Source organism: Lagopus muta, chromosome 1, assembly GCF_023343835.1.
Source record: "Lagopus muta isolate bLagMut1 chromosome 1, bLagMut1 primary, whole genome shotgun sequence".
In the NCBI taxonomy this organism is placed as follows: domain Eukaryota; kingdom Metazoa; phylum Chordata; class Aves; order Galliformes; family Phasianidae; genus Lagopus; species Lagopus muta.
The window spans coordinates 80228815-80357082 of NC_064433.1; the positions used below are offsets into that span (position 1 = coordinate 80228815).

The 128268-nt window shown below is 44.0% G+C and overlaps 2 protein-coding genes and 1 long non-coding RNA gene across 7 annotated transcripts; all 3 read right to left on the reverse strand.

Moving 5' to 3' along the window:
• Positions 1-36936: 36936 nt before the first annotated feature.
• Positions 36937-52447, reverse strand: MAB21L3 (mab-21 like 3). 5 transcript variants are annotated; one of them, XM_048933279.1, is made up of 8 exons: positions 52351-52447; positions 49959-50067; positions 46397-46537; positions 44280-44351; positions 42097-42388; positions 39629-39810; positions 38793-38987; positions 36937-37184 (listed from the first exon to the last, which is right to left on the reverse strand). In XM_048933279.1, exons 2-8 carry the CDS (start codon positions 50004-50006, stop codon positions 36951-36953), a joined length of 1164 nt encoding a protein of 387 aa, XP_048789236.1. In that variant the 5' UTR covers positions 50007-50067; positions 52351-52447; the 3' UTR covers positions 36937-36950. The 5 variants fall into 5 exon arrangements, with proteins under 5 accessions (XP_048789236.1, XP_048789235.1, XP_048789238.1 ...); XM_048933278.1 differs by having other exon boundaries at positions 50299-52407; XM_048933281.1 differs by lacking the exons at positions 49959-50067; positions 52351-52447 and adding an exon at positions 42558-42697 and having other exon boundaries at positions 46397-46425.
• Positions 52448-61536: 9089 nt separating this feature from the next.
• Positions 61537-99185, reverse strand: SLC22A15 (solute carrier family 22 member 15). The gene is made up of 12 exons (XM_048957190.1): positions 98951-99185; positions 86569-86781; positions 83395-83527; positions 82237-82401; positions 81433-81562; positions 79525-79740; positions 78411-78551; positions 77575-77660; positions 77060-77180; positions 76043-76115; positions 70029-70217; positions 61537-67920 (listed from the first exon to the last, which is right to left on the reverse strand). Exons 1-12 carry the CDS (start codon positions 99035-99037, stop codon positions 67834-67836), a joined length of 1641 nt encoding a protein of 546 aa, XP_048813147.1. The 5' UTR covers positions 99038-99185; the 3' UTR covers positions 61537-67833.
• Positions 99186-103269: 4084 nt separating this feature from the next.
• Positions 103270-108366, reverse strand: LOC125687986 (uncharacterized). The gene is made up of 3 exons (XR_007374547.1): positions 108326-108366; positions 106509-106613; positions 103270-106398 (listed from the first exon to the last, which is right to left on the reverse strand). It is a non-coding gene; the product is annotated as an uncharacterized LOC125687986 (long non-coding RNA).
• Between the last annotated feature and the right edge of the window lie 19902 nt (positions 108367-128268).

A 128268-nucleotide genomic window follows, 5' to 3' on the forward strand; every position in this document is an offset into this window, starting at 1 on the left:
ACAACCGCTTTGAGAAGAGTGAGAAAAATGGAATTATTTGAGTGAAGGAGGAATGGAGATCTGTTTACTGCTCTTTCAAAGGAGGAGAATGCTCTGCATCTGAGTTTTGGCAGTACATTTGTCCGTGTTGCCAACACAGGCAGCAGCATATCACGAGCCTGTAAGATCCTAGCACCTCTCCTGGAGTCCCCTGTAAGAAAACACAGATGCCTTTATGGTCTGTGACCATCCAGCAATCCTGAAATCAGCTTCTAAGGTGACGAGGAAAAAAGAAACATATGTATATATGTATATATATATATATATCACAGCAGCACAAGCTGGCTTGGCAAGGCAGGGTGACATGAAGTCTTTGTAGCAAGCTGGAAGCTCATATGCACCTCAGTACTTTCAGGACTTCAGAGGGATGTGGAGATAATGGGTGGTCCACCTCTCATGGTTAACTTTCCAAATTTCTGCTCTCCTCTTGTGCTCCTTGGAACCTCATCTCCTCCGTTCTGGATCAGTGCAGCAGGTTACAAAATATTTATACTTCTGATGCCTAATAGAGAGATAGCTCCATTTGTTTAGAATTAGTGTTCCACAACATCGTTGCATTTTGGCGGTGTGTACATTTGTGAACAAGTGTTTTCAAGGATGAAATAAAGAGTGGAATTTCATCAAAAATCTCTGATGAGCACCTTGAGAGCTCATTAAGAATTGGCAACTGCTGCCATCGAACCAGACTGTATTAGTTTCACAAAACAAGGCCAAATATCCCACTTGTTTTATGGTTTTTATTCTCTTTCTTTTAATAAAAAAAAAAGGTTTAAAAATGAAATAAGCTTTGTCACTTATATATTAACTATATAATATATTTTATGTGCAGCCCAAGACAATTCCTCTTCACTCAGTGTGGCCCAGGCAAGCCAAAAGGTTGGACACCCATCACACTAGCTAACACGCTTCTCAGAAGGCATGCTTTCGGAGCCCACTGCCTAGCTTGCTTCTTTCCTGCAGAATTTTTCTCTCTTCTCTGAGTCTTTAATCTGGAATAAAGCAAATAGTCTGAATCCTGCCACCAACATAAAATTCTCCTTGGCCCTAAGTGAACAATTTCTGTGCTGAGGGAGCAGAAACAAGACCACAACATGGGTCCCACCTGCCTATGGGGGTGCTTGTCCCCAGGTCATAACTTTACAGACAGTTTGTTGGTTTTTTTTCCTAAGTCAAATCCTGTTTTTAGCCACATCCAAATTTTGGATAAACTTACATTTGAAATTAATGCACAGTCCATAAGCAGTACCTGACCCACATTAATTCCTGAGCCAGACTTTAATAATGCAGGGGAATTAGAAACTTGGGATGTTCGGCTTGATTTACCAAAGAGCTTGCACCTAACGTATTGAGTTGCGTGCCCTAGGACCAAGTCTACAGGGCTCCTGTTGAGGCAGAGGTGCCTTTGCAGGCAGCAAGCATCCTCCCACAGGCCCCAGCAGCAGAAGGCATGGTGTTTGTTACTGATTTGGGTTTCAGTACATGTACAGGTGGTAACCAGAGAAGCCATGGCTGAGCTACAGGGAAAGCAAGCTGAAATAGATCCAAGAAACACTTAGCCCATGGGCTATCCTGTTGCAAATCCTACTCAGAGAACATCAGAACAGCAGTAATGGAGATTACTAAAGAGCAGGTCTCTCATGTTTTATGAATCCTGGAGAATAAAAAAAGCAAATTCAACAAGTTTACAGCTTGTATATCCCTGTCTTAGGCACCAAGCCTGAGAAACCACATGCATGGAAGCAGCTTTAAGAAAACTTTATCTCACGGGTATCAACTTGGCCTCTGACACTCTGTACCCAGGAAGAGGGCAGACCCATACCACATGCCAAGAGACACAGTGAGGTGGCCATTCCTGGGCCCCAGCTGCACAGGAGTGTGGCTGCTGCTGTGCATTTTAATTCCCCCCTCACTCAGGAATGAGAGAAAGGAGTTAACAGCCCTATAACTATGTGCTAGAGCACAGGGGCACTGTGCATGTCTAGAGCCAGGGAGTGACATGAGCTCCCAGTGTGCTGCATGCATGGGGAAAGGGATAGCTGCACCCTGCTTCAGAAAGCTGTGCTGGCACCTAACATGGCCTTGGAGGACTCCTGTTCCGCATGACATGGTCCCCAGGCATGCACCTCTCTCCTTTGGAGCCAGCAGGGATGAAATTCATGTATCTACATAGAATCATAGGATGGCTTGGGTTGGAAGGCCCACCTATGGGCAGGTTTGCCTCTCACCAGCTCAGGCTGCCCAGGGCCCATTAAACCTGGTCTTGAATACCTCCAGGGATGAGGCATCCACAGCTTTTGCAGCTGGCAGCTGTGCCAGTGCCTTACCACCCTCTGAGTAAAAGAATATATTCTTAACATCTAACCTAATTTTTCCTTCTTTTAGTTTGAAGCCATTCCCCCTTGTCCTGTCATTACTAAATGGTGTAAAAAGTTGCTCTCCTTCCTGCCATCTGCTTCTCTGACCATGCTGTAGGGCTAGGAGGAGACAGAATCCTGGTGCTGCCTTTATCTTTGATTTCCAACCTATTCTAACTGTGAACAGTTAACAAGAAAAAGGTCCAGTGCTTGGGGAGAGTTTGCTGCTGGGGTTTCCCCTGTGCTGCTTGGTCCTATCCCATGCATGACCTGGCCTCAAGGGGGGAACAAGATGATCTGACAAGGGGATATGAGGAATGAGCCTGCCCCTTGTGCTTGCTTCATTATAAAACCAGCATCAGCAGAGCTGCTTTGGAAACATGAATTCCAGTTGTAGGATGTAAGGGCTTCATCCTCTCAAATCATGGCTCCTGTCCCCCTTCACCACACACTATGACACTGAGGTGAGAGGTAGATAAGGTTGATGCTCATGAGGTTCTTTGCATGTGTTACCTGAAAAGCCAACCCAGAAGATAGCTGCTGAGGCAGGATTTTTTCCTGTCTGGACTTACTCCCACTCTCTTCAGCTTAACCTATTGTCTGCCTTTTCAAACAGGAAGAGTTAATGCTTTTATTCTCCTCAAGTTGGGCAAATATCCAGCTAAGAATAAAGAGAAAGAAAAAGGGTTCATTAGCAACCTCACAGTAATGTATGAGAAATCTCAAGCTGTATTCATCACTCAGCTCCACCACAGAGACTTGGATTCAATCGATGTTGCTTCCCTGGTTGTAAAACTGATAATTGGTGTGCCCAAATGTGTTGCTGGGACAAAGCTTGTTGCTTATTAAGCCCTGTGAGGTTGCTGAAGGTCAGGCTAGCTGGTTAAAGGAGGCAAGGTCCAGCATTCAGCTGGCAGGCACTCCAACTTCCAGTGCAACAGCGCCTTACAGGAGGAGACAAAAACTCCACAGGCACCAGAAAAATGAGTGGAGGGGGGAAAGTCAAAGGGGAGCAGCCACTTCAAGTGCCTTTTCCATGTCCTCTGCCTCCTCCCACCTACCTTTGCCATACCAATACAATAACCGTGACATCCCTCTCCGTCAACACTCTGGGCAAAACCAGTCTGAGGTCATGTGTGCCAGGTTCTGCTGCCCATGGACCACATCTGTCCTTCCGCAGCAAATGGACAGTCTGAATGACCATCCTGGAAAATGAAGACGAGTGGTAATGAAGGGATAGTACAGAGTAAGGAGGGAATGGAGAGTTGCAGAGTCTTGGGACCAGACCAGAGACCCGCAGAAGCAATGCTGCCATTGCTTGGTGCAAGCAGTCTTGCTTCACCCAGCTGCAGCCCAGGCTATTCACCTTCTGCAGTGGGGTGGCATCAGTCACACAGCCATCACCCACCTTGGTCACCCAACTTGTTCTGTTGCTTAGGTTCAACAATATGGAAAAGCAATGCTACAGGAGCCTAAAGGCTTTCCAGGAGGGCAAAGACAAGGAAAACAAGACTGGGATTAAGTGTTTCCTCTGTAATAATTTCTTAAGGGAGCTGGGAGGACAGCACTTTGTAAGAGCAGTAAGAACAACCCATGCATAGGTACACACAGTTATGCTGCAAAAGAGCACTTTCAGCAAGATGGCTTGCTTCATTTGGGAAATTGTTGCCAAAAAAAAACCCCAAAAACCAAAAAACTTAACAACAACAAAAAAAAATCAGGAAGGGCTTTGTATGGAGAAGTATGTATACAAGACTGTATGTATGCATCCAAGGTACTGTGGCACAGCAAAGTCCTGCACATCACCTGGTCATGGTGAAGAAATCTGGTGTTGTAGCATTTGCAGCATCATTCAACACAGAGAGACAAGATAAAGTGGTTATTTTTCAGTAGATTATTAGCACCAGCACCTCAACAGTGTGTCTCAGCCCTAAAATTTCTGCTGTGCAAGGAAAGTGGGGGAAGAGGCCATGTCCAGCATTAGTAACAGCATGCCCATGGCAAACATCTTCATCTTCACCTGCTTTTTTCATGGCACAGAGGAGCTACAGCAGCTCTGCAGTAAAAGCCACATCCACATTGCTGACAGATTTCTCTGACACGGCTTCCCAGGATGCACACAGCTGCAGAAAAGGGACAAAAGCCCAACAGACTGGATGGGTCCTTGGGCTCTTGGACTCACCTTCAAACTCTCCTTCATTCGGAAACATTAACTCCAGGCCCTCACTGACTGCATTTTTCACAAGTGATGCAGGCTCAGTCTTGGTCATTAATTGGTCCCGCCAGGACAGTCAAGGATCACAGGCTACTGGAAACCTACAGGCTTCACATGCCTTTCCTCATGTGAATGGTAAAAGAATTTGCCTCTTTGTTTTACGGATTGTTCTCCCCAGCTCTAAGCACGAGCTGAATATTCATGAACCTCCTATGGGAATTGGTTATCTTCTACATGCCAACACAAAGTCCCCATTCTGCCTGAGGTGCCCAGGAGCCAGATAAAGCCCAGTGTCTGCTCTAACAGTGCATTTCCCAGAGACTGCATGCTGCCATAAGCCAGTTGTGATCGCCTACTAAAGCAGCATTACTGCAGAACAAAGACTCTTGCAGAGCTGCTCAAGGCAGCTGCAGCTAGTTCTGACTTCTACGTTTCTTGACCTGATGTGACTCTCAGGCTGCCGCAGTGTCTGAATGGGAAGCAAGAAGGAAGTTAACGTGCTTTTCATGGCAAGTGCTGTTCACTCATGCAGTCAGGCTGATTAGTGTTAAGATTCCAGGTTGCTAAGTATCTTGCTAGTACGGAAGTTCAGATTCATGTTTGTGCTGTCTTTGTGGTAGGAACAAATGGGTGTGTATGTGCACAAATATATGTAATGGCCCATTTACAGGAATATCTGTAAATCTGTAAATGGGCCATTATATATGATGCATAAGGGAAACATACATCTCTGGGTGGATGCTCTCTTGAAGGTGTTGCAGACATCAGAGAATTGTTCATTATACTTATGACTGAGCTGAAATGACATCATTTGAGAAATGGATGCAATTGAGGGGCAGATGGAGGCGCAAATCTGATGGGAAAAATAAGCAAAAAAACCCCAGAAGAGTAAGCAATTGCAAATACAAGTACACCTCCATGGAGGTGTTATAGGCCAGCTTGGATGGGGCAGTGGGCAGCCTGATCTGGTGGGTGGCAACGCTGCCCAGAGCAAAGGAGTTAAAGATCAATGATCTTTAAGGTCTCTTCCAACCTAAGCCATTCGATGATTCTATGACACGTGTAAAAGAGACCAGATGCGCTCAGTGTCCACACTGAGTCTGTCTGTGATAAAGTTACTGAGTTAACATTCTTCATAGTAGCTCGATGGCACTGTGCTTTGCAGTTGTGGCTAAAACAGCACCAATAACACTAGCATTTTGGCTACTGCTGAGCCAGCCTTGTGTGACGGCTTTCTCTGCTTTTCCTGTCTCCACAATGGCCAGTAGGCTGGGGATGAGTAGGCGAGAGGGAGGGGAGACAGCTGGGACAGCTGACCCCAACAGGCCAAAGGGATATTGCATACCGTATGACCACACCATGTATCATGCTCAGCAATAAAAGCTCAGGAGAAGAAGGAAAGGGGAAGTTCGTCTAATTTCCTCTCCTGTCCTGCTATGAGTATTGGGGTTGGTGTCACACAGCTGGACAATGTCAACCCAGCACCCTGCCATTTTGTGGGGGAGGCCTGTGTATTCCCATGTCCCTGCAGGGAGGCAGGGAGGCTGTTGGGCAACCAAGGAGGCTAGTGAGCAATCCAGACTGCCTGCATGAGCAACAGCATAGGGCTGGGGAATAGGAAGCAGCACCAGGGGCAGTCTGACCAGAAACATTAAATGTTATTTTTCCTCAGAACACTATCACAGTACAAGTGCTACAGCAATACCACAGGACAGCCCCCATGCCAGCCTTGCCAGGCCCTCCTAAGTTACCCTCTTCTCTGAACAGGAAGGCTAGGGTTGGCACAAGCCCCTAGGCTTGTAGGGGATTCTGCTGGCGTGCCCTCCTAACATGATGCTGGTCTGTCTGGTCATGGACAGCAACTTCTTCTGCCCATCATTCCTGGGCCATCATTCCTGGAGCCTTGAACCTGTGCTCTGCACCATCTCCGTGCTCTGCTCAGGCCTATTTGGTCCACTGACCCTTCTCCAGCCCAGAGTGAACATCCTGGAATACCCAGGTCTCCTACAACCACTAAGAGGCAGAGAGGAGATTTCCTAGGTGAGTCCTGACCATGCACCCTCCACCTCTTGAGTGCAGGTGGCAGAGAACCACTGGTGCTTCAGAAGATGGTGACCTTTGCCAGAGACTGTACAAACTAGATCTGGTTGGACCCCGCTTGCTCCCTTTTCCCACCCCACGCTCCTCTTCAGCACTAAATAGAGTTACCCCTTACCCTCAAGAGATGTTGACGGAGCCCAATAGGACTGCTTGCTTCATGAACCAGCTCCATGGTCCAACAGTCACAGAATGTTTTACGGGTCCTTGGGCACAAATCCCTTCATCAGCATGAGAGATGCCATAGTGCAGCCCCAGGAGGAGAAAGATGAAGAAGGACTGCGGTGACTATTTCTCTACCCATACTTGAGTTGCTTGGAAAGAGACATAGGCTCTAGCAGGAAGGCTCTGCTCTGGTTCCCTCATCTTGCACTCCTAATCCCGTCCTTTAATCCTCACCCTTTTTTTTTTCAATGAGTTTTCCCCATTCTGCTGCTTTCCTTCACATTCCCCTGACCCAAGAGCTCTATGGTTTAATTAGGGTCATCCAACACCCCACCTGCAGGGTAGGGTTTTCCCCAGCAGGCCTTGGCTAGTGGCCACATGATTGCAAACAGCTGGAGAGCAGCAAGGGAAATCCAACCTGGCATTAATGAGGGTGAGAGGTTGCTGTGTGACCCTCTGAACAGCAGGAGCTTGGCTCAACAGCAGTACAGCATATGCTGCTTTTTCCCTGCAGGAAAAAAATGGCTTGTATTTCAGCTGTAATAGCGTGTGAATCTTGCCCAACTCTAGAGATGACAGTGTTCAGTGTCCTGCTTGCAGAATGACATTGAGAACTGCTTCTATTCCCTGCTGACATTCAGGAACCGAAGCCCTCATCCCTTCCTCCTTCTGGTTCCTTGGTGAGGGCTGTGTGCAGGCTGCCAGATCCAAAACTCTTGTCTGGCCAGGCTGTTTCTCTTGCAAGGTCTGCACAAAGACAATCCTTTTCAATGTAGCCTGCTAATTGCACAGCAAAATACTTGGGGCTTTACACTAACTACCAGCATCGTTTATCCCCACTCTTCCAAGCTGAGTGCAGCATGGACTTGCCAACACAGCTCAGTAAGAAAAAGACCTACACTTCTTCACAGTCTTAACTGCTACCAGATGTAGAGAAGGCCTGGCCCTAAAGCCCCTGAGGTACATGTCATCTAAAGGAATTATGTAGTTCAGTTATTATTGTACCTCTGCACACAATAGTGGTCCCCAAGTGGAAGCCTGAAGGCAATCCATAAACCTTGTGCAATCCTGAGAACAGATTACAGTCGCAGGAAGCCACTGTCTATGCAGGCCAGAAACATCAAAACAAGCTATTGCCCACAACATGTTCTTTGCACAGTATTGTTAGCTAAGGAATGACATATAATATGTGGTCGTATCTACCATCTATTTAGCTATGCCAGCATAATTCACATAAAGAATTTATGCCAGCAAATTTTCCCTAGTGGACAAGCCTCATCATGGTTTTCTGACAACCACATAATGCAGTTTTCACACTGTTCAGAACAGCCAGGCAAGTATCAGACCTCACTTTCAAGGTAAGAAACCCTCTGAACAAAAGGAGCATGATAAAGGGTAGGCTGCCGTCAAAGAGCTTTTCATGTTTTTCTGCAATAAGGAATGTTTTCTATTCAGAATAAATTTTGCCATTGACTTCAAAATCGCAATTCTGGGAACCCAAAATGACAGTGCTGTTTCTGTACACTTCAGGAGGGTTTATATTTGCAACTTCATTTCCACAGTAGAGATGTGACTCCATTCAGACCCCAGGAACAAAGCGGACTGGTATAGGTGTTTGCACAGAGTGTGTCTGCTGGCACAGATCCCTACTGCAAACACTAATCTCATGGCAGCACTTCCAGTTGTAGTCTCATTAGAAATAGCAGATGATCACTGATGGCTTGGAGGATGTTAATTTTCCATGCAACCTTAGCAGGGACCCATGAGGCCAATCACAGCTCCAAGGCCAGTGAAACAGCTGCTCTGAGGATACAGGTGAAGCCAAATTGTTGTTCTGGCCTGTGTCAGAGGTGTCAGTGTTACTTCTGAGTTGGTGGCTGCAGACATGTCATAATTCCCTCCTGTGCTGGTGACCAACCAAACACTCTAGGTGAGATGGAACACCCAACCACCAACACAATTTCTAGCATGTAATTATTCTACTTATGAAAGTAAGTGCTTTTGCTTTTGACAGCATGGGTCTTGCACATATTTTTCCCCAGTGCTAAATTGGAAAGGTTAGAAATTGTACAGACACACATCCAACTCAGCAAAAAAAACAGAAACAAACAAAAAAAAAAACAGCACAGGGGCCTCGTATTGTCTTTGTAGGAACTGCACAAGCAAAAGACCATTCCCATCAATGAGCTAGTACAACATCCAGCAGCAGTCTTTGAATCCAGCATGGATTGTCTGGTAGAGGCATGAAACGCCTGACAGAGGTAACCCTATAACTAGGCATTTTCCAGACTATCAATACGACCAAACCTACTACCACCCTGCTGAGGGATCAAGTGCTCCTCTTTGTGCACAGAGGATGATGCAACTCCTATATACCATAGCCAAGAACCTCATGCTCTTTTGTGCATCTCCAAGAACATCAGAGTACAGCATGAGGCCAAACACATGGTTCATGGAGAAGGAGAGGGGTTCTGTGAACACCTTGGACATGTAGATGTTGCAAGTCATGGTCTGGAGAAGCACAAGGCCTTGGTTGGTTGCACACCTGCCCCATTAGATATGTGTGTGTGCATGAAAGCATACTGTGATGCTGCACAGCATGTAAGGGAAAACCTTTAGAAGATGGGGCTACAGTATAAGGTCGTTGTCAGCATGCCTGTACTTCATCAACCAAACTCCTTAAACATGCCCCAGGCTTCAGCCTGGCTAAGGAGTGCTGTTGAAATCTTATCTGCAGACGTGATTTTGTCTTGCTATATCATTAAGAAAGATCTGCAATATTAACAGGATGACAGCAGGATTTTCATGTGGGAGGGACAAACAGTAATGCCAGAGATAGAAAGTGCAGCAGTGCAATAGGTGAGACATGGAGCAATGTCATGTTGTAAACAAAGTTTAGCCTCACCTACTTCAGTTTGCTGTATCACAGACTTGCAGAAACCATGGACAAAATATTGGCATTTCACTTACTTCAAGACTGCCCTGAATTTGGAAAATAGCTAAATGCAGTTTTAGCTCTCTGTGGACAAAAGAGATTGATTTTCCGGTAATGTGATAAGAGACAGTGTAGCTGGCTCCTTCAGGGCAGTGGTATTTGCAATAAAGATGGGGCTTTGGCAGTCCAAGGAGTTAGAGACAAGAACAAGCTATGATCTGCATGTGTGTGGCCGCAACACTGGGGCTGGAGGCAAACCATACAGATGAGAATTATCCATGGGTGAAGCAAAGACCTGCTTGCAAACACATGTGTGTGCCTGAGCCTGCCCACTGGTGAGGGTGTTGGAGTATCAGTCCAAGCTTTCCGGAAACCTGGCAGTGTAGGAGGTAAGAGTCAGAGCAGAGCATATCACAGGGTTCATATCAGTATATGGTACAGACCAGGTAATAGAATCACAGAATCATTTGAGTTGCGTGGAACCATTAAAGGTCATCTAGTCCAACTCCCCTGCAATGAACAGGGACATCTACTGCTAGATCAGATTGCTCAGAGCCCTGTCCAGCCCAACCATGAATGTCTCCAGGGAGCGGGGTATCCACCACCATTCTGGGCAACTTTTTCCTGTGCTTCATTCACTACCCTTAATATAAAAGACTTCCTCCTTATCTCCAATGTTAATCTCCTCCTGCGGTACTGACCTAAAACCAGGCCAGGACCAAATGACTGCACGCACACACCAATATGATGAACAGCAAAATGGCCTTTATTACACGTGAACTCTAGCTTATATAACCTATGTGCTTCGTCTACGCCCCTAAGGCACGTGCCACACATCAATCATAGAGCAGGGAGAGGGCCTATCGCGTCACATCCCGTGGGGGGGTCTCTCAGTCTCGCAGTTGCTGACAACAGTTAATCTCCCCTCTTTTGATTTGAAACCATTTCCCCATGTCCTGTCAAAACAGACCCTGCTAAAAGAGTCTGTCCCCTTCTTCCTTATTAGCTCCCCTTTAGGTACCAAAAGGCTGCTCTCAGGTCTCCCCACAGCCATCTCTTTTCCAGACTGAACAGCCCCAGCTCCCTCAGCCTGTCCCTGTGGGGGAGATGTTCCATCCCTTGGATTGCTTTTTTGGCCAAATAGAGTACAAATACAGAAGCATCATCACAAGACTGAGATGGGAGGCCTAGAAAAGCCTACTTGTGTTTCTGTCCAGTCTGTAGGAGGCAAAGAGGAGCCACAGTAATGGGCTCCCTACATATGAAAGGTCACTGCAGAAGGAAAGGGAATAACCCACTCCCTTTTCCGCTAGGAACATTCCAACTCATGTTTAAAACACAGTAGGGAGCAGCAGGTCAATGCCATGAGGTGCCTTTAAATGTTAAGTTGGGCCAGTCACTTCCTGAGCAGACCAGAGAACTGCAGGGCTGCTAATTCGTGTAAAAGAAACATGTGCAAGCATGGGCTAGGTTGAGTTAATCCTTCCCTGGAGAGGAGAATGGGATGGCTGATCCCAGGGCTGTCTGCTATTCTGTATGCTGTGATCTCATCAATCCTTCTAGTATCCAGGGACTGAAGGCAGCTATTAAAAGCTTTGTAAGATCCCTCATGATTTGTGTTTCTTCCATAAACAACGACAACATGGCTTATTTGAGAAGGAAACAGATATTCTGGTAATACAACATCTCCCATTTGCTCCATAAGCCATTGCTAAAGAGAGGGCTGTGAAAGGAATCAGGTTCTGCAGTGTCCCTTGGGAAGATGGAGACACCACAGCTAGCATGGCCATCTCTCCCATGAGCCTCTCCAGTCTCTTGGGTGGGTGACTTCTAAATTTTGTTTGCAAGATTTTCTCCATTTGAAAATGCAGACTCATATGATGAATTTATACTCAATGGTTTAAATCTGTTTTCTTCAGTGCCCCTTATGGGCATTTTGGAAAGAGCTCAAGGGCTGCTGGAGTCTGTAGACCACAGGTCAAGTTCACTTAATCACAAAGGCTCAGGTTTAAGCTCTTTAAATCCGAGTGTAAGGAACTAGTCTGTAAACCTCTGGGGGGCTCACCGGAACTGCATTTCTCACTCAAAGGTGGAGCTGGTGGCTGGCACAAGGTGCTGGATATCCTCCTTGGTCATTTGTGACCCTAGCAAGTGTCCTGACGCACGCAGCTAACGACCGTGACACCAAGCATCTCTGGCTTACCGGTAAGAGCCCAGTGGTGGTTGCACAAGCTCCTTCCTCCCTGCTTGCTGTCCCTGGGGCCTGCTGGGAGTTTCTGCTCTAACTCCTGCCCTGAAGGCTAGAGCATGCCGTCCTGCTGCCGCATGGAGCATTGTTTGCAGAGACACAAATGGGCTGTGCTTGGCAAGCGCAGTGGAAAGGAAAAAGAGGGTGACCTAGGAACATTTCTGTTCTCACTTCATTTTTCCATTGCATCCACTGCTTTTTTTTTTTTTTTTTTCTATCAAGCCCAAAGAGAGGAGCAGAACAGCAATGAAATATAAACAGGTTGTCTGAACATAAATACTACAGAAAAGGAGCACCGTCAGAGAGAGGAAAGCAAGAAGGTCTGGGTTGCAGGCTCCATGTTTCTGCTCACTCCCTTGTGTCCTCCACCTCCTGGTCTCCAGCATCCTGGTGCTGCTGCCACTCAGGGCACTGACCCTCACTGCTGCCTCACATGAGTACCAGACAAAGACTTACATCACTGGCCCTGAGGACTGATTTTTGGAAGTGTATTGTCAACAGATACAATGGCTTGAATATGACAGCATTATTGTTATTGTGCTGGAGAATATCTGTTTGGAGAGGATTCCCTATTGAGCCAGATTCGCACCCATGACAACCCAACTGCCCTAGGGCTGGATCCAGGGATTCATTTTGCTGTGTTTGACTTGAAGTGTTATTGTCCTGGCAATGGGCACAAGGTGGACCCCTCAGTCTGCCCCCCCAAACCCACAGAGCTGCAAGGGCCAGGGGAGTTGTAGCTCCCAGAAGCCTCAGAGCCATCTTGCCCACGAGAACAAGTTGTTAAGATAGACAAGCATTTACTCAGAGCTGCAGGCAAACACTAAAAGCCAACACTTCTTCCCTCCACAGAACAGCTCTGAAAACAACAGTCAGCAGGAACTACCTTGAATCCGGCCTGCAGCCAAAAGCCCATTAGCCCTAATGGAGGGGAGGTGGCTGCTGAAGGCAGCTATGAGTGCAGCCTCGGGCAACCACTCCGCCTGGGCTGCCTGCACCTCAAACCTGCCCTGACTAATCTCTGATCTGGCTGTGCCTCTCCGAGGGCATACATTCCTCTGCACGCCTGGCCTTTGCGTCTCACCGGCGGATTCTGCAGACTCTCTAGGGCAGTGGCTGTGCCCCTTTGGATGCTGCTCCAGTTCTTGGAGTCTTCCTGTGTAACTGGAGCGGGTGGAACTGGTGCTGGCACCGGGAAGCAGTTGCACAATGTTGAAGGAGGCGAAACCCTTTTGGCAGGGGAACGTGGAAGCAGACAGAGGTGGGAGGCTCCAGGCGCTGGAGAAAACGATGACACATCCTGAAAGCCCAGCAGGGAGTGGATGGACAAGCCCGCAGGGGTGACGGTGTGCCTCCAGGCTGTTGTCAAGCGCTGGCATTGCATCAGGGCAAGAGCACTCTAGACATGTCTCCTGGCCGCACCGTGCTGTGCTTGCTCCCAAGGGCAGGGCCTGGCTTGTGCAGCCCAGGGTTGGCACGTGCTGGCAGAAGTGGTTGCATCTTCTTGTGCATGGGCTCTCTGGTGTGTGCACCACAGGTGGTGTCAGGAGAAGAGCTCTGACCTGTCAGGGCAGGACTTTGCACCGAGTGTGGTTTTTCTCCAGCCATGCAAACTGATTCCCTTGTAACTGAGAAACGTGACCTAACTGGTTCTCTGCACCACCTGCACATGCCAGAGTTACTGGGTTCCGGTTTTCCTTTCTCTGCTCAAGGCTGGCAGCTCCCTGCAGCTGCCCTCATACCCCTGCAGCTGAGACCTAGGCTGTAGTGCTGCCTTCTCATCTGCAAATGAATGCCCATCAATGTTTTCACGTGCATGAGTTATCTGGAAACCCCATGTACCCTGCATCTTCCTTGACGTGGCTGTGCTTTCCCCCAGGTGTAAAGCAGGCTTGATGCAGGCTGAGTGCATTCCTTTCTCCCTTCCTCCCCAACTCACTCTGCCCTGAAGTAATTCCCAAGGCATTTCTGTGGCATCTGAGACCCTGAGAGATGTGGTTTTCATCATGTGCTGTTAGCCCTGCATCCCACCAGCAGCGATGGGTCCTGTCCCAGTTGCTGCATGCCAACTGGCTTTGAGCAGAGTGAAATTGCTCCCCACAAGCTGACCAGGAAAACACTGTGGCTGCACAGTCTCTCTTCCAGGTTTCTAACAGTCAAAATAATAATTACGTGGCCTGGGAAACAATGATTACTGCCCATAAGCCTGGGAACGGCTTTTGCTATTCAGCCTTATGGGAACCCATAGAGCTCCCGTGGAAGGGGATTATTTACCTAGCCCTGAGAAAAAGCAGAAGAGGCTGCATGCTATTGTACTTCTGAGTCCCACGACCGTGCAGCTGGTGAGTGGCTTCCTCTGGCTGTCATTAATCCTTGATGCCTGACGGCTCCTGCACGTGCATCCTTTGGTTCCTGGCGGCTGGGAAGCCTGTTCATTGTTTTAGTGCTTTTGTCCCAGAACCCACAGCTTTCTGGAGCCTTTCTTTCTGGCCATGTCTGGCCAAAACGTCACCAAGTGACTGAACTGCAGAACCAAAAGGAAATTGGTGGGGATGGGAGGATTTCAATAGGGTTGATGCCTGTGCGTGTGCACAGATGTACTTAGGAGTTGGGGCACACGAGGAAACCCTAACAGGCCCTTTGTTTCTTCGACACCAAAAGGAGTCATCAGAGTAGCAGCCAGGAGCTGGGGAGGCCTGGATGATGGCTCCCATGTAGCAGGGAGAGCCAGCTCCCTCCATGGGATGTGCCAGCCCCATGCAAGGCTGCAATTTAGTTGGGGGAGACAGTGTGTCTGCCTGCGGCATGAAGCCTCCTTCCTCTGGGAATGGCCTGGCACAACTGCAGCCCTGTTGGGGCTGCTCAAAGGGACTTCATGATGATGCCAAAAGTGCCGAGAGCAGGCACTAGGTTGCTTGTGGTTCCCCAAAGGCTTTGCTGGAGGCTTTGCCATGTGGTGGAGTGAACAAACTGGCCTATGGCACTTGGTGTCCTTCAGCAGGATTTAGAGTTTATCCTATTGCAGGGATGCTCCTGAGCACAGCCCTGCTTTTAGCACCTTTCTCTGCCCTGTGATTATCCAGCTCCCAATGAAAAAAATCAAGTGTGCTTCAAACAGAGTCCATGGCTTTGACTTGGGGAGGCTCAAAAAACACTGTAGCTGTCACAGATGTTTAACACGAAGGGCTGTACAACAGGAGGGGCAACAGGAGCACACACCATTCTGCTCCCACAGTGCTCAGCTGGAAGACTGCTTTGCTCCCTCTGGCCACAAAGGTCTGAGCAGAGAGTGAGAGGCTCTAAAAGACAGCCAGCAACTGGCTGGCCACACCAACTGATTCCCAAAGTTGGTTTTTTTTTTGTTTTTTTTTGCTGTTTGTTCTCACCATCCTGCCAAAACACAGATGAAATGGAGTTCATGTGACCTTCTTGAGTGGTGACAGCAAAGGGAGGTGCTTGAGAAAAGCCAGAAACTAACGGGAGAGAGAGCAGAAGGAGGAGACTGAGACAACAGAGTTTGTGGTTTTTTAACTATCAAATAATACACTTCAGACTTGCAGTGGTTTTTTGTTTTTTGTTTTTGTTTACTGTTCAACAGTTTGAACCCGACCCAACTGTTTTCCTTCCCTTGTGGCCATTTTAAAGTCTTTTTTATTTTTATTTTTTCTTCTGGGAAGAAAATAAATGTGATCTGAGGGAGGAGCCCTACTTCCCTTGCCATCCCCACCTGTGTGGGAGCAGTGGTGGCAGGGGCTGAGGCTGCATCATGCCAAGCAGGCATGTGGAAGATGCCACAGCGTATTTGGAGCTGTGAAGCAATTACAGCAAATTTAGTTCTGCCTTGAGAGCGGCCGGGTTATTTTTGTTTCATTGCCAATAAAGATATTGGGAAACCAGAGGTCATTTCCTTAGGATAACAATCCCCTATCTGAAACAGGCACTAGCATGATCTCCGGTATGCACCCCCTCCATGGTCTGGGTTGGCATGGAGAGCCGAGCTGCAATTGTAATGTGGCACAGCAGCCTTATCCCTTGTGCCAGCTACTGAGAGCACAGGGACCTGGGAAGGACTTTTGGCTGATCTGCTGCAGGATTTGCAAGCACGCAGAACTGATCTGTCAGGAAAACGAGAATGGCTCTAGCCTCTTTTGTCCTGTCCCAACTCAGCTGCACCCTTCTGAGGGCATGGGCAGAGGGGGACATGTCCCAAGTAGAGGGCCCCACTTGTCCCCTTGTCCCATGTGCTGTCTGTCCCTGCTACACCCATCTGAGGACCCCTCACCCAGCACTGTCTGCCCATGTCGTTTCCAGAAGCTTGGATGTGAAGTCAGCAGGCTGAGAGCCAGGGATCTGCAAAAGAGGAAACTTGAGGCTAAGCTCATTCAATCTCTTGCAGGAATGTCTTTGCCACAAAGAAAATCTTTTCTTCTCTCTCTGTCAGTCAGACAATCTTCAAGTTTCAGGCCACTTTGCTTTAAAAATCAGCTGTCTTCTGTCTTGTGCAAGGAAAGGATCTGCAGACAGAAGAAAAAGCCTGGTTAAAAAAAGCTCCTCTCTCCAGCAAGCAGGGCTGTTTGTCACCCACTTGGAAATTTGTAAACTCTTTCCTCTGTATTTATCTAACTCTGCTATTTTGGGATTTGCCAGAGCTGTCTGTGCTGGCAGAGCATGCGCGTCCAAGAGAGTGGAGGGAAGAATAGGGAAAGATGCAAAGCACTGCAAAAGCATTTGCTGTGGGACTCAGCTGAGAATAGCGCCCTGACCTGGCAGCTAATACAGCCTGGGAAGACAGTGGGCAAGACACTGGACAATGAAGGGTTGGACTAGATGATCTCCTGAGGTCTCTTCCAACCCCTTTGATTCTGTGATTCTCATCTGGAGGGCTCACTTCAGTCCTGTGCTTCTTAAAACCTGAGATGGCACCAGTTGATTCTTCCCCAGTGGTACACCTGCAGGGTGGCACACCTGGGCTCGTGGGGACACAAGGACATGGCACCGCAGCCATCCTTGCCTGTTTGCACATAGCAGTATGCTGCCCCATCCAAAGTCCAGGTTGGAGCTGCTGCTCATCCCATAACCATGCACAAAGCCAATCCTCATTTACTGAAGGCTTGTGGTGGCAGTATTTTTTAGCTCTAGAGTTTTGATGAGCGCTCGTCTTCCAGTAGCCAAGAGGTCATGGTGTCTGGATAGATTACAACCTGAACATCTGCATTCTATTACACAGGGATGGGAATTATTTTTCAGCATTCCCCACATCTTCTAGCAGTGACAGTAGTGATTAAAGCCTGGAGTGGATTCCTGTGTAGTATTTTGACTTCCTTTACTTTCACATCCTGCTCATAAACAGGAGAAAAGGGCTTTCCTTGGGTGCTGAGTCAGGAAGCTCGTGTGCCTTACGGCAATGCCGACATGCTGATGAAAGCCCAAGGATGTCAATAGGCCCAAAGCAGCTGAACAAACCTGCCAAGAGGTGCCAACAATAGCAGGATGTCACTGCGCTTTGCAAGAGGATGTTCCCATTCGCTGATTTGGCTCCTGTGCCAAAAGCCTTCCATTGGCCCAAGGAATAGAGCCAACATCTCCAGGAAGCAACCATGAGCAGACTCTGGTGGGTCACTGCAAGCGCCATGGCTTCAGCTTCCCATCCTCAGAGCCAGGAAGGGAAGAGGAAATGTGCCCAGGATTGCTGTGGGCAGCACCACCGTGAGCGGCTCTTGTTAGGACTGGGGCTGTGTTAAAATTATAGAGTCTTAGAATGGATTAGGTTGGAGAGGACCTTTAAGATCATCTTTTTCCAACATCCTGCCATGGGCAGGGTTCCCAACCACTAGATCAGGCTGCTTGGAGCCCCATCCAACCTGACCTTGAATGCCTCCAGGGATGGGGCATCCACAGCCTCTCTGGGCAGCCAGTTTATCTGGACCTGGCTCTGTGAATCTCACTGGAGGCTGAGACTTGAGGAAAAATAGGAAGAAGAGGCCAAGAGGAATAGGGTTGATGTGCTCTATCCTATAGCAAAAGCCTAGAGACTCTAATGTTCAAGAGACCACTCTAGCCAGGAAACACCCTCAAAATTTCCTGACTGAGGGAGGACTATATGAGGGCTGCTCTGAATGTATTGCCTCCTACTTAATTGGCCTACAGTGTCAGAAGCAGATGTTGGTGGTACGGCAGCAGAGGCTGAACCTTCCCACCAATATTCCATTACATGTTGTTGCTGTGCAACAAATGGCAGCAGAAGGGCAGTCTGACAAAATGATGTCTGACATGGAAGTGTGGATGAAGCAAAGGGGTGTCACTCAGTTCCTCCATGCACAAAAATGGCCCCCACTGACATTCATCGACACTCTCAAAACATTTATGGAGACCAAACAGTGGATGTCAGCAGAGTGAGGTGGTGGGTAGTGTGTTTTAGCAGAAGGGACAGCAGCAATGGGGTGCTGCTGTGGGTGCAGATTTTTACGAGCATGGCATGCAGGCTCTTGTTCATGCCTGGTGAACACGCTCAGCTAAGATGGTGACAATGCTGAAAAACAGTGTTTTGTAGCTGAGAATTTGCTCTATCAAATACTGTTATTGTGTTCTTTGTATCTGTAGTATTTTCCAAGAAAATAAATAGGAGGTGTTACTTTCAAAGAGAACCTACGTACTTTCTCTCCTCATTATGCTAGGAGAGGTTAATGAGCCTGCATTTCTAGGCTGTTGGTTTTGGGCTTGTGCAGGTCACCTTTTTTAAAAAAAAAGACTTCTTTCATGGAAGTTTTCTCTACAACATGTTGTAAGACAGCCAAGGGCAGACAACCATCTATAAATGAGTGCGGCCGCGCTGGGTGGGTCTCAGTGCTGAAAGCAGTGGCTGTCTGCAGTCTGGATGCGGCCAAGGAGGCAGGAGGAGGGCAGGCTGCCTGGCCGGGAGCCCTGTCCTGTGGGGCCAGTAAGCGCTACTGCCCACTTTCCCTGCAGCTCTGCCAGCCCTTATCCCTCTTTACCCATTTCTCTGTGGGCTTGTCACCGGGTGCTGGAGGAGGCTCTGGGGATGCTACTGGGGTGGAGAAGGCCACCTCTTGCCCCCCTGCATGGCCATGTGCCACCCATGGGGACAGAGAAGGCCAGGAAGGCTGGCAGTGCTGGCAGTGTGTGTGTATGTAGCGCTTCTGCCGGTGGAGAGAGAAAGGAAAGGCAGGTGCAGCACCCAAAACTAGATATAAATGAGTCATCTCCACCAGCTGATGGCCAGGGGGTCCTGGAAGATGTCAGTGTTTCTGTCTTACTTTCTGGAAAATAACCAGCCTTACACATACACCCCAGTGGAAAACTACTGCAGAAAGAGTCACGAACACAGCCCAGACTGGTGGTGATGCCCACGCTGGAGCAAGCCCTGTGCTGGGCGCCCTATCTCTAAGGAAGGCACCCATTTCCTGCACCCTTCCCAAGCATCCTTTGTTCTCTAGCTTCTCCCCTGGGGTAACCCTTAGTGCCCACCCATCTTCTCTAGTGCTAAATCCTCCTCTGACCACCCGCATTTAGGATTTAGCTCCACACTGCAGCAGTGCCCAGCTTGCTGCTAAATATCAGCCTGGGGATAGATGAGATTTTCAGCCTATTTTTGGTCTTCCCTCACCTGTGATTACCTGTACCTGCTGCTTGTTTCTTGCTATCTTATCACATACCCTCAGACAATCATGTTCAGGCATGGTGCACAGACCCAGACATAACCAAGGACACACTGCCGTCTCCATCACAGGTCAGGAGATAAGCAGCCCTCCCTTAATGCGGGCTTTGTACACCTGGAAAGCAATGCCCAGCACCAAGAACAACAGAGCCTTTCACTTTGCAAAGGAGTCAGAGGACAGAGAGGACAACAGAAAGCAAATCAGCTCAGCACCTCCATTTGTAGGAAGATGGAGGTAGTGGCATTTGGATGGGACTGGCAGTACTGCTAGTGGTTGCTGGGGTGAGCCCGCTCCCAAGGAAAAGAAGGGGTAGCACCCACTCTGCCTGATGACAGGAGGCAAAGTCCCCGGGGAAGGCAGCCAAGTCTCTGCTGAGCACATGCTGAATTATTGAAGGGAGGAATCGTAAGGCTGCAGGTGGAGTGCAAAGCATTACAAGTGGTTGGCGTTCAGGGTAAAGGGCATCTGATGGAGAACTACCTGTCTGGCTACTGCAGGATGATTTTTCAGCTGAGGAGCAACATAAGAAGCCAGAGAAAACGTGGTAAAGAACATCATTGCACCAGGGCATTACTATTCTTGATAGTGCAGCATAGTATTTGGAAGCACTACAGGGAGCCTGAGATGAGCAGATCCCCCTCAAACATTCAGTTCCCCAGCACTATCCACATTCAGTCTTTGCCTTTGCTCGCTGAGCCCCAAACACCCTTTCACCGCCTCACTACAGAGGGGAGGTGAATGTTTTCCTCTCCCTTGCTACCCCACATGCTTTTCTCTTGCACAGACTGTGCAGCAGGATCCCAGTTTTGCCTCAACTAGGCTACATACTGGATAGACCACACTGGAAATGTGGGCATTGTGTTCCAAGCACACGGTCACCTCTGCAGTGTTAGCTGCCAAATCCATCACACCCACCTTTGCAACCAACAAGATAGGCATGGTTCTCCCATGAGGAAGGGTGACTGTGTTCCTTGGAACTACAGGAAAGAAATCCAGATTCACTCCAGAAGTAAAGAACAGGACAATCTCTGTCTAGAACAGGCTGTCCCAGTACTGCCTGCCTCCCCACAGCCTTGTAAGCCCTCAGCAGTGAGTGACGCAAAGCATGGGCACATGCCTACCCCTGCACTGCCCTTAAGGGGCTCACATGCAGCAGAGGGTGCAACATCTGTTCTGAGAAACTTGGGCTCTTGGTAAGCAATGAGGAAACCCTCAAATGCCTTGGAAGCTAACATCTTCCCACCCTCCTACTTCCGCATGATTAAGACCATATAAAAATAACCTGTAGTTTCCAAGCCTCCCAGATTTGCCAAAATTGGTCTAGATTTATGGAGACTGGCTTCCCGATGAGACCTCAGGCAATTCCTGCTTCAAACACCAAGCCAAGACCAACACAGCAGCTCTTGTTCTTCCAAATTTTGATACAGCTCTTTTAGTCCTACAAGTTACAAAACTCTTTGATTTTAAAATCTTCAGCGTCAACTATTTTGGCTTCTTACAGGCAGAACATCACAGTGTCACTGGGAATGGGAAAATTGTGGAAGGTACCTGAAAGAAATGTCAGCTTCTGGTTGAGGACAGGGGTGCCAGGTGATCTTTTGCTATTAAATGGTGTCCTGAGATTGAATTGTACCATCAGGCAGTTGTGTGAGCCATTGTAGTCTGTCCTGGCAATCACTGAAGAGCACTTTTAGGGATCTGGAGAGCAGAGAAGCGCATTGCAGCTGGCCATGCTGCTCTGTGGCGTCAATGAAGCCTTTGTTCAAAGACTTTGTAATTTAATATAAGATGAACAAAAAAGATGAAATAATCAAGGTGGAGAGGAAGCCAAGGGCTGGAGAAAAACATGATGTGTACCAGAGCTGCAGGAAATGAAGCTTATATTCCTAATTAACAATCTCACTTGTCTCATTTTCTGCTCAAACCACCATGTTAGCCTTTTAAATATAGAAGGCTCCTCCCTCACTGTATATGCAGCCATCCTGGCACCGCCAGCCATGTCGGCTACTTTGCCACAGGTTGTATTTTCAGAACTGCTTGATGGGTGGATTAATAGCTTCCTTTTTATTGCCAACTCTTCAGCTTTTGGGGAAGAAAAAAATCTATGCGAGATTCCAAAGTGTCATGAAGATGGCTAAAAAAAAATCATGGCTTTTAGAAAGGAAACTGTAGGGGTTTTTATTTGCTGCTTAGTTTGAGAAATTTGAGGTTGTAGGCTTGTTTTTTTTCTTTTGACATTTCACCCCCACACAGCCCAGGGCTGGAAAAGTATTTTATTATTTTTAAATGAAAACAGGGTGTTTTTCATAATTGCATGGCTGCAAGATCTGGGGCTTTGCTGGAGTAATGCTGCCCGTCAGCAGACACCTGCACCTTCAGGTTTCAGTCCTGCTGAAAGCAAAGAGCAAAGTCTCTCCCTTCTGTTTATGGTTTGGAGAAGTAATATTTGATATGAAAACCACGGAAGCGATTTACATGAAATTACGATTGTTGACAGAGGTTTGATGTACAAAAGAGTATAAATCAAAGAATTTGTTTGGAGAAATTATCGCTATCAAGCGAGAACAGAGGGGTATAAGCTGGATTTATGAGTTTCCCTGTAGGTAACACAAACAAAACCCTGGTGGGAAGCAGAAAGAGATAGGGATGCAGACTGAGGGGAGCACAGCAAACATACTGGGGATGGGAGAGAGAAAATCAAAAGGTGCAGCTTGCTCTCTATCTCCCTGCAGAACTGCAGCAAAGCAGCGCTTCATCCAGAAGCCTCTCGCTCCGCATTCATCATGGTGGAAATCCAGCCCCCAGAGGGCATGGAAGGGCCATGTCCATCTCTCCTTCAGCACCGAGCCTCCAGCCGTGCTGCAGCAGGCGGTGTGCCAGCAGTGATGCTGCATAGAACTGCTGCTGGTCCCACCCCTCCAGCCTTGGCTGCCGGCTGTGCTCCCACTGGGGACTGAGCCAAGATGGCTCCTCACACTTTGCATAAAACCGCTGGGGCCCAAGTGACTCAGCCTCGGTGACGCCTCTTGTTCTTGGGAAAAAATGGGGTGATGTGAGTCATTGTGTCAATCAGCCAGAGGCCAAGTGCTCTGGGCTCCCTGGGGCTGGCTCGGCCGCCAGCCATGAGCATCTTCTGCAGCAGCCTGCGTCTGGAAGCAACATGCTGTGGGGCCATGCTGTGGAGTACAGGAGGGTTCCTATGGGCACCTGGCTGCCATCCCAGGCTTGGCGATGTCCCCAAAGCCACCAAGGAGTCACACTGGGAGCAGTGTGCCTGGCTGCACTGCAGGCACGTAGGTCTCACAGGTCCCTGAGGCAGAGCTGGGCTGACCTGCTGCAACGGGGCCTGCCCTCGCCCAGCGATTAATTGGGATGCAAATGGTGTTTGAATGTTAATCGCTGCTCTGCCCTAAGTAACACCATGTGTGGAAGAAGGGTGAATGCTTTTCCCCTGCTCTGAAATAATTCCATTTATAGGCACACTCTTTGAGACAGATGAGGTCTCAGACAGCATCACCCCCAACTGCTCTGGGCTGGGTCACCCCTGTTCCTCCTGCACTGCTCTCTGGGCACAGGATGGAACTTGGACTTGGCAGATCTGATTACAGCATTAAGGAGGCACTCAGTGACAAGACAGAGCCAGTTCACCTCACTGGCCAGACGAAAACCTGGCGTGAGGAGAAGCGATGGAGGCCCATGTGCCTGGCTGCATTCAGACCCCATACTGGCAGATGGAGGCTGCAAGCTGGGGGCTGTGCTGGGGTCTTGGGAAAGGGCAGCAAAATTTGTGCCCCCCCCCCTTCCCCCCCTTCTCAGTGGGTTTGGAAGCTGTTCTGGAGAGAAGAGAGAGCAGCATGAAAGGCTGCTGAGAAATATTCCAGTTTCCAACGTAATTTGAGTCATTTGCAATGGAAACTTTCCATTGCCCAATAAATCTAACATACTCATTTAAATGAAGGGGGAGGGAGCGGAGTTTCAGTGCTGGATTGAGGAAGAGAACAGTGCAGGCAGTGCAGGGGTGCAGCACCCAGCAGGTACACTTTGTTCTTGGCCAAGGAGGGGCACAGGCAGCAGAGGGATAGGGGGCACCCGGTGTGCTTGTTGCAAAGGGAAGCCTGCCTGTTCACCTTGGCACAGCTAGCGCAGAGGAAAAATTAGGCTTGGATGAAAGCAGGTGGCAAAAAGAAAAAACAACGGCAACAAACATGCAGCTTTGTATTACATTAAAATCCATGGCTGTGAGGCACCAGCCTGCAGTGACAGGGAGGAGCAGCTGGTAGACAACATACAGACAACATACCCTTCCAAGTCAGGGAGCGCAGGAGGAGAAGGAAGGAGAAGGAAGGAGTGAGGGCCTTTCCTGGAAGGCTTGGGCAGAGCTGGAGCTGCTGGAGCCATCACTATGAGGGACAGCAGGGTGCCCAAATGCAGCAGACACTGCTGCTGTGTCTCTGGGCAGACAGCCGACGGCAGGCCCAATGCTACAGCTGTCTGTCTGGGTTAGAGAAGAAAAACTTGTAAATGTGGCACAGTTCACAGTTCCGTCTGAGATACGTCATCGCTTCAGTCAGTCACTCCTGCCCTGGACAGCTGAGGTCAGGGCAGCAGCAGAGATGATGCTCCCCTCATGTTGATCTTGCATTTACAGCCAGAAAGCAATGAAATGTAATAACGGAGGCGTCTCCAAAAGTAATGCTTCCTAATTTATTATTTTGGCCCATGACATCAGAAGTGGATGTTTTTAGTATGGCAGTAGAGGTTGAACCTTCTCGCCAATATTCCATTACGTGTGGTTACCACGTGACAGATGGCAGCAGCGGGGCATTCTGACAAAATGATGTCTGGTATGGAAGTGCAGATGAAGCAAAGGGCTATCACTGGATTACTCTATGCCTCCACTGACAGTCATTGACACTTGCTGAATGTTTATGGAGACCAAACAGTGGATGTCAGCACAGTGAGGTGGTGGGTGGTGCATTTCAGCACCAGTGGCAACAGCAGCAGTGGGGCACCTCTGCTTTTTATCATGGGTGAAAGTGCACAGCTAATGGTGGTGACAGTGCTGAAAAATAGTGTTTTGTTTTGTTTTGTTCTGTTTTTAGCTGAGAATTTGCTCTATCAAATACTGTTATTGTGCTTTTTGTATCTGTCGTAGCTAGTTTCCATAGAAATAAATAGGAGGCATTACTTTTGGAGCAGTCTACATACATCCAAAGCATAAGAAATGCTATCTGTTGCGCAGGCAGGGCCCTGCAAATTGACAGGAGATGCATCCATAATCACCGGGGAGAATATAAACAAACAAACAGACAAATATAGAAACCCATATCCATTAAGATTATTGAATAACAGCAGAGGGAGCAGCACAGTGTCACGATCAGCAGCAGCAGCTTCTCTGCAGTCAGGAGCCGCCGCAGGCTCAGAGATGAGTTTCTTAGGTCAGCAAAGCCCAGCAGGCAGCAAGGGCAGCCTCTCCCATCCTCTGCCCCTTGGACAAGCAATCCCACATGCAGCCACATACAATCAGCCTGACTGAGTATAGGGAGTAGAGGGTCTGGGAATGCTTTTGGGGATGATGGTTGGACTAGATGATGTTACTGGTCTTTTTCAATGATTATACTGGATATTAGGAAAAAATTCTTCTCAGAAAAAAAGTGGTGAGGCAGTGACACAGCTGCCCAGGGGGGTGGTGAAGTCACTGTTCATGGAGGTGTTCAGGAAACATGTAGATGTGGCACTGAGGGAGGTGTTTAGTGGGCAAGGTGGGGATGATTTGATGGTTGGACTAGATTATCTTAGCAGTCTTTTCCAACCTTCCTGATTCTGTAAATCTTTGAAATGGAAGGAAGAAAAAGAGGTGATTTTAATGGTTATCTTTTCCCAGTGTACTAGCTTGTACCTTATATCCCAAACATTTCAAGTATGTTTCTGGCACTCACATTCCATTTGACCAGGATTTTGTTACAGGGCTTTTCCAGCTTGTAAAAGCAGACTGCTGAAAAAAGAAAAAATCAATAGCTACAGCCTCTTACAGAGTGATTTTAAATCGATTTGTGTCCAATGTACACAGGTAAGAACCAGTCTACGGTTCCCACATAGCCATGTTAGTATTAAAAGTTGCTGAGCTAACATTAGGTTTCTGTCTGCTAAGCCCCAGAATGTGGGACATATCAGTTTTCCTTACAGATTTGTCTCTCTGTGAAAAGAGAAAGGAAAGGAGTTCTGTGCAAAATTTCCCCCTAGGCTCAACACAGGCAGTTTGCAGATACTATTACCTATAAACAGGAGGGGAGTCAATTGTTTGAAAAGGTACATAACAGCAGGACAAGGGGAAATGGTTTTAAGTTGAAGGAGGGAAGATTTAGGCAGAAGTTCTTTACTGTGAGAGTGGTGAGGTGCTGGAACAGGCTGTCCAGAGAGGCTGTGGATGCCCCGTCCCTGGAGGTGTTCAAGGCCAGGTTGGATGTGGCCCTGGGCAGCCTGTTCTAGTATTAAATAGGGAGGTTGATGGCCCTGCCTGTGGCAGGGGGTTGGAGGTTCATGATCCTTGAGGTCCCTTCCAACCCTGTGATTCTGTGATACCAGATCAGCCCCTTCAAAAGGCATGCCTGTAGCTTTTGGGGCACAGACTAAAGGGGAATTGCGTGCCAGGGCTCTGCCTATGCTGCTTTATGTTGTATGAGAACTATGGAGTTTTGCCAAAATTTCTTGATTTTGAGACATTTCCTGTTCTGAAAAACACAGACCCTGGTGCCCTCCTGTTTACTAACCACGTGTTAAGCAGAGCTCACTAAGCAGACACCACTTTTGGATGCTAGCATGTTTTTCATAAACTACATGGGTTTGGGATGTAAACAGTGACTATTTATTGAAGCGTTGCTTTCTGTTTTCTTATTTTGATCGTGAGGTGAGGTTTCAAAGAGATCCAGTCTGAGAGCACCAAGAGCAGCCTTTGCTGTGGTTTCCTCAGTAAAAGACAGAAATCAAATAATCTTAACAGAGATGTGGTCCTTCCTTTTGCCTGGAAAATCTCTGCTCTCATTAAATCCTAGCACACAAAAGCAACCATGCTGCGATCCCATGAACGTGACAAAGACCAGGGCCTCTTGGTGCTGGGGGCTATTGCAGGATCAATGCCTTAAGAGCCTTTAATGCAGGAACAGAGAGTGCCCAGGGGCAGGCTATTTTGTCTGAGAAAGTCTGCAGGCGATCAGAGGCCTTCCATTGTGTTGGCCTCCTCCACCTCATGCCCTGCCCTGCTCATAGGGTCTGCAGTCTCAGTGACAGCATGGGGCACAGGGAAAGAGAGCATGGGCTCTGCTCCTAGTACATGGTGCCTGTGTGCGCATAGAGAGCGAGGGAGGGAAATATGGCCTATGTTTCACATCCCTATGTTCATTATCTATCATATCCATATTGCATATGATCTCATTAAAACCTGTGGCAAGGCCTGGAATGCCTTTGTTCCCTTGTCAGCAGGAATGCTGCCGGGAGCATGTGCTGTCATGGGGCTTCTGAGGTCTCAGAGCTGCGTTCCCCCCCGCTCAGAACATTGCTGTACCCACGCAGGCTCAGCCAGCAGGAGCAAGGTTGCTGCCCTGCCCCTCTCCTGCCCTCACTCTGAGGTTTTTCTACGGGTTTGTGTTCTGTTAAGCTTCAGGAAGCACAATGAAAATGAAGATCCTTCCTATGCCAGGCTCCTGCCCTAGACTGCCTAGTCTCCCGGGAATGGAGAGCAGACAAAGGGGAAGGAATACGGCACCATATCTCAACAGAGGATCAAGCTGATGAAAGGATATATTATTCATTAAGTGTATCTCCAGGACAAGTAACAGGGAGTGAGAGAACAGAGCTTACAATTGTCTTAGGTACAGTTGTAAAAAATTTATGTACACATTATCTCTGCTTTTTTGACAGCTGTTTACTTCTTTCGGGATAGGAGTCAGCCTAGCCCCATTTTGCAAGTGAGTGTATTTATAGATTCCCACTGATTTCACTGATGGTGATGGGGCATGCATGTGACTACGAGAATGCTTGCACTTCCTCTGAACCCGGAGTTTCCCTGAGAAAAAGCTGTGCTTTGTACAGATTTTACCCCCCTAATTGGCTTTAGCTCCAGCACTAAGCAGCCAGTGCCCAGGGCATCCCCCACCCAGAAATACTGCTTCACTGCACGCATGGGTTTGGCTCCTGGCAGCCCCTACATCCCCTGGGTTTTCCTTCCCCAGGCAAACCCTCACTCCTAGTCCCATTTGGGAAGAAAAGCAGAGTGAGCCAACCCCATGCAGGGCTGTATTTCCTTCAACAGTACTGAACCTCTTCCGCTCAGAACTGAGCTGGGGGCTGGTGAAATAAATCCCCAATACATCAACCCTCCCGCAGGGGCTTCCTATGCCCCCTCCACCCCAAGGAGAGGCCACTGCACTGTCACACAAAATTGCTTTTGCTTTATTCTCCAGCCTAATCCCTCTCTCCACAATATGATCCTGAGGTTTAATCTGATTAGGATCCCTCGCATCACGTGATGACAAATGGTCCCAGATGCCAAGCTAAGCAATTTAACGAGATGCTGTATTGATTATGAAACAAAGCAGGGAGATGCTACTTCAGACCAGGGTGCAGTTAGCTCCTTGCCATCCTTGGGTTGTGGGTCTCCAGCCAAACACTCCTCTAATTGATGTCCTCCTGATCAGTGCAGACCACTGCATTGGACAGTTTGCATTCTGCATGAGTTTTGATAGAGAACCATGCTCTGCTAGGCGGGGCAGTGCATGCTGCATGGCTGCAGCCCCACGTACCAACACAACACTCGCTGGCCATGGGCGTCCAAGGCAAGATGCAGGAAATGCAGTCTGTTTGTTCGGCTGTTATTAGACCTAATCTAAACGTAACAGCCCAAGATAGATTAATATTACCATTGTTTGTTAATCCAAATGCAATCAATCATACATTTTTTTTTTCTTCCTGCCAGATAAGAACCACCCTTCCCCCTCAGAACTGCAGTCATAATGTAATTCTCTCTCAGCAGTTAATGGCATTCATAAATTATGCTCAAGACCTATTGTTCATTTAATCCTTTTTGCTGCCATTAGCTCTGGTCACTGATCTCTTGCCTCTCCAGCTTGCAATATTTTAATGACACAGCTAGAAAACAGCCAAACTCCTCAGCCTGGGCGTAGCAAGCCAGACAGGTGTTGCAAGGAGGGATGGTGCCCACGAATGGGTTGAGAAGAAGTGGGGAAGAAGCATAGACCTGAGACTGCTGCGGGCTGGGGAGGACACAGAGGAACAGGCTGGGACAGACAGGTCAATTCTGGCCAGAGCTCAGGGCTCACAGAGATGATGAAGCTGCTGGCTCACAGCCTTGGAAATTTGGTTCACTTCAAAGACAACTGGACCATGGCCTGCCTTTCAACTAGCCTAACCTGGTTTAATAAGGAAATCATTGATGATAGCTGCTCCTCCTTTGAAGCTGCAGTTATGCTTTAAGGGAACTTGACCCTTTGGTGTTCTTTTCAGCACAGTACTAACCGAGGTAGCACATCCCACGTTTAAGTGGCGAGCCACTACAGGAGGTGCTGAAGACACCTCATCTAGAACTCTGCAGAGCACCCCAGTTATTCCCACTCAGGTGAATTACACTTGAAAAAGGAGCACAGCAAGGCTGGAACACAGATTTTAGCAGAGAAAAAGGGACCTCAGGAAATGGCATATCTGGTCATGCTCTGCTAAAACAAGGGAGATTATGATTATTCCTCTGATGGTTGTACAGACAGCAAACCCTATGGAGGAAGAGTGGCATCTTGAGTCTGTACTGGTGCAAAGCCACAATGCTGGCTGTTGAATGAATTCGGGCTGAAAGTTCAAAGAAAGCTCCCGATGATCTGTGCAGACCTGAAACTGTCTGCTGAAGAAGCAGGGGCTGAGTATCTGGAGGCCTATGAAACAGCTCTTGGTTCATTTGCAGATAAGGATCAGAAAGAGCAGATGATGGGATTCAGTGACCGATGAGATCACTCTTAATCCGGTTTTCTCACCCGCTTAAAAGGGGATCAACAGGAATCCATATTCATTTCCTTAAAAATTCTTTTTGCTAGAAGTATTTTTAAAAATAGTCTTCTGATTGGTGTTGTCTTTTCATATCATTACCAGCCATGCTGGTGCTGTATTGGCTGCTGAAGCTGCAGCAGAAGAAATTTGGCTGCCTGGTTTGCTGCAGTACAAATGCAGGGCAGATCAGAAGACTCCAATGCCTGATCTCCTCCAAGGCAAGAGCAAATAAGTGATGAGCCAGAGGCAACTGGTTCCTAGCTTGGAATCAGATGACCCTGCAATGCAAAGCACTGCCCTGCTGACAGGAAGAAGTACATTTCTTTGAGCTGTTGACCTGTGCAGGTGCCCAAGTCCAAGAGTAGCTTCTCTAAGGAAAGAAACAAGAATACATTTAGCATTTTAATCCAGAAAACTCTAACTGGCACACACCAGAATTGTGCAAATGGTAATTATCACCATTCAGGAGAGCTGGATGATGAGAAGATGCCATTCTTTCTTCTAATTGCTATAAAGCCTCTCAGTCTGATTAATTCTTTCCTTGGTATGTTTCCTTGTAATTTTTATTTGTGAGGTTGCTAGGGGATGCTAGAGGATCTTTTCCGTGGAAAACATATCGTGCACTCTCTCAACAGTCTTGGTGCCAGTAGGATCTGTGCGTTCCTCATCACCCACCCAGGAGTTGCCTTCAAAGCCAAGCTCTGACCAAAAGGTGTTTCCTGGAGCACAACAGAACTAACACCTGTATCGTGAGGTGTTTCAGTGGTGGTACCCTACCCTGGCTGCAGCTGTGTATCAAGGCCCTCACCTGCTGCAGCTCACAGCCAGATAAGAAATGGCATCATTTGCAGAGTTACAGGATGGCAGCACTGTTGCTCTGCCCCAGCCCCTTTAGCTGCCAGGAATAAAAGGAATACATTAGGCTGCCAGGAATAAAACAGGCTGCCCAAAGAAGCTTTGGGTGCCCTATTCCTGGAAGTGTTCAAGGCCAGGCTGGATGGGGTCCTGGGCAGCCTGATCTGGTAAGTGATAGCCCTGCCCATGGCAGGGCATTGGAACTAGATAACCTTTGAGACCCCTTCCAACCCAAGCCAATCTATGACTCTATAAAACAGCAATGTTTATCCTTAAAAACAGCAACCCTAGCATTCGTGGAGAGGGAAACATCTACTAAGCGGGCAGAATTAGCTTGTTGTCTCATCTATAACTCTCCATGCCCTAGAGGGGCAGGGCTGCTCCACCAGGAACATGGTTTGCAAGGTAGTCTGACTTCAGTGTCACTCAACTCAAAGAGGAGCATGAGGACAGGGTCTGTACTGGGCACTGTGCACACGTGGTGCCTATGACGTCAAGGAGAGGTGATGGCAAAGTCAGAACTGACCACCCAAACTGACGGAATGACATCAGAAAGCTGTGCTTGGAGAACATATTTCTTGGGGCAGAAAAAGGAGAGAAAGAGAGTTGCCAGGGAGCTGATTCCACGGTTGTTGGCTCATCAGCAGGTGCATAGCCCAGCCCCATGGACAGAGAGGTGGGGTGGTAGCTGTCTCCTGCCCAGCACCCTCCTGCTCTCTGCCTCTTGGTGCTGTCCCTGAAACAAGGCTGCTGGGAATTGCTGCCGGCCCATCTCCTGCTGCAGAAAGCAGTAAATCCATATTCTCTCCCTTGGAGTGGTTCCCAGAATTTACTGACTTACTTTCTTCTAACTGAGCCTTGCTACTTATTAGAAGGCCCTCCCTTAGTCCCTTGCCTTCCCTCCTTTTTGGCAACGGGATTTAGAGGTGGATTTATTGGGATCATTTGCTTTTCAGTCCGATGAAAACGAACAGGATCCCGATTCTGAGAGCAAGATCCTGAATGTGAGGTGCGCGTTTTTGAGAGCGAGATTGCCCTCTAGTGACATAACCGCAGTGTAAAAGTTGTAGTTTCGCACGGTTTTCCTTCGTAACAAAGCAACAGATTTCCTATCGAGGTTTCCGCTGGAGGGAGCAGAATTCCCGTGGCGAGTGCTGAGAGTGCCCTGGGTTTGTAGGAGGCTCCCAGCACCCACCGGTGAAGAAAGAATCCCTCGTCCTGTCAAGAGTTTTCTTTCTTTCTCCGATAGTGCCTGTGGGAGCCAGCAAGTGCTCAAGAAACTAATTTTAAGAAGGGAGAAAGGGAATGGTCTCTGCATTCTGTAGCCAAGCCACATTGCTATATCCTTCTTGAGAGGAAGATTGTAGAGTAAGGCCGTGAGTTTATAATCAGCATAAATTAAAAACTGCTTGCAGAAAGCTAACTGTGATAAAAAGATGCAACAGCTACATTTGCAAAAGACATTTAAAATGGAGACCTCTTCCATCATCACCACCACACAAAAACATTCCCACAACCTGACCTATACTAGGTGATAGTGTATATCATACTTCCCATCCATCCCTCAGATTAAATTATTCCTTGTATCCAGCTCCTAATTCTTATACTAATTCTTCCTTGAAAGCCTTTTTCCTCACCCTTAATTAGTGGCTGTGACTTGCTGTTTTGGAGAAGAAGCTAGGGATGGTTCTGTGCTTTGTAGTCAGTAGCACTGCAGCTACTGTTTTGAACAGTCACAACGGAATTTCCTGCAGCAAGAAAAAAGAAAAAAGTTGTCAGACTTGGCTCCAAGCAGGGCTCCATCTCTCTGGGCTCACTTGCTGGCTTTGCTGATTCATTCCTGGCAGCTAAAGGGGCTGGGGCAGAGCAACAGTGCTGCCATCCTGTAGCTCTGCAAATGATGCCATTTCTTATCTGGCTGTGAGCTGCAGCAGGTGAGGGCACTGATACACATCTGCAGCCAGGGTAAGGTACCACCACTGAAACACCTTCTGCCCCCGGCTACAGAGGGAGGTTGTATCTTCCACTAAACCCAAATGGAGACATGCATCAGTACTCTAAAATATCAAATTTGAGATAAAGAGTTCTGGGTGGTTTTTCACTGTCCTTCCAAACTGCTTTTGCCCTCTTCCAGCTTCAGAATCTACACACCACAACCACAACACGAATCAAGATACACTGGGAGACGTTACTTTCTAGTCACAGCCCTGTGACTGTGCTTGGTAGACTGACATCTCTGTGCTCCTTAGATAGAAGTACAGGAACGTCTCTGCTCACCAGAAACAGGGAAGCTGTGTCATCAAGACATTGCCACTCAGGCTCCTTTTATAAGTAAGCCCAAAACACAGAGGTTTAACAAGAGGAGTTACCTGTTCAAAACAGTTCCATGCAACATGTTTACTAGTGGAAAAGCAACTTGGAGGGCATTCCCAGGGTGGGATCTGATGCAGGAGAACAGCATAAAAAGGACCACACAACTGAGATCCCGCCTTGTCCTCCTCCCCCAGGCTGAAGCATTAATTCTGGAAGAAGACATCCTTTATTGGGTGAGGGATGAGGAAGCAAAAGCTCTTTAAGGCAATCAGAGATGTGAACAATATCCAGATCATCTTCTTTGAATATGGCCACTGACATTAGCAGAATTAAGCTCTTCATTGTGATCCTCAGTGATTTCTAAGTGCTGGTAACCAGGCTGAAATAAGAGGGAAAGAAGCTGATGCTGGACATGGCTGCATTCACTGGACTTATTCTAAAACAATCCTTCTGCCAGACACTGGTTTCTGTAGGAGGTCAACTCTTGATCACCTGCAGGTTATCAAATTTTCTAAAAATATACTTAATACCAACACACATACCTGTTCAGGAGCCTAAGGAATATTGTCTAAGATCTCAGGATGCATTGTGTCTGTCTACTTTTCCTTTGCAAAATATCTTTACTATTCCTTTGCAAGAAATGAAAAGCTTACTTGGGAAAACCAGACAAGTGGGAAAACCAGACAAAGCTGTGAGTAGCCAAGAAAGAAGATATTATTCATCCGCTTTCTTCTCCATCAGTCTACTTCTCCTGTCTTCTAGGTTGTATCCTAGAAGTTGGATGGGTGAGGACATCTTCATCCTCTCCTGAATCCTTCCTGAACCTATAACAAACAAGTCATGAGCCTGGGATCAACGCTTCCATATAGCACAGCTCCTAAATGCAAGGTAACTCCTGCAAGAGTTAACTCCTGCATACAAAACCAAGCCAGAAAGCAGAGACTGTGCTGAAGGTGAATGGTAAGACCACAGTTTGACACACGGGGGAGATGCTCTGCCACAGATGGCCGTCTTGCAGGCCACTCACTGCAACAGCTCCCTGGGGTTGGGCTGTAAATCTCATCCCTACTACCTCATCTTCCTGAGCAAAGAACATACTTACTTACTTTCTTTCACAGATATAAGAAAAAAGTGCACTTTGGTGTAGTTTCAGTGATGATTTAATAACATTAAAACCAACATTCTTTATGCTCATTATAGCACTTCACAGAATCACAGGGTTGGAAGGGATCTCAAGGATCACGAATCTCCAATTGCCCTGCCACATGCAGGGCCCCCAACCTCCCCATTTAATACCAGACCAGGCTGCCCAGGGCCCCATCCAACCTGGCCTTGAACACCTCCAGGGATGGGGCATCCACAACCTCTCTGGGCAGCCTGTTCCAGCACCTCACCACTCTCTCTGTAAAGAACTTCCCCCTGACATCCAACCTAAATCTTCCCTCCCTCAACTTAAAACCATTTCCCCTTGTTCTGCTGTTATCTACCCTTTCAAAGAGTTGATTCCCCTCCTGTTTGTAGGCTCCCTTTACGTACTGAAAGGCTGCAATGAGGTCACCCTGCAGCCTTCTTTTCTCCGGGCTGAACAAGCCCAGCTCCCTCAGCCTGTCTTCGTAGGGGAGGTGCTCCAGTTCCCTGATCATCTTTGTGGCTCTCCTCTGGACCTCTCCAACAGCTCTCTGTCTTTCTTGTACTGGGGGTTCCTGACCTGGATGCAGTACTCCAGATGGGGCCTCACAAGAGCAGAGGAGATGGGGACAATCACATCCCTGTCCCTGCTGGCCACCTCTCTTCTGATGGACTTGTTTCTTTTGAAACCCTAAAACTTATTTTCTTTTCTTAATATTAAAAGTGCTGGGAATGTTGGAGCTACAAGCCCTTGAAAAAATATTCTCCTCCTATGCAACACCCCAAAAGACATGGATGCTTAAAACTAGGGAAAGATCCACTCCTCCTCCAGCCTGCTGGGTGGAGCCAGGAGTGCAAATGAAATCTCTTCTGGCCAAGCCCCCCTGTTAGTTTGGCACTAACAGAACTGGCAAACACAAAGAAAAATATATTTGAAGTAACAGGAAGAAAAATGAAGGTGGAGGAGAAAAAAAAACTGAGGAGTCAAGAAAAAAAAACATTCTTCCTCCTGCTTGTGGCATTCTATGATGGAGTGACGGCATTGGTGGACGAAGGGAAGGCGACTGATGTCATTTACCTGGACCTGAGCAAGGCCTTTGACATGGTCCCCCACCACATCCTCATCTCCAAATTGGAGGGAAGTGGATTTGATGGGTGGACGACCCGATGGATAAGCAATTGGTTGAAAGGCCGCAGACAAAGGGTGGTGGTCAATGGCTCTATGTCCAGGTGGAGGCCGGTAACAAGTGGTGTCCCCCAAGGGTCTGTCTTGGGACCGGTGCTCTTTAACATCTTTATTAATGACATCGATGAGGGAATTGAGTGCACCCTCAGCAAGTTTGCTGACGACACCAAGCTGAGTGGTGCGGTTGATACGGTGGAAGGAAGGGATGCCATTCAGAGGGACCTCGACAGGCTGGAGGGCTGGGCTCGGGTGAACCTGATGAGGTTCAACACGGCAAAGTGCAAGGTTTTGCATTTGGGCCGGAAGAACCCCAGGCACCTGTACAGGCTGGGAGGAGTGGTCCTTGAGAGCAGCTCGGCAGAGAAGGACCTGGGGGTCCTGATGGACGAGAGACTGAATATGAGCCAGCAGTGCGCTCTGGCAGCTCGAAAGGCAAATGGGATCCTGGGCTCCATCAGGAGAGGGGTGGCCAGCAGGGACAGGGAGGTGATTGTCCCTCTCTACACGGCTCTTGTGAGGCCCCATCTGGAGTACTGTGTCCAGGTGTGGAGCCCTCATTACAAGAAAGACATAGAGATTTTGGAAAGGGTCCAGAGGAGGGCGACTAAGATGATCAAGGGGCTGGAGCACCTCCCCTATGAGGACAGGCTGAGGGAGTTGGGCTTGTTCAGCCTGGAGAAGAGAAGGCTGCGGGGTGACCTCATTGCAGCCTATCAATACCTGAAGGGAACCTACACCCAGGAGGGGAGTAAACTCTTCAAAAGGGCTGACAACAGCAGGACTAGGGGAAATGGTTTTAAGTTGAAGGAGGGAAGATTTAGGTTAGATGTTAGGGGGAAGTTCTTTACTAGGAGAGTGGTTAGGCCCTGGAACGGGCTGCCCAGGGAGGTTGTGGATGCCCCGTCCTTGGACGTGTTTAAGGCCAGGTTGGACGGGGTCCTGGGCAACCTGATCTGAATATGTATGTTGGTGGCCCTGCTAGGCAGGGGGGTTGGAACTACATGATCCTTGGGGTCCCTTCCAACCCGGGTGATTCTGTGATTCTGCTTCCCTTGAGCTATTCAGTACTACTGGCAGGGTTATCTTTGTACAGGAGCAGGACCCCATTTGATTGTAGGAGGAAGCATCACAAACTGTCTCAGAGAAGACTTCCACCTTTGTCATACCTCCAAAATAATGTTCCTCTGCTCCTTCTGCAGAGTTGGCCTACAAGGTTGGCAGGGAATGATCTTTAGTTTCCCTTCCAACCCAAGCCGTTCTATGATCCTAGAAATTAAACTCACTGTCTCTGATGAGGAAGGAGGAGGCAGCCACCACCCATGTGCTAGGTTGCACAGCAGGTAGGCAGCAGAGTGAGACTCCTTTGCACCATTTTTCTGCTTATGCACAAGACTGGAGGCAGAGAATAAGGCAGTTGCTGCTCTGACAGACACAGGGTTGAGTTTCACGGGCTGTAGCTTCTAGGCAAGCTGTTGCTGTTGAAAGCAAATTAGATCGGCTGGGCATCAAGCAATGCCTTCCATCAGTTTTCTCCACCCACCACTGCAATCTTGACATTTTGTTCATGCCATCAGTGCCAACTGCTTCAGAAAGCCAGCTGCAACACCTACTGGAAGGACAAGAACACCACCGATGAGGAGAACAAGTGGGAAACTGCTCAAAGTTGAGGTGAGGAAGCTTTCTTCAGCCTTAGTCCAAGCAGAAGACGGGGTTCTCTAGGAAGACAGCGAGCTTGCTGGCCACCACATCCAGGTCGCTGGTGTTGGCATATTTGAGCAGATTGGTGTTCTTGACAAAGTAATGCTTGAGGAAGTGCTGGCTCACACACTTGTGCAGTTTCTGCACCAGCCTCAGGAAGGCTTCATGAAAGCAGCGCCAATCCTTGGTGCGTGGGTATTTTTCGCACGTCCAGAATAGCACTGTCTGCAAGAAGCAGATGGGAAAGAAGAGGTGTTAAAGGTTCTGCTAAGGGCTCACACAGCTTGCTAAGGCAGTTAGAGTGCTGGTAAGTGGCTGACAGCCTTGGAAATTGGAGAGCCTCGCACTGCAGTCTTCCTGCATTAATGATTCTGTAACAGAGGGATCACAACCAGCAGCTTAAGGGAGAGCCCTTTCACCTTCCCTTGGCTGTCCCTTTTCCTTTGCCTTGCAAACCTCACTGGACATACCAAGGATCCTGCACAGATGTCCAGAACAGGCAGGGAAGGAGGATTTGCAAAGGCCAGGGACCTCTGCAGAAATGCCAGGTGTTTTAAGCTGTAGAAAGTGGCCTATTATATAAGTGTAGAAGTGTAGAAGTGCAAGGAGGGAGAGAATAATAATCTTATGAGCATAGCTGTTAGCTTCAGCCATACTTGTGCTGAAGATGCACGCAGATTTTCTTTCTGGGTACACTGGGATTCCAAGCAACTCTTGCCTGTCTTCTTCTGACACAAAATACAGCATGTGTTATGACCTCTTCCTCCAAGTTTATTTCATGTGAAATCATAGAATGGCTTGGGATGTAAGGGACTTCAAAGACCAACTAGTTCCAGCCCCCTGCTGTAGGCAGCGTTGCCAGCTGCTTAATTAAGACTGACCAGGAACCCATGAAGCCTAGCCTTTAATGTCTCTGGGGTGCAGCATCCACAGGTTCTCTGGGTAGCCTGTTCCTGTGCCTCACCACCCTCTGAGTGAAGAACTTCTCTCTAACATCCAACCTAAACCTCCTCTCTTTCAGTTTAAATCCATCCCCCTTGTCCTATCACTATCTATCTGCATAAAAAGAGAAATCAATAGATTAAAAAATGAATTCTATATGATTATTGCTCTCATAACATTATTTTCATGTTGCCCATATTACATTTTTACAGGCTTTTCTGTTTGTGAAGAATTTTTTGGATGTACTTACAGTTATTGTACCAAAAAAAGCAATATTGACCATCTTCATCAACCTGAAAATCATTCCTAAAACAAAAAAGTCACTGATCTTGGGTGCAAGAATTCCACTCTGTTTCTTAGTGTTCTCTTAACTCAAATTTTCAAATTCAGTGTCCCAAAGAGACCTCCAAGAGATGCTGTGAGACACGGCTGAACTACAGCCTTCAATTCCTCTGCTTCCTCAAAGCTAAGAATTTCATCAAAATAAGGCATTATTTTCTAGATTGCCTGTTTTCCCCCTCCACTTGGCCTTGCAATAGTTGTAGTGTTGGGGAATTTCTTCTCAGATAGCTTTTCAATTGTGAGCAAATTTTATTCATAGCTGCAATAACCACAAAGTCTTTTTGATGTTGCCAGGGAACAAAAGACATGGCGAGGAATTCAAGCTGGAGCTTACTAAGAGCTACTCCTTGGAGGTTTGCAGAGCAGTTATCTCCCATCAGCACCACCGCCGCTTCTGCAAGACCTACAGGCAGTTGTTAGAGTGGAGTTTCCAGAAGCAGGAAAAATAGTGCTGTTTTTGCAGTCAGGTCTTTCAGATTTCCTGATTATGAACGTCATTCCCCTGTAACAGATACTGAGACCGTATCTCGATATCATGGTGATGCCTACCTGAAGATGATAAGCTGTGATGACGGGCTTATTTCCAGCACACCAGACGTCCTCCTTCATCTGCCTCATGACTCTGAAGCATTTCATGCGACAGCCACCATCTTCGTCGAGGCCTTCCATGAGTATATGCTCAGCACGGGAGAAGCACAGCTGCCAGTGATAATTGGAGCGGGCCAAGAGGTCAAAACCAAGCGACTATGGGCAAAAGGGAAAGTGTGTCACCAGATCAGAGGCAGACTTCTCTGAGCAATGCAGAGGGATGTTACAGAGAGGCTGTATGTTAGCAGAGGCAGTTAACATGGTTAATTTTCCCATTGTAACTCCTTGATGGAACAAGCAATTTGTTTTCTTTCCTCATGTGGTGACATCGGTTACTCCTGGGAGATTCAGCTCTAGAGATGCCAGGTACAAACAGTGCTACTGAAGCTGAGGCACAACTCTACAGGCACTTTGCCATAGAGCAGCAGGTCCTGAGCAAGTGGGGAGCAAGCAAGACTGGAAGGCAGAACTCGATGTGTGGGATAATGGCAACTAGGACTGGTCTGTTGCCAAAGGAAAATGCTGAGGTAGTGCCCCACTTGCAGAAAGGTTACATGAGACAAAGCAAAACAGCAAGAAAAAACGCACTCAGCTAAATAGCCAAAGCTATTTGCAAGAAACTCATGCAACAGATGTTAAATCAGTTTTCCCTCCACAGAATTCACCATCATTAAGGAAAGAAATTCTCAATAAAATCCAAATAATTTGAAATATTCTCTGCAACCTTCCAAACCACTATCACATACCTGCAAAGTAAAGTTCTGCACAGACTTTACAGTTGTTTTTGCACTGCTCACCTTGATGCACTGAACTTTTTCCTGAGATGGCCAACGCTTGAGGCAACGAGGCCACCGGGCTTTCTCAGGCCAGCAAGTTGGAATCTCCACTGTAGGAGCCAGCTCCACCTCAACCTGGAATTCTGATGTTTCCACAGCCACTCGAACCACTGAGCTGAAGCTCTCCAACATTGTCACTTTATCTGTGAAGGAACAATGTGAGAGGTGATAAAGGTGAAAAGATCCTCTCCTCAAGCCAAGCAAGGGGCTGTGTCGTGCCCATGTCCAAATTGAGACTTGCAGTTCCACTGCTGTCTTAGCACTCTCTTCAATGACATAAGTGGAATGCAAGAGAAAGCTTATTTCAATCTGCCCAAAGGAATGAGAGCAGAGGAAAAACTAAACATGGTCAATGTTGGTCCAACTGTATTCATGGAGGAAGTTTCTGTCTCTATTTTTCCCTGTCATTCTGGATGGATCACTGTTCCTTCAGTTTTGCTGTTCGAGCCAATGATGTGATCATCCTCTAACCCATTGAAATAAATACAGAGCAGATTACCATAAGCAGTTTAAGTAATTGTGTGTTAATCCACCTCAATTCGACTGACGCTGGCCAGGGATTCCAATTCCAAAAGGAGTTCATGCAGCAGACTTGAAGGGACAGTGATGAATGTTTAGGATGGTAACTTCTATTTTCACCGAAGAAATATCCACCTAGTCCTAATGGCATTTTAGCATCTCCTCCAGAAAGCACAGTGGAGTCCATCTCCAGTATAACTTTATAAACATCAGTAAATCTGGGTGTTATTTCCCCACTGAGCCAAGCCTAGCACCAAAACAGGAGCTATACTTCTCCCAAGATCTCAGCAGAGAGACCAAGCAGCTGAAAAGCATTAAAGCCATAGCTTTGTCAGCACTTAAATAAATTCACAGCCTTTCCCTAAGTATCACGACCGTGCTGCCTATCTTTCCACCAATGGCAAGTGAGGCAACACAAGAACTCTGTTTTTGCTGGTTCTCAAAGAATTAAAAAAACAGAGAAGCAATGACACTGGAGACGTTTTTATGTAACTTTAGATGTTCCATGGGATTAAGTTCATTCTTCACACATGCATTTAAAAAAAAAAAAAAAGAGAAAAGAAAGCATCCTAACTCAGATCATGTCCTCTGTCTCCATTTCCTTCTAGCTGACCTTAACAAAAATGGAAAGACAATCATCAGCCCAGACATCAGCCACCCCTTGGAAGCACCTATTCTGGCTCAACACCTTGATGAGCTGCAGCTAGACACAGTGGCAGGTTTTCACCTCAGCACGATGACTTCCACATAAGTAAAGCTTCAGATGAAAGCTCTTTCCATATGATCTTCTCTATGAGCCTTAATGGTGACATTTTATCCTTCTTTTCCTTTCAGTAATAACAAACAGTTGCTGGAAGAATGCAATCATCTAGCTGAGCTTGACTTTAACATCTTTCCTCCTGTGAGTAAAATCTGAAGTGTCATCAGAGGAGGTGAAATACGTCTATATTTCTATAATATGGAAGACCCATTTCAGGCTGCTGATGGGTAAAGACGTTCTGCAAATACGATGTGAGAAAAAGCACCGTAGTCTGAACTTGACCATGTCACAGTATCTTAATGTGAAAAGATGAACATAAACCGTTCAGCTTGGATGAAGCCATGTGCTCATTAGCTGCAGTCTATAACATGCCTTCAGGACGCTAAGAATTAAATATGAGGATCACTGTTTAGGCAGCATTTTGCTGCAGATGTCGCAGCTATGAAGGCATGTTGCATGCACCACTGATTGCATTATGTCAGCACTTCCAGTACAAATTGCCACAGGATATACACAGGCACTTTGGAATTGCTTACAGAGGAATCAGCACCACTACTGAAAGCAAGTTTCCATGATACAACTTTCCATGATACCTACTGAATAGTCTGGGCACTGGGGAACATGGAACACTTGTTCAACAGACTTTTTTTCAAGACCTTCTACATACTGGAAAGATATGGGCACCTAAGTCTTCCCTAGAATATTACCTGCCCTATTCATATTTTCAAACACTTCTCCAGCTTACACACTTTACTCTGTATGCAATTTTTCCTACAGCATCTTTCTGACTAGTCAAGTTATATTGCAGCTGCTGTAGCAGAAAAAAGATTTTTTTTCCCCCAAATCCCAAACTGCTTTGAAAATCTGGGTTGCATCTTGGTTGAGGGTGATGTTGGTGGAGAACTTACCTAAGTTCCCAAAAGAAGAGCACCATTTTGAAGAACTCAAGGTCTACTTAATTCTGTCTTCAGTGCAGGTCTAAATTTGCACGACTGCAATGGGTTAGAAGCTCCCTGACGTTGGGGGGGTTTGTTGTTTTTTAACTTCTAATTATGTGAATGACACAAACACTTTGTGTACATAGTAGTTCCCCCTCTGCTAGCTGCAGAAGACAGCCAGTTCCCCTTATACCCATCCCCACTAAACTCACTGGAGAGGTTACAGGAAACAATTGACTTTTCCACCAGCTCTCGGAAGACGATAAGGACTTTGGCTGGAACCAGGTCACCTTCAATGTTCACATCTGTTTCGTGCCACTGTTGAAGGCTTTTTGAGAACTGTTCCACCTCGAGCCATTGATGCAGCTCCTCAGGGTCCCGCACAGAGGAGAGTAGCTTGGCTCCGTGCACAGTGTAATAACGCCAGTGTCGGACCTGCTTTTCCCTGTACCCAGTTAGGCCACGTAGAGGGACAGTGATGAGGAATTGGCTCGGTGCTAAGACCTAGGAGAGTTTAGAGAGATTAGGAACACAGGCAAGGGCAGATCAAGTGATCATGAGGGTTAAGGAAGTAACACGTGCAAATGGAGGCTTTGAAGGGAAAGAAAAAATATGGTAAAATGGGAATGATTGAACACATCCAGGACCTGTTCCATACCTGTCTGAGATTTACCTTGGAGGTACACGGAGTAAGAGGAAATTGTCCTTTAGGAGTCTGATGTGACAGACGTGGCCCATAGAAGACAAGAGCACACTCTGGCTGGTTTGCCACCACATCTGCCATAGTTTTCCCCACTCCTTGTTATTTCTAGTCTGCAATTGTACGAAATGTAATAACTAAGAGCTTCCAAGGTGCAGCAGAGCATCAGAGAGCTTGTTCTGAGATTCAGCAATGGGAAACAAAATAGTTCAAGTTCTTAACTCAGAGCCATTACTAGAGATAAGCCTAGAGTTCCACAGTTCCACAGCTATGTCAAAAAGTACACTTTCTGGATCTTTTCCAAAACCCACTAATGACATTAGTAGAATAAGTCCACAGCCCATTCATTTTACAGGCATTTCACTCTGCCTGACTAGAACATCTATCCTCCATTAAGGAGACATAGACATCAAGGCAAGTGACATGCCTGAGCCTACACAGGCAGTGGCATTGTCAAAAATAGGTTTTGGAAAGTGCTGTATGAGGCTGCATCTCCCACTGAGCAGAAGCGAGAAGCAGAGTAAGGATGGAAAAATGATCAGTGGATAACACCCAGAAGCAAGCTTGTTTGCAAAACAATTAATCAGCCTCGCTTTGAGGATAACCATTCTCCAACCAAACCAGTGCTCAACTGGCATTTGCAGAGTGAGTAAGGTGACACAGAATTTCAGAAAACCTCATACAGGTTCAGGACACAGCCAGAATTGCCAGGTTTGGAAGTATTTGGCAATCTTGGCTGCAGGTGTTGGTTTCCAAACCCATTCAGACTTTTCCTATGTTGACTCTGAAGCTTTTCAACTTCTGTTGAGTCCAAGCCTTATTTACACTGACATTAAGCAGGTAAAAGAGCTGTGCGAGCAAGATGTGGTGACAGCAGTTGCTGAAAGGCTGGAAGGTGGTTACCTCAAGGTCAATTAAGCACCCTTATCATTCTCCAGAAACAATGCCAAGCATATAGATAGTCTTCAGTGTAACTTAGGATTTAAAATGTTACTGCAGAGGTGCCGAGGCCCGGAGGGCACTGACAAGACCTTAACGGCTCCAAGCAGACTTTCTGGGGCTCCTACCCACACCCATGGACCTCCATTTCAGCTCAGCCCCAGACGTGCTCCTTCCCATAACAAAACCAGCTTGTAAGAGGGTGGCTGCCATCCCCCTCAAAATCAAAAGGGCATGCCAGAAGGGCTGGGAAACAACAGTCCAGATATAGGCAAAAGGAGAAAGGTGTTGGGGTATAATGCAGATCTGGACCCTATGCAAGTGTATGCTGTTTGACAAGGCTCCAACACCACTTTGAGAGGTTATACTCATACCAAATTCAGCTGTGCAGCTAGTGTCCTCAAGGCCTAAACAAAACCCAGGTCTCTACCTATGCTCTGTCACACCAGGCTTGCATGCCAGAGCCAGACTTCAGGACCCAAACAAGTCACAGGCCGTGATCCAGGAGCGTTCAGTTCTGCAGCATATAACCTGTAGCCAATCCTGTTGCATTAAAAACCTGCCTGCAGCATGTTGATTAATTTAAGTGCAGCCAGGATATCTCAGGCAAGTGGAAGCATTAGGTTAGAAATACAAGCAATAAATAAAGTTTCTTGCAGAAAGACTAAGATAGCTATGGGAGGACAAGTGAGGAGGATGAATCGTCTGGAGAAGAGGATGGGTGAGGAGGAAGCAGGCACCAGGAGGGTGTTGTACCTGGATGGATGGGTGGAACGGGCGCTTTCCCCGCAGCAGAGCTGACCACTTGGCCAGTAAGCCTGGCTGATCCTGAGAGCAGCAGAGAGGAAAACGAGAATCACACAGATCAGAGAGAAAGCATGTGGCAGGTCATTCATTCACCAAGAAAAGCTGCAAGCGTGCTACAAGCCTCTTTGCTAAAGGAAAGAAATCTCCCCTGCCAGCATTACAGAGCTGACCGCTTGGCAATGTGGTTGGCCAGTGCTGTACTAGGAATTACTCTGGATGTTAACCTGCTCCTTACATCTTTATCGAAGCCTCCGCAGCCTTTGCACCAGAACTGCACAGATGGCGGCTGCAAAAAAAACCAATGGACCACAACTTGGAAGCTGTAAAAAAAAGTGAGCTATTTAATTTGGTCTCTCTGAGTTTTATTTCAAGTTCTCTTAAAGATTTTGGCCTTCTGCCCCTGAGTTGCAGAAATAAAACAACACTGAGTATTAAAAACTTTGTTAAATTCCTCACATAGCCCTGTGTATCTAAAAGGAGGCTTGCATAGTTTCTCAACAAATCTACACTCTGCATCAAGTTAAATTAAATCCTTTTAACCAGAAACTGGAAGTTCTGAAAAGTCACCATAAATTTAATTTACAGGTAAAAAAAAAAAAAAAAAAAGATGCTGCAAAATTAAACACAGAATTGTTAATATACTGACTTTCCCTTGAGACAAATCTCCTCTAGGGTGAGTTATCTCAACAATGATATTAAAGATTCTATTTTTTGTAAGCAGAACAGACCAAGTCAAAAACATTTTCTTATTAACCCATTCTTTGCTGCCCCATGCCTACAGCACAAAGTCAGCCAGCCCTCCAAGTGTGATTGTCATTGACTTATAGCACTGGGTTAAGTAACAAATCTGCCATTTTTTAAGAAAATATGTTTCAGGAATTTCTTTTAAGCTGAGGGTGTTCAGACCAGGCTACAGTATGCCATTCTGATTCTACCGATCAGAATAGGTTGCCTTGTTTTTGTTCTGTTTTGTTTTCCAGAACAGCCATTTTACCTTGGCCCTGGTTTTGTCAGTCCTCATAAGCCAAACAGGTTTGTTCCAGTATGAGAGGTGGGTGGCAGACCACAGAACCAAGGAAGGTGTGGATCAGGATGTGGCACTGTGTTGTGGCACTGTGGTCATTCCTACTGGCAAGCACATCTGCCAATGTAAATCTGAATGTGTTTATCCACAGAGCAACAGCCAATTTTCAGCCTGGATGACCCTATGCTGCCTCCACCCCCATGCCCGTCAAGCAGCTTCATACCCAGAATTCTTCCCTCTCAATCATAGACAGCTACAAAAGTTGCCTTATGCTTTCACACGATGTGCATTTATCCGTAAGTGGCTGCATTTTAGTGTATGGGTTGACATAACTAGAGTATGCAATCTACTTCAGATGAGAAGGATCATTTTCATCTGAAGTTGCCATTGCTATCAGTTATTACTTATACCCTTATAGTCATTATTGCTGTGTTGAATAGTCAAAGGAAACAATCAGTCTCCTGTCACGCCTGGAACAGGACACTGTTGTTTTGGTATCTGATGGTCTAAAATGACTTCTCCCACTAATAAGCATGTTTCTTCCCAGGAAAAAGAAGTTCTAATTCATGACCAAAAAAAACCAATATATTTCTCTGAAGAAGCTTTTTATGTTCACAGCAGAAGAAAGCATTCTGAAGTTTTTTTTAGTGAGTTGACAGGTTTTTCACCTGTGAAAAATACGAGTCATAGCTCATACAGGCATGGGCATTTTTTCCTTTTAATGTTACTGCAGTACTTTTTTTTTCTCCTGTCTTTTGGCTTCTGTGTGCAGATTGACAGCTCTGGCAACAGCGTCTCTTTGTAAAAGCAGCAGCTGTGAAAAGAGGCTCTGCCTCATTTACCCATCCCTCTCTGATACACCCCCAGTGTTAAGATGCCCACAAGTACGTTCTTATGACTCAGCCAGTCCCCACACTGAAATGTCAGCATATCTTCCGTGGTGTTTTACTTGGAGGTACCTGTCCATACACTTGCAGAATGGAAAATCACTGACTGATTGCCATACAACCTACAGACACTACACTAGATCTCTTGTCCGTACCTTAATATTCTCATTGTGAATGCCAGAGTTGGAGATAGCCTGGAATCGTGTGGCCTTATAGCTGATTTCTGTGGTCAGTTGCTGGATGATTTTCTGCACCTCCTCCACCGTTTTGGAGACCAGATAATGGCGTGGCTCCACCTGTCAGTTCCAAGAAAGACACTTCATATTAGAGATAACTGCAGTCTTTGTCTCCAGTGGTAAGAACAATCCGTTTGGTGAACCCTGAAACATATGTGCCTATGCTGCAATGGGAATAAATCTTGTTCCCTTTAGATTGCAGTCAACTTACCATGAGACAGAGCTCTTTCTGATGAACACTGAAAGGCAAAATTCAAGACTATAAAGGATTACTTGATATTCTTACGCCACAGCAGTGAATGGAAGAGAAGGATTTAATTACATGGATGAATTTGCTAACAATTAACTGCAGCCTTGTTTTTCACCCATTTTGATCCAGGACAGCCAGTTATTCCCCTTGCAGAGCCACTCTCAGAGTCGGATTACTTTTTGCTCCAAGAGCTGGTAAGACTACAAGAATAACAGATAACTCATGCATTAATCAGACTGCAACTATATGTGGCAACAGTGTAGTACAGTGAAAATATCCATACTGTCTTCATATCTTAATACAGGGTCCCTGCTTAGATGGTGACAAGGTATCTTGCCAAAGATGTTCCCGTTGAGGGCTGGGAGTTTGTGTGACCTGGTAGATGGTCCTTCAATTCAAGCAGCATTAGTGCAATTATTTATAAAAAAAAAAAAAATGTCAGTGGAAGGTCTGAAGCGAAGAATGGATAACTGCTTGCCTATGATCAGTTATCCAAAGAAGAGCCATTGGAAAGTTGGAATAAACTCCTCTCCTTTCTCAGCCAACAAAAATGGTTGTTGGGATTGTTCAGTCTGGAGGAGGCTCAGTGGAGACCTTATTGCTCTCTACAACTGACTGAAAGAAGGTTGTGAAGAGGTGGGGTCAGCCCCATATCCCCACGTAACTAGCAATAGAGGGAATGGCCTCAAGTTGTGACAGGGGAGATTCAGGTTGCAGGTTAGGAGCAGTTTCTTCTCTGAAAGGTTGATCAGGTGCTGGAATGGACTGCCCAGGGATGTGGTGGAGTCACCTACCCTGGAGATGTTCAAGAAACACTTAGATGTTGTACTAAGGAACATGGTTTAGTAGGGAAATATTGGTGGTAGGAGGATGGTTGGATAAGATGATTTTGGTGGTCTTCTCCAATTTTGGTGATTCTATGATAGGTAACAGTATTTTTACTAAGCCTTTACAGTATCTACAAGAGGGAAACACATCAAGAGAGCGGTATTATATTCCCTTGGCTAGACTCTCATCTACCTTTGGCATCCCAATTTTTTGCTATGGTAATAACACATAGTCCCTTACATTTGTATCTAATACAGACGTAATACACGTATCTACCTGTAGCTATAGCTACTTTCTTTCACTAGTCCAGATGAATGCCTTAGTTCTTAGAGCAGTCCAATGAACTTGACTTGCTCAACAAAGACACCTAAAGGCTCCTTCAACAAGTAAATGTTATGAGTGACAGTGAGTTATCCTCCCCTAAGAGCTTTCAGAGTCTACAAATAAACTGTTTAAAGTCTATCATCACCGTTGGTTGGCTCAAGCTGAGCTCCAGGACTGCCCCTTGTACTCCTTCCTCACGCTGTGTTCTCTTTGAGTGCTACCTGTCAGAAACACCTCCTTCTCTTTCTGGCATCCTGGAAGAATCCATCCAACCTAGCATGGTCTTATTTAATTGCACCTTCACTGCCTACTTGCTGAACTTCAACTGTTGCCACAAAGTCTTAGGACAGTACAGACTCTAAAAACTTCAGCGAGGTACCACTAAACAACTCTGTCTGCATGTAGGTCCTCATCACTGAGGCAAGGATGGAAGAACAAATGACATGAGACATGTGTTACCCACAGCTAATTCCAAATACCTACCCAGTCTGCTACTGCAAAGTAAAACCTTCCTACAGAAGGGAAGCCATAAACATCAGAAGACAGAATATAAGCAAGTGAAACCAATTTCTGAAGGGCCAAGGCATTTATCTAATGTGTTTAGCACCAGCATGAACACATCAGGAAAGAAGTCAGAAACAGTTCTTCATCAGACAGCCATTTCTACCACCTATTGGTGTTTCCATTACCAAGTGTTGACTTCAGAAGTTTGCCAGAACAACAAGGTTGATTAAGGCTTCATTATGGAGGAAAGAAAAAGGACTAGGATTGACTGGAAGTTGTGAAGAATGTTTGAGTTTGCTTTCAATTTCCCAATCACCTGCACTAAGTATGCACTCGCGTATTTCCTTTGCTGGATGAGTGGGTTAAGGAAGAAGTCATTGGTATCAGAGATTCATTGCTACAGGAAGAAACTAGTAACAGTAAGCCATCAGAGCTGGAAGGCTGCTGGAAAACAAATTTTCAGTTAAAAAGGAAAACATTTGCTTCTATGAGCCTCAGAGCAAGGCTCCACGTCTGTTCTGTACACATGGTGGCTGTACGAGCATCTCCCTTGTGCACGGCTTCCCTCCGTTCCTTCTTTTATAGCTCTATAAGTCCTTAGAGAATGGTTCACTGTTATAGCTCACTAAATAGATCCTGATGGAATGCTCTTCCAATGCAAAACACTGAATAGGTGAAAATGGAAGCTCTCAAAGGCATTTGATTACTTGTCACCAAAACATTTCTATAGGAAAAAAAACCAAACATTTGTTACCAGCCCTTTGATGGTATTAGAATATTTCATCCTTTTCTGAAAGTAGGACTTACAGCTTTCCACTTGGAAATCATTTTTCATTTCAGTGTCTTGCATTTTGTAATGGAAAACAGACAATCAGATAGAAGTTAGCTAAGCATCATGATGAAGCACAAGCTTTAAAAAAACAATATATTACAGCTCATTTAGAATCCCTTTTCATAGAATGTACAGCTTTATTGATTATTTTTATTGTTTTACTTCATTTCATACTGGAGAAAAATATCACAGTGCAGGAATAACTCTATGAAATAGAAAATGTATCTCCAACCTGCCTGTACTGAGACATGCTATTCAGTTGTGTGAAGTATCCTCAGCTGAGGTGACAGAAAATGGGAGAATTCAAGCTGTTTTCACCTCTCCCCAATTCCTGCATGCATCATTTTAAGAATCAGCCCCTGCTGTTGTGGCTTTGGTCTTGTATCTGTCAATCCAAGACCACTGGACAAGGAAAGAGGTGAGGGCTTCTCCCTAGATTAAGTGCTAGTGATCAGAGCTCATCTCACATCTGGAATTGTGAGAGTGGGAACAAAAACTCAGGAAATATGAAGATATAGAAGAGAACATGCAACTCGGAAAACAAGGCTACCGGCCAAGATCTCTGATAACATTCTGCAACAGAAACCTAGAAATCTCATTAGAAATACAGTTCTCATAAAACTTCACCCAGTCATGTCTCAAAAAACGAAGACAGAAGGCAAGCAACTAACTGTCAAGTTTGGCACCCTTCTGAATCAACACCTAGTGTGGGAGACAGAAAATCTGGACAGATAAAGCCTTACCTTGCTCTGGATGTAGATTTCTACTTCTTCATCTGTGAATGGTTTCATGGCAAGATGGTCGTCACTGTTCTCTAAAGTGTGAATTCACTCTTCACTTGTTCGCCTGCATCTGGAAACAGGAGGGACACTCAGAGAGAGCTGCTCAGAGCCACCTAATTCCTCTGTGCATGAAGAAATGGAGAGAGAAGCAAGAAAATATGCTTTTTTTTTCCCCCCCTCTGGCCTGAATAGCCCAACTTCTTAGGAAAATTAGCTCCAGTTATTATTTTCTAAACTTGACCATTATTATTTTTGCTATGATTACTCTTAAACGGTACGTCTTGCATGCAGGCACACCCACAAATGTCCCAGTTACTGCTTTGTCTCGGCAGATCCTTTCAGGTTGCACTGCAGACTGAGTAGGTTCATGCACAGCATTATCATTCTGTGCACCACAAGTACTTCCCTGCCTCTCTAGCCCTTCATTAAACCATTTGTCAAACACTGCCAGTTATCCTTTGTTGACTTCAATCCACACATTTTCCATCGGAAACGGTGTGGGTATTTTTACACTCTGATCATTCATTTGGGTTGCAGGCTTCAGTCTCGGTTCCTCTCTCCTTATATCTCCTGCCTCTCTCCAGCTGTATTGACAGTAAATATCCTGCTGCCCGTCCCCTCCTGGTTGCTTGCTTTGCTTTCTTTACAGTAAACAGGCAGAACACTCTCTCCCACTTTCTGACAGCAGCTCAGCTAACAACCCTGCATGGATAAATCAGTGAGAAAAACAATTGATCAGGATTTATTGATCCAGTGAGGGTTGCTGGCTTTTAAAAAAAAGGGTTACATCAGCACATGGAAAGGAATGATAGAGTATATGGATGAGATCCAATGCTGCTTCCTTACTAGGGAAGGCACGCTCTACTTTATTTCCCCTGCAAATTGAACTTTGACATCCCTTGACTGACATTATCATCACAGCAGCTAGCAAATAGCAGCACATCCATAGGCACTGGGTGCTATCTCAGAATCCCAGAGCAGGCTCTTTCGTTGCTGTGTATCTTTTGTGATCATCATTTCTTATTAAGAGCTGAATGCTAAGTACGTTAATGGAGAACCAATACCTGAGGACATCCAATCTCCCAGAATTTACAAATCAAACTTCCCTCCGTGCCTCCCCAGCACCAAAGCTGCCTTTCTCTTTTTGCCAAGAGACTTGGGGAATATTCAAAAAGACATATAGAATCACAGGATGGCTTGGGTTGGAAAGGACCCCAAAAATTAACAAGTTCCAACCCCCTTGTCACAGGGCAGGAGCACCAGCCTCCATATCTGGTACTAGGCCAGGCTGCCCAGGGCTCCCAAACCTGCCTCCTTGGGAGATGGAGCCCTCTATTTTCAGGAATCCTACCTCATCATTTCTAGTTTCAAGACTTACTGGATGTCTTCCACCTGAGGGGCCAATGGTGTGAGAGTCCTGCTAGGAAGATCAGACAAAAGACAGAATCCAAACAAGTAGGCTGCAAAGGGCTTGTAGGGCTGTGTTAGATGGAATTAGTTCAAACAGTGTGCAAAGGAGGAAAATAAGCTTTACAAATGGTCAGATTTGGCTAAAAATATGTCACTAATACATTAACTCCCTCGTGCTCCCTCAGGTGCTGTATGCACAAAGATAACTCCCATATCATTACCATACATTACTTCAATATCCAGAACATCAGGTATATTAGGAAGCAAGGAGCCAGTCTCACTTTCTTGTACCTATTAGGTCTCTCCCTGTGACAGCTGTCTGGAGTCACAGGTGCTGGCAGATACACAAAAAGCATGGGTTTGGTCATTTTTCTTGTATACAATAAAACACTTCAAGTTTATCATCACTTTCCATTGTAAGCACTTCTCCAAGAGGGTCTAGACATCCCCAGCTCCCTCTCCCTATAGAGAAGAATGTGGCATGAGAATGTCCCTCAGGAGGTCTTCACTTATACATAGCTAGCTGACCAGAGACAGTCCCCCAGTTTCTGCTTGATGAGCATCCATTGGTTGATCCAGCTGTTCACATGCATTTCTGATCCAGGCTTCAATATCTTCAGTCATAGTTTCCTGCTGATCTATGTAAATTATTTTGAATTTGTTCAGCTGTATTACACACTCCCCCTTTGTTTTATTTCAGTGCCCACGTAGCACCTTCTAACAGCATTCGCTGTGGCCAGTTTCCTCCGTACCTCTTTTGTTTTGTACCTGTACCCTCAGTTGCTTATTGATATGCTTCTAAGAGTATTTAAGGATTTCCTAAGATCTCCAACTATATTGATCCTATGATAGATCATCTCTGTTTGGGCCTTTGGCAACATTCAGAACTGGATATGATTGTGGTTCTGGGAAGCCCACACAATAGTATTTGGTGAATGTATACCTTGAGTTGTATTGGATTGGTTCTTGTATCTTCTGAAGCTGACAATTACGGATGATTTCTATGCTTGTCTGGCTTTCCTTCCTTCATTCTTTAGTTCTATAAAGATGACAAATATATTTCAAACATGCAGTCAAAAAGCATTTGAACCATGAAGTACACAACAACAAAATATCACGAGCATCGTGTAAATAAGAACAGTAGTATTAGCTGTACAAGAAAGTCCAATATTGTGGTATTTTCTGTTTTGAAGCTATCTGGAACAGCTACTCATATGGAACAGTAGGCACGCATTAGAAAGCCTCTACTAAATCACACAAATGAGTTAGCCCAGTGTACTGCTTGTGACTCACAGATGATCTGCAGTGGTAACAAATAAGCCCCATTGAAGATGATGCTGCCTTTCAGATGAAATACACCGCTTAATTTGCAGTTGCTAATGATGACCCATCACTTCTTGCTCTAATTACCAGAGGCATTAAGTCTGCTGCCAAAGTGTGTACTTGGGTCAGGAGAGGCTACCAAAACAAATCATCCCTGTAGATTTAATAATCTCTGACAGTCCTCTTGCCTTCTTAAACTGTTGCCCTGTTTCTCCCCATTAGTGGACTAAGTGACTGTACAAAATGATAACTGTAGCTTGAATCCCCTATATTTATGCTGTAACAGTCTTTAGCAGCAATGGCTCAGTATTACTCAGTCTCCATTCAGAGGATACTACATAACATAACCAGACTTTTTAGGGGCACAAGATCTGTGTGTTGATTTGTTTGGTTTTCTTTGTTGGTTTTTTTTTTTTTTTCCCACTTTGTCTTTCAACAGAGAGATATGAACAAAAGGGAGGCTTCAATGACAAAAGCCTGGGATGGGTTACAGGGAAAAGAAAGTGTTGCTAATTCAGTCTGACAGCATCAGAATCATGTATGGATGCCAAATTGAAATGCTTCTCTGCTCATTCCCACCCCTCACTGATCAATACTTGGCAAGCTCCAAATGCTCCTACTGCTTGGTCTCACTGCCGTGCATTCTTACATCAGCCCTGGACCTGTACTACATGCACATGAAGCAAGCTAAAGGCTATATCCTTTCTACTCTAAGCACAGCACTGGATCGGGTGTAGCTTGATGTCTTTTCTCCACTTGTGACCAGACTGGACATGTCAGAAAAAGGCAACTAGACTTTGCCAGAAAATAGTTCCCTCACCCCTGGGAAATCTTGAAATTCAAACCAATTTGCAACCTGAATCTTTTCAGGCTTCGGAGTAGTATTTCTAAAGAAAGTGATCATCCCAGGAGAACCAGTTGAGGATGCAGAAAATGCTGAAAACCACTGAGATTGTGAAGCAGTTGCCCTCCACTGACCATCCCCAACCAGTAAATTCATGCAAATGCAGTCTGTTTTGCAGCTGTTAAGCAGCAAGTCACAGGGTAACAAACACAGGACGTACAGCTTGATTTCTAGTGTTGCTAAGATTACCGGCACCCAGTGCGGTGAGTTGTGTAGAGAGCCTGGAAATCTCCAAGTTCGTAATGGTCAGCTGAAGGAGCAGCGTGGGAGACAGGTTGCACCAGCTCTGAGGTTCCCAGGACAGTTCTGACTGAGACACAGGCAAGAAAAGGCACCGTTTGACTTCTTAGTCCATGCATTGCCCTCTGGAAATTCATTGAAGGAGTCAAATTTGGTGCACTGAGATTTAAACAAAATATGTCAGCAGACCATTTCCAAGTGTCTGTAAAGGATATTTTTCCTCCATGACTGTTTTATCCACCACTAAACTACAGGACTGATCTCATTTCAATCAGCAGGTCCCACCATCCTGAGAAGCCACTTGCAGCCAACATTCATACAGACAGAGGCCTTCCAGCACTTTTATTTATATGCCTTGGTGAATGGCCTGAATGCCAGGAAGAAAATATAAAACACTGAGGAACTCTCACTGATTTAAACACATGGTTGGAAGAGCTACATCTGGAGGAAACGCGATGTTTGGCAGAGCACAGTGTGACTGGAAAAGCATTTAGCACTAGAAGTCACGGCAGGTGAGAAAAAGCTGCTGCACATTTGGGCTCAGCATGGGTTTGCTCAGCTCCTGGTAGACTGATTACTTTCAACTGTCAGGAAAAATACTTTAAATATAGAGGCACAGTAACTCCAGGACCAAGACCACAGCCAACCTTTAAAAGAGCCAGGAGAAGAAGCATGCTTACTGCAATGGCTGGTCTATGCGGGGCAGAATCAGATTGTGCCACAGCACTTCTAGGAGTTGATAAATTTCTGTGGCTGCCTTCCAGAGCACAAATAACGTCCACTTTTATTATTTTTTACACTTTGCTGTTGTGTCCAAATTGACCTGATTCCTAACTTATTGCTCGGGTCTATGGTAGTTTGAAGCAAATTGAATAAATCACTAGTGCTAAGTAAGAGTAGTCACTGCAATGCAAACTCACTTGGAAATGAGGGAGTCGAGCTGGCATTCCTGCTTATGTGCTTCATCCAGAAACCGACTGTTCAAAAAACGTGCTCGCTGGAGCCAGTACTAGAAACTAGGCTTCATATCTCACAGGAAGTGACAGCTCCGTGGCCAGTAGGTCTATTGCTTTCTGTAGGTGAAAATGTAATCATTTTAGAACAAAGAAGCAAGTGGGTGAGAAGGGTTCCACTCTGAGAGCCGGATCCTTGGGAGCTACTTAGAATAGAATTATAGAATCATTAAGGTTGGAAACACCTCTAAGATCATCCAGTCCAACCACCAACCCATCCTCACCATGCCAATTTAGCTGCATCCCCAAGTGCCGCATCTTCATGTTTCTTGAGCACCCCCAGGGACAGTGACTACATCACCTCCCTGGGCAGCTGTGCCACTGCCTCACCACTCTGTCTGAGAAGACATTTTTTCTACCATCCAACCTGAACCTCCCCTGGCGCAGCTTGAGGCCATTCCCTCTTGTCCTATTGCTGTTACCTGGGAGAAGAGGCTGAACTCCACCTCACTACAACCTCTTTTAAGGGAGTTACAGAGAGTGATCAGGTCTCCCCTGAGCCTCCTCTTCTCCAGACTGAACAATCTCAGTTCCCTCAGCTGCTCCCTGTAACACTGACACTCCAGACCATTCACAGCTTTGTTGCCCTTCTTTTGGATATTTCTGGGAGCTAGGAGATACAGTTGTATGGGAGGGAGAAACTCACATGGAAAATAAAGCAAGAGTAAAGGGGGCTGGACTTCAACACTCACCGTTAAACTGAAGGACATCAAATCATCTGTGGTTTTATGCAGTCTTTATTGGCAGTGTAATCTACAGTAAAAGAAGCTGTTTGATCACACTTCTCAGCTTGTCACACCATGTACAGCTAATAAATACCAAACATAAAACCAACAAGCATTCCCCAGGATATGTTAACTTGACTGCTGTGCTGCATTCTGAGGGAGATTTTGTCAGTATACCTTTAGGAATGACCAGAAACAAGCACAGACAACTTGCATGTTTTGGATGGGATGAAGGGAGAGAAGGGGAGGATCAGTAAGAGACTCTATAGCGTGAGGTCCTTGAAGAAAACAGCTGCAGAGAAAACAATAAAACAGAAGAGAGAGCACCATCAGAAGGGCAAAAAGAAATCCACTTTATTAGAAGGATACTACATGTACCACAAAGCAGATCAAGAGATTCAGCAGACAAGCTGCAGTGAGAACTCGCCCTTGTCTGAAAGAGTATCTCAGCAGAGGTTTCAGTTGGGTCTGCTCAGAGAACTTCTAGACAAGGGAGATCATGACCTGCATTGCTACACGCTCCATCTCCAGTTACTGGAGTTACAGCTAACAGCCTCCAGCCTGAGCTGTGTCTGGCGAATAGACATTATTCTTGTAGTTGGCAACTTCTAAAAATGTGTCATCAGGAGCTGGCAGCAAAAGGAGGAATGCGATTGCATTTTCTAAGCAAACTTCCTCCTCTACCTGAGACCATAAAGCTATACAGCCTCAAGCGAATCCCTCCTGTCAGCTGCCCAACCCTTTCCACTTTATTGGCTGCTTTGTGCAGTCAAAGCCAAACCGCCCAAGGGAAAGGGGTCAATCATTTGTGCTGCATCTGTTCCAGGCTGTGGCATGGCACAGGGTAGATATTTAGGGCTGGAACTAGTTAAATGCAAATTCAGAGCGTGGAAAGCAGGACTAGGGGAGGAGAAACTATGCTGGAATAAAAGCACTGGGAATAGAGTAACAGTGCAGAGGAAGCTGCTTGACTAGTTAGACCCAGGAGCAAGTGTATCTCTGCTCCTCGGGCTTTTCCTGGAGGGAAGAGAAGGTATTACACACACACACACGTGTGTGGGAAGGTGAGAAGTTTAGGAAGGAAAACAAGATAAATAAAGCTATCAGTTGTCTGGGAAGACAGGGAAAGGCTGCTTCTTCACTATGCTGAGTTTGGGTCAGAAGGGAAGAGGAAGCAGAGAAGCGTTTATGGAAGCACAGAGCCATTCCATCTCTGATAGCAGGAACTGGACAAGAGAGATCTCATTCTAAAAGGTTCAGAGAACGCCTACTGCTTTCATCACTCTATCAAACAACACCAAATGCCATCAGCTGTAATCCAAAGTTTGAGGATGTAAGAGACCCTCAGTTCAACCCTCAGATAAGGCCACAGTGCAAACACTTGATCCTATTCTTGTGCATATTTTTTCTAAAAGCCACACTATCCCAATGGTTTACCCTTCTATATGTTACGCAAGGATTAGAGCATTCAAATTTCAAGCCCTAGGAATTCTCAATTCCTCTGTAACATCCTTATGCCAATTTCAGTAGGGATGCCCCAAATCCCTCCTGATTAGGGATCATTAGTAAATACTGATGAACATAAGCCATGGTCCATCCAGAGAGACCTACACAGGCTCAATCAGTGGGCCCAGCTGAACCCCAAGAGGTTCAACAAATCCAAGTGCAAGGTCTTGCACCTGCAGTATTGCATCTAGATGTGGAGTCCTCAGTACAAGAGAGACACAGACCTGTTGGAGTATGTCCAGAGGAAGGTCACAAAAATGATTCAAGGGATGGGACACCACTCCTATGAGGACAAGCTGAGAGAGCTGGGTCTGTTCAGCCTGGAGAAGAGAAGGCTCTAGGGAAACCTGAGAGCAGCCTTTCAGTACCTAAAGGAGGCTATAAGAAAGAAGAGGATGGAGTCTTTAGCAGGCTCTTTGATGACAGAACAAGGGGAAATGCTTTCAACAGATGAGATTTAGACTGGAAGAAGTGTTTTACAATAACAGTAGTAAAGCACTAGAATAGGTTGCCCAGAGAGGTAGTGAATGCCTCATGGTTACAGACATTGGGCTAAATGGAGCTCTTAGCAACCTGGCCTAGTTGTAGATGTCCCTGTTCATTACAGTAAAATTGGATGAGGTGACCATTAAAGGTCCCTTTCAACTCAAACGATTCTATGTTCCAGGATAAGTACATTAGCTCAAATTTTAGATGGGACTGGGGGCAAAGAGTTGAAGAAAGCAGCAAATTTGGTCAGAAAACCGACTTACCCAAAGCTGGTATTTCAGCTGCAGTGCTCAAAAGCTCTGTTCTATTCACCACACTGGTAATGCGTGCTGGCAGGACTTGCAGAAAGTTCTGAGTGTTTTTCTCCACTTCCTTTAACAAGCTATTCATCAAACATTTCAAAGTGAATAGCAGGTAGACCAGAAAGAGTATTTGACACAAACAGAACAAGGCCTGGGTAAGTGCACACATGACTGCAGCTATTGAAGAACGAACAAACAAAAGGTACCCACCACAAATATATCCATGGGCCAGGACATTTGACAAGTGCTGAGGTGCCTTGATACAAGTTCAGAATTGGAGGAAAAGCCGAGTACGTGAAATACAAGGAGACTATTATAGGAAAATAAAGGTGACTGCAGAGCAGAAACCAGCACAGTGAAAAGTACACCTAGAGCTGCATGCTCAAGCTGGCAGGGCAGGTCTTCATGAAGGACAATTCAGGCATGCAGAAGAAACGAGCCCATTGCCTTTTTGTCACACAAGAGAGCACTGTGCTGGCCCTGACTTGGCTCCCCAGCATAACTGGAGGCAGAATACTTACTTTCTTTAACAGATTCTACTTTTACTTGAACTCAGAGTTGAGAACATCAAGATTATAGTTAGGAAAGAGGGACAAACTATCAGCTGTGCTACGATCTGTGCAGGAGAACCTACTATCTGGTACACCCACCAAGCAAAACTGAGGTAAAGGAGTCCTACCAAACCAAAGTGCTACTAAAAGCATTATGAGGTGACAAATTCTCACAGGATATCATGGAAGAAGTAGTGCTTGGTCAAGAAGCATTGCCCTAAGCTGAACAACTTCCTTTATCAGTAGTTTTGTGCAAGCAAGAACACCTATACGCTTCTTATGCTTGTTCCTCTGCTTATGTTGGGTAAACCCACAGGATAGCTCCATCACGACATAACAAAGATGTCATTTTGCACTGTCACAGCTAAAAGATAACTTAAGAATCATGAGTCAGGCTATGCTGATACTGCAGGATGCTGACTCTAGGAGCTACTTAAGAACACGCTTAAATAACAAAAATAAACATTAGGACAGCCCAGCACTGGAATCTGGTCTATGGCTCAATCCATAGCTGAACCAAAATCAAGCTGAACTAGATTTTAAATGGTTTCTAAACTTGCAAACTTCCAAGAAAACCCATCTGCATGGATCAGTCAGCCTTCCCTGTGACAAGCCCTCATGACATTCCTCATTGTAGCTTTGCCAAGTCTCTGCACGGATTATACACAGTGCATAGAAATGAACAAAATTGCCCACTTACAGCTGTAGAACAGATTGCAGGATTGCCATATCCTAGCTACCTCTTAACAAACTAAAATCAAACGGAAGGCTGAGATTTTTTTCTGGTGCACATTACATCCTCCATACCCAAAATGAGGCAAATCTTATCAGTGAAATCTTTGTCTTCTTTATTAGGAAAAAGTAATGGCAAGAATAAGTCATGTGCGAACCACTTTTTCAAGTTTGATATTGCATTCTATGCTGTTAGCAAGTTTGATAAATAAGTTGAGATTTCCCCCCTCCTCCCTGGAGCAAGGATTGTTCATTGAAAATGCTCTTGAGTAACAGAGCAGAATTAGAGACTTATTCATCAAGACAGATGATTTGGCCACAAATGTTCATCCTGTCTCTTGTCCTACGTAGCGACAAGATGCAAGATGACAATGCTGGAAAAGGCAGAGCTCAGTTTTTCACACAAGCGTGATACTAGGAAATAACTCATCAATTCAGCAGAAGTTTACTGTGGTGAACGCCTCACTTAAACATGAACCTGGTGCTTCGAAGGACTGAGCGTTTTGCCTGATAGCTGCTTGGTAGCTGGTAGGCAAAGCTTACTTCTGCCACCACAATTTACACTGGCTCTCATTGCTAAGGACACACATCAAAACGCCCCTCCTTTCAAAAGAGTGCGCTTTAATTCCACCCCTCCCACTTGATGACATTCAGAGATGTTGTCCCCTCGCAACTGTGAAAATTTATGGACAGCAAAAGCGTCACAACAAGGCAAAGGCCATTTACGTTAGCCAAAAAACCAAAACAGCCATGTGAACCACAATCCTTCTCATACGTAATTTGCATCCTCTTCCTGGTCTCACCCTGTTTTTCCTTATCTTGATTCAACAAAAAAACACAATACAACTGCTCGGTAATCAAACAGGCTCCAGTTAGAGCAAGAAATGGCCAGTTCCCATACAATGGGCAGGAGAGCAAAGCTGCATTTAATGGCACTCCAACTTAACACAGTGTGGCTAGGTACATCAGCGTGATTTGCCCTGCCCAAGGGCTGGTGTGAAAGTAAATAATCCCAACAGCTGCTCACACAAGCACTCCATAGATGACAACTGACCAAATTCTTCAGGCCACTGGCTCCCTGCATATGTAGTTGAAACAAATCTGAGAGGGAACTACAAATTCAAAAGGCTATGGAAAGAAATGAGCAGAGCATGCAACTAGATACTCCTGAAAACCAGGGTTTTCAATTGATTCCATGGTTAAACAGCAGCAAAAGTAAAAACAGAACTAAAATCCTATGCATCTCAAGTACCAGAAAGAAAGAGTAAAGTTCACAAGAATTGGGAATATTGAGAACAAAATATAGGCTGCCTGGTAGCTTTAGACTGATGAGTACGCAATACAGCACGCAGTGTTTTTGTATACTGTTGTATGCTTCCTGGATCCTTATTATTTGTTCTGGAAAGGCTGCTGATGACAACATTTGAAGTTCATTGAAAGTCTTGCATTTGTTTAATGCTTCAGGGACTTCTAAATTGTGTGTGGTCTATGTTTCTGTTTTTACAGTAAGGAATACAAGAGCAAAGAATGCTTTTGCAGTGGCCTGTGCCCTCAAGAGTGACCAGGGAATCTGGTTGGATGGTTGTTCTTAGTTCCACTTTGAGGAAGAGTAAAATGTAACATAACAGAAGACCTGGTATGTTATCTATCATGCAAGACCATTTGTTTTCTTTAGCATATATACTTTAAAGTACTGACATATATGAAGTGCTCTGGCATCTGCTCAAGCCTCTAGATACTTAAGGAGAATGTTTAAATTCACAAGGAATATACAAAGATATGAAAGCTCTGTTAACTGGCTCTTTAAAACAGAGCACTGCTCCCATTTATTCGGATTCAGAGAATAAATATCACTGGATACAGGAGGGAAAGGTAGTCAGGCTATTTATCACCTCTCTTTCAGGTAATGAAAACAAACATTCAGATTCTGCTATTCCTTGCCAAAGCGTTTAGGCAGAACCCCCGAAGATAAAGTCTACAGTTCTGTGTGTTTGCACAGCACTTTGAAGAAAGAGGTGTAAATGCCAATTAGTGTTTTTGTCTATTCTACCAACACAAGTGTTAGTAGCAACAACAGATACTTCGTTATGCTAAAGCCCCAAAGTGTTTCCAGTCTTTCAACATCAATCAGCGCCGACTGAAGCCGGTAGTAAATTGATTCTCACATTCCACTGCTGCCCGTTTTTGTTAGAAATTATTTGTGATAGATATGGTGGAATATATTGATTAGTACTGACAGTCCCAGTTTCCCAGGCGCTTTGTAGCACTGCCATTCCAAACTGACCTGCTTTCCACCTTGTCAATTTTCTTCTGCGGCATCCGTTATAAATGTCCGTTCTATTATGAGATAGCTTCAGTGCCCTCCAGAAAACAAAAGGGTCAGGCAAATAAAATCAGTACAATAAAAGAGGTTTACAGTGTTCCAAAAGAGTTTGTTTTTATTGAGAGATTTTTTGTGTCGGGGGAGAAAAGGCACAAAATAAGTTACAAAGACATTATATGAAGGTACACGTGTCAGAGGCAGTATCAGAGCTGTTACTAGTCACCTAAAAGTGAGCTTTCCTCTACAAAAAAATCTTAAAACATTATATTTATTTCAAATGATCAAAACCGTTCAGAAATTAACTGAGAATAAAGACCACCAATATTAACTTTTGATTAAATTCACCTGGGCTTAGCAACATCTCTTCCTCTGTCTTGAAATAAATACCTAATGTTACAGAATTATTATTATTTTTAAAAAATTCATGTTATATATTATAAATTAAAAACCTGATATTTACCCTTAGTACCACCAGTGAAGCACAGTACATATGGGTAAGGCAGTATGCATAGGAAATACATTAAGAAAACAAAACAGGTAAGTGCAATTACTCTGAATATTTCTACACTTGTTGCTATGGTCCCTTGCTTACGGGAAAGAACATCTTAAAAAGAGATGGACCCAACAACTGTTCACAGAATGCATGGACATAACCCCATAAAAGGTCTATTATGGAAAAGCTCATGATGCCTTAACTGTGGCTTCTCAGATCAAGTATTCTAAACAGAGACTTCTCATCAGTACAACTTTGAATTAACAACAGCGCACGGATACAACTAAAGAAGTACTCTGACATTTATCAGTCTGTGTTTTAATGCTGGAAGGCTCGTAACAGTCAGTATTCAAGTCCCCCCCCAGAAATATTTAAAAATATGCACACCACCTATTTACAATTTGATTCACTGCTGCAAACAAAAATCGATTCCCTGTACTGCCTCTTTTCTGTTACTCACCTCTGGGCTAACCAGGACTTTATGTCTACAAGATACAGAGACTGTAGAAAGATTTGATTTCATGATGATGAAGGCTTAAGCAGAGAGAAGGAAGCTTACCCCTTTGGCTGTTCTTCTGGTCAAGTGGAAATCTAAGATCTGTCTTCTGAAATCAGTAAGAATACAAACATGTAACCAGACACAGAACTTGGCTATAAATGTCTGCTTATATCCTTAGGAGTTTCATTTATTTGACCTAAGACGATAGAAACACAAAAGGAATATGGTGCCAAGTTTTGCTCGTAGTAACTGTCAGCCCTTTAAGGACTCGATCTGAAAGAAAGCATTGTGGAGTCATGTATTAGGCACACCTGTCAAGAGTTTTGGTAGTGGAGGTCATCTAGGGTCCCATACAGCTGGTTGCCCTGGACCTTGTCTTGATGGCTTTTGAACACTGCCAATAACTCCATAGCATTTAAAAAAAAAAAAAAAAAAAAAAAAAAAAAAAAAAGGAAAAAAAAGAAGGAAAAGAAAAAAAAGTGTTTCTCTATTCTTAGGCAGATCCACATGTCTTTCAGTTTGGGCCCATTGCCTATTTCGGTCATTAGGCACTGACCCATTTCATCCCAATGCTCCACACAATCCAAGGAGGTTGTGGCACATCTAAAATATTTAAAAGCATATTTAAGAGAAAAAGACAATATTTATAGAAGTAGGAGGAGAAAAAAAAAAATAAGAGAAGACTATGCCAGCACAGGATAGGAGAGGGGTGACAGCAGGGTAGAAGAAACGCCAAAAAAGAACTGTAGCCCAAGCAGGGGCTGAGAGGATGAGACGTAGAAGGAGACGCAGCTCTAAAGGGCACTGAATCCAGTGAGGAAACCCACAGTAGAGCAGCAGAGAAAGAAATAAGGAGCAAGTATGACAGCTAGTACGATGTGCTGATCCCAGTCTCCCGAGCTACTTGTTGCCTTGCTGAAGGAACTAAGAGTAATATCCAACCAAGGGACAGGAGACCACCAAGATGGCAATGGAAGAGCATCCAGAGAGAAGCAGCGTCTCTCCCCATTTGTTTTTCTCTGCCTCAATACCAACAGCAATAAATAGAAGCTCTTTAATCAGCAATAAGTTAAATTTCCCAACTCAAAACTTCCTTCCCCTCAAGTTATCCCCTCAATGGAGATTAGCACAAAAATAAAAGTTTCTTGCCTTTAATTTTTTGCCCTTAACAACAGTGCAAACAAGAGAACCCAGATTCTAAAAGGTGCAATAACTCTGGTCCTCCAAAAGCATAAGCATTTTAAGCTAATTTTGAAAAGCCTTTAAATAAAACTTTTAAAAGCACAAGTCTTCCTTCTCTTTAAATCATGGATTACTACATAAATAAAAAAAATGGAAATATTTTATATTATCTAAAATCTATTAAATACAGAAGTGACAAAAAAGCTCAACTTAAGGAGGTAGTAGCTTAAAAAATGGAAGTAAAATTAGATTCAAGAAGGAAAGTAGTGCAACAAATATATCCATATGAAAAATATATTCCTGGTTGCTAAAAGACCTTCATATTTTTAACAAGAACAGATGGAGAACTGGATTAAACTCTGGGGAGTGAGGTGAGTCTAGTACTGAAAAACTGTCATTTGGAGTCATACTTGACATCACAGAAGTGCAATAAACTCTTTTACTACAAACCACTCAGCAGTTCTATATTAGAAAGCTTTTAACCAGTTTGAAACAATGATTTTTTTCCCCTGCAAGCTGCTATCAGAAACGTCTGTTTCCCAGTCAAGTTTCCATCATTTTTAAATATTTTGTTTGAATATGGATGTACTAGATACTTCTCCTGGGATATCTTTCAGAAAAAGTTAACTGTTCCAGTATAGGCAAAGATGTTCTTATTGCCACATTTTCTTGCCTACCTGCTGCAGTGGGTGTAATACAAGCATCTCAGATGTGTTGGCGAGCATTAACTTGCATGTAAAAGATCATCATTCTCTAAAGGCTTTTGTAATTGAAGATGGGCAGGCAATTGTTTAAATGTACTCCATTCTATGAGCTTACTAACTCAGAAGCAAACAGGCTCTGCAGATTTCTCTAATTGACAAGAGGTGCATACTCAGCTCTTCTATAAATCCTACACTTTCTCCTTTCAGAAAACACAAAATATTTAAGTGAACTGAAAAAGGAAAGACAAGCAAAGGTAACTTTCCATCTCCTAACGCTCTGGAGATGCTTGTATGCACCAGTTTTGGCAGGTTGCATGGAGGAATTCCAAATGAATGCAGTTAGAACCAGTATTGGACCATTGCTTTCCAGCAAAAGCAGTCTTTGGCACATACATCATTCAGTTCTATGATGTTACTTTACACACATTCCCATATCAAGTTGATTGAGGAAATTAAAAAGCCTTTCATAATACAGGCACTTACAATAAATTAGAGCAGAATAAAAATCTACTCTCCATTAGGCAACACAAGAGCTTTTTTTCCAGGATGACAGGAGCTAGTAGTACCAAAATAAGATGAGAAAGTTCAGTAAATTCAGACTGTCAGGGTGAAAATTCTGCACACCTGTATTAGACTGAAATAACTGTAGCACCTGGATAATCTGGTTAAGGTTAACATAGACTGGACAAGGCATTAAAAAGACATGGCGTGGAAAATTCTGTATAAACTTGTTCACACTCCAATTCTATGCTCAGATGTCACAAGTTTTCTTACACAGGTCTTTCATTCACTTAATACACCTTGCAACAAAATATGAGCTGTGAGACTCAAAATAGCTGTCCTGTTTGGTAAACAGCTGCATATAGACATTCCTGACACAGGCATTGAGTGTATCAGGCCAGACTGACTTCTACCATCAAATAACAGTACTGCTGCTCATGAGCTCTTCAGACATATTTACCACCATGCTCACAAATTGCACAGATGCCTAGATACACTATATGTCAGAGAGCATGATTAGAGGCAGCTCTAAGAGTGGGAAAGGTAATCAGTACTCCATCCTTCAGCTGAAACAAAATATTCCTATATTTCTAAAATGAAGTACAGTAACTTATCAAACAAAAAATACACTTTCTTCACTCTCGTTTTTGAATTTTCTACATCTATACTTACAATAGAAAAGTGCATGAATGGAGAAGTAAGTTTGATAACAAGTTGAAGACTGATTAAAATCAAAGAACCACAAATATTCAACTCAGGTTCTGCAAAGTAATCTCCCCACCTGAACTGTCACATCTTACTCTTCCTACTGAGCACTGTGTGGACATGATGTCCTGTGTTGCCAGTAGCAGATGACACACAAACTATGGACAAAGAATGGCTAACAGTTCCTGTCTGCCTCTCAGGGAAACTTACTCTACATACCATATAAGAGAGGAAAATAAGCAGCTAAAAAATGTGCTGGATCTTGGCAGCATGCTAATAATACCAGGCTTACCACTGTTTGCTTTCAAGTAAGTGGGCTTTATGTCTTCAAAAGTCATCAACAATGAAACCAAACCTGATGCTTTTCCAACTACCCATAATTCAAAATGTGAATACAGAACTAAAAATATCTTTGAATAAATATACTCAACATTCCATGCTTTTCCAAGTGCCTTATTTAGAGAAATTTTCAACCAGGCATAAGGGCCAAATATAGGCAGAAAAAATATCCAGCCAAGATGAAAATGCCCTTGCTACAACAATGATGCAGCAGTCTGGAAGAAAAACTGAAGACACTTTTTCCACAGGGATTGAAGTTCCCTACTGTACTCACAGCCAATGTGTGAATCAAATTCAGATCAAGTGGGAGTATTACATGCTGCACTCTGTAGCCTCTGGGCTGCCTGCTGCACCAAGCAGGGTAGTTACATTTTCCTCAGTGCTATAGTTCTAATGAACAAAGGTCAAGCAGCTAGCTGTAAACTTCAGATACTGTTCAGTTTCACTTCCTTTCAGAGTAAATGAACTTCCCAGTTTAACTGGAATAAGTTCAACTGACAACTCTTTTTTTTTTTTTTTTAATTCCATTTTCTAAATCTACTATTCACATACAAAAATGTCTCACAAGGTCAACAGCTCTTTTCACTTTGTTAGTGACCTCAAGTATAAAAACTAGCAAACAACTCATGGAAATCAATCTTAATAAATAGCAAGCAAGTAGTTAGAGGATAAAAGTTGAATGTTCCTAAGGCCTTATTTTTCAGTCACAACATTGCACTTGCTCATACTTCAAGATTTTTGTATCCTTCTAACTAAACAAAGTGTAGTGTAAACTAAAGAATGAAGTTGTCTTCCTCAACAAGGTCAAGTAATCCAGTAAACACTGGCTTAAAGAGTTTAAGAGCAAAAGAATTTTAAACAGATATTAGCAGCTTTCTGCAATAATCCTACAAAATGTAACAGCAGCCCACGGCTCCTCTTGTCCCTTAATGCTTACATTTCTTCCACAAATGAAGATGCAGATAGGTCCATAGAAATGAGCTAAATACCCTAAAAACACACTTCACCTTACACAGTATGCGATAAAGACCTCACCTGTGTACCACTTATGAAATTACATCCTTAAACAGAGTTACTTCACTGCACAGGCAGAGAAGTTGCTAAGCTTTAATATTTATAGAAAAGTGAAGACAAAGTAGAAGTAGGCAAAGCTACAAACAGCAGTTCTGAGATGTGGGAAATGTGGCAAATCTATGCATAAGGCAGCCCAAGAGAATGTTTGGTCGATAGAGGAGAGAGAAATCAGCAACATCCTCTATATCTACAGATGTTATGGACTCTTCCCAGCCTTTCATCATCACAAAGTTCATGGATAGGCCATGAACTGATCAGCTGTACCTTGTAATTCTACACAGGTGCCCACATGCCTGAAGGAGAAACTCTATGTTGATAGTTGCCTCTCCCCCACTCAATATGTAAAAGCCATTTTCACATACAATTTCATAAGTTCGTTCCTCCTGGGGTAGCACACAAAATATTGTGCAATCACTTTCATTCCACAAAAAACAAAAAAGTGAACATTTTCAAGTTCATCAGTTTAGGATGACTCAAAATCAACCCTCTGAAAATACAAAAGCACCGATGATCTGCACAAATAGTTGATAATTTTCTGTTCCAGAAATGCATTATCCTTCCCTTGCTATCATTCAAATGTAGTCTGTGCATTCTCTCTCATTCCTACCCACAAGTATTTGAATGGCTGTCTCACATGAAAAGAAACAGTGGTGTAATTAATCTTAACAGTATTTAAACTCCCTTCCTACTCAGGAAAGACACAGGCACTTGCCCAGTTACATTCCCTGATAGGTGGTTTCCAGTACTCTCATCTCAGAGCTGGACTGACTGGACAAGGAAGAGGAAAAAAAAAGAGAACAAGTCTGTGTTTCTTCTTTTCATTACTTGATCATATGGGTCTCTTCATTAGCATCGTAGAATTCCTCATCTTCACTTCCACTTCCTGCAGAATAGTCCTTGTCTCCAGACTAGAAAGAAAAATGAAGCAAATTGGTTAACAAAGAAGCCATCAAAAAAATCTGAAAATAAATGAACACAAAGCACTATACCTCTATTAGAAGGTTGGTAGAGAATTGGTAGAGACAAGACAAGTCAAAACACTGTTAACGCTTTGTGAATCTAGATTTGTTTGTACTTTTAATTCTTCAAAATCTCTTGGAAAGAGTTGGCTTATACTGGATGGACTTTCCTGGCTCTATCAGTATACCACAGAAAATCCATGCATGAGAGAAAATGGCTAGGATGGTTCTGAAGTGGCAGTCTACTCAGCTTTCTTCACTTAAGCCCAAGGACTCTACTCTCCTGCGAGCAACTGGAGACAGAGCTTCAAAACACAAAGATCATTTGATCAGGTAAAGGTTTCTGCATTCTGAATTATTACTTCTTCATGTGTAGCATGGGCATTTTTCTATGCAAGTTAAATTTAAAAAGATCCCTCTCTGATACTAAACAAAGGTGTTATGGAAAAGGAAAAACATTACGGGTTTGTATGGGCAGAAAATAAACTCTGACAGGCATATTTACACCAGCTGGAGTCCTTTCAATAGCATAATTCATATCACATACCCAAACTAAAATCAACTATTATAATTAACTGATTTTTATTTTGCCGGTATGGCATTTTTCCACTGAACCAGTATGGATTATCCAAGTAATGACTAATCTACTGCTAGCACACTCCATTTAATTTAAATGAATATTTAGGATTTTTTCCACTATGCTTACATCTATTCTAAGACTTCTGGCTGACTAATCATATGCAAAGAAGGGTGAGAAAGAAGGTGAAAAACAGAAATGGAAATCATACTCCTGACTGACAGAACCACACAAGCAAAATCTGTAGCTTTAGATCTGTCTTCAGTGGAGTTTTGCTATGGCAGTGTGTGTAACTGCAAAAGAATTTCAAACAGTTTGAGGACTAGAAACTGTCAGAAGATATAAAGGGAATCACGTTATGCTTCTTTTTTATTTCTAAAATGATTTGAGGAGAATCAGACCATCACTGGATGCCACCCAACTTGAATATCACATTTGTGTACGTTAACAGGGACAAAACCTCAGCTCTGGGCATCTAGAATGCATGTTATCCTTAAAGTGGTACAAAAGGACAGCGGATTCCACAGGGGAAATTCAGGATATGCCAAATAAACTCTATCACTTCCTAATAACAGCTTCACAGACCTCACTGTGGCCTTGTCAAATAGGGTTAATGTTTTACAGCTTCCCATTTTAACAGCACTTTCTTTGTATAAAACTATATATATATATATATATAAAATATAGATAATTTCTATGTTTATATTTATTTTATATTTATTATATACATATATAAATGACAATAAATAATCTTGTTCAAGATTTTTAGAAGGCCTGAAGAAATGCAAGGACAGAAAACTTAATCTTTAGAAGACTGTTTTGAAAGTGAATCCAGTTGCATGCATATTTATAGATGTACATCACCCCCAAATGGTGATACTGACCTTATTAGGCTAGCAGGAAAAAAATGATGTTTTTCCCCTCCTCTGAATTAAAACAACTGTACTGCTTGCTAGAATCACTTTCTGTTAGTAAGCCATCTAGCTTAAGATGCAATAATAATGTAATTACCAAAATAACAGCTGGTACAAACTTGACATCAATATATGGTTGGACTCAATGATTTCTGGAGGTCCCTTCCAACCCCTATGATTCTGTGCAATTCTGAGATCCATATGATAGACTTGTTTTGCTAGCAAGAATTTTCCTTAACATCTACCACTTCTCAGAAACGTCAATGGCCAGCTGTATATGAAGCATATCATAGCAATCTGTCATAGAGTCAAGTCCTTCATCCCTCCCCCCAAACCCCCCCAAAAAGTCCATGCTTTCGGCCTCAAAGGGATAAATTAACCCAGTTAAGTTTCAGCCTGCATTTCCATGGAACAATTCAGATGGCATAGTAAGGTTACTGAACTATCTTAAGCATCTCCTTAGGACCTATTCTCCACAGGCCAAAAATTACTATCCTAGAGAATTCAGAGTAGGACGTGCAAGCTGAAAGTTGAAATGCTAGGGAAAAGAATTAATAATAAAATACCTGTGAGCCATCTAGGGTTTGCAATGACATGGCTTCATCCCCCAGTCTCCAGTATGAGCATATCTGTAGGTCTGAAATAGTTTCTAGCAGAGGGCTGTTCAAGGTTTCAGGCAACAATAAACTTAAGAGCCCAGACAATAAACCAGTTGCTCCAAATACAATGTAAGGCAGAGACCACTGCACAGATTTCTAGAATCAAAAGCAGAGAGAATTATCAGTAGAAAGTAGATTGGTTCCACTTAGTGCATGCTGCATACTCAAACAGTTAACCTTTACAATCATTCCAAGTGACAATTCTCAGGAATATAATGAACTCATACCCTTGAATCTTTTATGCTCATATTCAAGTTACAAAATCTGAAGGTTAGCCCTCAATGTGCTTACTAAAAAAAAAAGAAAAGAAAGAAAGGCTAATAGTATCCTGGATTGTGAAAGGTGAACCTCACCCTCTACTCAGCACTGGTGAGGCTATGCCTGGAGTTCTGCATCCAATTCTGGGCTGTCCAGTACAAGAGAGAATCCAACAAAGAGACATAAAGGTGATAATGGGACTGGAGCATCTCACATACAAGAGAAGGCTGAAACAGCTGGATCTATTTAGGTTATACAAGGTACAGGAGGATTTTATCAACACACGAGGGCTACTCCAAAAGTAATATCTCCTATTTTATTACACTGGCCCATAACATCAGAATCACAGAATGGCCAGGGTTGGAATGCACCTCAAGGATCATGAACCTCCAACCTCTCTGCCACAAGCAGGGCCACCAACCTCCCCATTTAATACCAGACCAGGCTGCCCAGGGCCCCATCCAACCTGGCCTTGAACACCTCCAGGGATGGGGCATCCACAACCTCTCTGGACAGCCAGGTCCAGCACCTCACCACTCTCATAGCAAAGAACTTCTGCCTAAATCTTCCCTCCTTCAACTTAAAACCATTTCCCCTTGTCCTGCTGTTATCTACCCTTTCAAAGAGTTGATTCCCCTCCTGTTTGTAGGCTCCCTTTAGGTACTGAAAGGCTGCAATGAGGTCACCCCACAGCCTTCTTTTCTCCAGGCTAAACAAGCCCAGCTCCCTCAGCCTGTCTTTGTAGGGGAGGTGCTCCAGTCCTCTGATCATCTTTGTGGCTCTCCTCTGGACCCTCTCCAACAGCTTTCTTGTACTGGGGGCTCCAGACCTGGACACAGTACTCCAGATGGGGCCTCACAAGAGCAGAGAAGCAGATGTTGATTGTATAGCAATAGAAGTTGAACCTTCCTGCCACTATTCTGTTACATTTCTCTGCTGTTGGCAGCAGATGGGCAGTCTGACCAAGTGGCATCTGACATGAAAGTGCAGATGAAGCAAAGGGGTGTCATTGAATTCTTCCATGCAGGAAAAGAAGGCACCCACTGACATTCATCAACAGTTGATGAACATTTATGGAGATCAAACAGAAAGAAGTGAGCACACAGTGAGGCAGTGGGTGTTGCATTTCAGCAGTGGCAACAGCAACATGAAAGACAAACCACGTTCTGGATGGTCATACACAGCTGTCACAACACAAAAATGAAGAGAATCTCAATTGGCTCATCTGCATGAGCTGGCAGATTACAACCAGAGACCAGCATACAGAGCTGAACACCAGTGTGCTGGAAACAACAGCGGCAACACTGGAATATTGCAAAGTTTGTGTCTGGTTGGTCCCACAAATGCTCACACAAGAACAGAATGAACACCAGATGCAAGTTTGTCAGGACCTACTGAACAAATATGAGGTTGAAAGCGATTGATTCCTGGATTGCATTTTAACTGGTGACAAGATGTGGTGTCATCACTATGAGCCAGAATCAAAACGGGAATCAGTGGTGTGGCGATGTGCAAATTTCCCCATTGAAAAAGTAGTTCAAGCCCTTAGTGGGTAAAGTGATGCACACTGTCTTTCAGAATAATAAAAAGATGATTCTCCAGGATCTCCTGGAACCTGGAGAAAGCATCAGCTCTGATCAGTACATTGCAATGCTGACTAAATTGAAGGCTCAGACTTCCAGAGTCATGGCAGAGAAGACAGCCTTTCTCTTGCAACACAAAAACACCAGGCCCCATAACAGTTTGATGGCTATGGAACACGTTGGCAATCCTGGCTGTACTGTCCTACCACACTATGACTATGTTAAAAATCGTGTTTTGTAGCTGAGAATGTAGTCTATTAAATAGTGTGATTGTGCTCTTTGTATCTGTTGTTGTTTTCATGGAAATAAATTGGAGGCATTACCTTCAGAGTGGCATATAAATACATGAAGGGAAGGTGCAAAAGAGATGGAACCAGGCTGTGTCCAGTTGTGCCAACTGACACGGCAAGACAAATGGCCCTGCTTGAGCCAAGGGCTAGGAGGTGGAACAGATGGGCCACACAGCCTCCAGAGATCCCTTCAACCTTATCCATTCTGTGCTTTACCTTTACTGTAAAAATTACCAAATTCATTCTCTCTTAGCAGTATTGTCAATTGTATCTGTTGTGATTTAAACCCAGTGGGGAGCTAAGCACCACACCTGCTTGTTCACTCTCTTCAGGTGGGATGGGGAAACAATCAGAATAGTAAAATCATGAGAACACATGTTCAGCCATGTCCAGGAAAGCAGAGGTTAACACACACGCAGTAGTTTCTGGAGAAGACATATGCCATCAGTCCAAAAGACCCTTCACCTTCCTTCCCCTTTACTCCAGCTTTTATTGCTGGGTATCACGTCATACAGTATGGAATATCCCTTTGGGCCATTTGGGCCAGCTGTTCTGGCTCTGTCCCCTCCCAGTTCTTTGTGCACTCCAAGTCCCATTGCTGGCAGGGCAGCATGAAAAGCTGAAAGTCCTTGACTACGCAAGCAGCGCTTGGTAACAACTAAAAGATCAGTGTTAACATCACCATTTTCATCTAGAATCCAAAATACAGAATCAACAGAAGCCAGTATGGATAAAATTCAGACAAAACCATGACAGCTTCTAGCAGTACTATCAAAGCCATATAGATTTTGAAATGGACTTTAAAAGAAATGCCAGCTGAACTTGTACTCAATTCTTGCCCATAATACATTCCTTTAGATGAAATGTTACATCGTTTTGTAGTAGAGAGATATATCACACAAAGACACACTGACTGGAAGAAATCTCTAGGTGTCATCTAGCCCAACCACCAACTCAAAGCAGGGTCTAGTGTTGGCTGTAACCATGTCAACCATAGCATTGTGTAGCCATTGAAAACTCCAAGGATGGAGATTTCTCCCATCTGAGAGAACCACTCCAGGGCTATATTTAAGCCTCTCAGAGAGGAAAAGAAAGTTTTCTATGCATCTTATTTGTAACCCTCAAATTGCAACCTGTGGCCACTAACCCTTATAACACAATTCTTTCAGATGTCACCTGAAACTATATGTTCTAGGTCCCTCATCATCTGTTGCCATGTTCTGGACCCTCTCCAGATTTTTTCCATATCTTTCTAGAACTGAGAGACCATAAACTTGATCTGCAGATCATGCACTGACATAGGCCTGATACAGCTCAGTATGACATTTGCCTTTTTTCAGTGAGGACACTGCTAGCTGTCATTTAACTTGCCATACAATTGCAACCCCTGGGTCTTTTCCAGCAAAGCTGCTACTCAGTTGATCAGCCTATACAAGCCCTGTGATTAGCCCAAACCAGAAAAGAGAATTTTACATTTCTTGCTGGTCTTTGTGGGGTTTCTGTTGGCCCAAAAGATCCCCCTGGATTTAAGCTTTATCATTTGTTGTGTTAAATGCTCCTTTGCATTTAGAACAAATATGAGGAGGATGGTCCATGGAACATTCAAATCCATCCAATATTCCTTCAAACAAAAATGCTGTGGGACAGTGCCAAAATGCTTTCTCTCTTCTCCTCCATTTCTTCATCCACATTATGTTCTGTGATGGAATGGCTGACTACCAAACTGTCAGAGAATTAACTTTCCCTAGTAAATTCATGCTAACTGTTCCCAATTACCTTCTAGGCCTTAACATGCTTGGAAATAAACTCTGTGAGGCCATATCCTTGATCTTCCCAGGGACTGAGTTAGAGCTGATCAGCAGAAAATTACCTGGATTCACTTTCTGATCCATCTTAAAGACATGCACAGTATTTAGCATTAGTATTAGTATCCTTCCCTCTAGTAATCAGTGACCTCCATCTACTACAATGAGTTTTCAGACAGACACTTGGCTCACTAGCATAGCCAGCTCTTTCACCACCACTTGGTAATTCCTATCCCATGGACTGGAAAGCTTTGAGCTTCTCTCAGGGTTCATGAACCTACTGCTCCTCCACTGCTGCCTGGCCATCTGCTTCCTAAACTGTGCTGATATGCATAGAGGCTTGGGGTCAGGCTTTGCCTGTGTAGACTAAAGCAAGTGTTAAGTACTTCATCTTATTCCATCTCATCCACCAATAGGCTATCTCTTCCATTCAACAATGAGCTAAACACTATACGTCCTTTGACTGACAGAATCTGTATTTATGCTCCTTGCTAGGTTTGAGTTTCAACTGAGCTTTGGCCTTTCTGCCATCACCCCAACAACCCAATGATGCTGGCAGATCACCTTTAAAGCCTGTTCCTCTTTATACATTTTGTTAAAAGTAGAACTATACTTCATGCAGCTTTGTGCAAAAATATGAATTATCTTCAATATAGCTCAAAAATGTATATATTCACTTTCAGAAGAATGCTTATCTAAAAAAAAAAATACAGGAGTATAGCACGGTTTCAGAAACTCATTTTCTATAGTGAAAAAGCAATTCTAAACTGAAAAAAAAAATGAAATACAAAAGAACTACGATGAAATACAAGAGAACATTTCATCTCTTAGCTCAGCAATTAACTTTTCTCCATTGCAACTCTTTGTATAGAATTCACAGAAAAAAGCTATTGGAAAATACATTCAAGTAGTTTAAGAAATTCCAATGAAAACCTTAATTCCTCCCACAAATCAATGCTCATTTGTTCTTTAAAAAGAGCTATTTTGACTTTCCTTGGACCCTTTCAAAACATGATGATTAAATATTTGTCTCTTTCAGTGCCAAATGTCTATGACATACCACATAATGGATTCCCCCCATTGCTACATAAAAGCAGTCCATTAAATCTACCTGGGAGATCTGTACCAGCTTTGGCTTTGCCCACTGTTGCGCTGAAGACACTCTCACCTACTTTATGTTTCATTCTATGGAAAAAAAAAAAGTCCAGTGTGCTCATCTATCCTCCTACCAGCCTTCTGCATGCCATAGTAAGATGGCAGATGGCAAAGAGAAAAGTTATTCCATACGAAATCTGTGTCATATTAAAGAAATACTCACTAGACCTCACCAAGTGGTTTGTATCAGTAAAGAACCCTGAACTCTATTTTATATACAAGCACACAGTGCCTATGAACATAAGGGAACAGTATCGTCTTCATATTTGTTTCTTGAGAATTTCTCTTTGCCTTGACAGGCTGCTGTAAGATTTGTTCTCAGAAGCTTAAAGTATCTCAGGTCTGCACTTACTGAAATACAAACCATTTACTGACTATTATAATGTACGGATTCAGTGAAGCACAGCAACAGTAAAATGAGTTTCCACTCAAAAATATGAGCTCCTGAGAAGAGCAGTGAGTTCTTATGCTTTATCACCTAGATGCAGTAAATCTTTTAAATACATTTTTAGTTATTGCTGGCTTATGGTCTAAATTTGGGAACAATTTGTTGTTTTGGTTTTTTTTTTTTGCTTTCAAATGACAATTCTGCTGAAATTCAGGGGCTGGATTTCAAAATCCTGAAGTATCTTCTGAGCTAAACACTGGGATTTTCTGTCTAATTACAGATTATATCATAATGCCTTTAACCTATCATAACACTGCCAAGACACCTAATTTACAGATTATTTTCTATACACAGTTTACCCAAATATTCCCACTTCTGCAAGCTTCTGAATCATCGGAACCGCAGAATAAAAATGTACTTAAAATAGCAAGTTCAGACAAACCAATGAAGGGACAAAAGGAGCAATGATTCCACCAACACGGGAAAACATGGAGCAGGCACCCATTCCAACATTCCTAAGAAGAAACAAAAAAATCATTAATTAGTCACATTTGCACATGAAAAACTAAAATTTTAAAGTACAAGAAGATGGAAGAGCAGGAAAGGGTTTTTAAAAAAGACAACAAAAAAGTTTCACTCATGATTCTGGCCATATCAACTGGAACAAAAAGTGAAATCTAAACGAAAACACCTGAAAAAAGGAATGAAATCATATGCTTTGTATTCTGAGAAAAGCACAAATCCACTGCACGTTCAGAATTCTAACATATGCATACATTTAAGATGACAAAAAAAAAAAGAAGTGTGATTTCAGTCATTGCATCTTATCTCTTCCTGAAACTCCGGCTAGATTCCTTTATCCATATCAGCAGATTCACCCAACAGAGGAGAACAGCTTTACAGGACAGTTTCAATGATGTCTAGCCACTAACAGTGATAGCTGGCAAACAAATACATGTATTAAAAATTGCACCTGTATAATAGATGCCTTTATCTACTCAGTCACCACAAGCACAGGGAACTTCTGCCTTCGAAGCACCAAATTGCTTTCACAAAGCTTACTAACTGGTTGCATCTTTAACATTGCTTGTTGAGGAAGCACAAATTTCAACAGAATTGTCTGGTTTATAAAGCACTGAAGAACCCACAGATGTTGTTGGTCAGCAATACTACCGTTATCCTCATTAGTGAAGAGAAGGCTGTGAGAACACTAAGCACCCAAAAGGTCTGTTTTATTATTATGGAGAATACAGTTACTCTGAAGAGAACATTGCACATTTGAGGGAGATGGAGGTGAGGATAAGAGAAAAGAAAGTTCAATACATACAAGGCCATACAGGTAATCATTGTATGTTAAGTGAAAATCTCAAATGAAATGTAATTATTAGAAAAAGAGAAGTAACAGGTGATCAGGGAAAAGAACCAGAAAAATGAAAATCTTAAAATTAACTTGCATTACCTGATCACTGTGGGATAAAGTTCTGACGTGTAGATGTAGACAATGTTAAATGCAGCACTGATTGTCAGTTTTCCCAGCAAAGAAAGTGAGCGACTGTTCACCACTGCAAAAACTCCAGTATCTGATAGAGAAAATGTGTCACTTAGGTTCTTTTGGCACAGCCTTTCACTTGGAGAGATACCTACGAGTTGCATGTGTATTTATACTGACAGCTCATTTGGATAATGGAGATATCCCAAAAAAAATCATTTCTTGGAATTACTTCAGAAACACTGGAAAGGAGTGACTGTTGTGATTAAAGTGGAAGTGTAGGACAGAATCCAAAGATGAGTTCAAACCCACATTTTTTCCAACAAGATTTTCTTAAGATCCTAGGGAAATTGCTACTTATGGCTTAGCTTCTGTGGCTTTTAAGTACAAGCCTACTGCACTGACAAGCAAAAATTCTTAGGCTTTTGGGTAAGGAGTTTTGCAACTTCTTACTAAGTATTCCAGAAACAAAAGGAAACATTTACCTTTCTTTTTAGGAAGAAACATGACAATAAGACAAGCCAATCCTCCCAGGAACAGAAATGCACTCAGTGTTCTCTTTCGACCAAACCTGGTGTCCAAAAAAGGATAACCAATGAAGCTTCTACATTCACCTTGTCTCCATTTGCAGAAATATCAAATGCCATCTCCACAAACACCCCCTCTCCCACTGCTTTAAAAATTTTCTGCTGCTCTCAACAAAATGAGCACTGAGAAGTCTTCATGCTGTAGCTCACAATCTCAAGGATTTTTATTTCCTTCCCACTGTGTGCATGTGTGTAAAGCTTCTCAAGAGACTTTAGAAAAGAGATTGGAAAGTGAATTTCACACACACAAAAAAAAGGAAGACAATGTCTGGAGTACAACAGCTCGGGAAAGGGCTAAGAGTCAGAATCAACAGCTCTGCTCTTACGCTTGTGCAGCAGCTGTAAAATGACATCACACAACAGTTTCAGCTGCTGAATTTAGTTGTAGCATCTTTGACCTAACAGCCAGAATGGGAGTTACAAGACAGGCGGGAATCATGCCATCTTGTGTCAGGATAGAGTCAGCACAGCTAATTCTACTGACAATCATCTTTATCTTTGAGCCATACAAGAATGAGTTACTGAGCAACAACTTAAACCTTATTGGAGGTGAAGATCTACCAGCAGCACTTTCAAACAAAAAATCATTTCTCAAGAGAATATAATGAACTGGAAATAGCAAAGCAGAAAGTTCCATGCAATGTCTGTGGGCTAGGAGATACAATTTGAAAGAAACTTGTATTTTATATAAAAAAAAGAAAATGCTAAACACATTAATAGAATTTCATACTTACCATTTTTGGTTAATCAAGTAAATACAGATCGGGTATGCTGGGATTTCTATCAATCCTGATAGGGCTAAATTGGCATAAATGTTTCCACCTAAATCACCCACATTAAGGGTAAGACCGTAATAAACCAAGCTGCACACAAACCTGTAAAAGATAGGGGGGAAAAAAAAGTAAAATCAGAGTTGGAATTTTGTCAGCCATATCAAAGCACTCATCTGGTACAGTGTAGTATCAATTATATATAGTGTTTTAGATAGCAGGCCTTTTTCTACCTTCCTCTAATTTCTACATCCTGATCCAGTTCTATCCATTTCCAGATTCTGATTTTCATTTCTCTTTTGTGACCCTGAATGAATTCTCTACAGAGAAAAAAGGAACACGTTGCCAATTCATTCTGCAGTAAATCAACAAGGCAATCTCCTAATTCTCATTTACAGAACAGAAAATTCACTGTTCTGCACTAAATATTTGGAAAAGCAACAGAAGTATAGACTTATGCTGACAGCTGAAAAAAAAAAAAGTCATTTGTTTTTTTCTTAATACCTCTTCCCAAAAACGTGCATTATAAAAGCATCTGGATGAACAGAACAAACCAAAATAAGTAATTATCCAAAAGTACATTTCTGCTAGTGACTAAAAGTAGTGTCTTAGGTTCCTGCTCCATACTACAGCAACTGCTAGCACTGGCAACCTCAGGTAGCACTTTCTTTTAGGAAATACACATTAGATAAGGTAGGCCACCAACCTACTAACAGGGTCCTAATACACAAAACACAAGAAATAATCCAAATGATTGAAAGTATGGATGCGTAGCATGGAACCAAAGAGGATGACAGCATGACTAATCCCAGCAGCCTTTGAGGGCCAGGAAGGAATATACAGCTCTCAACAGCTCTACGCCTCGAAAAGCACAAGTGAAACACAAAGACAAAATATCTCAGAACTAAATTGTAAAAATGGCTTAACTTTAGAAATATACTGAGGAAATACTACAATAGGGACCCCTAAAAATAAAGGTTGAGACAATGTACAACATGCAGGATTAGCCGACTCTCAGCAGCACATTCCCTCTAAGAATCAAAGCAACACAGCTGGGCCTACAAAGTATCTCAAGTACCAGGTGAACATCATGATTAAGGTGCGTCCCAAGAGAACCCTGTATCGGAAGAGGTCCAAGAAACTGCCAGCTTCTCTGGGGCTCCTCTCAGCAGGGAGCTTTAATGAAAAAGTGTGCTTCTGCTTGCGGTTCTTCTTTGCAATGAGGTAGAGGGCATCTTCTGCTTCACTCAGCCGGCCTTGTGAATATAGCCAGCGGGGGGACTCTGGAATAAACCTGTAATACATATTTTTTTATTTATATATAGAAATTATATATATTGCAGAGACAGCTTGAAGCTTTATTCTACAGTGCTGGGCTTGCCTATGGAAATAAGGCTAAAATAGGTTTCAGTGTAAGATAATTTCTCAAACAACCCTTCAGGTATACAATGCATTTACTGAAACAAAGTACGTTGGAAATAAAGGGAAAATAATTCGTATGCAATTTAGGTAACAAAAAATTGTGTGTACATGTATACACACATATATACACACAGCAGTATAAATTACAATATCATTAGGATTCTTCCTAGTGGAATTCAGAATCAAAGACGCTCCACGTTGTTAAAAGTAAAATGTTGTACAATGTTTACTAGCTGTCTTCTGTTCCTCACATTCCAACATTTTCCCTCTTTATAATTAATAATAATTATAGTAATCATTCTTCTAATTCTCTCTTGTAGATAGCAAGGCTGTACAAAAATAATCATGCTCTTGCACTTCACATACAGCATCCACTCAATAGGTCTGTAACTCCAATACAGCCTACAAAAGAATTTATTATTCTCAGATTCCCAGAACTAATTTAAACTTCTGCACAGTCTTAAAAAGGATCTGGCAAAAGGCTGAAGTGACATTTTTTCCTGGAGCAAGTGTTTCTATGCTTTTAAGAAGAATTCAGAAAATAATATGTTTCCTTCCCCATAATAAAAAAGAAATCTGGTAACTTTTCATATAAATAGTCATTTTTAAGTAGCATAGGTGGGAGGCAATGTGAAATCTGGGAATGAAAAATTCTTATTTACAGTAAAATGGGCCTCTGAGCACAGCTCTGAAGTCCCAAGCATAAAGTACTTCAAAAAAAAATTGAACAGGTTATCTGAGCATTAAAATAAATAGCAAAAAGCCCTAAATATCACCTTATGAAGTTTTAAAACATCAGAAATGTCAAATATGCCTTTCACCTCATAAACAGCCTTTAACATCTTTCCCTGAGTTATGCTGCTTTCTTTGAAAGCCTGTTTTGACTTTAGCAAGAGGGTAGTTACCAAAGTTAAACAGATATAGGAAGGAAAAAGCCTTAAATTGGAACTGCAGCGAAATTTCATTTCTTATCAGTTGCTGATATGAAGAAAGATATGACAGAGGAAGAAAACACTGCACCACTGCACCTCATACCTTTCAGTGCTGAACTCCACAAAGATCCTAGCTATTTTAATAAAGAAGCCTTTTTCCAATTCTTTCCTAATCAGATTTTTTGAAAAAAAAATCAAAGGAAGCTGCCCATTTGCACGTCACCTTTAAGAATGTGCAAACAATTTTGATGCAGTTCTTTCTATGTAAGCAGAATTAGAAGAGAAATAAGTTATCACATAAGCACATTTCTGTATCTTTTATGACGTGTTACACAGTATCTTGTAGCATACCAGAGGACAGTTTGAAGAGTCTAACACATAACAGTGAAGGAGTAGGATGTATACCACCTCAAGACTAGTCCAATTTACAGTACTCACGCATATACAACGAAGCATACACTTGCATTTTCAGATATTGCAGCATATAGTAAGCACATAACACGAGGTGGCCGAAGCTGAGAAAAATATCTTAGTTACAGCACTTCATACCAGCCTAGAGAAGCTCCTTGACCTAATTGTATTTTCTCTCATTACTGATATCTTCCTCGAAGTTCAGTAGTTCAACTACTTACAGAGAGAGAAGAAAGACTACTGTTCCTTCCAGGTTAACCACAACAGCCAGAGTCCTCCAGGAGCGAATGAAGTACCCTAATAAAGCATACTGGGCAATTCCCACAGCAAAGAACAAGCCTCCAATAGATCCTGACACACAACAACAACAAAAAAAAAACAAAACACCATTATCACTCTATTAAAGAACACTGTTAAATCCTAACACATGGAAATACAGAAAATAATTCTTCATTAAGAACATTTCACTCAGTAGCACAGACAAACACAAAGCTATTTAACCAAAGAGAATTCCATCCTTCACCCACACAGCACAGATGCATTGCACCTAATTACAAACATCAAGACAAGTCCAAAAAGCATCTTCCTACATCCTCTCACCTAAAGCCCTGTACAGAATTAAAGTGTAAATATGCTCCAGTTTACCATGTATAAAAAGTAGTACAAACAACTGTGTGGTGCTTAACTACCTGCTGGATTAAACCACAACACACAGTCTCAATTCCAGTGGATAGAGCTCAGCTAGCATAAACAGTGGATAAGTTTTAAGCTGCTTAACACCCACAGGGGATTTGTTTCAACTTGAGTACCTTAGTCAGCTTGGGTGATGTAGAAACCTGAATGGCCAAGTTATCTACTGTGCTTGCCTAAAATACACATTAAATAAAGCAGGACTCAAAGATTGTGGTTACACAGAAAGCAGAGTTAACTTTGTAAATGCTTATTAGCTTTGGTGTGTCTCGTGCAGTATGTAAGACTGAAATCCATAAGTTCTGACAATAAAGACACCAACACTCAAATTTTACCTGCTAATGCCCAGTAGGCAGTACCCACACACTCATTCAGTAGAACAAAGGCCACCAGTGACATCCCACCATTCATCACTCCTACCAAGAATCGAGACACGGCAAAGAATTCATATGAGGGTGACAATCCATTTGCAATGGCAAACAAGATGTCAAGGGCAAAACCTGGAAGTAAGAGGCAAAAGGTTGAACTTCAGGAAAAGGTAGTAAAATAGAAGTGCTTATCAATGTCTTTATTTGACATTCACTTGATGCCTTAAGCAATCAAATTCAACAGCTATAAAACATGGCTACATTTCACAGGTATGGGTAGAAATGCAAGAACCCAGTCAATACCATAAAAGGAAGAACACAAGGAGTGATTTCTGATACCTGATTTGCAGTACTAAACCCCCAAATTCAATTCATAGAAAACAATTTTTCAAATATTTAAAATTACTTCCTGGCTCCTGTTAAGATGGTTTCATGTTTATGTTCACACAGAAGCCCCAGGCTAAGCATATGATCAAACATCTCCCCTCATTTCTGGAAAGTACTCCATATAGATTAGAGAACCTTTATCAGGGGATAGTACATGGGAACTTTGCACTGCATGGCAGATTCATTTTTAATCAGCTTTGAATTAATGAGATTGTTTCTTTGAAGGAAAAAAGTGCACTGTTTTTGGTTCTACATGCTTATCCATCTACAAAAAAAAAAACAAACAAAACATACACAAAACACAAAGTTCCAAATGCTTGATTTAGGGAGAGTAAAAACAACAAAAAAAAACTTTGTGAATTTTAAAGTGATGATCCCAAATACAAAAAAAAAATAATTCATGCAGCCAAAATACAAAAATATTTACAGAAGGTTATACATATAAGAACGTTGCTAATGAATTATTAGGAATATTAATCATTTCTGAGCATGACAACCATTGCTTGTCCTTGTTTTTTAGCAAATGTAGTACAATTCCTAAATTCAGAACATCTCCTTAGTACTCAGGTACGGATTGAATAGTAGAATATTAATTTCTTGTCCCCAGAAATATACTGGAAAGACAAATCTGTACTAAGTTGCCAGAAGAACTGGGCTCTTGCCACTCATTTTCAGAGATTCAACACCTCCACTTCATTCATTTTGATTGTTTACCTGGAAAAAGATCATTACTGTTACCTGTGAGATAGATTTTCTTCCTTCCAAAGCGATCTGAGAGCTGGCCAAAGGAGATTGCTCCAACAAACACACCACTGAAGTAGAAAGAACTGGCAGCACTGACTTTGTATGATGTGTTGCCAATTAAAAACCACTGGATGGAGACAAAAAAAGGAGAATTCAACAGAGTCAAAGTGGTTCACCAACAGCTAATAGTTGGAGGGGGGTGAAACATACTTTCAGGAAGATAAAACTGCCTAAATCTCCTAAGCATTCCAGTCGGTCTGTCATCACACAGGCACTGAAACAAGTGCTTTCTTCCAGATTCTCTGGAGACATAGTAACCAATTGCACAGCTCCCCAGATCAAGTACAGTCTTTGATTCTGAACTCAAGAATAGATACCTCATGGGATACTGTAATTTTGCAGTTTTTATCCCCTCTTTTACTTTTCTTGCCTTTTCTCACATCAAAACTACGAGCTTAAATATATGTAGTCCTGACTCTTGGCATTTACCCACTGCAGGGTGTGGGAATACTACACGAAATTAAGCATTGTGATTCGTGTCCAGAAATATTTCTCTCCTCCTTATGAACAGTTTTGTCACTGTGAAACACTTTGGTAGCTTTTGACAAGTTTTCTGGTATTGCTCATCCTTCTATTTATTTTTACAGTCCTCTTTGTGCAACTCCCAATTCTTCTCTATTCCAAACACACACCTGATCTTCAGATGTTCTTACAGACCTAATGTTGCCTCATAGATCAGCCTGGCAGAGAAGATTCTTTCTCCCACAACACTATACAGTTAAATCATATCATGTTCTCACTGTTCAAAATTTATTTCCTTTTTTATTCTAAAAGCTTCTAAAAGCTTATATGGCATTCTTTTTATTTTCTGCTTCTCTTTTGTCTTGAAATCATGTTTTCTTTCAGTGATACCAGTTTTTCCTTCCTGGGCAGGTAAGCTGGTGATTATGTCATTATCCCTGTAATAACAATCTAATCCTCTCTTCATAATCTCTTCCCCTACCAAAACCCTATTAGATATCCACTCTAGCCAGGCTTATATTATTTCACATCTCAGCTACGAACTACCTTGCCATGGAAAGAGAACCATGCAATTAAGTCTCACCAAGACTACAGGGCTAACAAAATATAATCACACAGAAGCTCCAGGAAAATAACTTGCTTACTCTCAGTACACGCTTCATCAAATTGTCACTTAAATGGTGAAGCTTTTACTGACATGATCAGCAGTAGGGTGTCAGGACTCTGACAAAATTATCTTCTGAAACTAACCAGGAGACCTCAGATCAGCTTGTCTAGATTTAGAAAAATAATTCACAATAAAGTATATCTCTATAATAATAGCATATGATGAGATTACACTTCACTTGAAATAACATGGACAGTAGTTTTGTAAGAGCTACAAGAATTATTCCCCAATTTTGGTAGAAGTGTTGGAAGAAAAAACCCACAACGTGATCTCAGTGACATTAGATTCTCTCTGAATCATTCAGAGATCAAAGCATAATTTGATTGTGGTGAAGTAAAATTTGTTCAGATGTGTTCTGCAGGTTAATCTCAAAGACTAAGATGACCTTTAAAGGACTTGAGATTTCTTTTCTACAGAGAGGATATCACACATCTTTTGACATCAGATTTTTCATTGCAAGTTTGCAATAGTCACATAACTAGTAAATGATACAACAAGGTACACATTAAAAATACCCTCCTGAAATGTTGAAAAAAATTCTCTACACGCCAGTAGAAAGACTGCATAGTGATCAAAAGCCCCAAAATAAGATCAAGTAGTTTTTGAAGAAATGCACTGAGATCTTTATAATTAACCCCATTTTCAAGTGTATGATACATGGGGTTAAAGTTCTGAAGAAAGTTTATCTCAATAAGCAACAGGATTTTTATATATGTGGGCCTTTACTGAAAAGTTCAGACTCTGCTCTGAAATTCTTTAACATACAAGATACCTTGGGATACATTTTTATGTTGTACTTTAAGTTCTTCATCCGCATTTTTTCACCTGTGCAGCTAAGATGCACAAGAATCTTCACAAAATTTACATCCTAAGGCACTGCTTGGCTTCAAAAACCATGTCTGACTTGTCATGATTAAGAGAATAAACAATTACTGGAAAACTGAAAACCAAAAAAGTGAAAAGCTCAGACCAAATTTAAAGAACTGACAATTGGCTTTAAGTTATGCTCAAAGAAGCCACTGTCCATTAGGATTTTAATTTCAATAGAGGCATGAGCACTCATCCTCTTTATTATCAGAATAAGAAGCAGTACATGTTGTACACAATTGCTTGGTACTGTTCCAATACTGGCAGTTATTAATATGCTCATAACCAATAAATTTAAGTACTTTATGGAACTAACTCGAACAGCATTAACACATTTGGACAATAGCCACAAATTATCAAGTAATGCTATGTTGTTGAACTCAGCTGTACAGAGCTAAATTCAGACCTTACTCAGATAGGGCTCTTGCACAGAAGAACAACATTAATAGATATTGTAGGCCTTAGCAATGGCAGGTGATGCACATAGCACAGCATGAAAGCTGGAATCATTCCTCTAGAGACAGTGGCCGTACCATGAAAGAGGACACTTATAAAACATAGAGGCCACAGTGACAAAGCTGAAGATTGTTTTGGGATAAAACAGATGAGGTTGCTTCATACATCTTGCTCTCCATTGCCCGTGCCCTCCATGAAGTTGTAAAGAAACAGCAGAAGCTGCTTTCTCTCCAATTCCTTCACTTCTTCCTAATAACAGGATGGATCCACTACAAGCATCTGTCTTACCAAGGAAATCGCAGATGGCAGATAGAAAGAGCTTAAGGTATATACAAGATTTTAAACACATTAGTACAATAACATGATCCTAACCCAATGGTGGAACCAGGTTATCTGATCCAATACCAACCTTCCACATGGAAAAGATGAGCAGTTTTGATGCAGAACATTGGTTGAGATTTGCACTGCAAAGCAAGGCAGTTAGGATAGGAATAGGTTACTTGTTCTCTACCTGGAAGAAGCACCTGTTTCATTTGCTACTCAAAACATGCATTAGTACAGGAGAAAGAATCAGCAGCACCACCAGCTTTCCTCCCCACTCTGTCAATGAGATTTACTGCTCACACACAGGGCGACAAAACCCATTTCAGACTTACCTCAGAGACTATTGATGTGAAGCTGCTGCTGAAGTGTACGTGCTTATGAACTTCGCTGCCATTGGCAGTAAGAAGCCATTCCCCAAAGGCTCTCTGCTCACTCGCTGACTGGTTGCTATGGCTCTGGTTAGCAAAGAGCAATTCCAGATCCCAGTGGTATGGAGGAGTTGCCCCCACCAGTGCAATGAGGATGGCTTCAGTGGCCACATAGAGCTGGAAAGAGAAAGACATCAAAGATGCTAAACATACATGCAAGTAGTGCTTCCCTTACAGCTGGATCTATTCAGCATTTAAATAACCCTATTTTATATTTTCCTTCTGCCACTACAGCAGATTGTATGTTACAAACAGTCTCCATCTATTCAACATCACAAAGCAGAGAACTAAAACTTCAGCAAAACAGTTCTTGCATTTCTGACTTGTGGAATATCTGAGAGAAAGGAAGTTCCCCTTCAGTCAGAAACCACCCCCAAATGTCACACACAGCAAGCACAGCACTTGCATACTTGAAGAACTGTTAATCAAAGAATGGCTTGGAAGGGACCTCAAGGACCATCAAGTTCCAACCCCCCTGCCAAAGGCAGGGTTCCCAGCCTCTGGATCAAGTACTAGATCAGATTGCCCAGGGTCCCCATCCTCCGGGGATGGGACATCCACAACCTCTCTGGGAAGCCTGTTCTAGAACCTCACCTCTCTCAGTAGAAACCTTCCCCTGACATCTAATATAAATCTTGCTTCATTTAGTTTAAAACCATTCCCCCTTGTCACATCATTATCTACCCTCCATTTCCCTCACATTCGTAAACTCCCTTTAAATGTTGTGGGGAGACCTCATTTTGGCTTTCCAATCTTTTCCTTTCCAGGTTAAACAAGCCCAGTTCCTTCAGCCCTTTGATCATCTCTGTGGCCCTCCTGTGGGCCACAAAAAGCTTTCCAAAAGCTCCACATTTTTACTGTTAGCAGCCTCCTCCAGATGTTGTCTCACAAAAATAGAGGTGGGGATAATCACCTCACCTGCCCTGCTGGCCACCCCTCTTCTGATGGAATTCAGGATGCCATTGGCCTTCCAAGCTGCAAGCACACACTGCTGGCTCATGTTAAGTTGGGCTTTAACCAGGACCCCTAAGCTCTTCTCAGTAGGACTACTCTCAAGGAGTTCTTCTCCCACTTTGTACACATACCTGCGATTACCTCAACTGAAATGCAAAAGCTTGCACTCTGCTTTGTTGAACCTCGTTAGGTTCACAAGGGCTCACTTTTTGAGTTTATCAAGGTCCCTCTGGATAGCATCCCTTCCTTCTGCTGTATCAACCCCACTGCTCAGCTTGGTGTCATCAGCAAATTTACTGAGGGTGCACTCAGTCTGATCACCACTCATTACCAGGACACAGAGCCATTGACCACAACCCATTGACTGTGATCTTCCAAGCAATTCCTTATCAGCTGAATAGTCCACCCTTCAAATCCACATCTTTCTAATTCAGAAATAAGGATGTGGTAGGGGACCACGTCGAAGGCCTTGCAGAAGTTCAGGTAGATGACATCAGTTGCCTTCCTTTGTCCACTGATGCCATCACTCCATCACAGAAAGCCACCAGATTGGTCAGACATGATCTTCCCTTGCTGAAGCCATTTTGGCTGTAGTGGATCACCCACTCATCCCTCATGTACCTTAACATGTCGTCCAGGAGGATGCATTCCATGATCTTCCCAGACACGGAGGTGATGCTCACCAGTCTGTAGTTTCCTGGGTTTTTCTTCCTCCTTTCTTGAAAACGGGAGCTATGTTTGTCTTTTTCCAATCCCTGGGGACTTCACCTGACAGTCAAGATTTTTTCAAATATCATGGACAGTAGCTCAGCAATCACAGCAGCCAGCTTCCTTAGGACCCTGGGATGCATACCATTCAGTCCCACAGACTTGTACACATCCAGTCTCACGAGTTGGTTTCAGACTTCCTCTGCCCTTACAGTGGGGTGAAGCTTGCTCCTCCAGTTCCCATCTAGAGGTTCAGAGATGTAAGAATACTGGTTGCCAGTGAAGACCGAGGCAAAGAACTCACTCACTCAGAGATCTCAGCCTTCCCCATATCTGTCATAGCCATTTCTCATTTAGCAGAGGAAGTGTGCTCTTTGGCCTATCTCTTCCAACCTACGTACCTGGAGAATCCCTTCTTGTTGTTTTTAACACCTCTCACCAAGTTCAGTTCCACCTGTGCCTTAGATTTCCTAATCCCATCTCTACAAGTTCAGACAACATCCCTGTATTCTTCCCAGGTGACACATCGATGCTTTCACTACCTTTACTTGTCTATTTCCTTCAGTTTGACCAGCAGGCCTTTGCCAAGCCATGCTAGTTTCTTGCCTTCCTGGACTGTTTTTTTCTTATTGAGGGATGAAAGCTCTTTCACTTCCAGAAAGGCATCCTTAAATAGCAGCCAGCTTTGTTCCATTCCTTTGTCTCTCAGGACTTCTTCCCAGGAGGCTTCATCGAACAATTTCTTCAACAGCCTGAGGTTCAGGGTCCTGACTCCACTCTTTGCCAGGCTTGCGTTCCCTGAGATCACAAACTCAACCAGGTCATGGTCTCTGCAGACCAGGCTGCTTCTGATCTTAATATCTTTAATAACCTCCTCTACATTGGCAAACACCAGGTCTGCAATGCTTCACCTCCAGTTGGTTTGCCCAATACTTGAACCAGAAAGTTATCGTCAGTGGACTCCAGGAGACTCCTGAATCACTTAAAGCTCACTGTGCTGCCTTCTCAGCAGATATCCAATTATCAGATTAATGCCCAAAAAGTCTTTAATGCAAGTACGTTGCACTGTTTTATTCTCCCCTTTTACCTGTGTTATTCATTCCTTTAATTTGATGTTTAGAATACATCTCAATTTCATATTCCCACTTACACCAATTTTTTTCTGTTAACCTGTTTTACTCTTAAAAAGAGACAGAGGCACATGTGAATATATGGATACTTTTAATATTTATACACCCACTCAAGGCCTACATACAGTAACTAATAGCTGGTTTTGTTTAAGGAAAAGAATAAATAAAAGCACTGGAATGCCAGATGGTTCAAACATGGCACAGAGCAGGGCAGTTGGTGCGTACCCAGAAGAACAGCTACCGGTTGGTCTCCAGACCATTACAACTTCATCTTAAAATCCAATGTTTTAGACCTCTCTGAACACAGGTAACACAACTCAGGAGCTCTGACACAACAGGACACTGTTGATTTTCCTGCCAATTTTTCCATGAAGAAAACCTGTCATGCTACTCCATTCCACAAACTTTCTTTCAACCATCTCCTTCTTGAACAGGCCTTGCTCTGTTCCAAGCACATCCTTGGTGTGTTCCTGGAAAGAGCATCCCCCTTGGGAACGCAGTCTCCCACAAGGATGCTGTACAAGTAATATGCAGAACATGGATAGGCACAAAAAATAGCCAAGAACTCCTGAATTTTGATGTAAGCAACAACAGGTGATCCTATTCTGCTCTATACTGAGAAACAGCTGGAGTTAAACCCCAGTCTGAACCAGAATTATTACTGTATTAATAAAGACACCCCTGAGTTATTACATCTAGAAAAAAAAACGACCTGTTAAATTACATTAAGATGAAGAACAACTTCTAGGCAGATAACCATGAGAAGTGAAAGACCTCACCCAAGAAACAGGGCAGTGAGTAAGATCAGATGAGGAAGGGGTCATGAAAAAGCTGTGTGAACATTTTGTTAGGGACATGTGGACACAGTACTCTCAATCCCTCAGGAACAGTCTGAAATCAGTGAAAACTGAGAATTATAGGTCACCATCTCTGGTGCATCCTTGTGCTTTGCCTCACACAGGCAGTACCAGGTCAGGACTAAGCAATAACATCCTTGGTCTTGTGAAATGATAAACATTTTTGAAATAGCTCAGGAAATGAAATCCTCAAGGCATGTGGCTTAGGGAATGAAAGCAGGATGCTCTTCATTCTTTGCTCCAGGTGAAGCTCAACCCAGCTACAAAACATGAAATTGAAAAATAAATGACTGCAGGCATGCTAAGAAATACAAGTATTTTTTAAATAAAAAAAATTTGGCTATAAGCAAGCAAGGAGAGAACAGAAACACTTCCAATTAATATGCCAAACCAGAAAAACAGACAAAGATGATGACACGCTGAGTACAGAAAAATAGCATTTGATAAGACGTATGTCAAAGTCACTGCTGTGACAAGACTTTTTCCAAGTAATCATTTGCCTTTTACTTTGGCTAACAGGTGTAGTTAATCCTCTTAATCTTGTTGCAAAGCAAACAAAAAAGGTTTGGGTTTTTTTTTTTTTTTTTAATCTAAACAGAAGTGAATGAAATTATAAACAGGAAGGGGATGTAAACAGGAGGGGAATGGCTGTTTACAAGGGTGGATAGCGATAGGACAAGGGGGAATGGTTTTAAAATGAGACGGGGAGGTTTAGGTTAGAGATTGGAAGTTTTTCCACACAGAGGTGGTGACACACTGGAACAGGTTGCCCAAGGAGGCTGTGGATGCCCCATCCCTGGAGGCATTCAAGGCCAGGCTGGATGTGGCTCTGGGCAGCCTGGTCTGCTGGTTGGCGACCCTGCACACAGCAGGGAGGTGAAACCAGATGATCGTAGTGGTCCTTTTCAATCCAGGCCATTCTATGATTCTATGAAATTTCTTGACCAGCTTTCTCAATATTCATGACTTCCAAGAAAAAAAAACAAAAAACCAAAAAATCTAATCTAACTAGAAGGAAGAAATTTTAAATCGTTTCACTCATGTGAACCAACACACACAAAATCAGGTAAGGAACCTTTTAAACTTAATTCATCCACTTTGAAGTACAAACGAAAGAGAAAAAAAAGCAAGTCTTATTCTATTAAGAAGTGCTTTCAAACTTATTAGCAGCTTATCAGCAGTTCACAACCAGGCTAGTTACTCTAGACAAATCGCAGCTGAAGCATTCACTGCTAAACAAAATTGAGTCAACCGCTAGTTTCTGACCTTTCAGACACAGAAACATGAAAACTGCATCTTCAACAAAAGACAACAAATGACCTTGGTAAAAGCCTATGACAAAGAGAGAGCTGCATTTTCAGCTTAGAGTCATTTCTCCCGGCCACAGTATGAGCAGATGAAATGCTAGAGGCCACCTTATTTTTGCAAGTCTGATGAACTCATCTGCTCTGAGTTATTCCAAAAGGGCAATCTGCCTATTAAGTCACATGATTTCTATCCCTATTTTTTCCCCCAAACAACTGCGTGCATTTGTCTGCAGAAGGGCCCTGAAAGCATCTTCTTGTCGCAAAGTTATTTTCTGATGCTCACAAAATGTTCTTTGATGAAAGTAGTGTTCCCTTCTTGGGAGCACAGTGGGAGAAAGCCTCTTCTTCTAGTATGTGGGGTTATGTTGCACCTAGAGAGTCAAAAACAGCCAGGTATCTGAAAACAGAGTAACCTCTCAGACACTTGATAAACCAATCCCACTCTGAAAGCAAATACTCCTCAAGAATACTGTAACTGTTGTTGGCTATTACATGTGCAATCACAGTAAGAAGGAAGCCTGGAAACTAGAAGTGCATGAAAGATGTTGCAACTAACCTAGCCATAACAAAAACTGAAAATATTCAGTAACTTCTTTAAACAGGATGAGCAGAAATAAGATAACGAGCTTTCTGCTAGTCTACCATCAGTCTTCTACTGAGGCAAAATTCCTCCAGACAATTATCTGTAAGATTTACTTAGGAAAATATGAAACAACTTACCGGATTTGAAAGACATCCATAGGACTCTCCAACTTAGCCACACCACTCCCTTGAATAAACTGACATCTATAAAGAAAGTACACCACCCTGAAGAGACGCACAGTCTTGCTGCTCCGTAAAACATCAAGCTCAGTGACATACATTGACCAAGTTCGCTGTATGTCTGAGTATCACAGCAGTTGACTGCATGCTGGTAAACTAAAAACATGTGGCCAGAACTGCTTCCATTCCACAGCATGCTGGACTATGTACACAAAGGCATAAATAGCTATCAAGCACAGGCTCATGTGCTGCAGCTCAGATGGCTGGGATGGGACTTCTCACCGCTCTGATAAGATCCCCACAGTGCAGAGAAAATAGAGCAAGCCTTGTGTCATAGGTTGACAGCCCTCTAAATATGAAGGAGGAAATTGCAAAATGTGATACCCTAATGTTATTTTTCCACCTTTAAAAATCAGAAGGCAGAAAGAAAGCGTAAGTGCCTTATTGAAATATCCAGATGTAAACCTGTGGTTCTTCTCTGCTAAATACTCACACACTGAAGTTTGAGAACCAAGCTCATAAACAAGAACTTGCATTTAAATATGCATTTAACTCAGCAACTCTTCTCAGCTTTCTTTGCCCAGGTTATTAAATCTTCATTTTATCCTGCAAGGCACATTCTAGACCTTCCCTCCCTTCCCTCCCCCCCTCCATGATCACCAGGATTAGGAAAACAATGAAACAAATACAGTGCTTAATCAGGTTAAATATTGGTAACAGCAGAACTGACTTCCTTCCACATCTAGCCAGAGATTGTTATGAACAGACAAAACATAGAAAACATGCTATTGTTCCAATGCACCTCCAGTCTACTGAGATGGTACTTGCAAAGAGCAAGACATACACACAGACCAACATATTGCCCTTAAACCCAAGTACTTAACTTCAGGCCATTCTATGATTCTGTGATTCTTTAAACCAAAGAAAAAAAACATCTGAGTGCACAGAACTTTGCTTCTCTTGATGTCACCCAAATAATCACTGCAAACTGGAAACAATTATTCTGAATCCAATTACAGAATCACAGAAACACCACGGTTGGAAAAGACCTACAAGATCACCCAGTCCAACCATCCACCGATCACCAATAGCTCCCACTAAACCATGTCCCTCAACACAACGTCCAAACGTTCCTTGAACACCTCAGGGTCGGTGACTCCACCACCTCCCTGGGCAGCCCATTCCAGTGCCTGACCACTCTTTCAGAAAACTAGTATTTCCTAACGTCCAGCCTAAATCTCCCCTGGTGCAGCTTGAAGCCATTTGTTCTAGTTCTATCACCAATTATACAAGAGAAGAGGCCGATCCCCAGCTCACTACAACCTCCTTCCAGGTAGTTACAGAGAGCAGTGAGGTCCTCCCTGAGCCTCCTCTTTTCCAGGCTGAACAATCCCAGCTCCTTCAGCCTCTCCTCATAAGCCCTGTGTTCCAGACCCCTCACCAGCTTTGTTGCCCTTCTTTGAACCCGCTCCAAGGCCTCAATGTCTTTCTTGCAGGGAGGGGCCCAAAACTTGACACAGTACTTGAGGTAAATTAGAATCACAGAATCATTGAAATATATTTGCACACTAACCAGTAAAATCATCTGCCAGAAAAGGAAACCAAACTATCTGAAGTGGAGGGAATGTCACTGAGGAGAGCAATGATGACATAGTGGAAAAACACAGCAAGTTTACTGCCTACAAAACACAGGAAGATTAGAGAGTGTATGTACACAAGGGCAGGGAAGAAGGAAAGGGAGTAGTGTGTCATAAAGTAAATATCTGTTTTCCATCATCTTTGGCATCCAGTACAATTATGTCCAACTTCCCAGCTCATCTTCCAAAGGCATTCAGAGGGCAGACTAGCAAGACTGACAGTTTCAGCAGAATTTACCATGTTGAAAGCCATCTCGATTAACAGCAGAAGAGAGGACTGCTTCAGCTCCCACCATAGGCAATAACCATCCAACTGCACAAAATATTTGATGTAACAATAAATGTTAATAACACAAAAACCAGCTTCCTGTATGTTTTAGCCATGCAACACAGAAAGATACCAGGCACCATTCACCCAGTGCCTCCCAGTTACTTTTTGTTTCCAGTTGTTAACAAGATATCCCAAAAGCAAACTATTCGACAATAGCTAGAGCAAACTGCTGCAGAACAAGTTCCTTCTGACAGCTTTATTCCTTCCACAGCACAATTATTTCTCCCATCATCTTTGCTCTTTGAGAAAAAAAAATAAATCATACCACCCCCATTGGGAACCTCATCACACAGAAGCATGCTCTCTATAATTGGGGTACTGGTTAAAAAAAAATAAATAGTTTCCATAGTAAGTGATGGCAGGTGGAACATTACCGGACTTGTAGATGTAGCCTTTGTCTTGAAGGAGGGTAGCCTTCAAGTATTTAAAAAGGTTTTTGTTGCTCTGTTTGTTTTGTTTTTAAATTTGCTTGGTTTCCTCTGTTGCTGTGCATTCAGGATATCCACTTCTGGGTGCTTCTCCCCATACTCACACTTCCTGCCACATTCATCAACAAGAACTCTTGGTCCTTCAACAGCACGTTGATCAGGCACCTTCTGGAACTGAACTGCACAGAAACTGAAGCCAGCCTTGCAAATTAGGTTGCAAAAGCTGATCAGATGTGTTTATATTGAGACATACACAGAACATGTTGTTTCAGCAGCGGTCATAAAAAGAGCAACAAAACCTGGGAATTGTGGGATGACATGTAGAACCACCTAAAAATATCAACTCCACTACATGTGTTTTGTGGTTAAGATCTAACTGTGTATATAAGCATATGTCTAAAGCTTAGGATAACAGTGGTTTGGATTGAGACGACTTGAGTGAAGGTAGAGATGCTGGCAGCTGATAAGCTGCTCATGTCTCCTTCTTTACACTTCAGATTTGTTCTGTACTTTCCATTCAAATAAAATCCTAACAGAATACCTCATCAAGTGCAGAGTAAACTGTACTCATCTATGATCAAGTGAACATAGCTCAAAAAACAGTATATTTAATACAAGCATTGAAAAAATTCATAGACAAGATTTCAGTGTCATCACTACAACTGCAGAATGATGTCCCATACCATTCGGGAAGCAGAACAAGGAGAATAGGGAATATTATACCAAAGCACACAGTTAAGCATTGCTATGTATGAAATCACATCTGTATCCTACTGAAGCCAGACACCACTTCACACTGAATTATTCCTCAAGGTCTGGGGAGAACTCACTTGGATAAAAAGCTTAAGTAAGCTACCTGCTTTCCTTCTTTGCTTGTGCAGGTGGGCTCGTTAAAGAGCAGCGTTCTGCATCATGATATTCTGATGATGGAGGACATTAGCTTGCTGCCAGCCACAAAGGGATTAGCAACACCTCTCAGAAGGGCTGCAACTGCATCAAGAGTGTCTTTGTCTGAAGTTAAAGCATTTTTCCAATAACCTTGATTATACTGTCTTTACTATCTTCCCTTCAGTTAGTGATAATTCCAAGCTAGAAAGAAACACCCTGGTTAATTGTTCATGCTACCACCCAATGAGCACCACCCAACTTCAGGCAAAGATTCTTTCAGCCCTGCAGACAATACCTCCCTTTTAAACTCTAAAAGGTTTGAAGTATCCTTTTTAAAAGCACCATAGTAGCAACATGCTCCCATTCTCGGGTTCCTATGACAGGTTCTGTTTGGAACTGACCAGTCTTTCACGTTCATTGGTCAACATAAATCTCCTTCAACTGTCTATATTAAGACACAAGAGCAAAAAACATTTTTTGTATGCTCTTAAGCGTCTGATCAAGACGTGAGATTGCTCAGTGTTGCCACATTAAACAACAGCACAAGGCAACTATTTAATAACACACTTTCTCCAAAAGGTAGCAAGTGCTTTTCTAGAAATCAATAGGTGTCAAACAGCTACTTTCAGTTCTAAGTTATAAGTATTCTAAGAGTTATCAGCTCACCTTATTCCTCTCTAACTCTTGAATATATATTGGAAATGCAAGATTAACACCACCTACAATTCATGAAACTAACCTAACCCCATACCCTTCAGTTAAATATGAGTTTCGGGTAAGTCCATAGAAATTATAACCAAATGTTTCTCTGCTTTAGCTATCATTGTGCTACTATAAAGACAGCATCCAGTTCTGCAGAACATGCCCTAAAATCTTCCAAAGCCATTAGATTGGCAGTGAATAAGTGAAGCATAGTTGAATAGAGCAACAGCTCCAACAAGTTAATGGATAACCACAGCAGGTAACACAGGAACAAAACTAAGTGAAAACAAATACCCTGCAAAGTTGAAATAGAGAGACGTACCAGTGTAATCCTTAGGCTGATGACATACAATCTTCCAACTACCAGCAACCTGAAGGATTTTCCCTCCCCCCACCAGTATCATTAAGCTTGTCCCACAGGTCTGGGACCAGTTCAAGCCACTGATTGCCACACAGAAAGTTTCACGCAAACAGACTTGTGCATTTGGTAGAGCTTATCTCAGAGAAATTCTGTGAGCTAAACTGTTTGTAATTAGAATTTAGAGAGCAGACAAGAAGATTTTATTTTGGCACATCAGTAAGGAACGCGGGAAAAGCAGCTTAACATATGAGAACAAAACCACTGTAACGTGAGGGAAAACAACTACAAAGAGGTACAAAAGTCAATAGATCAGAAATATCCAGAGAGGGGAAAAAAGCACAAAATCTACAAGGAAAAGCAAAACTCTGCAAGGAATCTTATGGGGTAGAAAACACAGAGTTTGAACTCTGTATACTTGTATCAGATGAAGAAACCTGACAGATCAGATGAACGTAGAAACAGTTTTGAAACAAATGTGCCAGTGTGAAAACACAAAGCCAGCTGAGGGAGCAAGGCACAGGGAAGTGAGCAATAAATTAGAACAGTCAGTCCTTAGCAGACTGACAGACTAAGAGGAGTTCTTTCGTAGCCAGATGCTGCATCTAATCCACTGAAGGAGACCATGATTACCTAAATCCATGTCACACGAGCCAAATACATTACACCTTTGTGTGCATTCTCCAGAGTGTGACAATAAACCAGACAAAAGACTAACACTAGTCATGGCAATGAACTCCAGCTTGATTCTAGCACATCCCAATGACACACCATGTACCCTGGCACCAACAAAGGAACATAGAAAGCAATCAGCCACCCAACCAGGAACTAGTTGTATAAAACTGACTCATAGGCTGAAAGACAAAAACCTCCATCTGTAATATTTTCTATACTTCACATCTGTACAGGCACAGGAATTTATATCAGGATTATTCACATGGGTAAAGTTCAGGAATTAAAGATAACACAAGAGGAAAACAGACCTGTACACCTGTTCCATTTCTATCTTACAACTATCCTAAATATATCATGTGATTTGTAAAGATACATGCTACTTCTGACTGGGGAAATAAGTTAAGCTGTCACAAAGCAAATGAATGAGAAAAGGCATTACAGAACAGTTGAGCCACACTGCCTAAAACTTTGGGGATAAAGAGCACTTGTCATGGTTGCAAAACATGACCAGCACTGGAAGAAATAGCTAATAACTCCTTACTCCCTAACCTTCAGAGAGCACACAAGTTGTCTGGATGGCCAGTACAACAAGCTCTAATTAATGCTTAACTTTAAAAGATCAATCAGATAAAGAACAGATGGTGGAGGAAAATGAATGGGGATAAACAGTACAAGGAAATAGAAACATACGAGGTCTTCGCCATTCAACATCTCAGCTTCGCAAGCACATGCAGAATCCCCAGCTGACAGAACTGAGCATCTGAACTTTGCTGGTTATCTGACAGAGTTTCTTACAACCTCCATCAATCCCTTAGCTGGCAGAAGACATCTGCAGTCTCACTGCTTATGACTGGAAGTTCCAGGTGACCATAAGATACAGCCAGTAGAGGGAGGGATGCTGTTAAGTGCCCCACTTCCGCAAAGCAAGTACACTTCCATATTCGCTGTATTCCAGAATTAATAAGTCTAGATGAAGTCACCACAATCGCAGGTTTGATAAGTTAAAATTGAGTAAATCAACTTGTGTCAGATTTCAGCTGTACCTTATGCCTAGGCCACACTATGAAGATGGCCATTCTCCTCACACCTACTTCATAGAATCATTAAGGTCGGGAAAGACCTTTAAGATCAACTAGTCCAACCGTGCCCACTAATCTGTGTCCCTCAGTGCCTCATCTACACGGTTCTCGAACACCTCTAAGACGGTGACTGCACCACCTCTCAGGGCAGCTGTGCCACTGCCTCACCACTCCTCCTGAGCAGGCATTTTTCCTAATATCCGACCTGAAGTCGTGCCGGATCCCCTGCACAATCTCCAGCACCTGCCCTTCATCTGACTAAGCGCTCTATCACGGCGCACGGAAGGAAACGAGCCGGGACTCCTGAAGGCAAGACGCAGCACCAGCCTCGCGCCCCAAGCTCACCCTGCAGCAGCTCCAGCCCTGCCGTTGCCCAGCGGTCACCCCAGCGCCAGGAGGACGGCGCAGGTCGCCGCCTGCACCTCGAGCGCTCAGCACCCGGCTGCAGCCCACACGCGAGCACCCCTCACCTGGAGGAGCACGGCCAGCAGGACGCACAGATACACCTGGTAGGGTCCCATCTGCCCCACCAACGGGAACGCCTCCTCCACCTCCATCCCGCCGCGTCGCGCATCCCCGGCCCGGGGCGGGCGGCGGGCAGCGGAGCGCCGAGCGGGCCCTCAACCCGCAGGAAAGGGCGGGAGGCGCGAGGCGGCGCTCACGCGCAGCCGCCGCCCGCGAGGGAAGCGGAAAGGCAGCGGTCCCCCGAACGCCATTCAGAGCGATGAGCGCATGCGCGCGGGAGGAGTTCCAGTAGGGGGTGGGAGGGAAGGGAGGCTCGCCTACTCCTCGGGCTGCCATTGGCTGCCGGTGAGGAAGGGGGTGGGAGCGAGTGAGGCCGAGCGTGGGGACGTGTGAGGGGGAATGTGGGATGGGTGGTGCGTGTGTGTGCGTCGGGTGCGTGAGCGGTCTGCCGGGTGTCTGTGGGGGATGTGTGAGCGGACACTGCGGTTGTGTGATGGGGTCTGCGGTGTGCCTGTGAGGGGAGCGTGAGGGAGGCGGTTGCTTGCAGCAAGCGGACTGAGAGGCTGTACCTATACAGAGCACTCTGCTTAAAGCCTGTCAATTCATGCACAACGCCTGTGTCCTGACATACCTAGTGGCCTTCCATGATGCTGCCCTTCTTCTGTCCAAAGAAAGGCAACAAGGCTTGTGAAGGACTTGGAGAATGTGCCCTACGAGGAACGATTAAAGGAACTGAGGCTGTTCAGTCTGGAGAAAAGAAGGCTGTGGGGAGACATTATTGATCTCTTCAAATACCTGAAAGGTGATGGCAGCAAGAGCAGGGCTGGCCTCTTCTCACTGGTGACAGGTGACAGGATGAGGGGAAATGACCTCAAGTTGCAGCAGGGAAGGCTTAGGTTGGATATCAGGAAATAATTCTTTACAGAAAGGGTTGTTAAGCACTGTAATAGGCTCCACAGGGAGGTGGTTGAGTCACCATCCCTGGATGTGTTTGAAAACCATTTGGATGTGGTGCTCGGGGACATGATTTAGCAGAGGGTTGTTAGAGTTAGGGTAGTATGGTTAGGCTGTGGTTGGATTTGGTGATCTTTAAGGTCTTTTCCAACCTGAGCAGTTCTATGAGTCTGTGGTGTAACTGTGTCAATGGACATGGGAAGAGCCACTGACATAATCTATCTGGACTTCAGTAATGCCTTTGACATGGTCCCTTATAAAATCCTTCTCTCCAAATTGGAATCATTTGATGGGTGGACTGTTCAATGGACAAGGAACTAGTTGTGAGATCATACCCAGAGAGTGGTGGTCAATGGCTTAAAGTCAGGTTGGAAATCAGTGATGAGTGGCATCGCTCAGGGGTCAGTATGAGGACTGGTGCTCTTTAATCATTTCATCAATGACATGCATTAACAATGGAATCAAAGGCACTCTCAGCAAGTTTGACACCAAGCTGTGTGGTGTAGTTTACATGCCCAAGGAATGGGATGACATTCAGAGAGACCTAAACAGGCTCAAGCAGTGGGCCCAGCTGAACCCCATGAGGTTTAGTAAAGCTACGTGCAAGGTTTTACACTAAGTGTATCCTGGGCTGTATCAAAAGAAGCATGGCCAGCAGGGTGAGGAAGGTGATCCTGCCCTTCTACTCTGTGCTGGTGAGACCTCACCTGGAGTACTGCGTCCAGATGTGGAGTCCTCAGTACAAGAGACACAGACATATTGATGTGGACCTATTGGAGCGCATCCAGAGGAGTGCCACAAACATGATCCAAGGGACGGAACACCTCTTCTACGAGGTCAAATTGAGAGGCTGTTCCACCCGGAGAAGGCTCTGGTGAGACCTGAGGTTGGCTTTTCAGTATTTAAAAGGGGCTACAAATGAGGGGGCAGATTCCTTCTCAGAGTCTGTTGTGATAGGACAAGGGGAAATGGTTTCAAATTAATAGAGGGGAGATTTAGGCTGGTTATAAAGAAATGTTTTACAATAAGGGTAATGAAGCACTGAAACGGGTTCCCCAGAGAAGTGGTAATGCCTCATCCCTGGAAACATTCAAGGTCAGGCTGCATGGGGCTGTGAGCAACCTGATATCGCTGTTGGTGTCCCTGTTCCAGGGGAGTTGGACTAGGTGACCATTAAAGGACTTCTGCAACTCAAATGATCCTATGATTCTATGGTTCCTCAACTATGCAATGTTCTGTAATTACACGTCATAGCATACTTGCTGTTTGCTGGGAAAAAATAAAAGGAACACGCATGGAGATTTGGCATGAGAATATTATGTACGTTCCACTAGAATTTGGTTCTCACCCTACCACAATCATTTTGTGCTTGATTTAATACTCAGGGAGGACGTCTTCATAAAACTGTAATACTTGCCATATGTTTTATGAAAGCTTTTTGCCATTTGTTTAAAGAGCCTGCATTTTGAATGTGTAGGAGTGGTTCGCATTTAGAAGTAAGAGCTGACTTGTGAAGAAACATGAACTCCACTAAATGAGAAGGGAGATAAATACATCTGTGAAATACTTGACAACATTCATGCAGAGTGGCCATGAACTTTTCATGGTCCATTTTCATTCTACCTTCACAATAAAACTCCAGAATGTAAACAAACTAGGATGTTGAGACTTTTTTCCTAGTGGTACCAAGAATCAGCAGCAATGCCACTCGTGCCTGCCATGTTTTTGTTGTATGAACAACAGCTGGAAAAAAGGGAAGAGAGCTGTGTTGTGCGATGTGACCTTTAGGGCCATGCCAAGAGTCTAGGATATAATATAAAATGATATCATTTCCTTGCTATAAAAATCTTGGCAAATTGACAAGCATCAAAGCAATTTACTCTTAATATGAAATTCACCTTTGCCATAAGCGCTTCTTTTCATATTTGAGGCTTAGTACAGATTGATTAAAGGCAAAACAGCCAAGGATTTCTGAAATGTCAGGACCTTTCTGGTGTTCATCCAACCGCACTTGTCTCATTTTAACACTTTGCTAAGACTCAGAGGAGATGTTCTGGTGCTTAGCACAGTTGACATTCCACTTCCTGTGCATCCTTCCCACCCAGCCTTTCCGTTCAGCCATGCTCTATGGCATTTGCAGCTTTAACTCAGCCTGTCCTCTGCTCTCTTTTGCAGTGAGCTCTCCCATGAGATTCACCTGGGCCCACTGCTCAAGCCTGCTTACGTCCCTTTGGATGGCACTGTGTCCCTCTGGTGTGTCAACTGCAGTCCACAGCTTGATGTCATCTGCAAACTCACTGAGGGTGCACTCAACGCCACTGTTGGTGTCATTGATGAAGATATTAAAGAGTACTGGCCCCAGCACTTACCCCTGGGAGACACCACTCATCACCCATCTCCATAGAGACACTGAGGCCACTGACCAGAAGTTTGAAGCAAGAAACTCAGCTGAGTGTAGGGGGGTGACAGGAGGAATTGTCTGGGTGAAGTAAAATACCTGTAAACCATCACCCTAACCCCCAAACACTCAAGCCACCTCATGTCTTCTGCTAAGACCATATGCTGAACTTAGAGGAAAACAGGCTTTTTCATCTTCCTGATTTTCACTAACAGTGCAAGGTGTCTACCCTGTGATCCCACTGGATTTGGAAAGATTTGGATGAAATATTCAGAAGCTCCAGCATTTTACTGACAAAACAGTAGTACTGCACTCTGCTTGGCCAATGATCTCTCCTCACTGCAGCCCTCAGAGCTTCCCAGAGTATTACTGTCTGCGAAGTTCATTAATGTGCAGTTTGCTCCCTCCTCCTCCTCATTAATAACCATATCAAATAAGAATAGTTTAAACAATCCTGTCTTTGGGGAATCTTTCTTTTAATGAGACTGAACCAGGCTTCTCAGCCAGGCATAAATGTGGTATACTTTAGGTTTTCCCACATCGCTCCCAATTTATCTTCAATTACCTCTGCTTCGTAGTGCTGTTGCACTTCAGATGCTTGCCTGACAAACTCATGTGGCCACCCCAAAATTGAGACACCTTCTTGGCTTCTTTTCAGCCTTTCTGAAGTAACCTTCACATATGTTAAGCCCCCTCCTGAATCTTAAAAGAACTATTCACATTTGCTCCTTCTAATGGGAACTTCTGGTTCATTCAAAAGGCGGCCACATAAATCCTTGATTCAGCAGTTGGCACAGCTGAAGTTCAAAGCAGATTTCTAAGCGTCAGCTTTTGTCCACAGCAAAAGATCGACTGTGGGGGAAAAGGACCTTTGCTTCTGTGCTGTCTTGTGATCTTGCACTTCAGAAGGCACCCATCTCTTCCTGGCCCATATCCTCTTATCTCACAGAAGGTTTCCACCACATCAACTAAGTTCAGGGCTGAATGACTGAACTCTGACTGAGACAACAAGAGCGACAGCTGCAGGGAGAGATGGAAACCTCTTCTGTAAGAAAGTGAAAGGGGTATGGTTTGTGAACAGCTACTGTTAAACAAGCCTAGGGCTAAAGGAGGTTCCCTTCTTTGGACAGAAATAAAGCAGAGGTTCTTTTTCTCTCCTGGCTTGTTCTGATCCACAGCAACATGACAGAAGCAGTCAGAGGGGCTGTTTGGCACCTGCCAGAATGCTTGCCTTTGCTGGTCTCCTGTTATGGAAAACGAAGATTTTTTTTCAACCAGACTAATCAGCTGCACATTGCAGCTGGCTTGCCCTGTAATACCATGCAAAGCTAGCATATGGCTCATTACAATATACTCTGACTAAGTGTTCAGCCAAACAATCCACCAAGGCATTATTGCTTCTCTGATGTGCCGTTTGCACTTTTTGCAAACAAAGCAACAAACAATTCCTTTGGAGACACTTTTCAATTTTAGATGAGTCTTGAAAAAGCTGAATTTCTCACTGTGCTATGAAGGAGCTTACAAGCCGATTCTCCATCTCTTGCTAGATGGGCATTTCGGGTTCCAGAGGAATCTGAGTTTCCTTACACTTCACATATCTCTGATAATGGATGGCTGCTCTAAAGGTGGCTCTCCTGGTCTTGTCCAAAGGCACACATCTGTTTTTGATATCCCTCTTGGCCAGCAGTGTCTGTAACTATTGCCGTGGTCCTGTCCAGTTTCCCATCACATAAATGTGGCCTACAGATTCAGCCCTGTGGAGAGAGCTCCAGTTTCACCACTAACACCTGTAGGGAGTTCAAGCTGAGAGAAAGAGTTTATAAACCACATTTCTGTAATTAAAGCATTCTAAAAACTTAGACATTATCCTAAGAGGCAGGATTGGCCATTATGATCTCCTAGCAATGACTGAGGCAGAGGTGGTGCAGATAACATCATTGAACATACAAGCAGGACTTGCCCCTTAGAATGGTTCTATTGAACTACTGTGCTATGCTGCCTTTGAGAGAACCTGTGGGCTATTTCTATGCTCTTATCTCAACAAGTGCAGTTGTCATTTGGCTCATAATCTTGACATTTTGACACTTCACTTTCTTCCTCAGTATCAGCGTACAGAAAATTTGTTTGGACATGTCTCTTGCTCTGTGTACTGCCAAAGATCCCACAGAAGTACATAGAAGAACTTGAGGGTGGTTTGTCTGAGACAGAAGTAACAACACTTTATCTGGGAGCAGAAGAGGGTTTGTGACAAGCAACAGCCTTCACACAATGCTCTGAAAAATGCTATCCCTTTGGGTAGTATGATGTACTGAACAGTGTATGTATACCTTAGGCTTCTGCACAACATCAGAAAGCATCCATGGGTAATGGGATTTTGCATTTTTATCTCCAAACAGTGGAGGCAGGGGATGCTCCTTCTGTCAGTAATCAGGAGGCCACAGAGAGGCTTTCTGCCAGCAGCTGTAGGGTATGCACTGTGAGTGAATTCCCAAAACAGAGGTGTCCTGTGAACTTCCTTTCTCTGAAGAGCAATAGTTCTCAAAGAGATCTCCAGGTACTTCTCTGTATTTTCCCCACAAACCTCACAGGAGTTGATCTTTGCCTCAGAGTCTGATGTCTGCACAAAAGTGCAGAGAGTGCAAAAGCTTACATCTCAGTACTCGGCCAGCAGGAAAGTGCCTGGCCAGCTCTGTCTCAAGAAGTTCCGTGGTTCTTCCCTCTCAATGCACACCAAGGCACCGAACAGACATTAGGACTCTTTGAAGCAGAACACAACAGTGGGCCAGTCTGAGGGTTTCTGGTGACAGTCATACATTTCTGACAGTTTTCTTGCTCTGTTTCTAGAGGCAATCTCAGAGAGCCTGGAAGTCTCAGCTGGGACCTGCCCATACAATTTGGTTCAGGACAACTTGCAAAATCACAGAAGGCTGGACATCCAACTGAACCCAAAATATTCAGCTGGCTCTATGGGAGATGCAGCACAGATACTTCTGAGCTTTGGAAAAGGTCAGACCTGCACCAAGGCCAGCTATCTGAACACTGGCAGCAATTTGGTAAGTCAGGGAAGGAACCTCTGGTTTCAAAACAATTCAGTCTCCTCTCTTTTTTGTTGTGCAGTTACATCCAGCTCTAACACAAGCTCCAATTACCCGGATACCTCAGTCTAGTGTAACCACTGAAGCAACCCCTTTAAAATAGTTGCGGAAGTGTCTGAGGATCAGAGGTTTGCTGACTCAAATGGACAGGATTAATGCTTTTTTTTTTTTTCTTTTACCCAGTTTCTTAGGCAATATGAACTTCTAGAAAAAGAACTGTGGGGGGAGAGGAGAAAGCAAATCATGCTGCTCTGAGATGGGCTTGGGGCTTCCTTGGAACCCCAGGCAGATAAGTAGAGAGTGTGGACACCTTTCACCAGCAGGGGCTGCGGTGAGAAACCTGCTAAGATGTCAACATCACTTGTCAGGTTGGAGAGAAGAAAAGAAAAAGAAAGGAAAAAAAAAAAAAAGGAAAAAAGGAAAAAAAAAAAAGGGTGAAATGAAAAGAAGAAAGTTTAAAAAAGAAAGAAAAAAGTAATCAAGAAAAAATTATAAAGGGGCAGCTGCGTTGGCGCCCCGAACAAAGGCTGCCTGCGCTGCCCGCCGGGGCCAGCAGGAGGCGGCCGAGCGCCGCCGGCCTCGCCGCGGGGACGCTCCCATCCCGTCCCCGTCCTCTGTCGGAGTGCTGGCAAGCCCCGGGCTTCGGAAATGAGCTGGAGGGCGAGAAAGAGCTCCGAGTCGTTGCGGAGGTTGTGTATAAGCTGTGAATCGGCTACGCGGCCACTCCAGGGTCTGCTGCACACTGCTTGTGGAGTACTCGGGCCTCCCAGCGTGCCTGCTGGAGCAGGAATCACATCTTGCTATTTCAATACGATCACTCTGGCGTGTCTGAAATTAAGCCTGGATTAAGCTTTGGCATAATATGGAGGCTGTCTTGTCAGATGTTTCTGTTAAAAGATACACTAATCTGCCATTCATACCACTGAAGATCCAGTTCGTAATTGTTATTGCAATCAGTCACTGTGCCATTATCACTATACTGGGCTACACTGCAACAGGCATGGAGCTGCAACAAAGAAAAAGCCATACAATATTTGTGCTAGCAGAGGTGCGAGAAGCAGATGCTTTATAGAGAATTGCCTTTCTTGTTATGGCACTGCTAAATACCAAGCTTACCAGCATAGTGATCACTTGCCCCACCAATTTTCCATGCTGCTAGGAAGAATTACATCGCAGTAACAGGCACAGAGCAGCTGTAAAATTTGTTTACAGTGGCAAAATCTATGAAAGGGGCAGAGAAAGAATTATCAAGTCCAAGTTACATCATAGAATTCCTAGGCATCAGTGCATGCAGTGTTTCTATATCTAAGCCACTGGATTGTAACACAGAAGGAAATCTGTCTTGAGTTAGCTTAGATTATGAGAAAAAACGCTTCAGAAAACTGTAGTGTCCGTGTCTTGTGCAGCAAATTCAAATCTATATATATTTCTTTTTCTAGAGAGTATGGTTGATGATGAAATCTGAGAGCCACCAGCCCCTAAATACTCAGTCCAAAGCTGGCCATTTGGAGCTGTTGCTAGGAATGAAAATCGGAGAGCGCTTGTGCTGCCAGAGATCCAGTGGTGTTGAAATGAAGCGACATGCAGCCTTCATATCCACAGACTCCTCAACAAACTTTGCAAGCAGTACTCCAGCTTTGTTTCCTCCTTTTAGGAGCTCTGTTCTGTCACAGCCCATCCAAGTTCAATTTCCCAACCTAAATTCTATCTGATAGTAATAAACAGAGCAGGAAAGATACACATTCTCCCCTAAAATAAATAAATCAATCAATCAGGACATCCACAAGCTGCACTTGCTTGTTGGCCCCAGATCCTGCCATCTTTCCTGAGGCTGCTCTGCCGATCAGCCCTTTCCTGAAGACCTATTTGGAACCAACAGAAGCAGCTTCCTGAAGAGGAAAAAGCTCACACAAGTGGCTCTGTTGGATTCTGGTGATGAGTAAGTATGAACCGACATCAACTCCTAACCCCAGAAGGCAGCAGCAACAGAGAACTTCCCTGCTGCTGTCTCCAGCACTGCCACTCAAGGGTTAAGGCCTGTTCTTGGAGGCTGCGCTCATTGCTCATCAGTTAGCTCCTTGTTGACTCAAACTGCCAAAGAGGACATGTGGTAGCAGAAGGGAGCTGGTGCTTTTTCTGAAACCGACAGTATCTTTATTAGCAGCTGCATTTAGACTGCTAATTTCATCTAGGCCACTGAACTGTTGGAGGATGACAGCAACTCCACTGAGTTTTGAGGGTAGAAGTGCACCTAAAGGCTTCAGCTGTATTAACATGTTTGGCTGCTGAGTGACAGATCTGCCATGGGGTACAAAGTCAAGGATGACATTCTAAGAGGAGCTGGCATTTTTGATCGGTTCATTGGTCATGACACCTAAGGCAGGAGTTTGCATAAGTCTCAGACCCTATTTCCAACGCTTTTAATGATTGCAGCCAATGAGGTGAACTGTGTCAAGGGGACAGAGGCTTCCTTAGAAGGGATAAAGGAAGCACAAGTGTGAAGAACTGCATTACTCTTTGCTGGGGCTAGGTTATTCATCCTAACCATAGGGTGTGCTGGAGAAAGGGCTCTAAACTCCTCAGCAAAGGTTAAGTTGCCAATGCCTCACAACAGTATTTTTAAGATCCATATATGTCTGTACTGAAAATTGAATCCTATCTTAGTTTACTTAATCTTCCAAAGGGTAGAGTGGAGCAACAAGTCAGGAATCAGGATAGGAAGCCTAGGAAAATCAAGACCATAAGCTAAACCGGTTTCCTAAGCTATGAGATAATCTAGAGAGCCAGCAACAGTGTAAGAAGGAAACACTGAGGTCTTTTTCCATGTATAGCTATATAATCAATGAATATTAAGATGTTATAATTATGAAATAAACAAGAGAGCTTGGCAAAGCAGATAACAATAACAAAAAGAGAATAAATAGAAGGCTTACCCCTATCCTGGGCTCACACACAAAACTCCAGCAGAGCAGATCTCCAGAAGAGATCCTTCCCTACTGGTAGCCAGCTCTTAAATAGGTCTAGGAGGACCTAGCCTGGCTCCACCCCTTCCAGCAGCACAGGTGAATTGCCTTCAGCTGTGCTCCTCTGGCTGCCTCACTGCTCGCCTCAGGTGATCAATCAGAGGTTCAGGCCATGGCTCAGCAGCTCCCATACAATAGCTATGAAGTGGAATGCTACACACTTAAAGTTGTTGCAAAAAGAGAGACAGCAGTGAGCAGAAGAACAGATTATAATGGATGAGGAAGGACCAAAGCACAGCATATCCTGAGCTGGCATCCTTTCTACAGGAGGGAGACCAATGGCAAAAAACTATCAGTGAGGGCAGACAGTAGGACAACAGATCTAGGAGCATAAAATAAAGTCTCTAGAGAGATTAGGATTTTAAATTACTTGCACAAGAAATCAAAAGGTTTCTGCCAGGTCCAAACTTGACAGGTTGTTGCTGCCAAGACAAAATAATTGCCAATAAAAGTAAGGAGGGATTTGCTACGAATATGGACAGAGGACTGCTTTTGCTCCTTGCTTGTGGAAAATAGATGGAAAGTGATTTGTCCATAGTGCCATTTAGAACATCTTTATCATGTATGCCGCATGTACTTCAGCTCAAACTTCTCTATAGTTTAATATACACTAGTAAAGACGTACAAAAGTGAAACTAACTAACAGAATAGAAAAAGTCAACTGAAAGAAAAAGTCAAAATTGAAATGGAGGATCCTTTCCTCTCCAGGAACTTGCTGCTAGACTTACAAATAAACAGTCAAAAAATGGGACCTCAGGATTTGACCATGGGGAGAAGGCAAGAATTAGTCAATAGCCAATGCACATGATGCAGCTCCTGGGAAAGTGGATGCAATAGCAGAGCAGAAGTTACTGGAGGTAGAACTGAACAACTCCTTCTTCAAACCTGTTCTGATTTTAGAACTCTGAGCAGAGTCCTGTTGCACTCTGGCATATTCTGGTCCAACTTGACCACTGGTTAAGTTATGCCTATTCAAAATGAGAAACCACACCCCATAATTCAAATGAGCATCTAGGTTTTCAGCTATTTGAGAGTCAGTTTAGAGAGCTGTGATTAGAGCCAGACCTGTCCTATGAAGAAAAGGCAGCACCTGAGGAAGTCAGTCACTAGGTTTTGAGTTGAGATCAAATTTTCCCTAAGCTAAGAGAAGCTGGAACCAGTATTTGGATTTTTATCCCTTCTGCCATGACACGTCAACTGCTGCCCTATTCATCCACCTTTTCTGTCCTTAAGTCAGATTGCTTTAAGTGAACTTGTTAATTGCTGATTTCTTTGGAGTTCCGGTTGGGTTCATAGAAAGAGTTTGTATTTTGTTTCCAATTATGTCTAAGTAAAACATAGCAGCTACAGAAACCAAAGAAGGGGAAAGGTAGAAATGGAAGAGAGACAGGGGAGCTTTTTGTATTCAATTAAAAGACGTTGGTCTTTAATTCATGCTACTCCAAATCCATGTAATGCTTTGGGATTACTTTAAATTAAAAAATTTCCTGAAATGGCTTGAATTTGCTATTTGAAGTGTAGCCCATTTCGCTGAATGTACTCACTCCATAGTCAGCATCTTCCTAAAATGTGTGCATTATCCTAGAGTCATGCTAAGATTATCCAAGAAGCACTGGACAAGTGGTTTCACTTCTACATCTCCATTCCTGCAAACCTCCCAGAAGGAAATGGATTATTCTTCTTGCCTACACACCAAGATTTTCAAGAACCTGCTTATTTCTTTATCTTTGGCTCTGATCCAAAAGCTCCTTGTGGTCAATGTGAAAATGTCCACTGATTTCCCCCGGGCTTTACTTTAGGTTAATAAATAAACTCCAAAGTCTTTGAACAAATAACGCTGTGGAAGCACAGTGCTAATATTAGCGCCTCTCCAATCAGTTCTTCATCTGGCAGTATTCCCACAGAAGACAGACTGAGTGAAAGCCGAGTGTGGAGCTCCAGATTTCAGCCATTGTCTCCTAAAACAATGGGTGTGTAATCCAAATTGTTCTGCTTTGTTAGGACTGAAGTGTACCAGCTCAAAAGGGTTTATTCCCAGAGAAATGTCATGGTAGGCAAGATACACTGTAGACAGACTGTGGGGCTAATATCCCAAGAAGTTTAGTGGCCACAGGAGATCTGGCTCTTTGTTACTGACTAGGTAGTGCAAGCGTGAAAAGAGCATCCCTAGTGAGCAGAACTATCCCTATTTCAGAAGTGAGGAAGAAGGAATGAAAGTTCAAAGCCAAGCTCCTAGAAGACAACAGGAAACCTTCTGTTAGCCACAGAGGTGCCCAGATTTATCTAATGAATCAGTGGCAGAGGAAAGAAACCAACCAAAACTTCACAAGAATGACAGGAGCTCTGCACATTGGCCCCCTGACTTTGCTCCTTTTAGCTTTGTCTAAACTTCTTGCATTTAGTTAGTTGCGTTGATTAATGGTTATCAGCTTTGATCATTCACCAGTGCTGATGCTGTGAAGCAGTGTGGAGACTCTTCTGGCCCTTTAAGTCCCATTTGGTTTATCCCTGATTCTGCTGAGGTCTCTCTGATTAGCATCTAAGACCCTGACAAGAGCCTTTTCATGGTGAAGATCCAGCACAGTACTGGAAAAAAATCCAGGCAGATAGAAATCCTGCAGTGTTCCCTCAGTATCTCTCAGGCTCTGAGTGTTTTCTTCTTAACAAGATTGCGGTGATGAACAAATGCATCCTAACCTGTCCCTCTGCTCTGTGCTGGTGAAAACTCCCTTGGAGTACTGCATCCAGATGTGAAATCTTCAGCACAGGAGAGACATGGACCTGTTGGAGTGCTTCCAGAGGAGGGCCACAGCAATGATGCAGGGGATGGAACACTTCCCCCATGAGGACATTCTGAGAGAGCCAAGAATGTTCAGCCTGGAGAAGAGAAGGCTCCGGGCAGATCTGAGATCAACCTTTCAGTATCTAAAGGGAGGCTGTAAGAAAGAAAAGGACAGACTCTTTTGCAGGCTCTGTTGTGATAGGACAAAGAGAAGTGGTTTCAAACTAAAAGAGAGGATATTTAATTTGGATATAAGAAAAAAGGTTTTTTATGATAAGGGTGGTAAGGCACTGATGTAAGTTGCCTGGAGAGATGGTAGATATCTCATCCCTGGAGACATTCAAGGTTGGGCTAGACAGGGCTCTGAGCAATGCGATCTGGCAGTGTGTGCCCCTGTTCATTGCAAAGACGTTGGACCAGGTCACCATTAAAAGACCTTTCCAACTCAAACGATTCTATGACTTAAAAATTCTCAGCATTTTGGTTGGTGTAGTATCACACTTAAGTTGTCCAAATCATTTGAGTGTCTAAATGCATTTATTTTGCCAGGCAGTTGGAAGGAGTATGCTGAATGCTTGAAAAATGTCACTGTGAGATTCAGCTGGCTCTTCAGATCATACACCCCATGATAGTACTTGTCAATGCAAGATAGCTCCGTGAGTCTGGAGTGCCACCTGAAGTCACAGCAGCCACGACAGACATTTCTTCCCTCCTGACCTAGAAAATAATCCCATGCTCTCTTTCAGAGGTGCCACTTATGCAAGCGTCTCCAACGGGAGAGAACTATGCACACATTTGATGCTGACAAAGTAGCTACTAATCAAAGTGAAGGCTCCAACCTTTGAAACTTGCACCTGTTTTAGTTTGGGGCTCAGGGCTCAAATATAGCTCCTGGGGCCTCATTCATATTAGAGAATCTAACAAAAGGCTGTTTTTCTGATGTAGCTTCAGAGCAGTTAATGTTAAAATACAAATGAAAAACTGGGAAATTTTAAGTCAACCTACATGTGTACATTCTTTAATTTCTGGCTGCAGTATTATTGTGAGGAAACATCTTCATTCCTAAGAATACAACTTGTTACATAAATGTAGCCCTTTGTGGTTCTAAGCTGACACGTGTAGCAATACAGAAGAGGAAGACAACCTGCAGCCCTGTGACATCTGCAGCCCACAATGCAAAGAAACCTGCAATGTATTTTTTGTGTATAGTGACCACAGAGAAATGAGAGCTGCTTCAGGGAATGTTGCAGCAGATTTGTGTTTCATATTAGATAGAAGGAAAATTCTTAGAGCAGCAGTCAACAATTTTGGCATAGACAATCCGAGATCCCTATGATCCCCCACCTTGAATTATGAGGACTCCACTTCGTTCAGACTAATAAATCAGAATCTAGTGCGCATCCCACAGAAACAATTCAAGAGTCTGGAGAATAACATGCCAGTCAGGAACAGGGATGAAAGATGTTGGAGAAACAGCTCAATTTCATCTCAGAGTATGATATCTTCTGCAGAAGGAAAGCAGAACTGTTTAGTAAGTGATAAAGTGCACAACAGACTTCCAGTGAAGAGGATCTCTACAGTGTGATTACAGAGCCAGAGGGATCCACACACGCTAGGCACACCCCTGAAGTGTACCAGCTATTCAGCTACCATTGCAGTAACTCTGCTCTAAGATCAATGACCAATCTGATTTCTGCTGGACTGCAGATGTTGCTGCCATGTAATACCTCCAAAACTGATGGGCAGGAAAATGAGATGGAAGAAAAACATCCATGTGCTGATGATATGCATTGGCCAGCACCAGGCGAATGCAATTCGTGGTAGGAAATGCATTATTCTGTCCTTGTTGAGAATTACAAAGAATGGCAACACGTTACGTGATTGAAATAGTCAAGCACATTCTGCTCTCAGGAAGGATTCAAAGGAAGGCACAATCATGCCTCAGAAAAGCAGAGAAAAAAACCACAACATCATGAAGAATTTCAGTACTAATAAAGCAAGTTTATCTGGATGCCAGCATCTCCTGAAGGTTATAAGCATGATGATCTCCTTGTTTCTCTGGATGTGTCACAAAAACACTTGTCCATTTCTCCCAGTAAGAGCCAGATAATTGATTGCCTTTTACTGTCATGAAATTGAGCAGACAGGACATGTCTGGCTGTACCAAAAGGACATCTGTGCAGGAGCAGCAACAGAAGGGAAAGTGAGCAACAAGCTGAGGGTGGACACAGCACTTTCTCTACCACAGGACTGTTCCACAGTACCAGACAAGGGCAGAGTGAAGACAGTAGCCCCAAGGAAGGCAAAGGGATGTGTCAGGTCATAGATCCATCCAGATGTCCAGCAGGGAAAAGGATCAGAGTTTGGGTCTGGGAACAGAGTTGGGACTGTTTACAACATAGATCTGGCATCCAGCCTTGAAAACTCCTCTGCCATTCAGGATCATACTAAGACACACCTATAGCAGTGCTCAAAGCCAGATGTTGGGGTCTCTGCCCTGAGCTTATAGAGAGTCCTTGGGTCCCTGGGCAGAGCTATGTTTATGGAGGGCCCAATTGGGGCTTGTCAGGATAATTTAGGCCAACCTGTGCCCTCAGGACTCTAATATCACCCTTTTCAAGTAGTGAGTGTTTCAAACTTCATGAAAATGCTGTTCCTTAGTTTATAAAGCAGGTCCATGATGGAATACCAGAATAACCCTGCCACATGGTATGGGTGAAGAGGTTATTGCAAATCTTACCTAGCACTTTAGCAAAACAGCTCAAGAAGATCCTGCAAGGCTAAAATGAAGTCGTGCCTCCCGTTCTGCTTTGACTGTCAAGCCAGCAAATATCAAAGAAGAGATCAGCATTTGTAGCTATCAAATTTTTTTGCATCAGCTTGAAAAGTCAGTGGCCAGGAAAGCCCTGTCACATAGTGAAAAAGGAGTATATGATGATCTGCCATAGAGACGTTTAGGGTTCATGATTATACACAGTGTTAAAATGATAATTTCTGTAAGTGACCAGACCCCTAGAAACTGAGGTGCATTAAGGATGTGATGAGAACCCCAAAACTTCTGAGGAGAAACAAATAGATTATTCCCATATCAACAAGAGGTGTACAAGCCATTGAATTGGGTCACATGTTGTGGATGCATCTACTGGGCTTCAAGCACAAATCTGGATACACACTTAAAGTTATCTCTTACACTTGAAATCAAAGTTATCTCATGTCATGAGTGTGCACTTAAACAGCACCTTTCTTCAATGCAGACAGCAGGAGGCATACAGTTTCCAACCTGAGGCTGCTGCTGGGGCTCCTATGTACCACCCCAGTGATATCACATGGATAGTGTTGGGTGGGTGAGTCTTCTGTAGGGACCCTGTGGAGCCATACAGTACTGCTGTCCTTAGAGTTTGTTGGTGGCCCAGGGTTGGAGCATCCTTGTGGCAGTGTGATCAGAGGAACCATAGGCTGGTGGTGGATGGAGCGTGGTGAGGGGAATGCCCCACAGGTTTTGCTTGTTTCCTGAAAGTATGTAGACATAACCTCAAAAGCAGCATGAGAATAGCTGAGGAGTTGCAGAAAAACTTCTGAAAGGAAGTCATGTAGAAGGCATCAAACCTGAAAAGCTACAATTTCTGGTACTTCTTAGAGATTGAAGAGACTTAAGACATCCCTAAACTAGTGATGGCTCAAAAGATCCCTTTCTGTGTATTGAGTCTTTGCGTTCTTTCCCAGACAGCTGCTGCTGGTCACTGCTGCACACAGGATGCTGCCTTCAAAGTGCATTTCATCTGGTACAGGATGGCTGTGCTTGTCAACTCTGTGACCTCAGTGAAAAGAATAGCAGCTAGCAACAGAAAGAGGTTTTTTAAAAAACAAAACAGCTCATCTCCAGAAATGATCTCCTCATTTTCCAATGTCGAGATTATCGAAAGCCACACAAGCAAGGAAAATGATACCATAAGGAATGGAAGAGAATCAGCAGACAGCACACCCAAGGAAATAAAAGTCATATCCAGGAATGGGAGAACATTTTAATAGCCTCTGCTATCAGCTTGGCTGATGCTGGGAAGAAAAATCTGTGGAAGCAGCAAGGAGGATCAGAAAAATGGAGGTGGCAAAAGAAAGGAAATTGTGCCCTTAGAAAAGAAGCAGTGCAAATAGTGGCTAAGAGAGGGATTTCAAGGTTGCAAACTTGAAAAACAGTAAAAAATGTTCCTCCTAGACTGGACTATGCACTGGTAATTACAAGGAAAGTCAGCAAATATTCAGACCAAACACAGCAACACAAGCAACTGCACTGCAGGCTGTAGCAAACTGCATGGCCACGAGGCAGTGAGCGCAGGATCGGAAGGTGCCTTGGAAAGATTGTCCCGCCATCTGTAAGTACAATGCCTGCTGTAGCTGTGATGTTTCTAAAGCAGATGCTGCCAGCATGGGAGAGGTTCAGTCTCAGAAGCACTTCGCTGTTCTTTGCTGTGTGTCCTGCTGAGCTGTGCTTGAAATCATCTCAAGAGCTGCACTCCAGGTTGAGTTCACTGCTCATGGTTCCAGTGAGGTTTAAGGCTTTCCACCTGTTTCAAGCTGCATCAGCCTCAGGACAGGGCAGGTTCCTACAAGAACAAGAACAAGTCCAAACCATACTAGGACACCCAATTTTCCAAATGAATTGGCTTTTCGGCTGCTGAGAATGAGCAAAGTTGTGCGATAAAACACATGGGAATGCCTGACCTGAAGCCCCCGTCTCCAATTCTCTCAAAACAAATAGAATGCAAAAATGAGCAGGTTTTAACCAGCCTTGGTAGGCAGCCAACATGGGCACATGGTTAGCTTGAGCAGGACTGGACAGCATATGGCACAGCGACCTGGCTTCTTGTGAATAATGGAGTATAATAAAACCTGTCAAACTGCTATTGGCAGCTAGGGTGAGGAAAAACCCAATGTGCACAGACAGTTTGAGAAAACCTGCTTGTCAGTGCCATGCAAAACATTTTGCAGCAGTAAATATACATGTGTAAAGTGTTTCTCAGCCTGGAGTGTTTTATCCTCGGTTCCCAAATTTTGTCAGGAATTCTGCAGTAGTTCAGGGATGGCAAAGTGGGGAACGCCAGTAGCTGGGAGCAACTAACACCAGATGCATGGGGAGGTGAAGGAAAAGGGGGCCAAGAAGCAGGTCCAGAAGCAAGATCAGCAGGAGGAGTTGGAAAGGGTGGTAGGAGAACAGAGGAGAGCCATGGCCACCTGCAGGTGTGCTGTCTGGAAGCACATGGGAGGAACAGTGAAGTGACTATGTTGTGTCCTCAACCAGGATGATGTAGTCTCCTCCTGCCTTGCAGGCAGTAGAGATCCGTGTTTTGAGAGCTAAGCCTCCAAGGCAAGGAGTGAAGAGCAGGGTTCTTTGCAGTGCACCCACCCAGTCAGTGGCAGCAGGGAAATATGGATGGGGGATATGAAAGGATATGAAAGGATAGATGCTGCCTGATCTCTGTGACAGCCCTGCAGAGCTCTACCAGAGAGATGTAAGTTAGAATTAACCTTTGTTTTTCAAGTCTTGGACAATCAGGCTGAGCCCTGGCTATATGCTGCATCTCTGGAAGAATCTAAGTGTCAGAAGGCCTAAGGACAGCTTGCTTTGAGCTTGTCTGTGCCCTGCAATGCTTCTCCTGGATTTGGCCAGCTTCAGCAGAGCTCCTGCTCCTTGGAGAGTCACTGGGAAGCAGGATCACTGCTTAGACACTACAGCCTGCCATTTCAGGAGCCTCCAATGCCTTAAAATGTTGTTATTGCTGCCTAGGGTGGCTGGTTGGTGGCATCAATGGCCTGCCTTCTCTCTGCTAAATGCACCTACACGGGAGCAATAGCAACAATCTGGAATTCAGAAAGTCTACAAACAGGCAGCCCCATTTTAATTAGTTGAGTACAGAGACTAATTAATATGTAAATGAGGAGCTTACCAATATTAATCATCTGTTTTACTAGGCTGCTTCACTAAAGAGTTCCTAACGAATTTGCAGATGAAGCTTCCATGACATTAAAAATCAGCTGAGCACCTATATGAAAAAACACTCACTGCCTAGAAGAGGGGAAGACAGAAAGGGAGAACGGGGCTTCGTTTTTTGGAAGGAGAACAGCAGTGACTAAAACTAATTTTGTCTCTGGCAAGTATCGAATACGCTGACTGAGTCAACCTTTTCCAAACCCTAATTGAAAGCATTTCAGCAAGCTGGACACCAGGAAGGATTTGGAACAGTACCTGTATATGTATGTCTATCTGTGTGTGTGCACATATGTGCCTGCAAAGCAAGACAACTTCCTAAAAAAGTGGTCTATCTTTAACATGTGTCAGTAACTCTCAATGCTGTGGAACATAAACCCTAACTAAGACCAGGCTGATGTGGATCTGTAGTTTTCCTAGCTCTATTCCTGCTACTAATGCCTAAAACCAGAGCAATTGAAATCACACCCCTGAGCTACATTACTCTTTCTCTGCTGGGTTTATGTTTTAAATGTAGCTGAGCTTCTCGGTGAATCTTGGGGAACTTCTCAAATTCAGTCTCTGAATCTCATGCATTACTTTAATGCTTGTGGGTTCCCCTGGCTTCCATGGGGAACACAGAGATCAAATAAGGAATGTTTCCATTTCTAACAAATCTGCCAAAGCATCTTTGTACCTCCCGGTTTTCCTTTCATATCCCTTTACCCCCATGTTCCCTCCATTAAAAGCAGAGCCTACATTCTCGCCGTGATGTGTCCCTTTAAATGACTGAAAAAGTAAGCGCGAGATGTGCAAATCTCCTCTTGAATCCCAGGTGGGACCAGAAATCTGCCAGCAAGATACTTCAAAAAATGAAAGGCAGCCTTAAAAATGAATCCAAAAACACTGTCTGGTCTTCAGCGCCAGCGAATGGGGCGAGGCGGGTGGTTTGGATTAAAGAGGTTCCTGAGGTTGCAGAGCTGGAAAATGGAAATAGCTCAGCAGCACCTGCCGTCACTCCTGAGATAGGCTTCTCCCTCCCAGCTGACCGCGCCGAGGATGCTCATCTCATTTATTTAGAGAGAAGGCCTGGAGAAGAGTTCCTCATTCAGCTGTTCTTCATCCACAGGCAGGGAGCGCTTCCCTCCTGAGCTGGGGAAACTGAGACTAAGGGGAAAGCTGTGCCCTGCACTTGCTCCTAATGCTCCACGTAAAATCCTCTCACTGCTAACCAGTAACTGGTTTTCCTATAGCTGTCTGTAACATGCAAAACTGCTTCAATGTGAGTTTTTACATTTAACGCAGGAGCATTGCTCATTCTTCCTCCCAGCATGTCTTCTTCTCTTCACTCTGTGATGTTTTTGGCTTCCAGCCTCTGGAACTCTTGGGGGTGGTACAGCATTGTCAGGGATGAGGGTCACACCTGGATAGGACATACCCTGATGGTAAGAGAAAGTGTGTCCTGGACTTTTTCAGGGTCAGAGATACAGTCTTCCCACTCACCTGCCCCATTCTACCCAGTACATCCCTTCAGCCCAGGCCTCCTATCACAGCCCCCACATTGGCTTGCAGTGCCCAAAATGAACATTTTTGAGAGTGATAAACGATTGAAAGTTGGCAAATGGAATAAAAATGTTTAGCAGGCTGTAGCAATAGCTGTTTCTAGCATGACACCCACAGCTACAGACAGAAGGAAGGGGAGCAGCAATAAACACAGTCAAGTATTCAGAAAAGCAAAGAGTGCCTGTTTTACTGGTGTGAACACATTAAACTAGCCTCAGCTTTTAGGGTCTGCAAAACAAGCTCTTTTAAGCTTAATGCTAATAGGAATATTCTCCTGGGGAATGATGATCCCATCGACGGGAGGGATGTTTTTACAGGTAAATGATTTGTCTTGGTATTAGCAATGCAAATAAGAGCAGTGTGCTCATGTTTGGTAATGGAAAGATGAAATTGTGTTGAAACTGACTGAGGAGGAACAGGCAGGGTGTCCTCTTTCTATTTTTTTCCATGGGAGAGCAAGCAGAACTGAGCAAGATGAAAGAACAGGTGAGAGGTTCTGCTCTATTTTATAGAGGAATTTTCCAGTGTGTCACCTGCCAAACTTCTGATGTCATTTTGTTGTTCTTTTTTTAAAAGGGAAATGTTCAGGTTTGTTTTTCCTATGACTTGCTTATTTTTACCAAGTGCAAAAAAATTAGAAGGAAAAGGTTGATCTTTTTGTTGTTTGAAGGAAGCCCAGGGATGGGGAAAAGAGGGGAAAAAGAGCAAGTCAGGAGAAACTGAAGGAATAAAGTGTCTCATCCTTGATACAGCAGCAAAGAAAAAAATCACCAAAATGGTGTTTCCATGCACTCATGTCACATCTCCATATAATGCCTTCAAAACAGTGGAAACCACAGTGATTATTAATATATTTTTCGTTGTTCATGTGAATCTTGAGGGGGAAAGGAAGCTTCTGCCATTTTAATTCCTTTGTTAATGTCTTTATGAATGCAATTAGCACTTCATTCACGCTCTTTTGTTTCTGGATCCCATTATGGAGTGGCTTATGCCAACTCCTCTCTCCCCAGAGAGCTTAGGCATGGCCTGGCTCCGCTCAGCTGTGTGGCTGAGCACTGACAAACTCAATTTGCGGGAGGAGTGGGTGAGGTGACACTGCGCAGCGATACGGGCAAACGGGCCCTTCCACGCTGAAGAAGACATCACCTATCTTGGGGAAACATGTCTGCACGTGGGTAAGTGGAAGGGACACAAGGCTGATTCACCTGACGAGAAAGTAAGCCTAAGACAGCTGGTCTTAAAACGGAGACATCTAATGATTCAACCCCTTTTCCTGCTGCTCTGATATAGGCACCAATGACTTCTCGTTAGGGAGCTGTGGGAAGCCAGAATAAGGTCCTGCAGACTCTTTCTACTGGCCTCCTCTCTTTGTGCTGGCCCAGCATTGTCCCAGTCACCCTGTCACACCACAGACTTGGTCAGGCACAATGTCCAGACACCCACCGTGGGCACCAGGTTCTCTCCTGCTCCACTCCCATCCCAAAAGAACCCACTGCTGATTAAAGTAAATCACCGATTCCATCAAAACAAGCAAAAGAAAGGGGGAAACGGAGGGTTTTCAGGCCAGAGGAAAAGAGACAGGGGATTTTTTATCGCTTATTAAATGTGCAATTCAAAACCTGGTGAATAGGGAGATGAAAAGCTCCTGCTGAGAAATGGAGAGAGAAATTGCATTTTGGCCTCGGGGAAACCTGCGCCTATAATATTAAAGATGTGCAAATAAATAAATAAAGGCAATAGCCAGATTTACGTGTCTAATATCCTTGCGTGCCATGATCAATGTCGGTATTTTACTTTTTTATGAGGTTCTCCAAAAATCTATGGCCCTTTCTTTTATTAATTGTAGATCCTCATTGCAAAGGTCTTTCGCATGTCTCCAGCAACTAGGTCTTAGCTGTCAACTCCATTAAATTCTATTATAATATGGCATGATTGAATGCTCCAGTGGGATTGGCCAGCCAGCGTGTATTAATATATTATGGAGCACGCAGAGGCAGGCACCAGCACCTTGCTGCATTCACAAAGATGCTGTCATGTTTACATTTTTTTTTTTACCTCCTTGCACACGGCTGCTGTTTCAGTGGAAACGTAAATTATCCCTTGCAAAAAGAACAATGCAAACTGCCGGGGAGCTTTCCTGGGATGTGGGAGCCAGCAGCCTTCTCTCCAGTGAGCAGACTCTCATTCTCTTCCTGGGATGTATTTGTATGACTTTAATTAGTTTGTGTTTGTACAGCATGAGGAGGCCCATGGTATTTAAGGCTGAGGAATATTGAAGAGTAGAGGATTTCCCACCCTGCAGATTGGAAATAGGGATGCTGCGCTGCAGGGAGGAGCAGAATCAGAATTTAAATAGGCAGCATCACAGATCATTTTTTTAAGTAGGAAACACTGAAACATCACCCCTGGCAGCCCATCAATGAGGAAATATTTCAAGTCATAACAGTTTTTACTGGTGAGAGGTGGAGGGTAGGGTGATGCATGTTTCAAAGAATGGGGAGAAGAATTTTGTGGTACAGCTGACACATCTTTCTGAATCACAAACTCCATTTGCTGTGCCCTTGGGTGAGAGAAGTACCCAGCACAGCTACAAAGTCCTTTTTCCCGATCCCATGCTTTTTGTGAGCTAATTTCTCTCCTCTCCCTCCAATTCCCCCCCCCAAAAAGCAGTACCTCTAGCCTGCTGCTCTCCTCCTCCAGCCCCATCACAGCCAGCTTTGCCCTTCCATGCTGGAGTGCCATGCGATGGCAGGATTCTCACACCTCATGGATATCTGCACCAGCTTAGGCTAATGCTTTGCCCAAAAATCAGACTAGGGCTAAGCTATATGAATGTCTGGTACTCTTTTACACTCTCATAGCAGTCAAAGGGGCCTAGCAGATGTTGCATAGGTCTAATGGAAAAAAAATGCATTTTGGGCCCAGCGAGTGTAGGCTGGATCAGCAGCAATGACGCTGTTTAGACAGTTGAATCCTACTCTCAGTGCATATTTACAGCCTGAACAGAGCAACCCAGCTTGGGCACCTTCTGCTTCTACTTGGAAGGCAAAAGAGCAAAGCACGACTGCAGGCTCTGAGTGAAAATCAGTTTAATTCAGAATTCAGGAAGAAAAAGGAGACATGTAAAGGCATATGCTGCTCTCAAACTATGTGTGGCTCTCAAACCATGTGTGGCTCTATGAGCTCTACTTGGCCAGAGATTCTTTGATCTGATCTATTTTACAGGTAGCAGCAGTAACTCAGCATCTGCAGGTCCCTGGAGAGCTCTTCTGGGCCACCAGTCTCTCAGACCATCACAGCCATGTGTATTGGTGCTGTCAGCTCCCTTTGCTCTGTTTACACTCAACATTTCCAAAGTTCTTTGTGCTACCATGGGCAGGAAGGCAGCCAGGGCTTCACCAGTGCTGCAAAGGACCAGCTTCGATGGGCATTATTGCTGTGGCCACAGCAAACAAGAGAGAAGACACAGACTGATTGCCTTTGGGGAGCAACGCTGAGGTCAGCCCAAAGACCTGATCATGCTTGCCCAGTAGGGACAGTGATGGAAGGGGACTCTTCACCAGGCAGGGCTCTGTGTTTCTAGGTGGTGAACTGCAAGCAAACAAACCTGAAACTACTGGATTATCTGGGGGATGAAGGTGGGAGTGCTGCCATGCTGCAGTGCCTGAAACACAGCTTCTTCCTCCCCAGGTCCATCCAGGATCATATTCATTTTCAGTGCCCATGCTTCTGACATGCTAATTGCCTTGGTCAAAGATGTTGCCTTGCCCAACTCAATCTGCTTCTAAAGACAAAGAACTCTCCTAATTCCATAATTCATCCTTAGCATCACACTCTGCCTGCTTCCAACCAGGAACAAGACAGATTGATTGATCTGTCACAACGAGGGCTAAAGACTGTCTAGTACTGGGGGCTGAGGCCAGGGAAGAAAAGACGCTGCTAATACTAATAGATTGCAATACCTTTCCAGGAGGATATCATTGCCTTTAGCCAATTTGAGAGACTAACCATCCAATTTAGAAGAATAAAAATAATCATTATGGTTACAACAGTGACCAGGAAAAAAAAAATAGTAAATAAACAACAAAAAAGATACGCCAACAACATAAAGGGAGCTGGTTGTGCTTTCCCAAATATCTGCTTCATCCTCGTGCCTGTGTGGAGCCTGCTTTGTCCCTCCTGCCACCGACCAGAGGGGTGAGAATGTCACAGAGAGGCACGAGCTGCGTGTTCCTGGCTCCAAGGAGGATGTAAATGCGTGAAACGTGATGGAAGAGGCTTGATTCCTTTTTGGTATTATTTCTCTCAGGAATGGTCTGACAGCCCCAGGCTGGAGTATGTGTCTCTCCCAAGTACTCTGTCACCCTGGTAACCATGGAGACCATGACGATCGATTAGATGCCATCTGATCTCAACCTCATAAAAAACCCTGCATGCACACGCGGGCCTGGCCGCACACACGCTGACAAAAACAGGCGGCAGATGGCGGCCAGGCCACTAGGCCTGTCTCCAGAGAGGGGCTGCGAGACACGGGTGGAGAGATCGGGGGGGAGAGGGAAACCAGACAAAGGGAGGGGAGGCCAGGGGAGACAAAGAAGCATGGAGATCGGGAGGGAGAAGGAAGAGGGATGGGAGCAGGCCCTCAGCTGGTGCAACTTCTTGGGGGCCTGTATTTGGAGGAGCAGAGTGCATTTATGCAGCATGCCAACCTGCCTTGCTTGGAGAGTGGAGAGTGAGGACAAGGGAGAAAAGGGAGAGAGGAAAGGACAAGTGGAAAAACACCAAGTCATACCCAAGGGGAGGCCTGTTGTAAATGGGCTTTTGCACAGTTCTGTTCCTTACAGCAGCTCCTTCCCTCTACAACTGGTCAGGCCAGTGATGAGGTGAGAAGGGAGCCACACGGAGCAGAACAGAGAGATCCTACACCAGCTCTGTGCCATCAAGAGGACTGTTGCCACACTCCAATGATCCTCTCTGGGATCTACGAATTGGGAGGGATGGAGCTATTCCACCCTGAGGACCCAAAGTTTGTCCACCAGACACACTCTTACTAGGCTGGAGGTGACTGGCAAGTGTAAAACCACTCCAAATCCTGCCTAACAGGAGCTCCTGTGCATGTGTGACACCATTAACAACTGAGTCCCCCAGCTGCTGGAGGCTTCTATGCCAAATAAACCACAAAAGAGGTTTCATAGATGCAGAGCAAGTGATTGGACAGAGATCCCAATGGTGGATGGTATATGGGGAAAAAAAGAGGGGCTTGACCATCACTCTGTAGGGAGATGCCAAAATGTGACAGGTTGGAGACCGTTTGGAGCCTCCCAATAAGTTCCTGTGGTTTCTGTTACTGTCAACTGGAGAAATGGAAAAGGATTTTTAATAGGAGTTGATTTGAAAACGAGCCGTCCCAGAGCAGAGAAGCAAGGATGCAAGGAGATGAAGCTCAGCTGAAGGGAAGGGCAGGCATAAACACGTGTCTGCAAGGATATCTAAGTGTCAGAGTACCATTTATTGGAACAAGGAGTATCGCCACTGCAGTCATCAGTTTGGACTCCCTTTGATGGGGAGGAACAGGTCCTTCTAATGAGTGTGTCACCTCACCCTAACACAAATGTTAAACGGTCTAGATAAGTTGCACCATCAAACTGTTTTCTTCAGAGTGTAAAGGGAATCCAGAGAGGTAATCTCAGGTGGGTTTGGACATGAGAAGTTAACTGAGATCCCATATGTGTCAGCAGAACCAAGACTGCTGCTTAATGACTCATCTTTCTCCTTACAGTTGTCCTTTCATGGGCATATATGACTTTCAGATTCATTGAACGTTTTATTTCTCTTCTATCCATGGGAACATGCAGTTGTATCGCAATCGCAGCTCAGTAGACAGGAGCAGGTCCCAAGGTACACCTTCCCAGAATGCTGTGAAGTATTTTCAGGACATCTGCTTTAACTATGGGAATGAGAATTGTCTTCTTTTGTTATTTTTTGCACCTGTCTGGTTTTGAGGTTAGCAAGGGACTGTTAGTCTGAGGTAAGAGTTGAGTTCAGCTCTCAGAAGGCCCTAACACACCTCCACCATCAGGAGTGGGAGAAGAGGGCCAGTTCTGTATGCACACTGTATAGACCTATATATATGTGCATTCTCCCTTTCACGGGGTTTCCTGAAATGTTCAAAACAGGATATTACTTAACCTAACATCTACACTTGCTCCATAAAGTGATGTTTGCTCAAGCTGAAAGAGCAATCCAAATCTGAGTGAAGAACACGAATTACAAACGTTAGTGAATTCAAAGTCCTACCAGCCAGCTGCTGAGCCACAAGGCTTCAATAATAATGCAGAATACACCTCCCACTCTTGTTTTGTTTTGATTTTTTTTATTGTTCTCACCCAAATTCTTGTTTTCCCACAATTCCACCTCCTCATCCTGCATGTCATTTCCTAGATGCATACTTAACCAGCTACCCCAAAAGGCTTCAACCTTCCCTATGCCAGGAGCTATGCCTCCTTCAAAATGCCTCTCAAGGCTTTTCCAAGACTCGTTTAACAAGCAAGGCAAGAAAAATATTCATAGAATCATAAAATTGTTTGAGTTGGAATAGTCCTTTAATGGTCATCTAGTCCAGCTCCCCTGCAATAAACTCAGCATCTACAGCTAGATCAGTTTGCTCAGAACCCTTTCCAGCCTGACTTTGAACGTCTCCAGGGATGGGGTATTCACCACCTCTCTGGGCAACATATTCCAGTGCCTCACTGCTCTTATTGTAAACATGTTTTTTTCATATATCCAGTCTAAATTCTAGAAACTGTTTCCCTTTGTCTTACCATGACAGATCCTGCTAAAGAGTCTGTCCTCTTCTTATAGCTCCCTTCTTATACTGAAAGACCTTTCATCAGTCTAGTACAGTCCAAGTAATAACAAAACGGACATGTCCTCCTGCATGTCCATCCTCTTTAGGTCTGATGTGGAGTGGGGCACTGCCGAAGATCTCATGGGATGCCATGTCTGAAACGCTATTTTTTGAGGACATAAGGGGCACAGTTCAAAGGAAAGGCCTTCTATGGCTCATTGAATGGCTTTCATTGGCTAGAGTTTTTAGAGCTAGACAAAACACTCATAAAGATACTTTATTTTACAAACATCTACCACGATAAAAAAGAGCGGATGGTATCTCAAATCTTTTTTAACCTCTTTTCAGTTGTGTGTTGACTCATATTTCCATGATATGCGTGTAAGGAAATTATCAAAAGAATGATCCTACCAGTACTTGTAAAATGTCACTTACACCAATGCCCAGTTAAAGTAACAATGCTGATAATTATAATAGTGTGAGTTGGGACCTCTGAGAAGACCCGTATGCTGGGCCAGAAGAAGCAGGACTTGAGAAATCCGTTACAAGCCAGGATCTTCAGCCCATCCTGACCCTCTGAAAGGAAGAGCTCAACAAGCACTGGAGCCCAAGTTTTGCTTTGGGTGCTTTCACGACTGCTATGAATTTAGTCACGATTGTAACTTCTCAGTATGGGCTGAATTCGCTGATTTCAAGCCCTTTTTTCTGAGTTGCCTGTTGGTTGGCCACAATTATTGAGATCAACCATGAACATGATCTCTGTATCTTTACTTCTCAATACCACCAGTCCCAAGTTTTGATTCCAAGTCAAAAATCATGCAGAATTCCTATATGTGCATAACTTACAGTAGGGGGTGGTGCAATAATCACACTTAAATTAACAGGTTTGGTTAATTTCCCCCATCAAGGAATTTTGAGGCTCAAAATTATCAGATCTTTTTAATGCTAGGAACTTTATTTCTCTTTCGCCTTGCAGTGCACTGTCACCTCTCCTTGCCCTTAGTTAGTACCAGGGCCTATTTTATTTCAACTCAGTATTTCAAATCAGTAAGATTCAGAGAAGATGACCCAGGGCTCACAGCTTTCAGGCATTTTTCAGACTGCACTTATCCCAACAACTCTCTTTCTCATACAGCTTTTTGTCAAGGCTGCTGCAGATACGATTCCCCCTTTGGGGAAATGCCTTTGGGATTGTATCCCTCCAGTTTCATATCATGCAATGCCAATTATTTCAGCTGTGACATGAGAGGATAAAGTAGGGGGGGAGAAGGAAGCAGAATAAGTCCCTGAGAAATCACACTGGCCAGATCCTCAGAAGCAGTGAAAAATATAATTCCCTTCAAAATCAATATTGCAATGCCATTGAGGAATCAAAGCAACGTACTCGCACAAAAGCAGAGTTGGATATAACTGTGAACGAGCGTCCTGATCCCCTCTCCCTCGCAATGAAGCAAGTCATGAGGAAATCAATTGCAGTCCTCAGGACAGTGCAATCAAAGAGCTTGGGTAAATGAGTGGAGGATCAAGGTCAGTAAAAATACAGTCATGGTGTTCAAAATATTCTTTGCCATCCCATTCTTTTCCTCTTCTATTTTTTGTCTTCTCCTCTTCATGCTTCACTTCTTAGCCCTCCTCACACTATGATGATGATTATTGCTATTATTATTATCATTGTTGCTTTGTAGGCTGAGAGTTGCAGATCTCAAAAATAAAGCAGATGTCAGCAGCTCTGGAAGATCCTATTCTATTACACAGCAGAACAAATGAGTATGTCAAGGAAGGGCTCTCCAATCTAACAAGAAAACAGCACAAACAGCCACGAAATAAATAAATAAAGAAACCCTGCGGGGACAGGCAGGGTAGTTCTGATTAGATATTATGCGAACATGATGCCTACTTTCTACACTAACAGTGTTTTAATACATTTAAACGATACTGGGGAAATAAGTCATGAAATAGGAGAAGAAGCCTTCATGTCAAAAACGATTAAGATTATCCAAGGGGGCCAGACTGTCTCTCTCATGAAAATGCAGCTCTCATGGCATGGGAATATGAATGTAGCCCAAACAGTATTTACTTAGTTTGTCCAGTTCTATCTCATTACATTTGTAAATGATTGCTTTTCCCAGCTGCCTGAAGAGCAGTTAGGCTCCTGGTAAGGAGGAAGCCAATGCCAACATCTGCACCAAGGCAAAGTTTCAGCCTCTACTGTGGCTCCAGGAGGCCTCACGTTACCAAGGAATGAAGGAAAGGCCCATGGGTTGCAGGAAGATGCTATTGGGAAGATACCTGAAGGTCCACATGAATGGCCAGAGCAGGCTGGAACCTGCTGTAGGAAAACAGCCGTGTTGATGCCCACACTTGACACCTGTGGACGGTGCATACCTGCCTCCTGCTCCCCTGAGGAGGGTATTTGTCTGCTATGTAAAACCATGGAGGCACCTGTGCAGCCTGACCTGGGAGCTACTGACGGCCTGTTTTTAGTGGTGAGGACCGTAGTGCAGGAGAGAGACCTCAGGTCTTAGAGTTGGAATAGCCATACCATCTCAAATAGCTCCACCTGACCCAACACCCTGCTCCCACCTGGGACCTCCAGACCCTTTTCTTATCACACAGCCTCTGAGAAAATATAAGCTCTTGGAGTTTGATTTTCAAAAGCAGTCCAGTGTCTGCAGAAGAACATTTCTACCAGACTGGAA

What these genes read in the sequence shown, in the direction of transcription:
- MAB21L3 (XM_048933279.1), bottom strand. Translation starts at nt 50,006, where the DNA reads ATGAAACCATTCACAGATGAAGAAGTAGAAATCTACATCCAGAGCAAG. An exon ending in CGTTCCACCCATCCATCCAG is followed by an intron (nt 42,389 to 44,279) that starts GTACAACACCCT and finishes AAACTCTCCTAG; the next exon opens with GTCTTAGCACCGAGCCAATT. An exon ending in TGTTTCCTGTAACCTCTCCA is followed by an intron (nt 39,811 to 42,096) that starts GTGAGTTTAGTG and finishes GTTCCTTCACAG; the next exon opens with ATAAAGTGACAATGTTGGAG.
- SLC22A15 (XM_048957190.1), bottom strand. Translation starts at nt 99,037, where the DNA reads ATGGAGGTGGAGGAGGCGTTCCCGTTGGTGGGGCAGATGGGACCCTAC. An exon ending in GTTTCTTCCTAAAAAGAAAG is followed by an intron (nt 77,181 to 77,574) that starts GTAAATGTTTCC and finishes TTTCTCTATCAG; the next exon opens with ATACTGGAGTTTTTGCAGTG. An exon ending in CTTTATCCCACAGTGATCAG is followed by an intron (nt 76,116 to 77,059) that starts GTAATGCAAGTT and finishes GTTTCTTCTTAG; the next exon opens with GAATGTTGGAATGGGTGCCT.